The sequence below is a fragment of the Protopterus annectens genome, chromosome 4.part0, assembly GCF_019279795.1.
Source record: "Protopterus annectens isolate FY-2018-M chromosome 4.part0, PAN1.0, whole genome shotgun sequence".
Taxonomy (NCBI): domain Eukaryota; kingdom Metazoa; phylum Chordata; order Ceratodontiformes; family Protopteridae; genus Protopterus; species Protopterus annectens.
The window spans coordinates 1611763951-1611908129 of record NC_056733.1 but is presented as its reverse complement, the minus strand read 5'-3'; positions in this window follow the sequence as shown (position 1 = coordinate 1611908129).

Sequence of the window (144179 nt, the reverse complement as noted above, 5' to 3'; positions counted from 1 at the left end):
TATAACGTCATGAATTCACCGTGTTGTGTATACTATATAAGTAATTATGAGCATGCCAGGTATCTTAACAAAATTATTATGTGTTCAAGACATTCCACCTCAAGGTGAGTCTTGGCATCCATCTCGAGAACACATAAGAGATGGTTAGGATTAGTGACCTGATCATAATTCTTTGTAGTTCATGGAGCTTTATCTGTTCCATGTAGTACTAGTTATGCAAAAGAAAAGAAAATCACTGAGTGTTTTGCTGGCTTTCAAAGCCATGAAGCACTTAGCGAGTGTTGTTAGAAAGGTAGTGTAGCACAGTCTCTTTATGTTTAAACTCACCTTCCATACCTGTCAGCTGTCCAGAGTTTCAGAGAATGCCCAGACGTTTGCCTCATATGTTTGGTCTGTTCCTCATAAAGTCCATGTTTTTTGGGTAAATTATTGAGAACAGAATTCATGCAATAAAGACAATCAAATAAGTTTCAGACTTTGTATCCTTCAGAAAATACAAGCAGACACACATCCTGTTATTCCAGTAGTTTTCTAAGTTTATAACAGGAAATCAGGGACACATCATCATAACAGACAGCAGGCAGAAACATATCTTTTCTTCTGTTACTGTAATTTGCTAGTCAGTACTGGTAGATTTCACTGCTATAACATTTGTTAAGCTTAGGTCTTGTGCCATTCTGGAGCTTAACTTATTTGTCTTTTTCCAAATATCGGAGAGTAATCACTGCTCTCTGTACACTGCATTTTATTTACACCATGGTAAGCTCACATACAAAACAAACATCTATAGAATATGGTTTATGCAGAGTGTTAAGTGCACACACACATACCTCTGCAGAACATGTATCAATTTACAGTGTATTTATATGGTCGCACTGTAATTTTAGTACACAGACACAAATGAAGCATATGTGTATTTTATCCAAACAGTTAACATTTACCCATGACTTGTAATCAAGAGATTGTTAATAACAGAGTGTGGAAATAATTATATCTGTTTGATTTGACTGTCCCAGATTCTGAGAAAATTTTAACCATTTGTAGTTGTGTTTTCAATTTACCATATGATAAACTATGCAGTTTTAAGTCATCCACAAAAAGGAAAGAGAAATCTTTAAACAATTCTGGTTTCTGGGAACCAAATTGTAATCATAGCCCAATCTGTTAAGTAAACAGCGTAATGGACTAAGGGCAAGACAAAACAGCAGCAGTGACAAAGAATATCCCCTTTGAATCTCTTATTCCTGGAATAATAATTTGCCCTTTATCGTGGCTCAACTGCAAAGTGGCTTACCACTGTTTCATGGCCACTGCAATGTCATTTATTGATACAGGTTGTATCTTATACATCTGTAAGCATTTCTTTATCCATGAATGTGAGATGATGACAAATGCTTTTTCATAGTCTCCATTTATAAGCTCTCTACTATGGCTTTTTTTTTAATAACAAATAATAATTTGTTCCATATGACTTTTTTATTGTCTTTTTGTTCTATTGCCATAATTGATTTTTTTCTAAATGACTATAAACTCTGCATCAATTCCAGTATATAATATGTATATTGTCACAAGGTGTGTTGTCTATAGTTCTTAAGATGGCTTGCAAATTCACTCTTAAGGAGGAATGTCATTTTTGATGTTATTAACCAGCTTGGTGTTTGCTCGGGATACTCATATAAGTAATTCTTGATCAAGGTTAAATCTATGTGTAAAAATGTTAATATCTTTAACTAGAAATTAGGTACTGCATCTGGGCCTGTAGCTTTCCTGTTAGGAGCTGTTCTTAATTTTGTCTCAATTTCTCTGGCTGTTACTTCAGCCCATTTCATATCCCAAGCATTAGAGCTCCTTACTGTTTATTTAATTCTTATATTCATTCAGCATCTTTGTTATGTTCTACACAGTCTTCATAAATATGTCAACAAAATGTGCCTAGTTCTTCTTTTTTGATGATTTATTCCTTCTGCTTTGTTTCCCAGTTCTTTAGTAAACCTTTTTGGGTTATCAATGAATTGCTTATTTTGTACTTTTTCTTTATATTTATCTACATGCCTTTTAAGTTTTTCTGCTTGTGCTATTTTTTGTTTATTATTGGAAACAGTATATCATGAATCCTGGACTGATTTGATACTGTGTCTTGCTTTTACCACATCTAGTTAGATAAATGGCAGACAGACTGGTGTCCGCATTGCGAACTAGGCTACTGGAAATAAAATGACAGTCCTACAAATATATGTAACACTATTTTGTTAAGCTTATTGTTTGGTAACAATTTAAGGCCCCTTTGTTATTAAGATTCCAAAGACATCTATGAACCAAATCTATAAAGTCCTTTTTGTTGAGGCATCGTGGAAGATAAAACAAAAACAGGACACTGTTTCAAGAATGCATAAGGAAACATTGGTTTGTTATAATGCTCTTGGGTCAGTCCGATAGACTCCATAAATTTTCTACTTAATGTCAAAGTCCCTCACAGAATATTAAACAGATGGCTAGCAGGTTTGCTTAATGTTCTACTTTTTATTTTTGTGGGGGTTTATTCATATATTTTTGTTGGATAGTTCAGGTTTGTTTCACTGCATAGCAGTACTAAACTACGAAGGCCATTTTATACGTGTGCTGTAGCCACCTTCAGTGTTGTTTGTTTATATCTAACAAATTAAAATGTAGGATATGACAGATTTTACTTCTTGGAAGGAGTGCAATGCACTTCAGTGTGAGGCAAAACCTATCAACAACATAATCTAAAGCATAAGTTTAACAACAAACCTCCCATGTTATTACACGAGTCGGGAAACTTAAATAAAAGCGGTAAGTTATTAAAGCTGCAAACCTGAAGGTCTCCTAAAACTATATAGTATTGGTCAGAAAACCATTACATTGGCAGAAGTTATGTCATTTTGGAGATGCAGTCCTGGATTTGGACAATTTAAGAAGGTTTCTGTATTATAGCTCTAATTACTATGTTTGTGGAGTGTGCATGTTCTCATGTCTATGTGTTTGTCATCTGGCTATTCAGTTTCTTCCCACCTCCCTGAAGCATACAGGTTGAACTTTTTACTCTAAACTCTCTTTATATGTGTTATGTACTTGTGTGTGTGTGTGTGTGTGTGTGTGTGTGTGTGTGTGTGTGTGTGTGTGTGTGTGTGATAGAGAGAGAGAGAGAGAGAGAGAGAGAGAGATAATTAAATACTGCAGGTGCGTGTATTTACAATTGCTTGCCCTTATGGCCAGCAAACACAAGTAATCCTGGTTAGTAAAAGTCAAGAAAGTAAAAAGACACAAGGTAAGCAGAAAACAACAAACTCCACCACCACAGCTGGAATGTACAAACTTTTAATATAAATGACCATCACACCAATGAAAGGTTACCAGATTTGTAGTTGAAAGATTTGTGATTTGTTCTGTTTTTTTGATTGGTTCGTTCATATTTTAAGTATTGAAGCACTTTCATTGATATTATGTTCTGAAGAATAGGGCTATCAGCCATGAAAGTGCTTATCAGCCATGAAAGTGCATACCTTCTTTTATTGGCTTTTTTCATTTATATTAAAAGTTTGTAAGTTCCACCTGTGGTGGTCGAGTTTCTTGGTTGTGAAGTGTCTGTAATGATCTAGTTCACTTAATGAATTAACATATTGATTAGCAGGTAAATAAATAAATAAACAAATAAACAAATATTAACACCTGAATCCTGGAGGCTATGTAAAGTGAAAGCCTATTAAGCAGGTAAAGCAGTTCTGAGAGGTTCATAGGTTTGATTGTCAAGCTCATGACCACTAGTTTTTAAAAAATCTGACTATTGTGACCCCATGTCAGCATTTTCTACTTACCATACACATCAAAATAACTTCTAAAGAAAGGTAATGGCAGACTTCTGATTATAAGGGGGGAGGTTATTCCATAATCTTGAAGAATTTTTACATAATGAATCTGTGATCTTATTTTATATTATTGATATTTATTTTTAACATTAAGTTCCCTGATCTGCTGTTAGCTCCTCAAACAGTGCATTCCATTGCAAGACTTTCAGATATAGAAATAGTTCAGGTTTCACTTTGTAGTCCATCCTGATTTCAATGAATATTACCATATTAACTTGATTTAATTGTTATCTTTGTAACTGAAATATTAACAGGTATGGCATTTTTATAAAGCATTTATATATATATAGTTGGTACACATAGACAGCCTAAGAATGCATAACTTTCTTTGGACTGTACTGGACATGACATTAATTTATTTATTAATTTAACATTTGTTTACCAGGAAAGTCCATCTGGGAAGGAACTCATTTTCAGTGGAGGCCCGGGGAGAAATGTTCTAGATGCATGCCTTTGGAATGTGGGAGGAAACAGGAGCACCCGGAGGAAACCCACGTAAACATAGGGAGGACATGCAGACTCTGCACAGAAGGCATCCCAGCCAAGAATCAAACCGGAGAACCTCTTGCTGTGAGGCGACAATACTAACTGCTGCACCACTGTATCACCCATTGAATTGTATCTATCTGTACTTATTCCAGTGTTTATTCCCACAGTTTGATAAATGTCAGTCTGTATACAACTGTGTTGATACCTTGATGCTGTATTTCTTTATTGGTCCATGCCTTGACCACTGGGTTAACAGTGTTTAAATAAAATAAATAAATAACCTTTAAGCATTACAATATAATGACAATCTGTGAGGCCTTTCAGAATAGTTCCAAGTTTTCCAGCACAACAGTTTCTCTAGAAAGGGATCCTTGAACCTTTGCCATTTGCTGTAGTTAGTGCTTGCATATTTAGAAAATGCAGCATTATATTCATTGATGAGTTGGGTCAGTGAGAAATGAAGTGTACGGAGCTCTTCAGAGTAACTAGACATACTGTTTAGAATTCGGTGAGCTACAGAATAAACTTTATTGACTTTGTGTTGTACACGCACTGGTTATGGTTTAAATTGTTGTCTACTTTTGTTCTTATATGTTAATGATTTTTTTTATGTTTTGACTTTTACATTTGTGATGATAAAACATATCATTTTTGCTAAATCTTATGATAATGCATTTAACAACATTAAAGGTGAGGTAATTACTGCTAAACCAGGAGTATATTTTGGTAAGACAACCTTGGAGAAATTCAGTCAGCAAAGATATGAATACGGAGGTTTAGCCAAGAGAAAAATAGTCTTTAGCTGCATAGCTTACACGATAAAGGAAATTTATGATAGCTACAGACTAAGAGGAAAGGAAATAGGTGGGTGTGGAACCATAAAATGATTACATATAGCATGACTGCATGAAAAATAAGCCACCATTAAATCAAATGGAACCTGTTAAATTTTTCAGCATCTCAATGGCCAGTCCAGTGACTACCCAAATAGTTATTCATTATAAACACTTACAATTGTGATCTGTAAACATTATGAAATGCATACAAACAAGAAAGAATCAAAGGCTGTGTATGCTACTAGAATCCAGGCCCCTTAAAATGCAATTGTAATCATGCTTCCAGTGCTATCACTGAAGCAAATCATTATAAGTATCCTGAGTTATGCCTGTGAAAATCTAAAGTGTGCAATAATGCGGCAACCTCAAGGAAGTGGTTGGTAGCATAACTGGAATAATATTTTGAAGGTCCTCTGATCAACCCCACTGAAATATATGATTCTTCCTCAGCTGTGTATTTATTTATTTATTGTCTTTTGTTTGCCATCATAATGCATGCTCACTAGACATCTATGTATGTATAATGATTAGTTAGCTGTGGAGTCACTGAGATATTCACTGAAAAAACTAATATGCCAAAAGATAGTGCAGATTTCCAGTAGCTCCACCAGCACAGCTGGTAGCATCAGCAGCACAAAGTAAAGGGCTCCCTTTTGGGAGTGCAACCCAACTTGTCCTGCTACATGAAGTACAAAAGGAAGGAGACAATGTTCTCAAATGTGGTAATAAGTTTATCCTCAAGCATGCTATACTTCCAGAATATGTGATTCAGACATATTTCCAGAATCTGCAATTACAAGTGACGGCTAGAAGAGTGGCCCAGGCTGTCTACTATTATGATAACGTCACTCAGAATAGGAACTATTGACATAGCTGCTTTACAATCTAGAGACAGATTTTTAATTTTATTGCTTGAACCTAGGAACTCAGAATGTAAATGACTACTGATAGGAAATGTTACTGGCACCATGCATGTAGAATGATGACACTACAATTGATTTTGGCAATTTATTAATAAAGTTTAATGCAATAAAGACAAGGCATCTTAAGAGTGATGGAATTCCAGCTGGATTATTTAAAATCCCACAAAATGATACTTTTACAGTGTTGCTTGTAATTTGTCAGCAAATTTGGAAAAATCAGCAGTGGCTCCAGTTCCAAAAAGAGCAATGCTAAATAATGCTCAAATTGTTAAATAACTGCACTTGTTTCATATGCTAACAGGTAATGCTTAAGATCCTGCAAGATGGACTCCAGCAATATTTAAACCGGGAGATGTCAAATGTATAAATTGATTTTAGATGATCAGAGGCACCAAAGATCAAATTGCCAACATCTGTTAGAAAACAGAGAAAGCAATAAAGTTCTGGTAAATTATTTATATCTGCTTTAGTGACTACTCTAAATATTTTATGACTGTGTAGAACATAAACTGTGACGAGCTGGGATATCAGATTACTTTATTTGCCTCCTAAAGAATCTGTAAACTGACTGGATAAGAAGGGCAACAAGACTGTAAATTATCCTACTTGCTTAATTCATAAGCTGAGTATAGCAAGTGAAATGCCGAAACTGAAGAACCAGATGCTGTAATCAAAACTGTTAGCAGAAGTAATAACAACTTCAGATATGTAAATGATACCACTGATGACTGAAAGGAATTAAGAGCTGAAGAGACTGTTGGCAAAAGTGAAAGTAAAAGGTACAAAAGCTAGCTTGCTGCTCAACAATAGAAAAACAAATGATATCATCTTTTTTTATCAGTTCCATGCATATAAATGTAGAAGATATGGCAGCAGTGACAGATTTATTTTTTCTGGATTCAAAGAGAGATGCACATTACGAGTGCAGCCATTTAATTCAAATACAGTTCTGGGAAGGAGAGCTATATCAAATTTTGATATGACTTTAAACAACAAAGACACATTGTTAATAAAGGTTGCTGTGGTCAAATCAGTGATGGCATATGGTTTTCTAGACATTAATTAAGTCTGTGCACTGGAAAATCAATGCTTTTTTAATGTAATGTTGGACAAAACTTTGAAGAATTTTATGGACTGCAAAAAGATAAAAAGTCAACACTTAAGGAGATAAACTCAGACTTTTCAGATGAAGATACTGCAAAACTAAAACTCAGACACTTTAGCTATAAAATGTGAAGAAGAGACTCTGAGAGATGAGATTGATGCCAGTAAAGATAGAAGTCAATAGAAGACGGCAGAAGCAGAGAATTAGATACGCAGCATTCTTGAAGTAATGACCATACATTTGTAAGAACAAAATAAGGGAATTGTTGACAGGCTTTGTATGTTAAAGCCCTTAAGATCACAAATCATCAGACTTGACTAAATCATTAAACAACAAGCCCCACTCCAAATCCCATGTAAGTTCATAGGTTTATAGGTAAGTACTAGGCTAGCTGCCCTTGAGGGCCATTTTAAGCCTAGTCAGTTTTCTTTTTGTGCTTAAATTAACCTATCCCATTTGATTAGAAATTGGTCTTACCCATCCCATGGTTGATAATTATGTTTTACCCCTAAAGAATAATTGGGATCATACCATAGATAATTTGAGGAGATCCATGGATAGGATAAATCATCTAGCTGTCTCAATCTATTAGTAGTACAAGGGGCAGTTCTGAGGCACATTTTCTGTTTCCCTTCCATAGATCCAAGTTACACTTGAATATGGACAGGGATGAACTTTGTTTTATGTGGATGGGGAGTTTGCCCCAGAACAACATTATCTACCGTTATTTATAAGATATAACTGCACATTCAAACAATTCTGTTAATGTCGCAAAAGAGGTCTAGATCCCTAGACTGAATATTTCTGATGCCATTTGACTTGCTGATGTGCAGTAATTCCATCAGTACTGGGTTGGAGGATGCCTTGCATGCCAGACACAGGTCACCTGTTAGCAGTCTGTAGGTTACTGAGTATAGAGACAGGGTTTTGAGTCAGACCATGTAGGGCATGTTGTTTAGGCCTTGTATCCTTTTAGTACAGTATCTCTGTGAGCATTCCAGTTATTGCATCTGTCTGGACAGACACATGCCAAAGGGGGCATTATATTCAGTGACTGGCCTATTGAGGGCTGAGTAAAGGGGACAATGACATCCCTAGATCTAGACACAATCCCTTTGTTTATAAGCTGTGCAATATAGAAGGACTTTTTTACAACAATGGACACATGTTGGTCAAAAGTTGGGTCACTGTCCACATAAGTTCCCAAATCCTGAACAACTGGATCAATTCTTAGGGGCATATATTCAGTGTGGTAGTTCCCTGGGATAGGTGGCTTCCCAAAGAATACAATAATGCATGTTTTGGTATTTAGTTTCAGTCAATGATTTTGGCAGTAGTTATTTATTTGGTACAAATGTTTCTGCAGGATGGGTAAGTCATTTGTGGATTCAGTGACTGCTTCTAACTTGCAGTCATCTCAGAGCTGAATCCAGCACTAGACCACCAAGGCACTTGCATAGGACCTGCTGGCTGATGGGGGGCTGGCTGCCATAACACTTAATTTTAATTAATTAAGCAAGTAAAATAATTATTGCATTTCTTGTTTAATGACACACTCATATCTATGATCTTTGAATTCTCAAATGCACATTAGTTTTTTTGCTGCCATGAACAGTTGGAACTTTGCTATTATCCTTTGCTGAACTCCTTCCAAGTGATGAAGTGTGTTTGTGTGCTGCCTAAGTTTAGGGATGACAAGTTAGATAATTAGCTTACTCAAGCTCAAACCATGTTCCTTGGCTATAGGAGACAAGATCCTTAATCCTCTACACCAAATACTTGACTGCATGGTCATCAGAGTTGATTGAAATGTTCTGAAACTGTCTTTTATTGGTTCATACAATTTGTTTCATGGCTTAAAGTGAAAAAATCTTCAACACTACAGTGGTAGTTACATTTTCAATGAATGAAAGTTTCATTGTATTATCCTGTCCTCTGATACTCAATCCTTTTGAAAGTACAAAGTTCTGGGAATTCATACTGGAACCTTGTGAACATGCGTGAAAAAGTATTAACCACTGCCATCCTTCTGGTAGTTAGATAAAACAAGAGTTTTTCTTTACTGCTTCTGTGGATGGTGTCATGACTACTTTATTGAATTTCTGATACTTAGAATACTGCTCTTCTAGGTAAAAAAGCAGTGTCACTGAAGATCTTCATTCATTGTATGGCAGTTGCACAGATACATAAATGATTTGCTTTTAAGGATAAAATGTGGGATCTTTTCAATGCCTAGTGTAATGACTGACCTCTAAACTGTGTGGGCAGCAAACAATAGCTGTGAAACTCGGGGGCCAAAGATAGTCTTACAGTCACTTCAGTTCAAACTTGTCCCTTCCGCCCATCACCTTTTACCACACATAAAAAAATGCCTGCAACCATCCCCGTACTGTTCATTATGAGGGAACAGGTCCTTACTACACTTGCTAAAGCCAAAAACACAGCCTCCATGGATCCCAACAACATTTCAGGATGCTTCTTAAATATCTTAAAACAGGATCTATCAGGACATCTAGAAACCCTCTTTAACCACAGCCTCTAGATGGGCTTTGTCCAAGAGGAATGGAGGACTGCAACAGTCATCCTTCTACATAATGAGGCCCATCAACTTCTCCAGGGAACTACAGACTTATAAGCTTAACCAGTCTTCAACTTTGTCAAAGGGAGGTCTTGCCCACTCAATCTGGTGGACTTCTTCTAGAAAGTCACCAGGGCCATGGATGAGGGTAAAATAGTATGTACCACTTATCTATACCTGGTGAAAGCTTCCGACACAATCCCCACTAGGGGATTATAAATAAATGTGCTGCATTAAGCATAAACCTCTACATTGTTAGGTAGATGGCAAAGTGGCTCACTGAGAGGAAACTGTTGTTCAAATAGGTAAATCCACTTCCAATGAGAAACCTGTTACTAGTGGTGTCCCACAGGGCTCAGTTTTGGGACCCCTCCTGTTTGGTAAATACTTCTCCAAAGTGAAGTCCAATGTTGGGGGTCTCTGGCTCACCAAGTTCACCGATGACTGTAAGTTGGGAGCAATCATCAAATCCCCAGACAATGTTGACATCTTACAAACAGGCCATAAAATGACAAACAAATGCTGCCAAAACCATGGTCTGAGACTAAATGCTAAAAAATGCATAATCATATCCTTCAGTAAATCAGATATCAGATATAATATTGATAGCACGCTCCAAAACGTAGACTTAGGAACACAGACAAATAGTAACCCATACTTTGTCCACCAGGTAGCTACATTATTGAGGAAATCATTCTGTGTGGCTCAACTTATAAGTAAAGACAAGGTCAAAGGATGTCATAGTGCTATTATAACAGAACAAAAAGAGAGCCAGCACTTTGGGAGCGTGAAGTTTTAGTGAGAAAACCAGACCGGTCTCAGCTTATTGCTTTCATCAGTGGTACATAAAATAAAGCAGTGTGAAGACTGCAATATATACTCAGTATCATTAAAGACAAATTACATCATTTCCTGTCTAATAAGTATTAAGTCTGATACTAAATGATAAAAATAAAATGTAATGGAAAATACAAATAATAATTTCAATTCTTTTTGCTTTCTTTTTTATAACAAACAAAAAAGATTGATAAATTCATAAATAGTATCAAGACCCATGAAGAGAAAGGAAATCTAAACCAAACCCTGCAGTTTGTCATTTAATCCCGGTGGGAATAAACCTCCTAATTTAACAATCCATTTCCTTTCCTTCATGTTTAATATACCATGCCACCCTGTTTTGAAAGATCTGTTGCCCAATATTTTGTCTATGACTGAAAAGGTGAATTTGTCAGTGTGATGAACCAGTGAATGTCTATATAGAGCATTGGTCGCCCTTGCATTCCTAATGTCTCCTAAATGTTCTGACATTCGACATCTGAATTGTCTAGAAGTTTGCCCCACATAAAAGGCTTGACAAGTGCAGGTGGCCAAATATATAATCCAGTCTGTTCTGCAATTGGCGTAAAAATTCATGTCATACATCTGCCCAGTGTTTTTGCTAGTGAAAGATTTGGTTTTGAAAACGTATTTGCAGAAGGTGCAGTGTCCACAAGGATAAGAACAAACCAGTCTCTCATCTGTTAATGTAGTTTGATGGTGAATGATATCCTGATGCATGATTTTCTTATAATGGGAGAAATGAGACCCTAAGGTTTTACCCTGCCTGAAGGAATATGAGCATTTGTCCCCCAAAAGGTCACCCAATTGTTCATTAGCCTTCAAAATATTCCAATGTTTATCAATAACATCAGTAAGAAAGGCTGTATTTCTGCCAAATGTAATGACCATTCTCAAGGTGTCCTTATTATCCCTCCTGGTAGTATGTTTGTATTGTAATAGAGTACCCCTGGATTGATTATTTGCCCTTTGCATGGCCAAGTTCACATTCTGTGTGCCATATCTCCTAGCTAGAAATCTGTTGGCTAACTCCTGATGGGATTGCATCAAATCCTGCTGTGAAGAACAGATTCTCATTAAACGCAAAAACTGAGATTTAGGAATATTATTAATGGTGTGTTTGAGATGGAGACTGGAGGCATGTAACAGGCTGTTGTATTGTGGATATTTTCGATAAACAGTAGTGCATAAGGTATTGTCTGATTGACGCTGTAAATTGGCATCCAAAAAATGATTCTCATTTTTGTGGAAACTCACTGTAAACTCAGCCCCCCATTTGTGTTCATTGATGTACTACCAGGAGGGATAATAAGGACACCTTGAGAATGGTCACTACATTTGGCAGAAATACAGCCTTTCTTACTGATGCTATTGATAAACATTGGAATATTTTGAAGGCTAATGAACAATTGGGTGACCTTTTGGGGGACAAATGCTCATATTCCTTCAGGCGGGGTAAAACCTTAGGGTCTAATTTCTCTCATTATAAGAAAATCATGCATCAGGATATCATTTACCATCAAACTACATTAACAGAGGAGAGACTGATTAGTTCTTATCCTTGTGCACACTGCAAAAACACTGGGCAAATGTATGACATGAATTTTTACGCCAATTGCGGAACGGACTGGATAATATATTTGGCCACCTGCACTTGTCAAGCCTTTCATGTTGGGCAAACTTCTAGACAATTCAGATGTCAAATGTCAGAACATTTAGGAGACATTAGGAATGCACGGGTGACCAAAGCTCTATATAGACATTCACTGGTTCATCACACTGCCAAATTCACCTTTTCAGTCATAGACAAAATATCGGGCAACAGATCTTTCAAAACAGGGTGGCATGGTATATTAAACATGAAGGAAAGGAAATTAATTTTTAAATTAGGGTGTTTATTCCCATGGGGATTAAATGACAATCTGTAGGGTTTGGTTTAGATTTCCTTTCTCTTCATGGGTCTTGATACTATTTATGAATTTATCAATCTTTTTTGTTTGTTATAAAAAAGAAAGCAAAAATAATTGAAATTATTGTTATTTGTATTTTCCATTACATTTTATTTTTATCATTTAGTATCAGACTTAATACTTATTAGACAGGAAATTATGTCATCTGCGTTTAATGATACTGAGTATATATATTGCAGTCTTCACACTGTTTTATTTTATGTACCACTGATGAAAGCAATAAGCTGAAACCGGTCTGGTTTTCTCAATAAAACTTCACGCTCCCAAGGTGCTGTCTCTCTTTTTGTTCTGTTATAATTTGCTTGGCCTGTGTACCTACCGTACTTGCTAGCCTGCCTCCTTGTGACATAGTGCTATTATACTCAGCCCTCATCAGGCCCATAACTGAGCACATTGCTCCCTTCTGCATGTACCTAACCATGCACTTACATCACTTGGGGGGTCCCCAGTGGTTTCTCACTGAAAAAAATGCAATGCATAAGACACGTCTTCTGTGGACCCTAACATTTTACTACATCTCATGTTATTTATTGAGAGATGATTTATGCCTGACCTAGAGGGCATTCTATTATCCAGCCCCGATAAAAATGTTACATATTCATAAGAAAAATTATAGAAGGATTACACATTCCATGGACCTGAAACTTATTTGTGACTCTAACAGAACTTGTTGGAGAGACAGATTCCTATCCCAAAGACTATATCAACTGTAGAATAAACTTCCCATCTTCGTAAAACAAAGCCCATTCCTCACTCTCTTCAAAAAGAATTTGGATAAATGGATGTAGAACTGTAAATTTACTCCCAGGGTACTGCCTATGTCTCTTATGGTCAGAGGCAGTCTGTAAAATGAGTCAGGGCTCCAACACCAAAACATCCACTACCCGGATACTACCCCATCCTATATCTGGGGAATTAAGATATAATATTGCCATATCCTATGTATTATTGGCTAGGCTTATAAAGGCTCTTGTGCCAATAGCCTAGTAATCACCTATGAACCATGTCATGCTATGACATGCACCAACACTGCTTACATATAACTGCAAATGTAAGAGACACTCTAAGAAAAAGGTTACAGACTTTGATTAGTGGCAAGGATAACCCACTCACTTATGCAGTAAGAGGTTCTTGATGTATTTCATGGTATATTTGTGATTATGCTTATACATTCCTTCTGTATTACTTTAAGGTTTTGTTTTATTTCATAGCTTATTATATCCAATAAAGTGCTAACTCAGAAGATGATTTTTTTCAGTCTATCCTAATTTAGCCCACAATGCACTTAGTATTTTTGAAATCTGATGTGGTCTTTTCTTACATATTTTCAAATGCTTTGGCGCTGCATTTATTTACAGTGGCAGTATTAATAATCACTGGCTTCTTAGGGTGTCTGGGAAACAGGACCAATGTTCTTTTTCACATATTCACTTTGATTTGTGTTAGGTGCAAGCAGTTAAAACACACTTCATGGCATACTTTAACCTTTTTTGTAGGCAAAGTAAAATTAAAGGTATTAAAGGTTTTTGCCAGGCCTTCCATCAGGACTTTCCACTGCCTTCACCTTACATGATATTTTGCTAAATTGTAGAACTGCTTGTCATTTCCATGGCTGCCCTGCTAAGCTATCACTGAGTGACACTTCACAATTCATAGACCTGGTCCAATAAGCTTTAGTCGACCATTTAGGATCCAGTTTGAACTAGGAGTCTACATCTGACAAGTCCATCTATCTTTGCTTAAGAGTTGTATCTGATTGCTAAGGTGTTACATGGAAACAATCGTCTTGGATGAAGTAAAGGGGTATAGGGATGGCGCGGTCTTTTAAGAAGGAAATGAGTAAAAGGGTAAGTGCAGTCTCACAAGTATCGCCGTAGGGCAGTTATTTGTACAGTGTACTTAAGTAAGTTAACAACTAATCTTAAAATAATGCCATACATGTCATGTGATTAACTGTATTTTTTTACTATAGTTGAGGCAACAGTTACGTATCTCACTCATTGTCAAGAGATATAAATGTTGTATCTAAATAGAGGAGAGCCAGTAGTAGCTTCCATTCTAGACAATATACTATACACTACAGAAGGATAATAAGGTCTAAGTAAGATGACCTCAGTGTATCTCCACAATATGTGAAATTAGAGAGTCCAGTGGTTCATAGTGTAATCCAAGAGATTTACAGAGTAAGGACTAGGGAGTAGTTTTCCTACCAGGACAGAGCATATGTACACTTCTACCTAGAGCACTATACAAAGGTATGCAGAACATAACTTATAAAAGACATCAATAGCCTGCAGAGATCGTGGATGAAACCAACTGGAAAAACTTTAGGTTCAGTTAAACTTATAAGAGGCTGCGTAAGACAGGTTCCTTTTCAACAAAATTCAAAAGAAATAAGGGTAACATGATGCAGAATTACACGTCTGGAGAACATACAAAGTACATGTAATACATAAAAACTGAAGTGCTAGTTGTCATTGCACTTCTGAATTACATTTAAAATGAATCTAATTTACTCAGGGAATTCTAAAGGTATAAATGACATCTTTGGGAAGACAGGGGTCTGGCCAATGCTCTGTTGGCAAACAGGCCACTTATAAAGCTCCCTGAGTAGGGTGCTTACACTTCAAGGCCCAACATGCCTTTGGTAGTATTGCCTTGTGAAGGTTAAACTGAAACTGAGAGACATTAATGCAAGGCAGTGATTGCTGTCATGTAAATAGAAGCCATATGGAAATAGGCTATTAATATTCATGAACCCTTAGTAAGCTACTCTGCTTTATAGTTAGAATGCAATTCAAAACATGCTGTTTAAAATTATTTCTAAGCCAACTGAGAGATGCTACAGTACAGTGAAAACATATTTATATTTACCTCCCTACACAGAAATCTTTGTAGCTTGTGTTCCATGTGAGTATGAAATCTTGTTATATGTCATCATTTTATCTGCCTTCTGTAAAGTCCATCTACCTACTTAACTGAATAAACTACTGGAAACTTCAGCAAGGTGTCTTTATTCCTTCCACAGGGAGGGTATCAGGGAGTCTCCTAGATCTGCTAGCTAAAGTGACGTTATCTGGATGTATCCTTTATGCTCTGTTCCTTCTATAAAGGCTGGTACAGCATATTAAAGTGTTCGATCCGAAGCTTCTACCACTGCTTTTGCTTTCATCTTTCTTTTTCCCTCAGAATTCCTCAGAATTAAAGGAAAATTAAACAAGAAACATTACAGACAAAAGTATTGTTCTGCCTAAGGTCTACTAATCCAGCAAGATAATATAAATCAGCCGGCTGCAAAATCTAAAATGAAATGCCGAGTGCTGTGTGAAAACTGAGAGCAGAATTTATGAGATAATGGCTAAATAACAAATTAGCAGCAGTCTTAAAACAATATCTGAAATTATACAATTTTGTATTCTGAGCAGCTCTCCCACTAACAGGGCAAGTGACTTCCATAATGTCACACATACACACACAGGATGTGGCTGGATTGAAAACCTTCATATAACTTTGGCATTCCTGGGTTTCATTACTACACTGAATTTTAAGTCCTCACAGCAAATATTTATTCTAAGAAAAAAATTGTCACCAGTTCAACAGATGCCTGTATTTTCTCAGATTCTTTTTTTCATTATTAAAACTGAAAACCATTATGTTCTGTATTGTAGCTGAGACACTCCCACAGAAATATCTCTTGTGTGGAAACTTCTTTCCGAGAATGTTTGGGATTGTCTGTGAGCTTATCCACTGCTGGAGAGATAACCACAGGAATGAGCATGTGCTCTTCACCTGCCATTTATGATGTACGCTAGGAACCACAGGAATGGGGGTTGAACTCACCAACTGTTAGGTAGCAGCAAATCCTGGTCAGAGTTCATATGCTTTGCATTTTTGACATAAGTATTTCATATCCGAACACCAATACCAAATTTATGTAGCTGCAATTTGTGGTGTAGAGAAAAATTCCTTCCCACATAAGGTTTAAAAACATCACTTATGAATTTGCACAATATTCTTTTCATAGCCCGTATTACTTCAGTTAGTCTCCAGTGAAGACCAAGAGTGGTCTGGTCAGAGTGCCTTTGTTGAAGGCTGGGCATCGGGCTGGCACCTCGGCACCGTAAAAATCTAATGCCAATCATTAGCGGACCGGAGTTCCACTGTGGCGACCCCTAACCGGTAAAAGCCGAAAGAAGTAGAAGAAGCATTTATTCTTTTCATCAGATTATCAGTTTGTTTCCCACAGCAACTGTATATTCATATTACAAAGTCCATTTAAAATGATAGAAATATGTCAGTTAATTTCATTACACATTACTGATAATATATTGACTAATGTCACTGTTTTTGTTTATTTATTTATTTGTTTGCTTGTTTGCTGAAAAACAATCGCATTAACAAATCCAGAATTTGAACTTTGGGTTACCTTAAAACCAGAATGTGACATTTTGGAACATATCACTTTCTTAATATTACTTATATTTTTTATTTTGTTAACTGATTGCATTACTGCTACTTTTCTTTAGTATTTTGTGTTTGAGATCGACTTGTATTCTGTATTTCGGATCTACTTGTATTCTATTAATTTATAAGAAATACTATATGAATTATAGTGAAATCACTAGAGTAAGTGCAAATTAGACTTTAAGAGTGGCAGCCATAGTCCCAAGATTTGCATTTTCATAGCAGTTATTAGCAAAGTATGCTACTATGCCTATATGCAAACACACTAATTAAGGTTATTCCCACTAACTACATGAATGCAAAAGCTTTTGATAAAAAAACTCCCACTTTCATGAAATGCATAAAGTTGGTAAAGTTTGTGAATTACTAAGTGAGAATATAAACGCTTGTTTAATTTTAGAAGTATTCCAGTATTATGGATGAACATCACTATGTTTAAGACAGGAGATGAACTATTTATATTAACGTAAAAAAAACATAAAGGGGTTTCATATGCTTTCTGTAACAGTATCCTTATGTGGGTACCGACTGTTTCTTTAAAAACTAAGAAAGACTGCAAAAGGGGAGACATATCAAAGAGGAACACATAGAATAAACGGGTCTATATTATATCATCAAACGCTTAAAAAAGCGAACGCTGATTGATCGACCTAATTTAAGCAAAAGCTTACAATCTCGAACTGTCAGATCAGCGATTTTTTTTCCAGGGAAAAAAATCGCTGATCCAAAACACATACACACAACACAAGCACACCAAACAAACAGAAATCCACACACATACACCTAAAATCTGATACCTAACCCTACACTAAACTATGCACACACCACTAACTACCCACTTACCTTAACCCAAACCCTAACCCTAAGGTCCGTCACTATCGCACACTCACCTCATTCGCTCCCTAACCCTAACTCACTTAAATCCATCCTAACCCTCATGTCCACTCAATCGCACACACACCTAACCCGAGCCCTAACCCTAACTCACCTAAATTACCCTAACACTCACATCCACACAATCGCACACTTACCTGAATCCGACCGGTAACTTTCCACCATAACACTGAAAATACCAAAGCAACAGAAACGGACAACTGAATTCTTTCCCTAGGAAAAAATTTGAGTTTCTGCTGCTTCGATATTTTGCAGTTTCGCGAAAATAAGTTAGATCAATCAGCGTTCGCTTTTTTAAGCATTCGAGGATATAATATAGACCCAGAATAAACATATTGAGATGGTTGTGCTGGAGGATGTCAGAAAGGAGGGCTACTATATTTCTGGTGGGGAATAGTCTCCTCTATTTGTCAAATACTTTTTTATGTAAGAGGGTAGTTTGGCTAGGAAGTAGGTTAGGGGGTGAAGGAGAGAGGATTAGGGAAGGATGGAGTCCATCACAAGAGCACACCTGGTCCACAGTACCTCAAATGTTTCCACTTCTGATGGGGTTGTAGTGGTGGATTTCAGTGTTGAGGGAGTGCAGTTCTCTGCTTGTGCAGTGGTCAGCGCTGACTGGGCAGTGTGTCTTGTACCCACTGAAAAGCATCCTGAAAGATGTCTTTTTACCACCTGTGCAACCACATCTTCAACCAAGTCTTGAAGCTCATGATCTGCATGGCTTGCCAGGCTGCACCATTCTAGGGTGCTTACTGGACCAGTTCCACTGCTCTAACCCTGTGAAGAGGTCTCTGAATAGGCAGAAGGTGAATATTCCCTGACCTGGAAGGAATGTGGTTGGGCTTCCTCTATGAATTCTGAGTCTGTGGAAGAATGAACATGGGAGAGAAAGGAAAAACAGAAAAAAGTAATGCATAATTAAAATAAGAAAGAGAAAGAGAGAAAGGGAGGGTGGAGAGACAAATAAAGAATGGAGACAATAAATGGACTCATTGTAATACATCAGTACAATCTTTATTAATTGTAATTTCTCAGTTGTATCAAATGTTCATTCAGACAAAATATTCTGGGCATAGGTACTGGAAACCTGAGAACAATCAATATAACAATATTGTGATGATTTTTACATTTGCACTCTACTGATAATAAGTAGATATGCTGTTATAACAACAGTCCCTGCTAATCACATATACTAACTCCAAGACTGCACAACAGTGGAGAAAAGGCAAATTTCCATTTCAACATTTTGAACTATCAATTTTAAGACACAAACCTGTGTGTGTGTGTGTGTGTATGTGTGTTTGTGTGTGTGTGTGTGTGTGTGTGTGTGTGTGTGTGTGTGTGTGTGTGTGTGTGTGTGTGTGTGTGTGTGTGTGTATATATAGTGTCAAAAATCCAACAAACAGCACATAAAACACGGCCAGGGCCAGCTGGTAATTTCAACGTATTTTCAGCGTTTGAGTCAAACAACAAACAGAACAGCAGATGAAACACAACCTTATGTTTTCAACATAAGTATTAAATGCTCAAAAGGCAACACATGGAACACAGCCTAATAGCGTCTCAGCTTTTCAATTGCAAAACACCACCAAATAGCTCGCAATCCTCCAAAACATGCTCCAAGACAAACTGTTTAAAATAGACCACGCATTTATTCAGGATACAAAAAATAAAAACTAGTAAAACTAGTAAAATGTCTACGGATAAGCGCTTTCGGGTCACTTCAACAACCCTTCTTCAGATCCATATGACTTGTACTACATCCTTTTGTTTTTAAAACGCTTTCCACCAATGAAGCGTTGCATTAAGCAGACACACCCATCCTAGAACGGGTGTGTCACAAGTGTCTCCTCAGTCGCCGTCTTTTCAAGGTGGGTTTCATAGGGAAGGCTGTATTGAGCCCTGGTTTCTGATGTGCTCGCAATTTCCCAATCCAGAACATCTCTTCTTGCTCAAGTTTGTTATTGACATCTCCTCCCCTTTTTGAAGCATACACCATTCTCAAAACTCTGAACATGAAACCATGCCCTTCATTGTCTCTAATATGCTTTGCTAGAGGTTTCTTATAATCCTTAAGCCTTATGTCACTAATATGTTTGGACAGCCTCTCCTTCATCTGTCTTACTGTTTTTCCGACATAAAAATTTTCACATGATGTACATGTGGCGAGATACACAATGTTCTTCGTTGTACAGTCAGCATAAAAATTACTGACATATTTCCTCTTAGTAACTGGATGCTCATAACAATTGTCTGTACATATAAATCTACACATAGTGCATCTTCTACATGGAAAGGTTCCTCTCCTTTTTGAGGTGATATGCGGTATGAAACTGTTGTCTTTGCATAGTATTTTCTTCAAATGTTTTGCATTTCTAAAGCAAAATTTAGGTTCTTCTCCCTCTATTCCTTTACATTCCTCATTGGACATTAATATCTTCCAATTCTTCCTTATAATGTCACAGACCCCTTCTGTATATGTTGTATGAGTGAGAACCATTTTCAATTCTCTCTGACACTTTCTACCTCGATCAACACTCTCTTGCTCCCCTCTTAAATATGGTCTGCCTTTCTCATCTCTTTCCATATTTATTTGCTGTCTCATTCTGAGCACTTCTTCTTCTCTATAACCTCTTGCCTTAAGATGTTCAGACATGTCATTCATTGCCAACCCAAGGGTTGTATCATTTGAATGTATTCTTGACGTTCTTAAAAATTGTCCTCTCATGATATTTTTATAGGTGTACCTCGGGTGCATACTGTTCCTTGGTAGAATATTGTTCTTCCAACAATCCTTTCTGAAGAGACTAGTCTCTATATTTCTTTCCTCATTTTGTACGATCCGTACATCCAGAAAATCCATCTGTGTGTCACTGTAGGTCATGGTAAATTTTAGGAAATTTGTGCTATTTTCCAAGTATGTATGGAAATTGTTAAGTTCCACAACATCACCTTCCCACATAATATATATATGGTCCACAAACCTTTGGTATACCTTTAAACAATTCCTCCAGGGGTTGTCCTGATACACCACTTTATCTTCCCAATGCGCCAATTCTATATTCGCATAGCTATTGGCGCATGGCGTACCCATGGCTACACCACATAGCCTTACATAAAACTTTCCATCAAACATGAAGTCATTATTGTTCAATATTATTTCCATCAAGTTGCATAGAACTGCAACTTGCCTTTCCTCATATGTGCCTTCATTCAGCAGGAAGCTTCTTAGTGCTGCTACACCATATCTATTTGGAATACTGGTGAACAAATTCTTAACGTCCATGCTAATCATTAGATATTCCTTCCTATCTCTTTTCATGCTGATGTACTCGCTCAGCTTCCCAAGAAATGTCTTGGTGTCCTTTAGGACCATTGGTGCCTTCTCCAAGACCTTTTTAATATAATATTTTTTAATTATACCAAAGGTATATTCTTTGGAAAACTGCATCGGTGCAATTTCACTGTGCAAGCCATATAAGAACAATGATTTTCAACTACACATTTCAGATATTATCATCCTTCCAAGTGCTGTTTCTGCTCCCAGTGGGAGGTTGGTATAATGGTTAAGGTGTTTACCTTATAAACACAAGGGGCAGGGTTTGATAGTCACATGTGGTAACTGATTTGGCTTAACATGGCTCATAAAAGGCAGTTAGCCTAGTACTAATCTATGACTCCTTTAAGAATCCAAAATGTTAGCAGCTTACCAATATCACCTAATATTTTGAGTACACGTGTTCATATAGGATGGTATGCACTTGTCAAGATCAGGGAAGAGAATTTTTGCAGCAGGTATTTTGCAATATGACAGATGTTATTATTGATGTTAAAATGTATGTAAGGAAAGTGCAGTTACATTTAGAATTTGGTAGTATCAGTGACGTGATGGTAATGGCAATACAGATTCATTCCGACTACCTAGTACTTTTACACCAATATTACTTCCTTTATTAGATACTTTCTCTAGGCTAGTAGAAAATGATGTTCATGAATATTTCAACAATGGCAACAGGTGTAGGAGAAGACAAGTTAAACATAATTTATCATTTTTACAAAGGAAAGCATTACAGGATTTGTGCCAAGATAGAACGATCACAGTTAGACCTGCTGACAAAGGAGGCCCGATTGTGTTAATGGATCGAAGTAGCTACCTTGACAATATGAAGTTAATGTTAGAGGAAGGCAACTTCTACATTAAGATCAATATGCAAGAAGTGACCAATAAAGTATTCAGAGTCTATGATATGTTAGATGATCTGGTCAAAAGTCGTATTATTAACTTAGATTTGTTTAAATACCTTAGGATTAATGATCCTTGTCTACCAATAATTCAAGGTTTACCTAAGATTCATAAATCAGCTACCAATCCACCCCTGCGGCCTATAGTGTCAGGTCAAGGTTGGCTTACAGAACCCTTTTCAATTTATATAGAGTACTATTTACGACCTATTGTCGATGCCAATAATGTGGTTCTTAAGGACAGTAAGCAGTTTTTACTAGATTTATATAGTTATACTAAAACTTTACGTGATAATGAATTTTATTTTATGGTAAGCTTGGATGTGGTTAGTCTCTTTACCGTTATTCCAAATGATTTAGGGGTAACTATGGTACAGCGCTATTTGAATAGGAAATCACTTCTGGGTGAAGAAATGGTTGACCTGTTGGCACTATTTTTGGAAACAGTTCTGTATAACAATGTATTTATTTTTAATGAGGATGTCTTCCTACAGGTTGATGGCGTAGCTATGGGCACTCCTTGTGCCAATAGCTACGCCAATATAGTGATGTCTGATTGGGAAGAAGAATTACTCTTTCCACTAGCCACTTTTCAACAACATGTAGGTTTCTATAGGCGTTTCGTGGATGACCTCTTCTTGATTTGGAGAGGTGATGAAAGTAGTCTATTAGACTTTGTGGCAAATATGAATAATTTGACTGAGTTTCTGAAGTTCACATTAAATTACTCAATTTCCAACATATCATTTCTTGATGTAAATATTATAAGACTTGAGAGTGGTCTACTAAATACCTCTGTCCATAGGAAAGCATGTTTTAGGAATAGTCTTCTTCATAGACATAGTATGCACCCTAGTTTTGTTTTCAACAATGTTATTAAGGGACAATTGATGAGAGCTTCCAGGTTGAATCCTTTGTATGAAGGCTATGAATGTGAGGTACTAGAATTAAGAAAAAGATTTAAGGAAAGATGTTATAGGGAGATAGAAGTAGATAGAGCTATTTCTATAGTAAATGATTTAAGGACTTCAAGAGCCTGTCCCTATTTTTCTGAGAATGGGGAAATTGTATCTACTATACCCCCTAGAGAAGTAGGTGGACTGAAAGTACCATTATACTTCACAAATGACACAGATGATATCAGGAGCATTGCTATGAAGCACTGGGACATCCTATCGCTAAATTATGATATAAGTAATGTGGTGGGACGTCAACCCAAGTTCTTATATAAGAATAAGCTGAATCTAAAACGGAAGTTGTGTCATTATTCAGGTGGTGTAGATACTATGTATTTTACTCCAATATATAATACTGTTCCCTGTAATTCATGTAGACAATGTCAGTTTATAGATACTGACAATGTGTTTCAACATCCTATTACAGGTTATAATTATCATTTTAAAACTCAAACTAATTGTCGCAGTGAAAATGTAGTTTACCTTGCTAGATGTGTGGAATGCACTTCATTTTATATAGGGAAAACTAATCGTCAGTTACGTGAATGCATCAGGGAGCATGTTTACCATATTAGGATGGGTTCTGAAAACAATGCTTTAGCAAAACATTGCAAGCAATATGGTCCATTGCATAGTTTTAAATTCTTTGTCATGCAAAGCATAATACCCAGTGGTAGAGGGGGTAATTTAATCAACTATACAGAGGAATGTGAGGCACGTTGGATTATCCGCTGTAGAGTGGATAAACCACCAGGAATTAATGATAAAGTATGCCTACATCCCTTTTTACGTAAAAGAAGACTTTTTAAACCAAAGCATAATACTTTGGGTTAGTTTCTTTTAATTATATAATGATTTAATTTTAGATATTTACCATTGTGTATATGTTTGTTATATGTTATTTATGAATAAGTGCTCTTTATGTATGTAAAAACTTTTTATATATGTACATATACATTGTTTGAATATACATTTCGCTTTAAATTCTCAATTGAGATTAATGACATCATGTACTTAATTGATTTATTGGTTTCACCATCTGCTTTATAAAGACAGGAAGTTCATGTTGTTTTATACTGTGAAGAAGCCTTAGGGTGAAAGCGCTTACTACTGTTTGTTCGAATAAAAGGTGTTGTTTCTACGAACGGAAGTCTTTGAATTCGTTTTGACTTTTGGAATTGTCGTACCATTTTCATTCTGGTGGACTGCCTGTTGCTCCTGTATATGCTCTGGATTTTGCGTTATTTATATATTTGTTTTATTACTACAGGAGCAATTTTCCTGTTGTGGTTCTTGCTGGTTTTTATTTTGCAATATTTGACAAATACAAGGCAGTATTGTTGCAAGGTCAAAAATTTAACAGCTCACAGATAGCAACACTTAATGCATCTCTGATGATTGTTAATGTTAGGAGAATTAATAATAAAGTTCTTTTATTGGGAACTTTGATACATTTCCACAAGACTGATATTGTTATTGTTTGTGAAAAATGGTTAAAGAACCATGGCTGGAAACCAGTTCTGTCAGGCCATAAATGTTTTTACTGTAACAGACATTCTAACAAAAAATCAGGTGGAGGTGTTATGAAAGGGATTAAAAATAGGTATGAGACTTGTGATTATTGCATGTTCAATGATTACACTAATACTATAGATTGTTTAACTGTGACAATAAAGACAACCCTGGAATATATAACAATTGTTGGAGTGTATAGACCACAAAGTCAATTGCTGATGACCTAGAAGAATTCATTCATTTCTTGCATGAGACACAGTGCGGAAGAATAATAGTGTCCGGGGACTTAAATTTACCAGAAACAACCTGGAATAATATTGATTCAACAGCATTAGTAAGGAAATTATTCACAAGGTATGTTCAGGAACAACAATTGCTTCAGATTGTAAAAAAAAAACTACCAGGGAATGGAACATACTAGACATTTGTGTGTTCCTAAAGAAATTACTGTTACTTCAAGTCAACTTGTGCAACCATTGATGTTCAGTGATCATGAGATTATAACAGTTAACTTATTGCTAGATAAATCTGCCAAAGTGAAATCTAAACCAATGCACAGAAGATTATTATCAGATTATATGGAAGCAAAACAGTCATTATGTAAAACTAATTGGAATGATGCATTCACTGGAAAAACTGCAGGAATGTGGAAAGTTTTAAAAGAGAAATTGTTTGAATGTTAAAAAAATCAAAACATTTTTAAAATTAAGATCTGGACACATAATGTCAGGAGGATATATTTCCATAAGAACAAGATACTTGATTAAGGTGAGAAACAAAAATATAAGAAATGGAAAAGTGGTTGAAGTACAACTTTGAAAACTGAAATAAACAAGCATAATATAAGACAAGATCAAGACATATTTGAAGAAAGTTTGTTTAAAGTTATTGAGCATAATAGGAAATCATTTTATAGACACAAGATATTGAAGGAGTAAAGATGTACAAATTGATAAACTGTGTGTAAACTCTAAAATCTATTCTCAGACACAACAGTTTATAGAGATATTTATAAAATCGTATGCAAAACAGTTTGGCTCCATAAAGGGGTAATACGTTGTCCTAGCGACATCCAAGTAACCTCAGATACTGAAATCAAATAGATTATATTTAAAAAGAACTATGCAAGCTGGATCCAAGCAAAGCAGAGGGTGCAGATGGAATTAGTAATTATGTATGTATTTATTTATTTATTTATTTATTTCCTTTCTTTTGTTAACTGGGATAGCCTGGCTGGGTGTTAGCCCATTTTCAGCAGAGCCCCAGGGGAAAAACCCAGAAACAGAGAACCAAAAACAATTCAAAAAGTTAGCACAATGTATACACCTAAGGTAAATTAAATTTTAGAGTGAAAAAATGCACAATATACATAATAATAAAAAGTATGAGTACACTAGCAAAAATATTAATCAAGTAAGTCAAAGAGTAAGAGAGAAAACAGACAGTAAGAAAAGAAGGCAAAGTTGACAAAATTAGAAGCATTACAGATGAAACAGTTACAAAAAGAAATATGTAAGCAGCAGTTAAGTATAGAGCATAGAGGAGTGGGGAGGAGTCAGTGAAGAAGGAAAGCAAGGAGAGAAAGAGAAATAAAAAGAAAGAGAGAAAAAAGTGGAGGAGAAAAGTGTAATAGGAGAGCAGGCCGGGGAAGTTTGAGGAACTATAAGGTAAAACATTAGGAGAGAATAAATGGGTTATTAGAGATAGAAAGGGAAAAAGAAGATAAGTAAAAGAGGATGTTAGATATAATAAAAGTAAAAGTAAGAGTAAAGCATGAGAGAAGACATTAGCCAGGGGAAGAACATGAATAGAGCCAATTGAATAGAGGTAGTCTTTTGGGAGCATTTTGAATTGAGGTAAGTTGGAACTGGATATAATGATCTGACACATAGTATTCTGTATTTAGGAGATATAGCTAGAGTATAGAAAGTCACCAGTTTTATTGTTGGACTTGGAGACTTGTAGCAAAAATTTGTTGGAAGATCGGAGAGGACAATTGTTAATGTAGGGGTGAAGCAACTCCTCAAGAATGGAGACATGCACTTATTAAACCTGTCTTTAAAGGAAAGGAGAGTAGGACAAACCCACAGTCATACAGACCCTAAGGTCTACTTTCATGTTGTGGAAAAATAACGGAGAAGGTAATATTGGATAATTTATTGTCAGAATTGGAAAGGCTGGGTCTTAAAACCATATGCCAGCATGCATATTTTGAAAATAGATGTATTACCACCACCTATAGCATGATGCTCTATTTCAATATAATAACAGCTATGATTGAATAATTGTACTGTGATGTAATTTATATATATTTAACTTCAGCATTTGATAGGGTCATACACAAAACACTAATCAATACATTAGTACTACTAGGTATTGATGTAATTTGATAAGGACAGATGCATGTCTTTCAAATAAGACATGGCAAGTATCATACAGCAATTGGACATGTGAAATTTTTGGTTACAGTCAGGGTGTCCTATAGGGCTCTGTTCTAGGCCCAGACTTGTTTAGATTGTATCTTTTAGATCTATCATTTTCATCTCAGGTGTTCTACAGTCTGTATGCAGATGACTTGAAATGTTGTAAACTGTTTACATGTGTTACAGATAGGGCATGTCTGCAAATGAATTTGACTAACTTGACCATTTGGACACAAGAGAATAATATGCTGATAAATATATCAAAACCTAAACATATGCAATTTGAGAGACATAAACTAAAAGGTTAATAAACTGAAAGGTGAATACAGCACACATTGATTGAAACTGTAGATTCATTTAAGGACCTGTGTATATGAGTAGATCCAGCTTTAAGTTTTTCTAATTATGTAAACCAATTGTTTAATGATAGTTATAGAACTACAGGTTGTATAAAAATGTATAAAGTCTAGGAAATCAGAAATGATGAAGTCAATGTTTGTAGTTACATTAGACCCAAGGTGTAGTATGGAATAATAATACAGAAACTCTATAAGAAAGCAGCCATGAGTAACCTGGAAAGAGTACAGAGGAAATATACCAAGGACATCCATGGATGTGAACATTTAAGTTACTATGAAAGACTAAAATATCTGAATGTGTGCATTCTCTCATATAGATATTTAAGAGGAGACCTTATTCAGATATATAGGGCATTTAGAGACAACTACCTCTGAGAATGTTTGGGATTATCAAAAAGTTTTTTTTATTTAGTTTATATATACAATGTTCTTTCTAATGTAATTGTTTTTTTGCTATTCTGTAATATTTGTACTTAATGTAACCTAAAACCATGAATGTAATCTTTGCTTGTATTTGGAGCTTTTCTCCCCAGGACTCCATTGAAAACAGGTTCTTTTTTTGGCCCAATGGACTATCCTGGTAAAACAACTACAAATAAATAAATAAAATAAATAAATAAGTAGTAGAGAATCAACAGCTAACCCGTGTAGAAAATTCTGTGTGAATGAGATGTGTACTAATTGGTTCTCTGAGAGAGCAGCTGATGCATGGAACAGACTACCACATTACATTAAAACACACACTAGTTTAGATATTTTTAAGAACAGCCTGGACACTTATTACGGGAACAACTGTTCTGGTATATTGGCAGGCTAGAAGGACATTAATACCCATGCCTGGACTATATGTATGTATTTATGTATGTATGTAACAGCCTTACAGTTCCTCCAGAAATCTTCTTCTCACCAAAACTGAGACTGATTATTAGCCATCATTTCTATTGGAGTTGATACTGTGGTGGTGGTGCTGCGGTAGCGTTGTCACCTCACAGTAAGACGTTGTCCTGTTCGATTCTCAGCTAGAGCATCTTCTGTGTGGAGACATGCGTGAATGGGCGTACCTTCGTTGAAGGTTGTGCATCAGGGGCGGCAACTCGGCACATAAAAATCTACTGCCAATCATTAGCGGACCGGAGTTCCGCTGTGGCGACCCCTAACCGGGAAAAGCCAAAAGACACAAACAATTTCTATTGGACTTGATGCTGGGCACTTACTCCTGACTCCACTTTTCTCGAATAGCTTTGCACTTCCAACAAAGAACCTATGAGAGATACTGTAGCAACCTAAACAAATACTGTCACCTCTCATGGAAGGTATTCCTCAAAAAAAAGTATGTCCAAGTATCATGAAAAAAAGAGAAGATTGCTGCCAAAATGGAAACCTACTGTTTGTCAGTCTCCAGTTAAGTGATGCTCAGAATGGTGCAGATGAAAGTATGTCAGGTTACATTCATTAATGCCTTAAGCGTGCCATCGCTGGCCTGGTTACAAATTGACTGCAGTGATAAAGTCAGAGAAAAGGGAAGGGAAAATGTGAGTTGTATGTTAATTTCTCCATTTTCTCTAAATTTGGACAACTATATATATATATATATATATATATATATATATATACACACATACAGATATAGCTATATTAATAGATTGAGATATAAACACAAAACAAAAAATAAACTTGTAACCAAAAACAAAAACAAAGATAGGCATCAAGCTGTAGAATTTCAGCCAGTTTATTGTTAGCGCTTTCGTTCTGGAAATATATGAACTTCTTCAGACAAAGAAACCCCAAGAGTCCTCAGTTAAAATAAAACTGTCAATTAAGATGAGATAATTAATTATAAAACCATTTAACATAACATGAGAAATTTAAAGAGCCAGTGTTATACAAGGTAAACTGTATATGTAAATAAATATAAATGCTTTTTCTTTAAAAAATCAGCAACAATTTTAAAATCACAGCACATCAGTCTTATTACTTAATTTTCTTGTGTATATAAATTAATCTAAATACTGATAAATGCTAGATAACAACTTGAACAACTCAAACAAATGGAAATATAAAATTCGTGTAAATGTATAAAGATAGATATGTATAAATAAATATTTATAAATTCATTCAAATATTAGAAAAGTTGTTATAAAACTGAATTTCACCTTTGTCGGGCTTTTAATTTCAAGATACATTTTATCGAGCAGTATTCATTAAGCCCTGGTGGAACATGTGCATATGTTTTAATTTGCTAAACAAGCTCCTGTTCTTCAAGTTTTAATTCCCAGGGCCCACCTCTAATGTTCCTAACTATTTGTTCTAATATTGTAAACTGGAATTTATGTATGGGGTATTCTAGAATGTGTCTAGCCAAAGCATTTGTGGTATTACCCCTACTAATTTGGTATTGGTGTTCATAAATTCTCTGCTTAAACATTCTTTCAGTTTTACCAATGTAGTAGCTTTGGCAACATTGGCATAAAGCAGCATATACTACTCCTGCTGTTTCACAGTTACAGTTTCCATTGATGGTATAGATTTTGTTACGTATGCGAACTTTATTAGTTACCATAATGTGCTGGCATCCCCTGGTTGTTGGGGCATTTTTGATTGTTCCTTTCCAAGAAATCTTTAAAATGTAGGCCTCTTCTATAGGTAATATGTGGTCTATCTCCCAATTTCATATTAATAGCACTGTCCTCTGATATTATAGCCCAATTTTTAATTATAATATTCTGAATGACATGTGCATCAATAGAGAAAGTAGTAAGGAAAGCTTATTCTGCCATCATAATTCCTAATACTATTCTCCCTATACTCATCAGGGGGAGTATCACTTATTGTTTCTCCATAACCTCTGCATAGAATAGGTTTAAAATGGCCAGTAGTCCTATTAGTAGCCACTTCATCAAACAATTGTTGAAAAAGCTGTTCTGGGTAGCCCCTTTCATGAAACATGACTTTCAATGTGTTACATTCAAACAGAAAGTCAGTCTCTGATGAGACCATTCTGGCTGCCCTAACCAGTTGGCCCTTAATAACTGCCCTTTTCTGGTGGAATGGGTGGCTACTACTAGAATGTAGAAAAGTGTTTGAGTAAGTAGGTTTCCTGAAAATACTAGCCTTAAATCTATTATTGGGTCTACCTTTAGACAGTGACACATCCAGAAAATTAATGGAGTCTGTGTTAAACTCAAAAGTGAAATCTAGGAAGTCTTTGAATTTGGAGATTTCATTAATAAAAGTTGTTACTAAATCTAGACTTCCTTTCCACATAAAAAGCATGTTATCCTGATATCTAGTGTACCATTTTACATTTTCCTTGAAAATGGAGTTCTGAAATAGGAAATGTCTTTCCCAAAATGCCATGACTGAATTTGCAAAACTGCCTTCGCATGGGGAGCCCATGGCTATGCCAGTTTTTTGGAAAAAAATATTCTTTCTCAAAAAGCATAAAGTTATTATTCAAGACTAGATCTAACAAGGATGCAATTACATTTATCTCTTGCTGGTCCATCCCATTCAAAAATAGAAATTCACTAACCCACTCAATGCCAACCTCTTGAGGTATGACGGTATACAGATCCTTTGTCTACCATCAAAAAATTACACTCTCCGTCAAATTCAAGAGAATTAATACTCTCTAAAAAAATCCACAAATCCTTACAAATTTGGGGTTCGCTGCAAATAAATGGCTTAAGTTTACTGTCCACATATTTGGCACATGCATCTCCTGCCTTCCACAGTTGACCTAAAGGCTGGATTCATTATACTTTTGTGGATTTTGGGAGATCCAAATAACACTGGTGTTACTGGTGCTGGCATGTATAGGTAATTATATGTGTCTATATCAATACTGTTTTCCAAAAACAGGTCATTTAAACTTTCTCTGATTCTTCTGTGTGCACTATTCACTTTGTTTAAACTAACTTTAGAATAACATTCAGTAGATAAAACATTTGACATTTAGTTAATATAGTCCACTTCATCCATGAACACAAGGCCGCCACCTTTATCTGGCTTCAGTACTCTAACATGGCAAATTTTTAGCAAGTTAAATAGTTCAAATTCATCAACTGTCATATTTTTAACTTGTCTCTGTTGATTTTTTATCAGTAAAGACCTTATGTCCATCTCACAAATACATTCGAATATAGCAAGAGACTCATTAATAGGAGGGCTGAAAACACTGGATATACGCAAATCAGTGTGTATAGCAGACCGATTCCAAACAAAACTGCTAAATTCATTTTATGCATGTATAACTTTGTCAGTGATAATTCTTGCTATATCAGCTCTCTTATCTGGTGTGAATGTTAATCCTTTAGCCAGTAGCTCTACTATTTCACTGCTGATGTACATAGAGGAGAAATTATACACTTTAAAGTCCCCAGATAAGTTAATAATAATGTCTGGTACCTTGTTTATCTCCTCTTGCGATTTTGCTTCTTCTGTTGGTATCCCCCATTCCTCCCTTGTTGTTGTGAATTCTTTTGTTTGCTTCTGAGCACCTGAAAATCCTGGCTAGTAGAAGAACCATTATTCTGGCATTCATTTAAGTATTGTCCATTGACTCTTTGCCGATTTTCTCTAACCCGTTCGCTGCACCTTGGTAAAGGCATCTGTAACATGCCATCATCATTATTCTGGTCAGGTGAGCTTAGTTGGGGGCGTTGCAAAGTATTTGAAGCCTCTCCTTCACTACTGTTGTCAAGGTAACTAGAATGTGTTGAATTCAATGGGACTGGATAGGCATTCCCATTTGAATATGCAGTTACATCTCTTTTAATTTTTTTCATTTTAACTTCAGCCGCTCTGTTTATTGTGTGATATATGCTTGTAAAAATGTGAGCATAGTCACACCTGTATCGCTGGAAATTAGTATCTGATATTATTTGATACTCCAAAATCTCTAAATCACTTCGCAGAGTGTCAGTTTGTGAAATATATTGTGTGATGAGCATTTCTAAAAAATTGAAGCCTTGCTTATCAAATAAGCCAAGCAACTCCAGATGGAAGGGTGATTTATTAATGAGACCAACTGGATAGCACCATTGGCGAAGTCCCTTAGGTACAATTTTCTTAGCTATACACTCCTGGAAGTATCCAAATTGAATAAACACAAAACAAAAAATAAACTTGTAACCAAAAACAAAAACAAAGATAGGCAGGAAGCTGTAGAATTCCAACCAGTTTATTATTAGCACTTTCGTTCAGGAAATACATGAACTTCTTCAGACAAAGAAACCCCAAGAGTCCTCAGATAAAATAAAACTGTCAATTAAGATGAGATAATTAATTATAAAACCAATTAACATAACTTGAGACATTTAAAGAGCCACTGTGTTATACAAGGTAAAATGTATTTGTAAATAAATATAAATGCTTTTTTTAAACATCAGCAACAATTTTAAAATCACAACACATCATTCCTATTACTTAATTTTCTTGTGCATATAAATTAATCTAAATACTGTTAAATCTTGATAACAACTTGAACTCAAACAAATGGAAATGTAAAATTCATATAAATGTATAAAGATAGATATGTATAAATAAATATTTATAAATTCATTCAAGTATTAGAAAAGTTGTTATACAACCTAATTTCATCTTTGTAGGGCTTTTAATTTCAAAATACATTTTATTGAGCAGTATTCATTAAACCCTGGTGGAACATGTGCATATGTTTTAATTTGCCAAACAAGTTCCTGTTCTTCGAGTTTTAATTCCCAGGGCCCACCCCTAATGTTCCTACTTATTGTAATATTGTAAACTGGAATTTATGTGTGGGGTATTCCAGAATGTGTCTAGCCAAAGTATCTGTGGTATTACCCCTACTAATTTGGTATTGGTGTTCATAAATTCTCTGCTTAAACATTCTTTCAGTTTTACCAGTGTAGTAGCATTGGCAACATTGGCATAAAGCAGCATATACTACTCCTGCTGTTTATATTTATTTACATATACATTTTACCTTGTATAACACTGGCTCTTTAAATTTCTCAAGTTATGTTAATTGGTTTTATAATTAATTATCTCATCTTAATTGACAGTTTTATTTTAACTGAGGAATCTTGGTATTTCTTTGTCTGAAGAAATTCATGTATTTCCTGAACGAAAGCACTAACAATAAAATGGTTGGAATTCTACAGCTTGCTGCCTATCTTTGTAATAGATTGAGATATGTGTGTATGTGTATAAAATGGGAATGTTAGGCTTGTCCCTAAAATACAGAATGTGGGGGGGTCTTCCGTCTGCTGAAAAAAAATGTTTTGGTGCATTTTACAAACTTGGGAACATTGATGTTTTGAGCTTGCAACCTCATAAAGTTTTAGACCTTTTAGTGTTGCTTATCAGTTAAGTCACACATAATTATTCAAAGCAAATCCCCGTAAAGTACTCAAAATAATGGCAGATCTACAGATATAGGGGGAGAATATGCTGAAACTGATTCTTGATGGACTGGCATGTTTATACTGGAGGTACTTGAGTGGACTGGAAGAGTCCAATGCCATGATGCCTTGCATATGGGAAGAAAATATAAGTGGCAAGCCAGATGCATGTGATTGGATTCCCAAGCTGTGAGTGCAGCAGTCTTCAATCATGGGTGCACAAAAGAATTCAACTGCCCAGGGAAGGTTTACTGCTCCCCATAGTGGTTTAGATCACATGTTCCCCAACTATGGGAAGGGTTAGGGACATACTAATAACGCTATCATTGCTAGGAGGTCAACAAGTACAAAGCACCCGCATGACTACCTGGGTGAAGGCCCCTCTGGATTACTATAGCCCACATTTTGGGAATGCCCAGTATGGGGGAATAAATGAGCTCTAGTATCCCAAGGGATAGGCTTGATGCGTGATATAAATTTCTCACTGGCACCACAGCATCCTTCCAGTGGAGAAATGTAAATTTCTTGCCCTCAAAACTAAGAAAGGAAAAAGTATAAGAAGAAAAAAATAATCACTAAGCAGTAGGTAGTTAATACAGCAAATCAAACCTTCTGTGATCTATATGTGTATATCTGTATCCATACGATGAGGTTTACCAAGCCATCTCATACTGTGCCTATGAGCGGAGGTAGTGATAATCACAGAATAAAAGATTTCCTTATGACCAACCAGTAGGTGACAATGATCAATACGTCTTGCTACCAATAACAATTCTAATCCCTGACTAGTCTTGGTACTACGTAGCTGGTGATACAAAGCAAGAATAAATCACATGAGGTTTTACTGAGCCTGCCTTACTAGAATAACAGCCATTTGTGATAGTAAAGCTCTTAACCTGAGTTTGTTTGCTTTGACAATGCATTGATATTAAGAGACTGGCCTCAGTTATTGCCTGGTCCAAATCACAAAACAGTGTGATACAAAATTAAAAAAGTCAAAAGTAAACACGAATAAAAACATATAAACAAAGTGAATACAATTACATACAAAGAATGCAACAATAATAGATGAGTACTTCAGAAAACAAAGAAAGAATGCAATGTTTATTCTGGCAGCTTCCATTGCAGCATGGCCCTGCAAAAGGGTGAAAATTTAATGAAGTTGAAAGAGCTTCCCACTGAGTTTTTCTGTGCAGTTAATACAATGACACTGGGTTCTTTCTAAAGGAAATGTCTGATTTTGCAACAGGGATCATTGTAGCAAGTTATATTTCTGGGGAAGGGTGGAAGTGATTCTTGTAGCTTGGTTCCATAGATTGAAAGTTATGGTTGCTGCAGGGTAGAGTTGTTAACTGACATTGCAAGTGTGAGGTCATCTTTAGAATGGATCAAATATTGCAACCTATCACAATTAAGGAAAGCTTACATGTAATCCTTTAAATTGTAGAAATTTAAATTTGAAGGAATTCAGTAACAGGACTTCATGCTGTTAAAATGGAAGTCGTCTGGCTATAGCTGAGACTATACAATGATGCACTCTTTGGGAGAATGCTAGACAAATAAACCTGCACATTCTAATGGAGGCTGACTGGAGAAATGAGAGGTTCATGTTTCATGTTTAATGCAGTAGTCACTAGTGATACGCTGTGCCCTTTTGGAGATAGGAAATGCAAGATCCTCCAGATCCAGAAGAGTATCATCTCAGTTTTGGTTTTGGTTTGTTCAATTTGATGTTTAAAGGTTAGTGGTTGATCATGTCAAATTCCCACTACTTGAAGACTGGAGCAGTTTGCAGGTCTGACTATGAGATGTGCTTGTTTAGGGGCTCATTTTTGCTTTCTTATTCAGTTCAAAATCTCATGGCATTTGTCTTCCTGAAATTATCAAGACATCAGTTGTGGAGATGATATGAGTGCTATTGTTTTCCAGCATTTTGGTGGCTAAAAAGGGACAATTTCAGCAAACTAAAATTCCAGGTTAACCTTGGTGGAGACAGGTCATTTCCTCTACATGGGAACCATGCAATTCAGTAATACAAGCGAGACTCTTTAAGGTTAATTTGCTACTCCAGGCTCCATAGCAAATGTCAGTTTATTATTGATATTCTTTGCCAACTTAATGCAAAAATTAGACTAGTAAAACAGTAGCACACGTCTCATAAAGCGATCAGTAAAACAATTCAGACTAGCTTATTCTAAAGTAAAACAGCCCATTACTTGTGTTTCACCTCAGTTTAAATTGTTTAGAATGTTCTAGCTAAATCATTATGTCAGATGAACAAATAGCTACAGTTCGTCAAAGACATAAGAACCGGAAAACAGACTTTATTGTTTATTTAACATTTGCTTACTGGGAAAGTCCAACTTGGAACAAAGCCAATTTTCAGTGGAGGCCCAGGGGTAATGCTCCAGACACATATTTTTGTAACATGGGAGGAAACCAGTGTACCCGGAGGAAATATACATGAATGCAGGGAGGACATGTAGATTCCGCACAGAAGGCAACCCAGCCGAGAATTGAACTAGAGGACCTTTTGCTTGTGAGAAGACAATATTAACCAGTGCAAAAGTGCACTGTCCATAATTAAATTTGTTTAAGCTGTAAAGATTCTCCACATACTTTATATAAAATGCTAAGAGACATAACTTACTGTTAGAGTGTCCATCATCATCGCTGGTGAGGCAAAAATTACATGGGTAGCAAATAAACCATCTGGCAACTATTTAAGGCATCCCTTAGGAAAACCTATTTGGTTGATTCATAAATGACATGCCAAAGCCTCACGGATCGTGACCATATAGACAATAAAAGGGAAAAACACTAATGCATTGGCTGCCCTGATTTGTGTTGATTATATTTTGTAGTCCTTAAAAAGTGTGCCATTTTAATGTAGGCTCATTCACGCTGAATCATTATATCAGTGCTAACACTTCCCCATGATGCTTTGCACTTCTGTTTTTAGCGTAGAGGATTAAGGTTATGTGCTGTTAATAACCTTTAACCTGTAGCTCACTGGGTTTGATTCCCACAGCTTCCATTTGCCTATTGTGTGACTGTGAGGAAACAAGATGGTGCCCCTGTCTTTCCCCTGTGGGTTTACTCAGTTAATGCATAAAATAATATATATGTGCAGCTATGTTATTCTACTTGGTTTAGCTGTAGGGCCAAAACTCAGCATGATACCCCTTGCCCCATGGCATGCACTTGGAGGTGCCTTTGATGTTCTTATTTAAACAAGAGCTCAGTTATTGGCATCTCCTTTAGTGTTAGCAGCCTAATCACAAGTGGGAGCATAGCAGAATTAAAAAAAAAAATGTGTGATAAAAAATGTCATTACATCTGTGCATACATAAGGCGCATTTCATGGAACTTGTAAAATATAACTTCTTGTATGGTTAGCAGTTATAATTTAGTATCATTATACTCTTGGCGTTTACCCAAACAGCATCTGAAGAATACTGCAGACATTATCAATTTGCATTTTAAAACTCATTCATCTTTTACCTTCCAGAAGTGATCCACATGACCTTGTAATAAATGGTCTTGTTCCATCTTGGCTTAATTGAAATTATAGTGTTATTTACTTTTTCTTCTGAAACAAAGTTTTCTTGTTGATCCAACTGCATAAATTTCTTGTTAATTAGAGTACTTGTTGGACATTTCTAGTGAGTTTATGTAATTTTATGATTGTAAATTGCAGCATTCATGTAATCTGGCATTTTAAACGGCAAATATTAATCCTTCTTTTTAAGCCTCATTGTTTTCTGTTAGCTGCTACAGCACACATTTAAGCACTATAATATGCTTTCCATCAAAAATGCTTGCACTCTGGAATCATAAATCAACATAATTTTTCTAAAAACTACATTTGACTCACAGCCATGAGCTTAAACATGAAGTCCCCATACAGTTGACCTAGTAATTAAACTGGTTCTGTGATATTCAACAAATGACCAGAACTAACTGGCACTTACTACAAACTGAAACATGACCAAGTAGAATATGTATTATTATATTCTTTATATTCTACGAAATATGAGCAAACTATGTAAATTAATTCTTAGATTTCATCAAATACAGAGTTTCTAAAATACAATTGCCACTATATTCATAAATATTACTGTAATATGTTGTTTATTTATTTTGCAATAATAATTAAAATATATTTAAGCTGTATGCTGATCATGTAACCTTCTTTATCTTCATGATTCAGGTGATTCAGGTTTATATTGCATTGATTAACTTGGGTTTGAAGAAAAATTTATACTCTGGTTGTTATACATTATTTGCCATGCATTATTCTGTAAAACATTTTGTTTTCTACGTGACTATGAGAGAAAGTACAGCATATATCAACCCATAAAGCATCTTTACTGCAGTGTCCTTTTAGAGCTATACCATTTAATGTGTACACTCCATTTTGGAATTAATTTCCATTAAAGGTATGTGTGTTAACCTGCATTTTTTTACTATCCTTGTAATGTAATGTAATTATAGTCACTGAGGCCTACTGGCAATGGTGTGAAACATTCTTCCTCGACACTAGTGACCAGGGTTTAGCAATGAGATATGTGTAATACAGGATAAACTGACAAATAAGCATTTTTTATTCTCTGCAAGGGAGATGCTATGTAGAATAAATGCTTTACTCTCCCTGGAGACAGTACCTCTTGACTATATCTCATTATGAAGATACTTTACATTTTGAGTCTTAAAAAGCCTATGTTCTGTGGTGTTCCACACTGTAAGGTCTGTTAAGCATTCATTGTTAAGAATGTTTTAACAAATATCTATGTACAAGGCCCAACTTTCCAAGAGCTAATGTTTTAACAAATATCCATAGTAAATAATATATAATCATACTAATTCATTACATCACTTTTCATAATGGGTTCATAGATAAACACTAGGCATTCTGTCTGCAGACTATTACATGCCTAGAAAATAATCAGATAGTAACCAAAGGTGAGAATTAAACCTTGTACCTTATGCATATTATGCCAAGCCCTTTCCCCAAATAGCAATAACACCTATTTATTAACCAGGTAGGTCCTCAGTGCCTTTTCAGGAGTAACCCAGGAGTAATGTCTGGTTAAGTGACTTACTCAAGGTCACACAACAGACAAAATTAGACCTGAGGAAATCAAATCATGTACCACAGAAATTGCAACTCACAGCCTTAACCCCTCTGTACCAACTGCAAGTTGAAATTAGTCAAAACAGTTTATAACCATACTAAAAACTTTCTATTTGAAGTTGCTAGTGTTCCACATTTTATTCATTTGTTCCTCATTGTGAGAGGTAGTGTTCTACATTTTGGAAGAGAAGGTTAAGAACCGTACTGGATGTGATGCCCCTGCCCTGGCCCAGCAATCAAGGACCCTCAATCCTCACCACTAGCACCAGTGAGGGGCATCTCATATAGGAGGAAAGGATAACAAATGCACACAGTAAAGTGTAATTTCCCCTTAAGAGCACACAGAGATCACAGTCAGTCTGGGGCTGGTCACTCCCTTGCTCTCCATGTCCCCAATAAGACTCCCCATTGGCACAGCTATAGGGTCCAGATCTCAGCCTAGTGGGCAAGCTAAAACCTCCAGCACCCTCTCTATCCAACCAGTGCTTTGTGCCCCTGCCCAAGTAGCTGACGCACACACAAACACACACACTTTGAGAAGAGTTTATATAACCACACAGACCCTCCTGGTGAAGGCTGGCACAGGTTGTCCAGCTGTGCCCCCTTTTCCCAGATTATAGGGTAGCACCAGCTGCCACCATCCACTAATATTTATCAGTTACTCAAAGGCTCTTAAAACGGTGTCCAAGTATTACTGTGGAATATTATTATCCAGTTGGTAGTATAGCCCAGGGCTAAAGCTATTGGAGTGGCTTTGTACAATTTTACCAAAGGCATGCAAGTACTCTAAAGAGCTTAAATTATCTCTACAAAAATAGCCACAGTTGAAAGGGTTTAAAAATATTTAATAACAAATAACTAAATAATAAATAACAAACACAAGATAATACTTTTTACTACACAGTGCTAGTCAAGAATTCAGAGATCACAGAAAAATACTTAAAATAATTCAGTAGTATAGTTCTGACATCACAAAAAAACACTTAGTCTAATCTTTCTAGTTTCTAGCTATTTCTAAGAGAAAACACAAGTCTAAGATAAACTTACATATAGAGCAAGGCAGTGCTGATGAGTTGGATGGTCAAGACAAAAATGCTTAATGCTCTCTGATTCTCTCTGTTTTTAAAATCACATTCCTGGTTCACATTACATCATTCTTTACACTTCCCTGGGTTCCCAAGCTAACAGAAACTACATTTACATTCTTTACCTCTGGGCCGAAACCAGAGCAATAAAGGAAATTTATGCATGCAAATTTTGGCCATTGACTCTGGCCTTAAAACAATAGGCAGGATTCCTCACTCTAGAATTACTGGCTCCGAGTTTTAACATCAAAGGGTCATAACATGATTTACTTGGTCAGTAGAGTGCACTGTTACATTTTTTCAGTTCCACATGTAACACTATTTTTACCATTTAAGACACAAGCCTGTGGTTTACATTAATATTTACAGATCACAGAATTATCTCCAAAATTCTATCTGGCTAGGCTGGCAGCCTTCACCTATCTTCACCCAATCTTCACAATGGACATGGTTATTGTGAAGACAAAAGCCTGATAACTCTTATGGAGTGTGGGAAGCAGCACATAGCCTGTGAAATTTTATAGCAGAATATTGTGCAAAAAATTGATGTCATTAATGCACTGTATTTACTGGGGCAAGATGCTTATTGGAAGAAAAAGGCAGTGCAGCTAAATACAATATGGGGTTTTAAATCACCAGTAACAAGTACAAGCTGGTGTAGAATAGATCATAGTCTGGCTGAAACCTGAAAAAGGAAGGGTTAGACAGAATATTATTAGAGGAGACCATTCATGAAGGAGACGTGTTATGCTCCTAAACAAGTAACATTACCATGGTCAGTGTAGTTGAACAATTTATTTGGATTCTACTACTTTGATTATTCTACCAGCTGCATTCTCAGAATGCTCTCAGTATTTGACCCCAGACTCTTTACATGGAGTCTACCATGATCCATACAGATTAGGTTCTTTTGGTTAAGATGATGTGTGGAAAATTACTTGCTGTCAGTGTTAAAAACACATGCCATGCACTAGACGCATAAGGAAGAATATGTCACATGCTTAATCTAAGGTAATTGAAGCTCTTCTCTTAGTACTTGTCAGAAAATTTTACACTCATCCACAGATAATTTCATTTCCTACTTTTACTCTAATCTATACAGAATATTAACTCAGGTGGTGACTCCCTGGTTATCAAATGCATCATTCATGGCATTAAGTCATTTATTGTGTAAACATTTTGGATTCCTTAAGTGCAATTCACAGTTTACGGAAGGAATACTATGTCCTGCCTGCATACTAATTCAGCAAATAACAAGTTAATCTAAAACCAACATTCACCATACACACTAACACTTCCTTTAAATCACCCCCCACATCCCCACCTAAACCTAATTTATCCTCTATATCCATAGCTAGCAAATTACACTTAGGACCTGTCTCCACATCAGTGATAAAAACAATTTCAGCTTAAACTCAAACCTTGCTCCACTGCAGCTGAATACCTAAAGATGGCTGCCAATGCCATACCCAGTCTCTGTCCTTAACAACATATCAATATTTGAATTCTATGTACCGTCACTATGAAAAAAAATCCTATATTATCCCTCTTCACAAAGGTGGCATCTTAGCTGAAGTCCCTAACTTTGAATTAGTTTGTTCAAAGGGTTCCATAGTAAACTACTATAGCATAGATTTCAACTCCACACAGCTGAAAGGGCATTTGAGGAGATGTTTAATAGCAGGGTTAAATGAATCTTGCAGAAGCACTGAGAGATACAAATGAAAGATGCAGAAGATGAGCCAGTCCTATACAAGTGATATAGAAAAAGTAACATTAGAGTAACAATACAAATGGACAGTGAAAGAAGCAGAAGATGACCAATCCTACACAAGTGATATAAATAAAGTAACTTTAGGGTACCGATTACCAAACTGCATATAAGGCCTGAAGAAACTTTGTTTTCACTTAACATATGAATTTCTGCTCAGCAGTCTACTGACATCTTTTTAAAAACATATAGCAAAATATAGCCACTTAATATCCAAAATAAAATTTATTTATGACATAGTCAGCATCTACTGGTTATAAGTACTTTTGTGCAAGGAGCAGTTCTTCATTTTTTTTTGTTTATATTTATTTTGTGAGTTTCAGCTGAGTTTGTATTTATTTTGTCAACGTTTACATATATATATATATATATATATATATATATATATATATATATATTTGAGATTATAAAGTCGATGTTTGAAAATAGCGAAAGTGCATAATCGTGAATTCGAATATCTCGAGTTCGCAGTTATGGCTTTACGCGACGTAATGTCCGGGATTGTATGTGGATGGTGTGTGGTGCCATGTGTGGATTTAGGTGTTATGTCAGGTAAGTGAGTGTTTTTTAAGGGTTTTGGGTGGGAGTTTGAGTGTATGTGAGGGTGCTGATATGTGTGATGTGTGTGTGAAGGACTGTAGAGTGTGTGTATGTGTGTGTGTTTGCTTTTGTTTACTGTTTGAGCAATCTCGGAGCTAGTGTGTGTACATATATATATATATATATATATATATATAAGTAGGGGTGTGTGGGGGGTGCAGGGGGGCTTGCCCCCCCTGCTTATTTGTGTTGTAAGTTTGTGGATGTGTGTTGTGTGTGTGAAGGACTGTAGAGTGTGTGTATGTGTGTGTGTTTGCTTTTGTTTACTGTTTGAGCAATCTCGGAGCTAGTGTGTGTACATATATATATATATATATATATATATATATATATAAGTAGGGGTGTGTGGGGGGTGCAGGGGGGCTTCCCTCCCTGCTTATTTGTTTTGTAGGTTTGTGGATGTGTGTTGTTTATGTTGTGATGTGGGTGCTGTGGTATATGTGTGGTCTGGTGTGTGCTGTGTTTTAGGTGTCTTGAATTTTGCGGTTTTGGGCTTCGCGGTTTTGGTGTTTCGGTGTTGTGTGGATTCGATTTCATGGTCTTGAAAAACTGAAATGTAAGATTTCAGTATTTCGAGATTATGAAGTGAATCCATATATGGATATATTTTATACCTAGTAGCAGATATTTCTTTCAAAAATAAAGCATTCCTGTTGGCAATGACGTGATCTTAAGAATTAAAATGAAATCCTGCATGCTTAAAGGCTGACAGCACTTTCTGAAAGGGAAGTTGCAAAAGTGAGCAGCAAATTGTAGAAATTAGATAAAGTGAACCCTGTTTGTCTTGGCATCTATGTGCAACCAGGATTAAGTTAAATTTGTCTGTTTTTACTTTGATCAGTACTTCTTGAATTAAAAAATGGTAAAATCACATAAAGTAGATTTTGTGTCCACAAAAAGGGAAACAAGTTATTTATACTCCAGGTTTCTGTACTGTGCTACAGGAAACAAAATCTACAAGCCTGAACATTCCTTCCATGGCAAGTAGGTAATTTTATGAGTATCCAGTTGAGCTATTATCTTTATAAATTTGTTTGTTCTGTCCATTTGCTGTTTATATTAAAAATATGTTTCTGCTTACAGAACCCACAAGAGACTTTTTTACTTTCTTGTGTGTGTTGAATACACTGCTTGCAGACTCATTTTGTGAAAGTTGGCCCCTCCTGAAATATTCACTTCCTCCTTGCACAAGGACTAAGCATGTATTCTCTCCAATGTCACTGTAGTGTTATTAGTACTCAAGTACCCCTGAATTTAATGTTCATTACTATGCCTTTAAAGCAAAGAATTGTTAGAGGACATTTAACCACATGGCAAATAGTCAGGAGCACACATATACTGCAATCCCTAATGATCAAATCATTAAAAAAAACACACACGCGCACACACACACACACACACACACACACACACACACACACAGAAAACCATTCATTGAGTGGCAATACATGTTACCCAAAAGCCTGAAAACAAAAAAAGAACCACATCCAAGAAAAGGAAATCATATTATAACATACCAGCTCTTTGCTATTTCCATGCTTGCACAATCTAAAATTTGCAAGGCAAATGATAAATTAAAACTGCTCAGTGTTTGGAACTTCTGAACACTGGTTGCACTAGAAAAGAGGATCATACGATGTATTGAGCTCAGTCATTTGTTTCTCACTGATATGGTCTGTGACCAGGTGCTCAGTGCCTACCAAAAGTACTGTTGTCACGTCATTGAGGTTGGTGTACAGAAGCTGACTTTTTGTTGACAAGTATTTGTTCACGTCTGATACTGTAACAAAATAACAACACAAATTGTCCCAGCCCCCTTTAATAATGCACATGAACACCAAAAGGCATTTCCAACCTTTATTAAAGTCAAACAGAAACGGATATCTTTATTCAAAGAACTGTAACAAAATAGCTGTAACATGACATTCTTCTTAGGATCCATCAGGGCAGCGTAGCCACTCACCCTGTCTGAATAATCAGCGTCCATACTCCACTCGCTTATTCTTTTAAGCAGCATCCTGCAGCTCACTTGATCCCAAAACTCAATAACATCAACACCATCACCAAGAGGGGGAACAGAAAGGACAATCCTGTCCCTCTTCTTTGCCAACCAGCCTGACCCAAGGCTATTTCCCCTCTTCTACCCAAGAACTTTCACCATAAATAATCTCAAATGTACATTCAATAAATCTAAACCAATATCACTCAAATACACCCCATCAGATCTAAACCAAACAAGATCACTGTCATCAAAATCCCTATGGTCTGTCAAATACATGCCCAAAGCTCCCAACTGCAATGCCAACCTATGATTAACAAACCTCCAGGTCCGTTCCAAAGCCTGAAAACTAGCAGTATTCCTCCAACTCACATGTGGCGTTATCCCAGACCATACTATACACATATCTGTACACCATGCTTGCAACATATACAAATCCTCCTTTATCTCATCTACCAACTGTTTCTTAGGAATTATTCCCAAGTTGTTCCCACCCAAGTGTATCACCAATATTCAAGGAAAACCTAACTGTAACTTTAACACTTCAACTTCATGCATAAGTTGATTCCACCTAAGACCTCTAATCCCTTGCCAACTAACTCACCCTAATCAAGACAATCCCAAAATTTTCCATCCATTCTAACTGCTGCCCTTTTCTCCATTCAAAGTATATAGGAATGGCCCAAGACGACAATCTGATTTCCTGAAAGACAAAAAAAATAATGCAATTGAATCCAGTATCTAATATAAGATAAAATGGCATTAGAAGACCACTGCCCCACTCTTCTAATAACCTTAATGGATCTGCCTTCCCTTGCCAAATCTGATGCCCTACCAAGACAAAAAGAATGAGATGCAAACCTTTCACCTGGAAAACACAAAGAATGAAATGCCTTCCTTATTACCTGCTTAAACCGACTACTCATTACCATCCTTCCATCTCTCAAATGAAAAAACAAATCACGTGGACCACCCCCCACCTGAGTCTGCATTAATGCTGCAGCCCAACCTACCAGACAAAGCCCAGCATTCCTATCTTTTCTCAGGACTATCGATGCACCTTTCTCCAACTAATCTGCATTAGACCTCTGTAAATCAATGTGAACCACCCCTGAATATATCATTACATACCTCCAAGACAAAGACCCCAACATTTCTGACACTGAAAATGCACCAAAATACATCCACACACTCAAAGTAACCCATATAACATAATCAACTGATTCCCTCTCCACTAATGCCAAATCCATCCCTAACACTTTCAAAATCTGCCTCATCATTTGCCAACGCATATCTCTGTTCACCCCAGCCACTCTTCCCCATCCTCTCAAATCCACCTTAACCATTTGCACTGCCTTACCTTGCCCCCAAGTTTGAGCCAAGAAGCGAAGCAACAACTCTTCCGACCAAGCCCCCCTCTTCCTTAGGTAACAGCAAAATAAATTTATAAAAATCATAAAGTGCACTACCATATGCCTTCCTGGTGGACACCGCCCATGATTGCTGCACCAGCCTCCTGGTTACATCATGCCAAGATGCCACACCTCATCTGGCAAATCCACTGGCACCTCCTCCACCCACGGAGCCAACTGCTGAAATCTGGAAAACTGGAATGGAGACAAACTGTCACCAATCGCATTGCTCACCCCAGCCACATGCACCCCTGTGAATGAAAAATTAATTATCAAACTCTGCAAGACTAACTTACATAAAACTAACAGCAATTCAGCTCTAGCAGTCTTCATCTGCAAATCCCGCACAACTGCAATGTTATCTGAATGGAAAATTACCCTCTTTCCCCTCACTCTCTCCTTCCGGACTACTGATGCTACCCAAACTGGCATTAACTCTAAAAATGCAACATCCCTTTACCACTCTTCCTTCCAATCCAATGGACATTGAGACGCAAACCATTCCACTCCAAAAAATGTCCCCATGCCAATACCTCCCACTGCATCTGTGAAGAACTACAGTTCCTATCGACCAACACAATCTGCCTACCAAAAATAAACCCCATTAAACTGCTCCAAAAAGGTTAACAAAAGAGCCAAATCAGCCAGTACCAACTTGTTAATCCTAACCCAATGGTGTTTGTTCTTCCCTCCTTTCAATAAAAAGACCACTGACCTGCAAAAGGTATGCCCTGGATGAACTACCCGACATGTGAAATTCAGAATCCGTAATAGTTCCATAACTATCCAAATCCATACCTTATCCTTACACACTACTGCCCCAATCTTCTCCTTCAGTCTGTCTATCTTACCCATAGGCAAGCAAAATAACTCACATCCTGCATCCACTAATAAACTCAAATAATCCAACACTTCAGCTGGGACTTCCATCTTATGCTGGACCAGTGAAACCCCCAACTCATCACACATCCCCACAAATTCTTGCAGGCCTTCGTAGTCTCCCTCAAATCCCTCCCTCATTAGTAAAAAGTAATCTAAATAATGTACAGCCCTCTGCGTACCCACCACTCCTGCCACACCCAATGAAGAACTGTACTGAATTTTTCAAAAGGAGCACAGGCTGTGGAGCACCCCACTGGCATAACCATATCAAAATAAAATGTGTTCTCCACTACCATACCTAGTAATGGCAATTCCTCCTCTCTTACTGGCAACAGGCGAAACGCAAAATCAGTATCCACCTTCACTAACCATGAATCCTTAAATCCCCAGATAACTGCCACAGCATCATCCAAAGATACATAGCTGACCTTAAGATCCTCAACTGAAATGAAATCATTAACAAAGCTCCCTTCCAGGTACAATAAATGGTGAATCAACCTAAATTCTCCAACCACTTTCTTCAGACCCAAATCCAATGGAGAAACTTTAAAATTCTCAAAGGGAGGGCTATCAAAGGGCCACAACAACCAACCCACCTGTTGCTCTTTCTCCACCAAACTCAGCAGAATATCCTCCTTAGCCCATACAGATCAAAAATTCCTACAAACTACCATCACCTGCCATTCTTGATTTAATAGAAAACCCCCGAGAAACACTTTCAACTATTTCTTCTTTAAGAAAAGAATCAGGAAATCGCTGGAGCATACCCTGCAATAGCTCCACCTTAATGGGTGAATGTGATGCCAGACCTCCCTCTAGCCCCCCCCGTAAAGGACACCCCACCCCATAACCCTCAAAAATTGCCTCTACCTCTAATGTTCTGAAAAGTCTCCCTCTGTTGAAAATCAGCTCAAAGTCATCAAATTAACCTCCTGCCACCCACAATGTTCTATTGGATGATTCCTCCCACACTTTGAACAATCATGCAAAAACTTACACCCTACCCATGAACAACTTCCTGCATTAAAAGCCCAAGAGACTCTTCCACCTTCTCCCCATACCTTTCCCCCTTTAGCACTACCCCCATAACTATCCATCACAGCAACCAGACATATATCTGGATGTTGAACCTCCTAGCGGAGAGAGTGATCCACTGCTTTCCGCTTCCAAAGCCTATGAACATACCATAACCAGGCATTCCCGGGCCTCAAAAGCTGAGCCTCCCGGGTCATAGGAAAGCAACCCAAAAGAGGCAATGTGAAAGATGTATCCTTCTGCAACAAAACTGCCATATAATAAATGACATCTACTACCCAATTATTCCATTTCCTAGGGCACAGTCTACTTACCCCCATCCTTCCTAATGCCACTAAGGCAGCCAATAGATCTTTGCTGTTTGCCGACTCAGATTGCACCAGTTGCTGTACCCCTTCTGCATCTATTAATTCAAAAACATCAACATAGTCCCCTTCCAAATCTTCTCTTTAACTGAAGATGAAATATGTGGAATCAGAAAACCACCCCAGTTCCTTGCCCCAACATCTGCGTAGCTAACCAGTTGCCTGGATATATGCCAAAATCAGAACCTACTTCTGACAATGACCCCAAACTGCCAACTGACCCTGTTGTCATCGCTAATTGCTTCTCCCCACTTGTCTCCATACACTCTGCACACCCCCCACAGTCATCCCTGAGTCACCCAACTGTGACAAAGGTCATTCCCCAATGTCTCACCATCAACCACCACACACTCCAAACCTGCCCTACCTAACTGAACACCCAGTGTAAGATCATTACCTGATGCTCCAGCCAGAATCACTCCAGCCACTGACAAATCAACTGCAACCACCTCTCCTGATAGCCATTGTCTCTTCCTGCAAGTGACCGACCTGGTCCTCACCGCCAAACATTGTCTCTTTTGGCTGGATACCCTGCGTGGTCCACTATCCCGGAGTCAGCATTGGGCAGCTCCTGGAACAACTCTTCAGCCTGCGCCACAGTGGCCTCCCACTGTCACCACAGACTCTGCATGCTCGCCATCTGCAACAAAAGAACAGATCCATTAATACAGTAATTAAATAAGTAACAAATATTTCTAGTGAGAGTGCAAGGGAGGAAGACAGAAAGATCCAAGCACAGGGCAGCATTTAAACTTTACTATTAAACTATAAAACTTGCCCCCCCCCCATAATGACAGACAATGTGATTATTATAATCCTTTTACTAGGAAAGACAAAAAAAAAAGACTGCCTCAAATCTTGATCCGGCCTTCACTACATTTATATTTAACTGGCAAGCATTGAAAGCTGATGTCACTAAATAATGTCAGGCATTTGATTTGCCAACTTAATCTCCTGCAGTAAATGCATAAAATGTTATATCCTTTAATGAAGAATACTTAAAATCCATTTTTTTCCTCTGGTATTTTGGACCATTACAAGTTGAGATGAGCTGCCATCCTCCATGAGATAATAATTCTGCAGCCCATCTTGATCCTGGAACTGCAAAGACCTATCCACATGTCCCCCCCACCCAAACACACACACACACACACACACACACACACACACACACACACCTCAAACATGAGAGCATGGCAGCACTCTAAGCTAAACTTATATTCTCCCAACCAACGTCCTGTCACCAACCCCAAATAGAAGTGTGACAGATTAACCCTGCAATATGCTACTGCTACCTAAACAACTGCTAGCTACCCACAAATTACCTTGCAAACATCCTGCTCTACACCCCCTTCTCAACTAATGGCTGACTACTCTACCGTGCATGCGTGGACTGCCAACACTGGAAACAGGCACTCGAAGTCCATGAAAAGACCCGAACCACCATCTTCCTGACTTTCTCAGCAAGAAACCTGACATGTTCGCTCACACATCACCCCAGTTGCCACCAGAACCCTGCTGCCACCAATGAGAAATGACTGCACAAAAAAAAAAAAAAAAATGAAACAAGCTCTGTCAGGTAAAATCATAAACAATGGCACTACAGGACAAACTGTGACTACCCAGTGTAGCCGTGTTCTGACTAGTCCACATCAGTACCACGTGGGAAACATGCAAGGTAAAGGGGTCCTCACAAAGTCAAAAAGCTGCCAACCGGCTCAACAGCCCCCACACCGAAACAAAGGTGACAACCCCACCAATGACCATCCACACCAAATCCATCAACAACTTTAAGAATGCACAGCTCCATTTAGCAGTCAAACTCACCAGCCAGTATCATATAAAATATTTTACATGTACTCCTCTCAGCAAACCAGCAACTGCCCTGCACCAAATGACATGAAAACACCCCACCAATAACTATCTACTGCAGAGACCAGCAACCTGCAAGCTGGGCACCATCTCCAATTGAGCACAACTAACTCTAATGAAGGGGTCGACGAAAGCATAACCCACCACTCCTCACAGAATCTGTTATCAAACTATTAACAGATGGTAAATAGTTATGACTAGTCCCACTCCATCTCTACCTATTATTTAGTGAAGACCATGTAGTCTACCACTACATTCTAGTTACAACAACAACATTAATGCACTTTCTACCTACAACAACATAAAAAAAAACCTTACCATCCTCCTTACATATCAAATACTATCCAAGGCCTACCTGTCCACAGAATTACCTACAGGTTATCCTGGACATAAGCTAGTAATGCAAACTCATGCCAAAATGTGACACTACTTCCCCCACCACAATAATATAAAAACCTAAGCCCAACCCTAAATCTACCTCACTTCCTCTAAGCCATACACTAATTAACCCATCACCACCCAAAGCCTAACTAACCTATCTCTTATCACTATACTTAACTCTTCTCTCCTTCTATACTCCCCCTCAACCCCATTTCACTTACCTAACCCTCGTCAAGATGGACCTGGACAAATTAGTTTGTCCCAAATCTCATTTTGTACTGTTGAAATATGCATTCTTTTTTAGTGCACACAAATGCAACCTACTTCTCTGTAAGTGCTTTATTTCTGTAGTTGCCTTGATATTTTATGTAACAAGATTGTAGCTGAAAACAGGGCTCTAAACGCAGTTTACACACCTTAAAGTAAAGAAATAAAATAAATAACTAAGCATTCCAAGTACAACAAGGATCTGTATGCTTTCTAGTATTATATCCATACATAGCATGACAATCTAAAGTTAAGTTAGTTGGTAGCTAATTTAGCAGGCTCTTTGGTGATCTGCAGTCTAATCCCAGTTGCAGAGGTCTGTAAGATTACTGAAGCCTTCTCCTAGTAGACGCTCTGAGTAACATGTATAGCAGTTCAGCAGAACAGAGTCACACTGTATGGTGGTCCATAATTAAGGTGACAAAGTTTCCACCAAAAAAACAACCTGAACACTGAACAATCAGGGAGTTGTTGTCCCCCCCCCCCCACACACACACACACAGTCCATACTTCTCAGCTGTACAGATTTTAGCCGAAGGTCCAGATTTTTGCTTCATATTTATGGTCCATTCCTCATAAAATTTGTGGTTCCTGACAAATCACTTAGGATTGAAATCCCTAAATAATGACATATTTGATTTTCAGACTTCGTATCTTCAGAAAATGCATCCTAATACAAATCCCGTTATTCTACCAACTTTATAAGTTTATAAGAACAATATTTAAAATATGCCCTTATTTGTGGCCCTTTCCCTCCAAAATATTTTAGGCTTTGCTCAGATTTCTTGTGCTAAGATGTTGAGAAGTATTCCCTCCACACAGACACACACACACACACACACACACACACACACACACACACACACACACACACACACACTGCCCAATGAGAGACAGAATCAATGCCCCTCTGCTCTTTGACTCACCAGAAACAGAATTCTGAGTCATAATCAGGCCTTATTTGTCATATGCACTAAGCCAGGCTATAGACACTCTTTTTTTCAAAACATGCATCACTGTAAACCCATGAGAAAGAACAGCATTCGGTGTTTTGTGATGCAAACATTTTGCTGATGCTTATGAGTGTTATGTATCACTGATACCTTTGCTTTCATCAATTATTCTTTTTCTATCCATCCTCAGCTCTCATGTGCTCAAGTCACCTATACGTCAATAATGTTTAAATGACAGTTTGGTTTTCTTCCCTGTTATATTTGTCTCTCTATTGCTTTATCTCCCATCTGTATTCAACTATAAACATCACTCGCTGCAGGGGCAGTTGCTGCTTAGATATGATTGCATATGGCACCTTCAGAAGAAATTCTATAGCATTATTATTCATAAATTATGCCTGGGACAATATAATGCATCGCACACAATAGAAGAAAAGAGAAAACCTGGTGAAGTTCAGGTAAAAGTCCCACTGTAAAAGATACAGAAATGAAAAGCACTAAAACTAAATAGTGCAGACAGGATATAATTTGTTAAGAGCTTTTGTTCTTTAATAAAATCAAGAACTTCATCAGAATAATAAACATTAAATAGCCAGTCTATTAAATATCATTTAACAAAGTCAGCTGACTCTTCTTCATAATGATCATTATTTTTATTTAAAGTAAAATACATAGAGATAAAAATATTTCTAACCAAAATCCAAAAATAAATATTAATGTGAATAATAAATGTTTTTTTTTTTGAAAAACTAATAATAACAAATGTGCAATCCACAATATCCTTGATTTTAATATGATGTTTATACTTTAATTAGGTCCAGAAATTGTATCAGCCAATAAAGATAGTTGCCATTTTACTTCTTTTACTTCTAGCTTGTTGTTGAACTCACCTAATAATACATCATCATCTTTTAAGTTGTTTTAAAACAAAAAAAAGTAAAACTTTCTAAAGTCTTTACAAACTAAGTGAATGTTTTACCAGACATTTTTGATATCCTTATTCTTTATTCCTAACCAGTGTTCATACATCCTCTGCAAGAGCTTTATAGTAGTTTTCCATACATAGAAACTTTTGTAGGTATCACAGGATACTAAGTAAACTCTCCCACTTATATTAAAAGTGTATCTATCCTTGCTAAAAAATTCTATAGTAATAGGTTTGATTTGTACACTAAATCTACATAACTTGCATTCATAACATAGGCAAATATCTGTCAATTTGGTGGTGTTCCTTGGTATTTTGCTTCTATCCCTTTGTAGAAGATCTTTGGTTCTGTGTGCCTGTTTGTAAAGAAATTTCAGATAGTTTCCTATAGCAGAAACTAAATCTTGATTTCCTGTTATTATTTTCCATTTGTCAGCAGTAACTTCTTTAATGTTGTTCATGTCTGTCACACTGCCAGCCCAGCTATTGGGAATTTTGTAAATAATTCTATGTCATTTGTAAATATTTATATGATTTATACAGAAGTATGTGTAAAGTACTGAGCTAAAATGTAACCACAGAATGCCCTATTGGAATAGAACAGGAATGTGCCTGCACTATTGTGACTGTTTAGATGTATATGTTTAATGGAATCTGGAACACAAGAGGTTAACTTAAAAAAATTATGAGAAAATAGTTGAAAATAAACTGTTCATAAAAGTTAGTTTCAATGCAGCAAGAGACAGAATGTCTAGAACTAAGGTGCCTTCTGCATTGTTTTGTAAGTGTTTTATTGTTTTATGTCTCCTAGCAGTTGCAAACATCTGAAGGCTATGTATTTTCACAGAGAGATGCTACATTCTGTTAGTTTCTGACAAAGTGGGGGGGGGTTAGCTTGGAAACTAAAAGTCAGGTGACAAAAAGTGATGTCATCCAAGCTAACCTAGCAGTAATATTTGATATTAATTTAAGAACTCTATGAGAGTGCATTTTGTATCTGTCTTTTGACCTAACAAGAACATCTACTCATCACCACATCTGCACTTGCCTTGCTGCAAGTAAGTTTTTAGGGCATAATAATTGTTTTAGATTTAGATAGGAATATAGTAGTATATCACTTAGATGTTTCATTTATTTATTTGAGACTGTTCTGCAATGTTGTCTTAAATATTTCCTGTGATTTTGAACTCTGATGTAACTGATTACTTACTGAGTATTGTCCTGATCCTTTATTATTTAATATTAAATATGTTTAAACCTTTCAATAGTGGCTGGTCTGTTAGAGATATCTAAGCTCTTAGAGTGTGTGAATATCTATATGATGACACTGTACAGGCCACTCCTAAATACCCTTGCTCTTGGTCAGACTACCATTTGGATTAATAGTAACATTACACAGTAAGATTGGACACCCTTGGTTAAGGGCCTTAAAGTAGCTGATAAAAGTTGGCTGGTGGCAGTTGGAACTACCTTATAGTCTGGGCAGAAGGGGGCATAGCTAATAAACCTATGCCAGCCTTCCCCAGATGTGTGTGTATGTATTTGTATATAAATCAAATCTCACAGAGTGTATGTGTCAGCTACTTGGACAGGGACACAGCACTGGTGGGACAGAGAGGGTACTGGAGAACTTAGTTTGGCCACTCAGCTGATATCTCAACTCTATAGCTATGCTAGTGGGGAGTCTTATTGGTGATCTGGAGAAAGAGGGAGAAACCAACCCCAGACTGACTGTGATCTCTATGTGCTCTTAAGGGAAATTGCACTTTACTGTGTGTGTACTTGTCATCCTCCCAGTGTGTACATTCCCCTCTGTTGCCAGTAATGAAGATTGAGGCTCCTTGATTACTGGGCCAGTGCTGGGGTGTCACAATATCCCTGTTAAATGGAATAAGAAATAATCTAATAATAGAAATTACCTCTTTCTTTTTAAATTTTGGTTTAAAGACACTAACTAAAATTGGCTGAAAAACAGAATTTCTCTTATTCCTGATTTCATTTTGAATGTATTTACTTTTTTCAACAGAATAACCTCTGTTGAAAACCAATATTTTCAATATATAACCTGCTACATCGGGGCTCAAATAAAGAACTCAGTCATACCTCTCAACCTGGAAGCATCTAAAATCTGGACAAAGGCCTATGAAAAGTAGGTACAACTGGCCAAAAATCAGGACAATGATTAACATAAAATTTGCATACATAATAATGTAACCCCATCCACTTCAAAAGAATTGTGGGATACCAACATGAAACTTGAAGTCATGAAATAATAATAAATAATTACAGACATTTGAATTTCTGACTTCATATCCCTCAGAAAATACATAATGCAAAACCTGTTATTCTTGCAACTATCTTAGTTTACAGGAGCACTATTTAAAATCTGTCCCTATTTTTAGGCCTTTGTCCCACCATTATTTTTTGACTTTGTCCACATTTCTTGCTCCGAGAGATTGAGAGGATTGGCTATAAACTTAACTACATCTATCATATTTTCCCCTTTACATCTAAAATCTTTAAATTGTTTTGTCATCTCTTAAAAGTGAGGTCTGAACTGAAAATGCAGCATTCAGGAAGTAAAATGAGACCACAGATGTTTACAAACTGTAAGCATATTGTGAGAGTTAAATCCAAGTACCCTACTTGAGTCTTACAAAAATCCAATCACTCCCCCATCAAACAGCTGAGAGTCACTCCCGACTGAGTCACTCACAAGGAAATGCAAGAAGAGAATCACAGCAATATAACAGTCTACCGCCAGATGTTAGGTCTGTCAGAAATCTTGTACTTCACATGGAGATAAGAACAAAAATGTATTTGCAGTCCCCAGTGTTATTGCTTTGCAGTTCCCAGTGTTATGCCCACATTTAAATTGTCAGTAACCAGCAAGCTTTAAAAATAGCTTTATTTCCTTTCATATTACTTCTATTAAATCATATCAATGTGTACTGATAAGCCACCAAATCCAATTAGTTTATTTACATCCTGAAGGTGGAGAGAAGGCAGGCAGCCCTAATATGTGGATTTGCCACTAATGCAAGTTTCTTATGCACTCAATTGATTAAAAAAAAGTACGCTGATGCTGAGAGATATATACTGTTAGCTTTGCTAGTAAGTACAGCTTACATGTTTCGTTGTGATATGTTTTGGTAAGAAAGGCTTAGAAACAGCAACATACATATAGTTATGTTAAGTTGTCATATGCAGACAGCGAGCAGACACAGACGTTAAAAGCATCACCTTAAAAAAGACCTAGCACTACAGTTTCCTCAACCACGCAGAAATTTCTCTATTTAAGAAAATAAATAAATAAATAAATAAAATGCCCAGGACTACTACTTTGTGTTGCCAATGCCATTCTTTCATTTATAACCTTCAGGTACACATTCCAAATGCTTTTACCTCATTTGCACCCACACACAGCACAGTATACCCCACCCTTACCTGCGACACCAGTGGGATGAGGATCTTCTGTTCTGTTTCCCGGAATGAGTTTTTATCTCCAGCCTTGCTGAGTAGTCTAGGCTGGAACACAGCACCCCCATTATTACTACTGCCTGAAGGAGAGGAAGCCATTCCTGCTGGATTTCTCTGAAGTCACTTTTTCTTGCACTTCACCAGTGACTTGAGATACGGTCAGTGCATGCTCCACCCAGAAGAATGAGAAAGGGAAAGTCACCTGACAACAGCAAGTCACAGACATAAATATACCCTGAGTGTTTCTCCTCTGTGAGGAATAAAATTGTAAGAATGTACTGCAGTCTGCAGGCTGTAGTGCCGGACTTCCCCGTGCAACTTGTTTCTAAAAGTAGTGTTTAACGCAGACTCGCAAAGCCATGAAAGGGTTATAGTAGAGAGGTGCAGCACTGCCTGAGAAAAACTGGAGTGGAGTTACCTACTGACTGATTCACAGCAGAAGAAGCAAGCAAATTGGGTATTAGTACGCTGCTGTGACTGATCCATGGACAACAGTAGCCATATACTACGCAACGTCACCCATGGTTTGAAACTCTCACCCAACCCAGTTTCTGAGTCTGACAGGCAGGCACTGCCTCATGATCTGATGACATTGAGGGATACATGATCTGTGATGATGTCAGCCATCAAGTTCAAATGTGTAAAAAAAAATAAATCAGGAAATGAAGGGGCCACTAAGAGTCGGCACCTCATTATTTTGCCCTTAAAACTGGTAAAAACCAAGGAATTCCATACAGTTGAGAGGTATGAACCCAACCCATTCATCAAAAATGTTATCAACACTTACCAAGCAACTCAGTCTAACAAATTGCCCTCTAATTTCATTGTATTTCTTAAAATAAGGTTGTTAACATGTGTTGTGTAAGCAGATATTAACAACGGTTTTCTTCCTATAGATATTACTATGAAATTTCTGCTCAGTAATATTTATAGAAATGTTCACATCTAAAAAGTATACCGTTTTACTGAGCTCAGTCATTGCTAAAGAAAGCTGGTATTCTAATTAACCTCCTGTGAAAAAGTCTTAAAGTTATCACATGTATCATTTTAAATCATAAATGAATCATCAATCTACCTTTTATATAAGGAGACAACCTTTTATCTAAAAATTGTTCTTTCCACCAGCTTAACACCAAATTTGGAAATATGGCTACCATCCTGGCACTGATCACTATACTTGTTATTTGTTGGAAAATATGTTCATCAAATACAAAAAAAGTTGTTACAAGTGACCAAATCTAATAATAAGCACTGCAAAAGATAACAGCATTGAAAATGTTTAGCTACCTCAACTGGCAGCCCTATAGTCATCATATACATACAGCCTTATCAATGGCCAAATGAAGGACAGAACCAGACTACACAATTCCAAATCTTGGGGCAAGGTCCCTTAAAGGAAACATGTTCTGCAGTAAAAGTAGAATTTAACACAGTAGTCTGTGAACATTCTGTATTCTGTGAAATCACTAAGGACCAATTAAAATGTTAGTTCTTTAATACCACTCTCCAAATAAAAAGAAACGGTGCATGGAACATGCTTCTAAAGGGAATAATGACGTTCTCTCCACAAAATGTTGTCCGACGATGTGTTTATAATAAGAAACATCATCTTTTATATAATGTTTGTACTTTTGATTTGAATTTGTTAATTTACTTTGAATTTGATCGTTTTAATTTTAAGTTGTTTGCTATTTTATTTCTGCATCTGACCTCTCATGTCTTGCTGTTTTATCTTTAAGTAAGATGCCAAGGATCCAGGAATCTCAGTACTTTTAGTAAACACATACACATCATTATCTTTACACCATTCACTTGTGTTTTTATTTTTCAGGATTGCTTGGTACAGTCTACTTAACAGCGTTTTATTAAAGCAATGAGAATGGTAAAGATACAACGATTTTCTCATTGTAGTGCTAGGGTATTCTTTCTGTACTGAAGTGGTCAGCTTGACATATGTTTCTAAATCATCCAATAGTCAGTGTGAGCACATTAATGCATGATGCGTTTCTAACTGGTGACTGTGGACAGCATAATATGGAATAGCACAAAAATCTAGAATTATATAAATAGCACTATTTTATAAAGTTTCGGAAAATACTACTATAGAGATTGTAGTGCATACTGCAATAAACAAGAATAGCTAACTCGCCTTAACTAGTGCGTGTGTGTGTGTGTGTGTGTGTGTGTGTGTGTGTGTGTGTGTGTGTGTGTGTGTATCTGTGTACCACAAGAAAAGTACAGTCGCCGCAGTTATGTCTTTCAGTTAGCTGCTTATAGATTTAACAAAATAAGATGAAGAAAATACAGATTGCATGTTAAGTACATTTTTGACATCAAAGAATGTGTTGTGAAATTATGTTAGGGATAGTACGTTGCTTCATCACCATGTTTCCTTAGACTATTTCAGTAACATACATGAGGTGTGTGATGTGTTTTCTATTGTCCTGTATGCTCACATTTCTCCAGTACTTATTTATGACACATTTTTAATAACAAAGTTTCATTTAGGCAGTGTACAGCAATCACATTACATAAAGCTGTTAAATTAATGTTTCAGGGGAATACCAGAAATCATTCCCTTACGAGTTACAAAACCATTCTGAAATACTAAAGTCGAAAGCTATAGATGAAGAGTATTATTAGATTATGTTTTTATTGTAGGCATTGCTGCTTATGTGATCTGCTTTTTATAATATTATTATACTATTGTAGAATTATTAGAGCAACTTCATTTCATACCATAGCTAAACAGACACACACACACACACACACACACACACACACACACACACACACACACACACACACACACACACACATGTATACATGATTTTTATTTTCACTCTCAGTTTGGGAGATACAAACAAATACATGAATGTATGGTACAGAAAAGTTAATTAAAACATGAGTGCATTACACAAACAAAGGAAAAGAGTATAAGAGAGTGTACATCAATGGCATGACAGTCTCATACACAGAATAAAACTATGCATATGTATATATGTACTGTAAGAAAGTACAGACCACTGTAAGAAAGAAGACTTTTTAGTAGGAGGTTTATACAAATAATGAGTATTGTAATTATGAAGTCATGTTTTCTGTGAGAAGACCGGTGTACTTGGTCTGTTTGACAAGGTGTTTTACATGCATCACCTATTGTCAGTATCTGTTTAGCTCTGATGAGATATTTTAATTAAAATAAAACATTTAAGAGACCAAAGTTTACATCTGTACAAATATGTGTTACATAAGCTAAGAAGCTGGCAGCAATGTCAGTCCAAGAATTTTGCCATAGGACATATTGAGTTAATGTGTAACCTTGAGAGATGAGAAGGTAAAGATAAATAGGGACCCTTATAGCCACTCGAGCCCTAGCTGCTCAAAATCCAGGAACTCTTAGCCATGGGCTCAAGTGGCTGTTTCTCCATCCGCCCACCTGGTCAAGCAGCTGCTCATGCCTGAACATGAGTTCAGGGTCACAGCTGTCACAGTAGTTGGACCATATTAAAGCCTAATCTTGGAACTGGTAAGTGGGGAAGGGAAATGGGGAGAGAGGCTTTAGGTTTAAGGAGGGGAAAGGGAGTTTAGGTTTAGGGAGTGATCAAGAGCTGGCTCATAGTTATGGCTAGGGAGTAAAAGGGAGTTGGTTCAGAGTTAGGATTAAGGAGTGATCTGGCTTGGTTCACAATGAGGACTAGAGATCAATTGGAGTTGGCCCAAAATTAGGGTTAGGGAGCTATGAGGAGTTATTTCAGCGCTAGGGTCTGGATTCTGGGAGAGATAGATAGCTTAGTGGTACTGCACAGGAACAGGGGTATTGGGAGTTTAGGGTAATCGTCAATATGCTCAAGTGGCAGCAGAGAAGTATGTCGCAAACTAATGGTATGCAAGCACTTGCAGTTGACCTGATAGATATCTGATAATACTTTACAGAGAGGTAAAAAAAAATCACCATTTTACAAAAAAAAAAAATTGTGACAGAAGTGCGTGGGATTGTCAGAGAAAGTAATTTAAAGGTAATGTGAGGAAGAATTGTTTTCACTGTGTAGATGACAGATACAATAAATGTCCTACTGGAGGAGATAGTGTTGGACAAAAATGATCTTACTACAAATGAGGAACTTCTACAGCCCAGTTAAAGTAAGTAACATGTTTATGAAAGTGAAGTGAATTTACAAGCACAAATAGTCAAAACGGATTTGTCATAGATCCTTATAAGCTAGCAGTGTCTAAATATGCACAGCATGCCATAAGCAGTTGTTTAAAGTATACTGTGAAATTGGGGAGAAAAAAAAGCAGAACCACTATGATGTATTGGAATGCAGACAGAAAGAGAGAGAGAGAGAGACGAAAAATTCAGTGAGTACAAGATGACTATCTATAATTTTGCAAAGGTGTTCTGCCTAAGGGTTAAAGGAAACACCTGTAGAACGATCATTTTTACAAGACAGGCTTTTGCAGGCCTATGTTTTAAAGTGATTTGTGATGTGTTTGAAAAGAAGATATATTACAAAATATATTTTAGACACTTAAAATGACTATATTTAAACTCCTAATGCTCTAAATTGCAATTCACCTCAGTCATATGCGCTTTCATCTTCCCAAAAGTAGAATCGACTCAATCAGTACAGTATCTTATGTAATCTGTTTTTGTATAGTTATTTTTGACTGTATTTTTTTGATTTTGGTTGGCAGAGCCACCGTCACTCAGAAAAGGTCAGTTTTATCTGTCACCACTAGTTGCACCACAAACCATTTAGTAACTGCAGAATGGTTTATAGTATCATTTAATGTCATGCAGTCAGTTCCCTAACAGAGATGAATAGATAGGTTTCTCATTTGAGTTGTGATAATGTCTTCTTGCATGGCTTCCCCTAGTTGGAGGTGCATGCACATCTGTTCATACCCTTTCTATATCGCTTTTTTTCATATCTTCTGACTTACAACTTAAGCAAATGCTTAGGGTAAAAAAAAAATTAAAAAGGAAACTACCAAGACCATACTGCAGTGAAACTAGATTTCAGTAACACAAGTAGGTTTTTTTGACCTCTGGAATCTTGTTGTTTTGGACAAAGGTAAGTTGTTTCATCTTTGTGGCCCAAGTGTTTTCTGTTGTAATATCAGTGATTATGTTCAGGACTGTACATATAGCACAAACTACAGCAAAAATCCCACCTTCTTTATCTTAGGAAACTACAAATATATGCTTAAGGTCACTAATGCAATTGCACTTAAAATATCTTGTGAAATTCCTTCCCCACTGGCAGTGCTTATCTCTGCCCTTGCCTCAGCATTTTTCCATTTCATGCCAATTACAGATGGATTTTTTTCTTCTTTCTATAGCTTAAGTAGATAAATTATATGTAAAAATTTGATTCTGCAGGCTTTATTCCAGTTTAGTACCTTATTATACATAGGAATGGACTGCAATTGATTTGCTCAAATGTACAAGATGACTGCCTCTCCAAGTGCTGTTTTTTCACACACATTCTTACAGTACAGTATCGCAGAAGCTGTCTGCTCATCTACACTAACTACATACTGCATATTTTGACTGCAGATACACATAGCATTTCTGTGATGCCGCGGCGCTACGGCGGTAGCGTTGTTACCTCACAGCAAGAGGTTCTCCCATTCGATTCTCGGCTGGGCTTGGGAGTGCCTTCTGTGTGGAGTCTGCATGTCCTCCCCATGGTTGGGTAGCATTTGAAAGACATGTGTGCATAAATGGGTGTGCCTTCGTTAAAGGTTGGGTGTCGGGCTGGCACCTCAGCGTTTCGTAAAATTCTACTGCCAATCATTAGCGGACCGGAGTTCTGCTGTGGCAACCCCTTACCAGGAAAAGCTGAAAGACAAACAACAACATACACATAGCATTTCTGACATTAGAAAATGCTATAATGTTTCACCTGACAATGTAGTCTTTGAATATGCCCATAGTAAACAAGCATCTTTTCCCAATATGTTTGGTTGCCTTAAGTATGTTTGCAAATTGACAACCAGTAACAGTAGCTTGTATACCTTATCTTTGTATACATGCTTAACCAGATCTGTCACAGTTGCCTTAGCTTATGCACAGAATAACACAACAGTCTCCATGCGGCTTGGAATGTAAAAATGACATTATAAATCTAGACTTGGTTATTATATTTAATTCTATACCAAAACATGCTGTACCATTGTTTTGCCATTTATCCATAATTTCTCTGACCAAACTTCTTTTGACAGAAGCCACAGCTTTGCTACCATTCAGTCTGTCATTATGCTAATTTCTGACAATATTAGCTTGGTGTTTTGTGTGCAAAGTATTTGGAGACTACACTTCCATTGTACTCACACACACTGCTGGTTTTGATTGCACATCTACTGTAAGTCCACAACATCAGTATTTTATTATTGATCATTTTTATATTTTAAACACACTGTAGCTGTTGCCTTATCACACATTAACTCAGCATCTCTTACCAGCCTTTCCCTTTGGCAATCATCTCTAATCCCAGTAACTGTTCTACTTATTAAGTAGTCCCCCAGTCTCTCAGTTCACTGTCTAGTGCTCTATGTTTTAATTAGTGGACCCCTTCATTTCTTGTGAAAAATGTAAGTGTCATTAAAGATAAAGTTTCTTCAACTCACGGTAAAGTTATAATTTACTTTTCAAAACTGAAAGTTTGTCTTTATCACCTTCTTTAAAGGAAAAGCAATAATGGAGAACACTGGGCCGAGTTTGTGTTCTAGCATAGATCTCGGAATGTTATGGCAGTTGCGTAGTATTCTGACTTTTTTTGAAGATAGGGATAGCTGCATAAAGTCTCTTATAGTTTCTTTTTTATTCTACCTTTTTTCTGAAATCTAGTTAAAGGTAAATAATATATAGAAATATGCATGCTCATTTATAGTTTGATCAATGCACCCCTTGTAAATCTTTAAGTCCAGAATTGTTTGGGTAAATTAGTTCAGTAGTCTATGGCCACAATGACAGACCAACAAAAGAATAACTCTCAACTTTGTTCAAGAAACATTGGAAAGCTAAAAAACAATGAGTGGAAAAGGGCCCAAATCAAGTACACTGTTTTAATTAAACTTTACTCACAAGAGGGTGGCCTAATGGTTAAGGTGTTTGCCTTACAAACACAAGGTGTAGGGTTTGAGTCTCACAAGGGATAATTGGCTAGGCTTAAAATGGCCTGCAAGGGCAGTTCGCTTAGTACTAATCTATGAACCCAAGTCACATAGAATAGTTAACAGAACAAAAGTGCATTAACTCAAATTTTCCCAAACAATAAAATGTATGACACACTTCATGTCAATCATTATTGGTGAGTTGTCAGAGAAAAAATAATATTTTATGAAAGGTTGTAAAGATGTAATGAGGCAAATCAGAAACATCTTAGAGGTAACACCAAATTGACATGTCTGGGTGTCATAGTTCTCAAGTTCTTAATTCAGAATCAGACACATAACCGGAAATAATCAGGGAACTTTGTAAATTATTTAATACAATTAACTTGAGAAGCTGACATAGAAAGAGAAGAATATGAATTATCATGCATTTTCAGGAGTAAAAGAAGTCAGTAGCTTACATTATTGTTATCATTTATTAAGCTTTATCCACCTCCTTTTCTTCTTCTTAAATCTCCCATTTTAGGATGGATTATAAGGTATAGAATAAAACTGAGACAAAATCAAAGATAGATGAGAGGTGTTTTGGTGATAATGGGAAACTTTAACTTACTTTTATCAGTTTTTTACAGTACGGCAGTTTGAGGTGATAATGCAGAACTTGGACCTTTTGTATTATGATCAAGTGTTCTCCATTATCGCCAAAGGAAATTCTTTACCTATGACATGAAGACACATTTACTGGAGCTCTTCCAGTATGTCCCCAGGTGCACTTCCTGTCATATGCATTTCAGAACATCAGAGTCAAGACTTCTAGTTTCCTTGTAGGTTTTCCTGCTGCTTCTAAGTTTTTAGCAGTTGCAGTGTTATCATTTTAAGGCAATATTTGAAGAAACTCATAAGAAATTACTGTGGTGGTCCAGATGAGTAAAAGCTGAGTGATTTTTATATAAATGTGAGAAACAAGAATAAACCATGAGGCTAAACAAATTATTTTATACTTTGTTTCAATTCAAATTTGGAAAACATGTCTTAATAACAAATTTGTTTTCAATACTGACACATTTGACCTACCAGCAGACAAAGATACAGAACACCATTATTAAAATGTTACAGACAGTAAGTATAACTGTTACAAACACAACAGAAGCAGATAAAACATTTTCTCCCGACACCATGTCAATAAGCATTGGAAGGAGATAGTTAAGACTTCAGGATGACACACAGAGGCAATGACCACAAAATCTTGCACACATAGATACTTCTGCCATGACAGACAAAAACCTTTGCACGGACAGACAAAGGCCCAGCCCAGTCACATGACTCACACCTCAGACCACTTGTACCACTATATAGCAACAAGATGATTTGGTTGAGTTGGTTGAGCTATGCTGAGTTATGAACTAAAGTAAAGCAGTTTTTGGTAGACATCATGATGGATGTGCCTTGTTTGGGAGGGAAAGGGGTAGGTTTCAACAGTGTCACCAACAAATGAGGTCTGGATTTCTTTGCTTTCTGGCTTATCTTCACAGACAGGATTGCATGCCTCTTTATTTAGGCAGCTCATGATAGGATGTGTTCTATACCACCTGTTTCTGCATAAGGTAGAATGTGTAGTTTATTGTCCTTTAATTAGACTGATAGAAATTTCATTAGGATTCTCCACAGTTCCTGTTATACCTTGTAGAATTTATTTAGCATTTTCCCACTGTATATAATCTGACTAAGCAGTTTTATGATACCACAAACCAAGGCTTATTTCTTACTGATAATTCATAATATTTAAATAACTTCTTTAACTATTATGTTATTACAACTTGGATTTGATAACTTCCTAAACTATGATTAGTAAATTCCTCTTTATTAAGAACAGTCCGTAATAGAATCTGTTCTACATCCCATGTTGCTACACAAGGCTTTGGTGGATTTTATTAAGCTCCTGAGTTGTTTGCTTATTTCATTAACAATTTGGTAGTACATGTTTAAATCCATAGTTTAAGTACAAAGAGTGGCTCTTTATTTTAGTACTGGTTCTATTTAATGTGAAGAAGTTCAGTGCATTGCATACTTCTCAAATATCCCTGATTTTGGTGGATTTTATTAAACTCATGAGTTCTTTCCTTTTTATTTCAATGACAGTGTGATAGTTGTTTAAGTGCATACACTGGGAGTTTATTTTAATACTGATTCTATTTATGTGAAGGAGTTCTGCGAGTTGTATACCTTTAAAATGTTTCTTATTTTTAGGGATGTCCCTAGTTTTTGGCTCAAGATTTTTCTAGGTCTCTTCTAATCCCTCCTAAAACTGTTGATTTTTGGGAGAAAAGATGGTGGATTGCGCTCACTAAATAACAGCAATAGTTAAAGTTATAGACTTCTTTTACTTCAGAAAATGCATTTTAATTTATATTCTCTTAGTCTGATAACTTCTCAAGTTAATAGTACTAATATTTTAAAAAGTGTTCCTCATTGTTCCTAATTATTTCTGGATTTGTGTAAGAGATGTGAAAGCTATTTGGATCATTCATAGCAAAGAAAGCTACACAGAGATCACAACTCAGGAGTCTGTATGAGACTTGAGTAGACAGGGCTTTTAGTCTATCAGAATGGCTACGGTTACTGAAAACCGAGATCCATTTTGGTGAGGAAATATTAAGGCTTCTCATGTGCTTTGTAAGGTACTTGCTAAAGATGGCATTATATTAAATGAAGGCGCTAATGAGGTGAGGAATAAAGAGGGTCTATAACTTATTTGGACCTTGAGGAGATACCATAAAGGATAACTTGTGCTGTGTATAAGGACTTTTTGATGACCAAAGAGATATGCTGGTCAGACAAGAGCCTGCTATCAAGAAGGCTACGCAGAGATCACAACTCAGGGGTCTGTACGAAACTGAGTAGACAGACAGAGCCTTTAGTGTATCAGAATAGCTATAGTTACTTTAACCTGAGACATTTTTGACGAGGAAACATTGAGGTCTCCCAAGTTGCTTTAAGTGCTTAGTAAGGTACATGCTTAAGTCATGCATTGTATAAGAATTTTCTGATGAACAAAGAGGCATGTTGGTCAAAAAAGAGTCTATTATCAACACAGATACTGAAGCCCTTGATGACTGTTATACATGATAAGCAGTAGCGATACGGGATTTACTAAAGAAAACCATGTTGTATTTCTTGGCATTAGAGTAAGCCCACTCCAAGCATTTGTCTTGTGTAGCTTTGCTGAAGAATTTACATACAGACTTGGACTTGGTAATGCAACCAGTTTGCAATAACCATAAACTCGGTTAGCCATAGTCTGCTGATATCAGCTTTCAAGCCAGACGTATATACACTAAAGAGGAGAAGGCCAAGGATATAACCCTTGGGACCACAATGTTGATACTTTTTGAAACTTGTCTGTCTAAAGCAAACACTCCAGCCTAAATAAAAAGAGTTCTGTCAGACAGACAGCTACCTAAACAGTGAGCTATTTATTAGTTAATGTTGAATTGGGAGAGTTTGTCAGTAATCTGAGCATAAAATATAGTGCTGATGTTTTTGGCAAAGCCTAAGTAGGCAAAGTGGACAGTATGCCCTTACCATGGCTTCAGTAACCTTTTCAAAGAACTTAAACCAGACTGAAAATTGAGATAATTGTATATGAGCATTAATATGAACAACTGAATTGAAACCAGAGAAAATTGTTCTTTTTCAGGAACTCAATCAAGATGCAACCAACTTGAATGCATTGTTATCATGTTTAAAGATCAGAGAAAATTCGAGCCTGCTATCCAAATGAGATTTAGCTGTGCAGTACCACTATTATTTAAATAATAGTGATTTCTTATTTCAGATTTTTAAATTATGATATTATTTTTGTGATGTTGTGTAAACAAAGATCTTTCAGCACCAGAAAGTGTAAAAGTCTTAGAAGTTTGTTATTTATGAGAATGTTAGAATTATCAATAAGAAGGGTCTATATTACAAAGTTGAAGCTTAATAACTTCAAACAAGGAATGTTCGAACCATCCTGTTTGAAGTTAAAAAAAACTTTGACTATGAATAAAAAACAAAAAAAAGAAAGGAAAACAAAATAAACTGTTGTAAGCATCACCCCCCACGTGGGGGGCTGCACCCTCCACACCCCCCCGCTACATAAATATACCAACTCTGAGATTGCACCACATTGAACAAAATGGAAACCTCCACTTACAGAGAGTTCTGTTGAAATGCTCGAACGTCTGGAAATTCAAACTTATGGTCTTGACCATATGAGGTTCAAACTTGCAAAATTCGACTATCTGATAGGAACCCCAATAAGAAGTTGTAACAGTAGGAATTTATTGAACAAATCTAGTTTCTTTCAAACTCAAAGGATTATAAAACCACAGGAATCACAAAGCAAGCAAGTCTTGAGGCCATATGTGATTTGACAATGTCCACCCTTATGAAGTATTTCCCATTTTAGAAGGGCAAAGTCAGTCAAGTCAGGATTAAATTTGCATATAGCAATTCAGTGGTCAAGGCTGATCTTGAAGGATACAAAAGTATCACTGTGTTTTACATGTAAGGGCAACTTGTTCCGGAGATGGGGTAAATGTTGGGTAATATACTTGTCCCTTCAGTGTGCTTTGTTAATGTTTTGGAAGAGATTTAAATCCTTAGTTTGAGTAATGGTAGAGGTGCTTCTCTTTTGGATGTGCAAGAGATCAAAAGGGGCTGGGTTATTAATTGTGCACAATGCTAGAAATAGATCTCCACATAGGAGTCTATTTGAGACTGAGTATAAGGATACAGCTTCAACCCTGTTTTGGTAGCTCAGCTGTGTGATGTATCTAGAAAGGTCCATGTCGAAAGGGACTCTATGCTTTATAATCAGTCTGAGGAGTGCTGAGTACAAAAGGATAATAACTTCATTTGGCCTGGATGAGATGTCTTTAGATATCAGATGAACTACACAGAAGGTTTTCCAGACTATTAGTGCTACTTAGTGGTTAAAGGAGTTGGGGGGGGGCTGTATATAAAGGTTCCCTAAATTCTGTGGCAGTTTGGAGTGGGGTACATACTACACTGCAAGTTGTGGGTGGGTGGGGATTTTTTACCAGATGTGACAATACTGCACTTTTTACATTTCATTTTAGTCCCTTTGCTGTATGCCATTGGTTTGTAAGGTTTACTTCTTGCTGTAGTGCTTCCATGTCAAAGAGTTATGAGACAATATCAACCAGCTTATATTTATTGGCAAATTTAGTTAGTTAAAGATCTGGGTTTGCAGTTTGGAGGTCAATGAAGCAAATACCAAAAATGAGATGTTCCAGCACTGAGCCCTGAGGAGCACCGCCAGTTACCATCTTACCTTCTGAGGTGACACCTGCTAGCCTGTTTATGTCTGTTCTATCCTTCAGCCAGTTGATAACTATCTTACCACATAAGGGTCTACACTCAGGTCTTTTACCTTATTAACAGTACCAAAATGGGGATAGTGTTAAATGTTTTTGTTAGATCCATATGTGCTGTGTTGACTCCGTGGTCACAAGTTGCTGCCTCCATGACCTTTTCAAGGTAGTTTACTAGCTTGAATTGACATGCCCTATACTTGACAAAAACGGTTGTTGAGGGTGTAGAATTTGAGGTGTTTGGCATTGTAGTTTAAGAAGTCAGAAATATTGTGTTCCGTGGCTTTGTAGATTATGTAAGTAAAGTTAATGAACCTATGATAGAGTCCTCCATGTAGGGGACATCAAAGTAGCTATATTCCACTTTTTAGGGACACACTTTGTGGCTAAGTTTACATTAAGCAAGTTCACAATGAGTTCTTTGAGGACATGTTTGATGCTATTAGTTAGTTATCTGGTTGTATTGTCTGGGCAATTGGAAATGGTATTTTTAGTATTTGAGAGTGTAGTCAGGACATGTAGGGCAGGAAGGTGAGGGACTTAAGATTTGTGGAATATTATTGACAGATTCTGCACTAAATTTATCTGCCAGTGTATTAGCTATATCTTTAAGGTGATAGTGTGTGATGCCATTCTCACCATAAGAACAGCGTAAGTGATGCCATTTCTGGATTGGGTCAAAGTATTGCTTAGTGTTATTTCTTAATTTCCTAATGTAATTAAAGAAGATTGAAATTTATCATTGGCTTCAGATGCTAGTTTCAGTTCATGTTTTGGTTTGCTTTTCCTGTTGGTAGTTTTTAGCTCTTTGCATCTCTTTTGAATAGTCTTTTTGTGGAGAGATTTGGAATTTTTATAGAACTTAAGATCTTTTTATTTTGTTTTGTTAGAAAACTTTTTTATACTGCTGGACCACCTAGGTGGTTTATTTTTGAATTTCCCATTATATTTATTTCTGTTTTGACTTTTGACTTTTACACTTTTTTAGGTAGGACTTTATCATAAAAAGCAGATTTTCTATATTGTAGGTACCAGAAGGAATATTTGGATGGAGATAAAAGGAGCTTAAAGGGGAAGAAGAGCACAGCATGTACAATATAAGGAGACAATTTAATAGTTTTGAGAAATATTCATACAGGTCAGACAATACTGATGCCAAACCACAATATGGGTACTGATGTTATTAGAAGAGTATTGATTCATTTCTGAAGTATAGCATTATATTGTGACTTGTTCTGGAGAGCCTTTATCTGATGATCAAGCCATGTTGATGAATGTTGTGGAACAGTGATATTGATCAATAAACACAGCAGCATGTTCAAAAGGGTCTATATTATAACATCAAAGTTTTAAAGCTTCGAATGTTATATCGACCCCTATTCAGCGAACACTTGAAATAGCCAAGCTACAGAACACTGAATATTTTCCTAGGGAAAGTAGTCAGTGAGCCGTTTCTGCGGCTTTGCTATTTTCTCGACTGTGATGCAAAGGTGATGGACTGGGTTAAGGTAAGTGTGCAAATGGACTAAGGTAAGGTGAGTGTGTGATAGTTAGGGACCTTAGGGATAGGGAGCGGGTAAGGTGAGTGTGCGATAGTTATGGACCTTAGAGTTAGGGAGCAGGTAAGGTGAGTGTGCAATATTTAGGGACCTTAGGATTAGGGAGCGGGTAAGGTGAGTGTGTGTTAAGGACCTTAGGGTTAGGGAGCAGGTAAGGTGAGTGTGCATTAGTTAGGGACCTTAGGGTTAGGGAGCGGGTAAGTTGAGTGTGCGCTAGTTAGGGACCTTAGGGTTAGGGTTGGGTTAAGGTATGTGGATAGCTAGTAGTGTATGTACGGTTTAGTGTAGGGTTCTGTGAAGTGTATATGTGTGGATTATGTATTTTGGTGTGCTTGTTCTGTATATGTGTATTCTCAAAAAAGCAAATTTTTTCCCTTGGAAAAAATTCACTGTTCTCAGCGTTCAAGTATATCACATTTCGAGATTCCAAGGTCAAGCTTATGGTGTTCGACATTTTGGAATTTCGATAATGTGATATAGACCTGTTCAAAAAAGGAGGAAAAGAATTGTTTAACATGTCACATAATACAATCTATAATTCTATTTGTTATTATTTAGAGATAAAAGAAGTAGATACAGTTTTGTATATAGATTCTGATTATAATATTAAACTAAAAGTGTTAATGTAAAACAAACAGTTATGGCACAGAATATGCTAACATGGTTGAGGATAATATATAAATGAAACTGTGTTGTAACAAGTGGCATTCATGGTAGACAGAATTTAATAATATCTTAAAATACATATATATTGAAAAGCTAGAAAAAAAACTAAAAAATGAAACACACAAGAGAGGATAGTAAGCATTTAAACAAGACTTTTCAAGAAAAATAGGATAAATGACAGGAAAGTACACAAATAAGGGTTTACTTTATTTACATGAAAGCTAAAAACAGTGAATGCATATGCATCGAACCATATGCATCAAAAGTGTGAACCATCAAAAACTGTAAACGGAAATATCCGTAAGTTGAGATTTCCATTTACTTCAATGTAGTGCAATTTTGGAGTTGGTATATTTAAGTAGCGGGGGGTGCAGGGGGTGCATCCCACCTGCCTACAACTGCTAAATGTCATATTTGTTGTGTAGTTCCGTTTTTATTGTGTTTCAATGGTTTCTTGGTCAATGCATATGGTTCGATGCATAAACATTCGCTGTTTTAAGCTTTTGTGTAAAGTAGACCGCACAAATAAAGGTGTAGGATTAGTTCTTTTTATAATAAATAAGGTCTACTCACTGGAATATTAATGAGAAAAATGGATATGACCAGAATCACAATGGAATAAACCAAGAAAAGCACAAGGCACTGCTCCGGTACAATAAAGGCTGTCTTTAAATGCTCCTGGACTTAGACAGTCCAAAAAATCGAAGTCCCAGGGTAGTCTGCAAAATTTATTTAATAAAGAAGTATGCCACAAATGGCTATAAAACCAAAAAAATAAATATAATACATAACAATTGTTCACTGATTTAGCGCTTTCATCTCCAGTTGGAGACTTCTTCAGAATCAATTTCCCATCACAAAAGTCAGAATTTATACAAGTTCCAAAACAGTGTTATTGGCTGGCAATAAATTACTTAATTAATGCTTTTAATTTAAAGGTCAAGTATGTGAAACGCAGAAAAACAATACAAAACATAAGGTTGAAACACAGAAGTTTGAATCAAGTTGTTCACATTGTTTGTGATAACTTTTTCTTAGCTGTCTTCTTGCTAATGGACTATGCTTAATCAATCCAATAATATTACAAAATTCCATACATATTAATTAATTCAGATATATAATGTTAAATAAATATTTAAAACTATAAATAACTTGTATATATATTAATTGAAAACTCCACAATATAATAATAGTATAAAAATAGTATAAAAATAGTATAAAAATAATACTAATGGAAGGAAATATATTTGGTTAAATATGTACCACATCAAAAAATAATAGATATGTTAATATAAAAAAATATAAAAAATATATATTGATATAAAAAATCCTTTACATACACTGATAGAAAGGGTAATAATACTCATATATTGTCAAATTGTTTTGTATTATGAACAGTATTATACCCATGCCTCTTTGGGTCAGCTGCAAGGAGTTTTAATGTGGGAGTAATGGAGATATGGTAATTGAGACCCTTACCACAATATGCATCTAGTCTCAGCTGCCAAATCATCTCTCGGAATTCCAATTGTGTTTCCCAATCACCACCCCTTTCTGGGTGGTGGACTTCTTCCAATACCCAAAATTTGTAATTTGCCTCCTTACATGTCAAAGCATGTCTATAAAGGGCATTGTTTTCATTATGCTTGTTTATATCTCTAATGTGTTCATAAATTTTGGTCCTTAGGTGACGTTCCGTTTTTCCTATATAGTAGCTCCAACAAGTTCTACAGAAAGCCAAATAAACTACCCCTTTTGAGTAGCAGCTGTTATACCTATTTGCCCTTAAAGTCATTCCTAAACTGGGAATTCTAATTTCCTTACATCCAGCAATATAGCTGCATTGTGCACATCTCCCACATCTAAAGGTCCCTCCTGCTTTGGTATTTTTCTTCTCAATAATATTCTTAATATTTTTACTCCTCCTAAAACTGTATTTTATAGTATTTTGAAATATGTTAGTTTTTGTTGGCGTGTTTTTAAACATTTCCCACATTTCGTTTATACATTGTTTCAACCATCCTATTCCTTTATAATAAGTTAGGGTTAGGTATGGTATTGTGTCTAAACAATTTATTTCCTGCCGATTAAAAGTACTATTCTTTCCATCCAAATTAGGATTCACTGTAAAAATACCATCATTAGTTAATAGGGGAACATATTTATTACCTCTTCCTAGCTGGACATATTCCTTTATGGATTTTGTTAATTCAGATGGATACCCCCTTTCCAAAAACATTTTTTCAACATTATTAATTTCATTTAAAAATTTGTTTGTGTCCGAGATCATTCTAGCCATTCTGATCATTTGTCCTTTTATTATGTTCTTTTTAAGTTGATAAGGATGATCACTTTCAAAATGTAAATAGGAATTAGAATAATGTTCCTTTCTATAAATATTAGACTTATAACATTTATTTTCATAGTCTTTATTCAATTTTACATCCAGAAAGTATATTGAATCTTCACCTGTTTGGTATGTAAATTGTAGAAAGGTAGTACTGTGATTAATATAATGTACAAACTTGTCAATACTGCCGTAGGGACCATTCCATAAAACAAAAATGTCATCCAAAAAATGAAAATATTTAATAATATATTGGCTATACTCCGAGTTAAACACATATTGACGCTCCCAACAAAGCATAATTATATTTGCATATATTGGGGCACATGCCAATCCCATTGCAACACCTTCTTTTTGGTGATAATATTCTCCTTGAAAATATATGTAATTATACTTTAGGACTAATTCCATATTTTCTAAAACTAGCCTATATTCATCTACTGTTAAAAAATCCATCTCTGTTAACATTCTTTCAAACCATATCAGCCCCTCTGTCTGGGGTATTACTGAAAATAAGTCCCTTACATCAATTGTGATAAATGTACTTCCATCTATATATGGACTCTTCCCAATTTTATTCAAAAAGTCCCATGAGTCAATCAAAATATGTGTGTGGTTGTTATAAAATTCCTTTAACTTAACATCCACATAAATTGCTAAAGGTTGTGTTTTAGATCCTTGTTAGGAAACTATAGGCCTCATGGGTGGATCATATAGGGACTTGTGTGTTTTCGGTATACCGAAAATAACAGGTATAACTGGTTTAGGTATTTTTAGATAATTATATAATTCTATGTCAATCAGTCCTTGTAATAAATTATCTTCCAATATTAAATCTATCTTCTTATATGAAATGTTTATCTCATTCCTGGAAACACGTTTATACTGATTCTCCTTGTTCAAGATATCCATCATTTTCTTAGTATACTCCCATCTGTCCATAATTACAACCCCTCCTCCCTTGTCGGGTTTCATTACTCTAATTCTTTCATTGCCACTTAATTTGTTTAGCAATTTCATTTCAGCTTTTGTCAAATTATTGTCAAGCACATTTTCCTTCTTATAATCTTTCTGAATTCTATTAACCACACATTTTTCAAAATTCATAATTTCATAATGGAGTGGGGGGTTGTATATACTTGATCTTTTCAAGGTATTTTCTTTTTCTTGTACATCTCTATCCTTATAAATATGTTTAAAATTGAGTTTATGAGTAAAAGTTTTTATATCTAATAAAATATTCTCAATCCTAGGCTTGTGTATAGGTACAAATGTAAAACCTTTTATAAATAAATTAAAATGATCCTCATTAATTACAATGTCTGTATAGTTAAAAATATTAAAATTTTTCAAAGTGTTAATAATATCATTAAAATCATGTTCTTCAACAACTTGTGTTTCAGTTTTCTCTGTATTCAAAAATACAATATCTGTGTCCCTTATCTGTACATTCTCCCCACGTATTTGGTGTTCCTGTTCTCCGTAACTTGTGCATAGGAGGGCTGTTGGGCCCGATTCCGTAATCTCTCGGACCTCCTTGGTTCCTCCATTTCTAAAGGGATAGCATCTCCCATATTTCTATCTCTGTGATTTCCTTCATAATGTAGTTCAGTGTTGTTTAAATTATATTCATTTACATTTAGGTCCTGTCTATCAAATCTTCCTATGTCATTATTTTGGTGTTTGTTTCCTCTATTGTTACCACCATAGTATTCCTCACTATATTTCCTTCCTCTTTGGTAAGTTTTTTAGTTTCAGTGTAATAAGCAAGGCCTTTCTCATAATCATACAAATCTCTTTCCAATTTCTTTAATTTTCTATTCATATTATTATTAATGGTGTAATCAATATCATGTAACACTCTATAATACATATTTTTGTATTCATCTACAGAAAACAAGACATCCTTACTAATCTCATTGAACAGTTTGTCTATCCCTTTTTTAATACTTTCCATAATCTTAAAATTACGTTTTACCATCACTTTAATTATTGCCAGCCCACAGTCATTCAATATATCACACACAGCTTTAAAAAACACTGTATCATCAGAACTATTGTTCGGAAATTTGTTCAACCTCAGTCCCTTAGGTACAATCTTATCTTTTAAACATTTTTTGAAATACCAATTCTCGACAACCAAGTTTTTGTATTTCAATAACAAATTTTTAAATGTCTTACATTTATCTTTATATGTCAGGCTACCCGTTTGTCCGTTCTTCTTTTTTTTGGCGTAGGGATTAAGCGACTGATTTAGCCACTTGTGAAAGTCCATATCTTGATAAATATCTGGTGTATTGTGTCCTTTGTTACCCCTTCGGGTGTTTAGTAGTCCAAAGCCATCATTAGGTCTCGTTTGAAAGTTATCCTCCACTATCTCACCACCAAGCTTTTCGTTTCTGGCGTCTGACGTCATCCGAACCGCTCCCGCCTCTCTAGGACTACTCTGCGCACACGGAATTTCATTACCAGTTCCTGGAGGTGAGTTCTCAGTTTGAGAGTGGGTTTGGATAACCTTAATCAGTTCGTTGAGCAGGGAACTATTATCCATAGGAAAAGACTCCTCGTAACCGAACCAGTGACCAAAAAACTGCGACTAATAACCAGAACCACAATGGAATAAACCAAGAAAGGCACTGCTCTACAATAAAGGCTGTCTTTAAATGCTCCTGGACTTGGACAGTCCAAAAAATCAAAGTCCCAGGGTAGTCTGCAAAATTTGTTAAATGGATATGAGGCAATTAGAGGACTCTAATACTTAAAGAATTCAAACTTTGTAAACTGTATCCATGCTGGTATACAAATTTAAGTGGTGACCATGGAGATGGAAACTGAAGTATAACAGTTGTGATACCATCAAAGGTATTAATGGAAACACCATTTTTCACATTTTTCTCTAGTTCTTCTATTTGTTGCCTATCTGCTAAGAAGTGGTGTGGCCAGAGGAGAACTCAGTTTCCAAATGAGACCTCACCCATAAATACATTGGTAGCAGTAGTTTCAGCTTCAAACCAACAAAATAATTTCTCAGTCACTCTCACTGTCTTTTTCCCTCTCTCTCTCTCTCTATCACTCTCAGACACACAAGGTGTGGTAGTTATGCTATCACATGTAATGTCAGCAGATGTAGTAATTTTGTCTGTGTACAGAAATAAATCTATAAAATTCTCTTCCTCCTATATATTTACATACATGTATGTAAATGTGTGTGTGTGTGTGTGTGTGTGTGTGTGTGTGTATTGTTAATGCTGTCCATTGTGAAAGTAGTACAAAAATGTTCTACACCACTCTTCACCATTAAAATGTAGCTGATTTATTATACATTTGTTAACCGTGAAAGTCTGACTTGGAACAAAGCCAATTTTCAGCAATGGCCCAGGGAGAAACTCTTCAGACACATGTCTTTGTAACATGGGAGGAAACTAGAGCACTCAGAGGAAACTCACACAAACACAGGGAGGACATGCAGACTCCACACAGAAGGCACTACAAGAATCAAACCAGAGAACCTCTTGCTGTGAGGTGACAATGCCACCACTGTACCACTGCACTGTCCAGTGCCTAAATTGGATTATTACTAGCTTCCTTATCTCAATAATTATGGTACTGGTGGAGAAGGTGCTAGCACCACTATTTACAAAATTTAAAATCAGCCACCTAACAAGGGAAGGGACATTATTATGCTTCAAATGTGTCAAACATTCAATACCTTCCAGTAAACGAGTACTGATAGAGAGTTTTACACTGTTGTCACTTGTGAAATAAAAATAAGATTAATGGGAACAGAACATATTAAACTATAACGAGTTATTATTTTTGAGTTTTTTTAGTATTTTAAACTTAAAACTAGTAAACAGCAGGGTATAATGGGCAGTTCATGCTGTGCTCCAGGTTGGCAGAATGGTAACATATTTGATTTGGCTAATGCAGAAATGTTGATAATACAAGCTAGGAAATATTGCTTATTCTTCTTTAAAAGATGCAATTTAATTATTCTGTTCTTCCAAAAGCTCAGCAGAAACCACCTTTGATTAATATTATGATATATATATATATATATATATATATATATATATATATATATATATATATATAAATAATAACTTGCAGTGCAATAACCCCAAACAATATGCACTAAAATCTTTGCTTTCCAGCCTGGAAAATGAATGCCTATTAAAGAAAAACAGTACCTAAACACAACATTCAGTTCTGAATTGCACCATGGTTAGGATGTTTGCAAGAAAAAGGCTTTTTAACCTGCAACTTATTTTAACTGAAGGAAAAAAGCATAAATAGCTCAATTTATTGTAATGTATGAAAAAAACATTTTACTCCACATGAACATCAGTGAGAGGTATACACCACCTTACTTGCATAGTAAAGAACTGGCAAGTCAAAGCTTTTTTTCTTCAGTCTTCAAATAAACTACACACACACCACAGATACTATATTTCCTCCTTAGACATTTCTACAAACACATTTTATTATCTTTGTATACTCATCACACCTTTGTAGTAAAACACAAAACTAGGCAATGGGCTGGTCATCACATGACTTCAGAGCTTGCTGAACAGTCACCAATGAAATTTTCAAAGGAGGTAGCGCAGTGACTACAAAATATGGAAGAGAGTGTGGGGTTGCTAAATGAACTCCTTGGATGCTGTACAAACCCTTGAAACCTGGTATTTTAAACTTAAACTGTGCAAGATGGTGAATTATATATACCATCCCAATACTTTCAATATACTATCTTTAATCTGTTGAAACACCCAGGAAAGCAAATACCCTTTTCAGTCTGTACATTTGAATACGAATTTCAAAGTAATGGTTTTCAAATGCAAGCACAACTTCCAAATTAAAGTGTGTGTGTGTGTGTGTGTGTGTGCACATGTATGTAGTCACCATTGTCCTCACAGAGGATGATCTGTAGCCCCTCCCCCAAATCAGAAAAGCCAACAATTGCTGCTCTGCTCTCACCAGCCCATGTCAGCTCCTCCAGTGTCTGGACTGCTAGTCAGACTCAAGTTTGAAAGTACAGAAGTCTGAGCTTTATCCCCTTTTGACAACAGAATTAGTTTTTAACTGAACCCAGTTGGACACACCTGGTAAACAAAAGCAAAATAAAATAGCATATCCATCAGGTTTCCTCTACCCTTGGTTTCTGGTAAACAAAATGTGCTTTAGATAAGGTAGGAGCTTCTCAGACTTGCAGACCATCTGGAATTTATTTTTTCAGCATTGATGGATTTCTTCTTTTCTCCTGATTTAGAGCAAATGTATTAAATACCATGATGGTTTCTTCCCCTGTGACATGACAGAACATAGCCCAGTGGATTTTGTTTGGTCTATTATTACAGTCATGGGCAGTGAGCCACAGGTCAAAGGTTTTGATCTAAGACTTACAGTTTTTTTTTTTTTTTACCAGTTGTACTACAGCCTAAATCATGTTGAAAGTTATCTCTTCACCCTAATGAGTCAAAAGTCAAAGATAAACTTCCCAAAATTGATGTTTGAGTTATATGCATGTAACTCAAGACAACTATGGATTTTCTTTGCTTTAAGAACAATGAGCTAGATGTTAGGTTGATAAAATTTTGATGTCAGATTTTGAAAAAAAAAAGTGGAAAAAATGAAACATACATTGAAAAATAATAATTACAGTAGTCTGAACAGTAAAAACAAAGGACATCTTTGCAGCAGGTGCAAGAACAGTTAGAGAAAATAAATTATGCAGCGTGTGTCTTGAGAAGTGAAAAGTAAGTAAATGATTAATTATGCCATCTCAGGTTATATTCTAACTCCATATTCAGTCTTCCAGACTAAAGTTCTGATATCCATCAACTAGATGTTGGTGGATAGAGTACCAGAATAGGTGTGACACATCAACAAGTCAAATGGCATCAGGAGTACTGGGTCCAGGGATCTACATTTCCTCTGCAACATCAACAGAACTGTTTGGAGGGACAGGTATATCTCACAGAGACTACAGCTGCACTGAAATAGACTCCTTATCCATGACAAACAATTCTTATCAATGACTATATTCAAGTATAGTTGGATCTATGGATTTAAAGGAGAAGCACTAGATAGATTTTAATGTTTTATTAGTTGATATGTCTCTATCTAGTGCTTCTCCTTTAAATCAGTGGCTATTTAGCTAATTGTTTATTGGGAACTGACACTGATCGGCTGTTGCTGTTTTTAAAAATCCCTGTGGAGTTTATTGAGTTGTCTGATGAAGTAGCTTTGGCTACGAAAGCGCTCACCGTTTTTGTACTGTGGATTAAACTTTGGAGCTTTATTTGATACTATCTGCTGTGGTCCGGTGTTTCCTATATTTTTATGCAAATAGTTGTTTGGGAACCCAGTCTGCTCATACCACTTTGTACTTTTTATTTGTCACATACTCATGTACATGACTTCTTAAATGTATTCTAGAGGGCAGCAAGCAAAAACAAAAAAGCAAGGGAATATAGTATAATAACGAATTGAAAGAAAGATTCAAATGCAGCTGCTTCTGGCATAAGATACATGGAAGTTATGTGGTCCGCCTCCAATTTTATGTCTTAAACAAGTAATTTCTCAAAGGCAAAATGATCTAATTTCTATTTCTACTCAGGAAATAGGCCAACTTTTAGAAAATGTTTTCTGATTCAGGCTTGTTATACCTTTATATATATTTCCTTTAGATATTCTTAACACCCTCCAGATGTTTGAAGAAAGAGTTCTTTCTATATAGAATGTATGTTAGTAAGCAAGACCACACAAGGAACCAGAAACTGAATTCCCATATGTTCCTTCTGCACATTTTTGGAACAGGAGACAGATATATATTCAATGCACCTTAATCTATTTTGGTAAATCAGTATAATGATGGTCTTATATCTGGCAAATAAAACATTTCATGTATCTTAATTCTATATCAATACCAAAGGTCTGTACAAGAGCAATAGCAATTAGGAAACATACTGTAAAAAAACTGCTAGTGAAACAAAAATCCAGTAAACGGCTTGCTTAATCAACAAAATTAATACATAAGTGCTTATTCAAAAAGGAAAAATAATTAATCTAAGCACTTAAGGGTGGCTTATTTTTCTTTGAAATGATATGTCAGGAATAATTATACCCAAACCTGCACCTGAGTATTTCCAGATGTGCTTTGGACAGGATGAAATCAGAAGATTAACTATGAAATGTTGTGCAACATTTCAAAAGCTACAATTTTTTGAGTAAAGTAAAAGCATAAATAATATGCGCAGACATATTTTGATGCGAAAATACATTATTTAGTGCATAAAACCTTGCGGATATTAGCTGGGCCTTAAATGTTTGCATAATAAATGCAGCACTTGCAGTAAAGTAGCAAATAAACCCTTCTCAAGGAGCTGTACTGGAGTATTTCAAAACAATACTGTTTCCTTGAGTCACTGGGGATGAGGATGTCTTTCATGGTTTAGATACTAAGGCCACTACATGAAGGAGCTAGAAAAGTGGTACTAATCAATTTAACCTGCAACAAATGGCAGAATGAAAAGACATTTGAGATGAAATTAGAAGACAGGGTGGTGATATGGTTCTTTAGGCTGTACAAGAATTTATTTCAACAGGAAAATGAGACATGGAAAGAAGTGAAGCAGAGGAGGAATGAACAGAGCCAATAAATAATTTTCATATGAATAATGACAGTGGATGCATAAGCTAGTGAAGTCATTACAGGATGGAAAATGAATAGCAATCTAATATTTCCTGCATTGCTTTTCACTTTTATATATTTCGGTACCAGCTTCAAGGCACTCCACTTAACTAGCCATCAGTCTTCATTGTCACACTGTTGCCTGTTTCTATAGGGAAGTTTGCTTATATTTTTCATTTTTTCATATCACAAGCCCCCACCTCCCACCCTCGAATTACCTTTGTTTGTGACCTTGGCAAAATATGTATTCTGTCCTTATTTACCCCCTGCTATATAGTTACAATGACATACAAGGAAGTCCACAGCAGTCTGTGGTGATATAGGGTCTACTTCACATTAACGAAAACCCACTTACCCAAATCTGAAATTGCCGAGATGACAATTGCTGAAACCAGATTTTAATGAACAACCAGACTGCAGAAACTGTATCCAGAGTAAGTATCCGGTCACTCAAAATTAAAAAAAAAAACACACCACACTATCGCCAACCCACCCCGGTGGGGGGCTACACCGTCTAAACCCCCCAACTAAATATACCAACTCCAAGATCGCACTGCAGTTGTGAAAAGGGCAAAGTTCCTCACATTGGTCAACTGGATACTTACCCTGGGTAAAGTTTTGGCAATCCAGTCGTTCATTAAAGTTCAGTTTAGAAAATGTCATCTCGGTGATTTCAGATTCAGATAAGTGGGGTTTCTTTAATGTGAAGTAGACCTGGTGATATGATGGTCATTTGAACTCCTTAAGATGAAACCTGATCCTGATTCCTCCCTATGCTTCATCTCTCTCAGTCAGACTACTACCCACTTTACAACCTTACAGACTGCTTCCATATTGGTCAGACTTCTGTATAAGTCTCATGAGTGGGGTTAAGCAAAATATCATACTGAATTTCTGGCATATCAATCCTTTTCCCTCATCAACAGATCAGAAGGTCCACTCTTGCTCTGCCTGATTGCTGTCATTCAACTAATGTTAACAGTGGGTCCTACACAGATACAGAATTCATGGTATTCACCATTATTCCACTTCAGTAGTCCATCTTACTGGTCATCACTTTCTGGTCCCATCTGTGCTTATGAAATGGGACTATGCCTGCTCTCTTTGCATTCTGTACTGGACACATTCCAGGGTTCCACATGGAATGGAGCTAACACTAGTAGAAGTATTCTTGCAATCCTATCCAGACCTGCTAGTTTCACTGTTTCCAGTTTTTATTATTTTTTAGGTTCATAAATTAGTACTAGGCTAACTGCCCTTGCCAGCCATTTTAAGCCTAGCCAATTATCCCTTGTGAGACTCAAACCCTGCACCTTGTGTTTGTAAGGGAAACACCTTAACCATTAGGCCACCCTCCCAACCAATAAACAGCCTTGCAGGTCTTGAACCCAGGACCCTATACACTATAGTCACAATAGATAACCACCAAGCCATTGCAGCAGTCTCTGCAAGTCTTCTTTAGCCCTCCTTCCTCTGAAAAAAAATGGCATCCATCTCCTTCTACTTGAAGCATCTGACACTTATCAATTTACCTCTCCTTTGTTGTTATCTGTCAGTACTGTGTAAAAATATAGAATTACCATGTCTGATCCTTGATACCCACCACATGCTGTTATCGCAGTTTTTTTTAGATTTAAATCGATTTAAATGTTCTCCAGGTTTCTGATTTGTTTATATATTTTGCCTGTTCAACCTTTGTCTGCACTGTTTTTATTTTTGATTTTGGGCTATTTTGACTGCCCTTCTCTTTCTAACCCAACAAACTTTCTTGTCTTGCTTTTCATATAATTATTTACTATTCAATGAATTCCTATTTCTTTATTTAAAACTCCCCATTTCCCCAATGAGGACCAAAACTTCATGTGTCTTGCTTTTGATGTGATTTGGTCTCTTAATATTTAAGAAAGCCTAGGCATCGCAAAAAATTTTTTACACTCATATGCCGGTTTTACTTTCCAGTGGAACAAATTCAAGCATTTGGATCTCACATCATCTGATTACCATTTCAGAATGCATATATTAGATTAACTTGCACACTCTTATGACTGCTGAAACAGACATTGCTTGCATTACTTGACACACTGAATAGACATTATATGTTTTAATTTTTCTCCAAAATCATACGTGTCGCAGAATCCCCATTTCAGTAAAACCCAGCATTTTCTAAGCTTCACCCCTCATCAAATCATACATAAAATGCTCAGAATACCGTATACATTGGCTGCAATGTGTATTATAGATATTTCATGGGAATCATGAGGATTGAAACTGCAAACCCTGGCTGCACCAAAATCATGCTTTTGGTAGCTACATTACTTTCAGTTGTGGTAAGTGCTACAGACCATAGGTTCACAGGATGAAACAAATTGCCTAGCAGCAGTCTATTTCAGTAAATATAAAAGTTTAAAATAGATGATAGAGTAACCACTACATGTTGGCAGTACCAATACTTGTTTTCAACAGATGCACAAAAGGAAAAAATCCACTGATTATAGTTTATGACTTGGCTCTGACTGATACATAAATCTTTGTGACATTAAACAAAAAAGTAAAGTAGACCCTGTTCTGGATAATGAAACAAGAGATGCAGTCTGTGCTTTTATAAGAACACTGTGGAATATTTTGAATAAACAGTTGCCTATTACCAGGAGATCTATTTGTCATGACATTAAGCTGGCAGCTGTAAGATTATGTCACCTCATAAGACCATTAAAAAATATGATGTATTGATAACATCATATATGAGATTACATCACAGTTATCCACAACCACAGAAATTTTTTTTATGCTATTTCATATGATAAATGTCATTTCTGTCATTATGAGTCTTAACGTTATATTATGGTATTGTCATACAATAATGCTCTCTTACTCTGAGTATAAAGGACTGGAGATTAAATCAAAGTCATAGAATTCGGGCCACCCTTTAGACTGCTCTCTGTATTTCGGCCAGTGAAATAGTAAAGGCTTTATTATGTGTTTCCATCCATCTGTAATGCAGGAATGCTGCCATTTTATGGTACAATAAAAGAACACATATATAATGATTTTATCAGCTCACTGACATGCTTTAAATTTAATTCTGCCCAGAATAAAACCTTTGTGGAAAACATCTGTCAGTGTGTCCAATGAATGGCATGTTCAAAATAATATTCTAATATATGTGCTATGTTGAGACTGCCACTATGATTTAACATTTACTTTACATCTTAAAATAGTTAGTTCTATCATAAATACCAACAACCTACAATCAATGAAATGCGGAACATCTGATATTTATTCATGGAAAAATATACTGCTTTAAAGAACTGACTGAAAACATTTTCCAATATTAAATGTTCCCTTACACAGCAGCTCAGAGGAACAAGACATGCACAAATATATTTGTTCAGCAAATAAGGAAAAATAAGGCAGAGCCACATCAGCTATGAACATACATTTAAAAGGATGGATGACAACTAAACAGGCATGAGGACCTGAAAAAAATTGTCATACAGTTATGTTTTTGTTCAAAACACTGAAAAGTGCCAGTTATAAACTTATATTAACAAGAGTAAATTGGCTGTCACACGCCGGGCATTTTTTAATATATGTCCAAATTTCTAAAGATATTTGATGAATTTAAGAAGAAATATTGCCCCATTTCAGGAGAACAAAATTAATTTTACTCCGGATCTAAACAGTCACAACTACCGCAGTAATTAGATATTCAGAAGAAAGTCTCTGTTGTTAGTTTTGATTGACAACACTAAAACTTGCTGCATTTATACATTAGCATTTACAAAATAACTAATATATAGGTTGATCTCTTCTTTGCCACTACCTATTATACCACCGACCTGCAGAGTGAGGTAACAATAAGGGCAGGGTTCTTGTTGTTGTTTCCATAATAAGTTCTTTGCTTTTCATGAGGCAAAAGCATTAGCCCTGTACCTATACCAGGCAAACACACTTTCACACCTAAGAGACATTTAGAGCATCCAATCTACCTACTGCATATTTTTGGAATATGTGAGAAAACTGGAGAAAAACAATATGAACACAGGTAAGACATATAGACTCCGCACAGAAGGCAAACCTGCTGAAAATCAAAACCGGAGAACCTCTTAATGAGAGGCAATAATTCAATGTGATGCATCACTGTGTCAACCAAAAGTTCAGTTCTACTATGAAACACAGACTTCTTGAAAGTTGACGTTCCAGAAGGAAAAAAAAAATGATCAAAATTCAAATAGGTACAAAACACATGTTTTGCCCCCAGAACATATATAAACCAGTTCCACAGCTGCGCCAACTTGAAGAATGGAGAAATCTCCCAAACAATTGAATTACTGCCAGAGAACACTTAGAAACCACACAGGCAATGATTTCCTATGGAAACAGTATTTGGCATTATGCCATTCATCTTTCTTTTTTGCGTGTGTTACTTACGCTCAAGCAATTTCACCTCCAGCATGCATAGGGAGCCTATATTTGCTGAAGAAAAGGAGCAAAAATCTTGCAAACTATGGTGAAAGTGTTTTAATACTTTTTTTTCAGTACATGTGCAAACTTTTATTTTAGGATACAAACACTGCATTTTCCTTGGCTCTGAATAATGATACAACTAAAAAAAATATTGAAAGTTGCCAATTGCACATTTTTTTCAATGGGGAGGGGAGTTAGTTCCAAAACTTCAGCAGACTATTTTAATGAAGTTACCTGCTGAACAGATGTAAAATAAAGTACCAACTATGGATCTGGACAGGGTATTAGAAGACAAGGGTGAAAATAATTTTTAATATACAACAACATTTTCCCATGGATATGAAAGAAAATAAATTATACAAATTAATGTGCTCTAGACATACTGAAAGCAGTAAGTCTGATGAAAATGTTAAAAGCTTTTTATGGTACAATTATCTGTCAACCAAATTGAACATACTGTTCAAAATGTTTTCAATATTTTGTTCAACTTTTCAGTTAAGCATAAGATATATTTTTGCTGGGGAACACTACAGGTGCTCGAGATTCAAGTGCTCAGAAACCACTTTCTCCTTGGCTGAGACTTGAATGCCTTGTAGCCCACTTGGTGCTGCTCATGCTCAAACCTGAATACGAGGCTTAATGTGCAGGAAGTGAGTTTTAAAGTTAGGGAGAAGGAAGGGAGTTTTAGTGCTAAGGAACAGGAAGGGAGTTTTAGGTTTAGGGAGCACAAAGGGAGATATTGGGTTAGGGAGAAATTTGGGAATATAGCTTTAAGGAGGGAGTTGAGTTTTAGGTTTAGGAAGTGATCAGGGACTTTAAAGTTGGAAAGGAGGAGTGGAGATCTAGGGTAAGTGAGCAAGGACTTGGGTTTGGAACTGGATAACAGATTTAGGGTCAGAGTTTAGGTCCTGGCAAGGTTATATATCTTTATAGGGTTGAGTGTTGTGAGGGCTACATAGAAGTGGGAGATCTGGCTAGTTGGAGAATGGAATGAGCACTTTCTTTTTCAAGCAAGTGGCAGCAAGCAGGTGTGCAGCTTGCGACGAGCACATAGGCACTTAAAATGAAAACGGACATTGAGGGCATATACATGAATTATCTAGATAAGGTAGATGAATTTTCTGTTACTGTAAAAAAATATAAACACCTTCATTAAATCATTGCATCTTAAATTGCAACACAGGTTCACATGCATTAATAGAAACTAAACCATAATTTATATTAGTTTCATTGTAGAGTATACAAGTTTTCTTTTTAAAAAAATTAGATAAATTATTCAATATCTGCTTTCCTTAAACCTTAGTCATCTTACTGAGTGTTATTCTGCATACTTTGTTCCCAAAAATGTTTATTTCTATGAAATGTTCTCCTTCCCCTTTCTAAAAACCCCACTTCCAGTTGTTTTATCTTGTACAATAGTCATTACAGTTAGTACAGCTGTTAATGTAAAAATTATTCTGGTATTTGTTTTTCCTGTTTCTCTAATATACAAAGACATAGGGTGGTATTCATAGTCCTGAGTTTCACACTTGTGTAGTGGTTAACCGTGAAGAGTGCTGCTACATTTATATGCAAATGCACTAAGAGCAGGTTAAGCATGCTAAGTAAATGCAAAACCATTTGAAGAATCATGCCCATTTGCAAAAATCATGTAAAGTCACTGAATTTAAATCTTAAGTATGTGTGAAATATTACATGAAAGTCTTAGTCTTATTTTTTCATAAGTACTCAGATATTGAGTATGAACGAGGCTATGCTGAAGCACGCTTGAAAGAGTTAAGATAAGTGGTGAAAAGCACAACTTTTATTATTAATATTTAAAAAAAAACATAAAGGGGTTTAAAATGTTTTATATACGGATATCTTTATGTGGGCGCCCTGTTATTTGCTTTAAAGAATGCAAAGAAGGAGATAGGAAAGGCTGAAAAAGGGAAGACATAACATCATGGGAAACTCAGAAGGAAAGCATTGTCAGTTGTCCTACAAGAGGTGGGAGAGGAGGGTTACTATGTTCTTGGTTGGGGACTGACCTCCTATATTTTCAAATTTTTATATAAGATGGTAGTTTTGGTGGGACGATAGCAAGATGTTGTATGAGAGAGGATAAGGGAAGGAGGGGGTGATGAGGATTTCAGCCTACAAAGAACCACCTTCTACAGGGCTTTAAATGTTTCCACTGCCCGATGTTGTTGCAGTTGAAGACCTCGATACTGAGGGAACAGAGGCCTGTGGTGGCACAGTGATCAGTACCAGTTGTGGCAGGGAGTCCTCATCCTGCTGAAGAGAATTCTGGACTGTCTGAAGATGTCTCTGCACTGCCTGCTCCACCACATACTCAATCATGTCCCAAAGCCTACAGGACTGGTGCTACTGCTCTGACTCTGTAAGGATGTCCCTATATAGACAGAGGATGAACATTCCCTGATCTGGGAGGCACATGGCTGGGCTGCTCTTAAGGATTGTGGACCTGTAGAAAGATAAACAAAAGTAAGACAGAAAGAAAATAAGGACAAATGAATGTATAATCAAAATTAGAAAAAGAGGAAAAAAATGGATGAGAGACAAAGAAGAAATTCACACAATAAATTCACACATAGGTTCATAGGTGATTACTAGGTTAATTGCAAAAGAGCCTTTACAAGCCTACCCAATAATACCTGGGATATGACAATGTGTCTTTCGGCTTTTCCCGGTTAGGGGTCACCACAGCGGAACTCCGGTCCACTAATGATTGGTCGTACTGGGTTACCAGCCCTGATGCACAGCCTTCAACGAAGGCATGCCCCATTCACGTATGCCTCCACACAGAAGATGCTTTAGCTGAGAATTGAATGGGACAACATCTTGCTATATATCTTAATTCCCCAGATATGGGATGGGGGTAGTATCAGGGTAGTGAGTCTTTTGATGTTAGAGCCCTGAGTCATTTTACAGACTGTCCCTAAGGAATATGGGCAGTACCCTGGAGTGAATTTATGGTTCCCCATCCATTTATACAAATTATTTTTGAAGAGAGTGAGGGTCACACTTTGTTTTATGAAGATGAGAAGTTTATTGCTCAAATGAGGTAGCCTTTGGAATATGAATCTGTCTCTCCAGCCAGTTCTGTTAGAGTCACATATACAGTTCGGGTCCATGGAATGCATTACCCTTGTATAATTTTCTTTTTTTTGCAAATATATAACTTTTTCATTAGGGCTGGATCAAAGAATGCCTTATAGGTCAAGCATAAGTCCCCTCTCAATAAACAATATGAGATGGAGTAAATGGATAGGGCTTTTAGTAGGTCTGCATAAGACATGTGTCTTACACTTTGTATTTTTTTAGTGAGAAATCACTCCAGTTGGTGTAAATGCCTGATTAGTTACATGCAGAAGGGAGCATTGTACACAATTATGGGCCTGATGATGGCTGAGTACAGTGGCACCATGACTTCCTTTGATCTTGATGCCAGGCCTTTACTTATAAGTTGAGCCACATAGAAGGATTTCCTCACCACTGCAGCTACCTGGTGGCTAAAGTTTAGGTTACTATCTATCTGAGTTCTTAGGTCCCTCACCACTTGGTCTGCTTTTAAGGGTGTGCTATCAATATTATAATTTGCAGGGATATCTGATTTACCGATGGGTATGGTTATGCATTTTTTAGCATTTAGTCTCATTTGTCATTTTAGGCCTGTTTGTTGGATATCAACATTATTTCAGGATTCAATGATTGCTCCCAACTTACAGTCGTCAGTGAAATTGGTGAGCCACAGGCCCCCATCACTGGCTTTCATTTCAGAAAAGTATATATCAAACAGCAGCAGTCCCAAGACTTATCCTTGTGGGACACCACTAGTAACAGGTTTCTTATCAGAAGTGAATTCATTTATCCAGACAACATGTGTCCTGTCAGTGAGCCAGTTGGCTATCCATCTGATGATGTAGAGGTTTATGTTTAATTCAGTACATTTATTTATGATCCCCAAGTGGGGGATTGTGTTGAAAGCTTTGGCCAGGTCTAGATAAGCAGTGTGTACCATTTTACCCTCATACATGGCCCTGGTGACTTTCTCGAAGAAGTCTACCAGATTGAGCAGGCAAGCCCTCCCTTTGACAAAGCCAAATTGGGCCTTGTCCAGTTTTTGTAGAGTTCCTATTTCATTATTGATTAGGTCCATAATAATTCTCTTCATTGGCTTACAGATAAGACTGGTCAAGCATATGAGTCTATAATTCCCTGGATCAGTTGATGGTCCCCCTTGTGCAGAGGAATGACTGTTGCAGTCCTCCATTCCTCTGGGACAAAGCCCATTCAGAGGCTATGGTTAAAGAGAGTTTCTAGTGGCCCTGCCATATTCTGTTTTAAGTTATTGAAGAAGCATCCTGGAATGTTGTCTCAACCCACGGAGCTGTGTTTTTGGCTTTAGTGAGAGCAGTAAGGACCTGTTCCCTCATAATGACTGGCAGTGGGATGGTTGCGGCTATTTCTTTAGGTGTAGTAGGAGGTGATGGGGGGTTTGAACTGAGCTTGTCAGTCAGCAGGTCTGCTATAGTTTCAGACTGGGCATAAGTGTTGCCATTCATCATTAACTCGGCACATTGCTGACAATTTCCCCTGAGGCTGCAATTATAATCAAAAAACCTTATGCATATCTTTCACCTGGGAGACAATCTTTGCTTCATAGTTTGCTTTGGTAGATTTGACCATCTCTCTAATTTATTTTTTTAGACTGGCAAGTGTCTTTTTGCACTGATTTGTCTATTTCTTCCCGGCTTTTGAGATGATTTTTTTTTCCTTCTGTTGAATTGCCTATTTATGCTAGGTATCCACCAGGGTGGATTATTTTTGCCAGTAATCATAGGTTTGACTTGGGCAGGTATTGCCTCCTTTATGCAGCTATGGATGTGGTTGTACTGTGCTTTTGGGTACAGCTCAGAGTAGGCCTCAGTGTCATCTGGGTTTGGAGGGGCTTGGAAGTTTAATAAGCTGTCATTTAGTTTGAGGTACTTGGCCTTAGCAAAGTTCTAAACAAGTTTGGAGTTTGATGGGGTTCAAAGTTAGTTTTAATACTAAAGGTGATCATTTTGTCGTCAGATTTTATTAGGGAGGAGTTAATGCATCCCCCGTCTTTATGAGTACTACAGCTAAGATATTTGTACCTCTAGTTGGGGAGATAAATAGTTGCTCCAGGATATTTCGATTGATGAAGTCCAAAAACCTCTGAACATGTGAATTTTGGGTTGAAAAAGTCTCCCAGTTTATGGAGGGGTAGTTGAAGTCACCCTTCAGTATGGTGTTAGGCTGAATGTTAAGAGATTCCAGAAGGTTTAGGTAGGAGGTGTGGTTTTCCCAACTCATATTAGGGGATCTGTAGCTAGCAATGATGTAATAGAGGGTTGCACCTATGGTTAGTTGGGCATGGAATAGCTCAAGTGAGTCATGTTGTATGACCTATGAACCAGTCTAGCAGTGTACTTGTCCTTTATGAACACTGAGACATCTCATCCCTTTGTTTTATGCTGGGCTGCGTGGGATAGAAATGTATGAAAGGCATTATAGCCTTTGATAGCCAAGGTGTTTTCTAGGGTTCTGAACCAGGTTTCTGTTACTGCACATATGTCTGCATTCTCCAGGGTGAGGAGAACTTCCACAGAGTGCTGTTTTTTATTTAAACTCCTATTGTTGAGCAGCATCTTTAGATAGTCATGAGTGATTTTTGTTTTGTTGGAGGGTTTAACAACTTAGCACAGCCTAAAAAAGGCACTAGGGGAGAGATAAAGTTTTTGCAAGTATCCAAAAGTAAGGTGGTGACAGGTGCAAACCACCTCTGGCAAAGCATCATGGTTTGTTAGTTATGTCTCACCACACTAACAGATATTGGATCCTCTTGTTGTGACACCACAAACTAAGCCAAATGTGGAAGTCAATCATTTTTTACTGGTACTGTGTTATCATTATAGGTGAAGGTAGGATGCTGCTCAAGGCTAGATTCTTACCCACCTGGGACATATATTCAAAGAGCTTCATCATGTCTCTTTTCATATAGTGAACTGAGGTGCATCTTGGGTCATTTACATCCACAAGGACTATGACTGAATTTTACTGGTACTTGTGGTTTAAAGACCTAAGTACATGTGTGATCTGGTGGATCCTAGCTCCAGACAGAGTGATCACTGTGATCTTCTCCTTGTTTAGCCTGGTAAGGGGGACATCTGTATGTCTTACAATGGAATCCCCAATAAGTAAAATGTCTGGCTGTGTGGTATGTTGCCTTATGGGCTTGGAAGCGGGGCTACTATGATTTTCAGTGTTATGTGTTTTGTGAGGTGTTGTCTTTTTTGAGTGTGCACAGGGCCACTGAGAGATGCTTTTTAAGAGGTCTTTGAGATTTGACTAGATTACAAGTGAGTACCTCTGCATGTGTGGATCTATATGTTTGTTCCTTACAGTTGATAGTGGATGTTTTGGATGTAACATTAACGACTGGTTTGACTTTTTCATGTGTGTATGTGAGAGCTTTGTCTCCGATGACATTGTGTATCTACATCTCTCATGTACTGTGTTTGTCTGTTCTAACATTAAATGCCTGTCAGTGAACATGAAGCAGTTACTACACTGCCTCAGGATGCCTATATCCACCAGGCCAGAAACTGAGATAACAGGGGAGTGCCTATCCATTATACCATAGCCTTAGCAGATGGGACGGAGTCAAAAGAGGTCAAAGTGAGAGTGTTTAATGGTATACAATTAGATGACCTGTAGTGGTAAGACCCTCCGCACAAACAGGCAGCTTTTTGAGCAGCTGTGAACAGTGGGAGACTATGGAGAGTATTTCCTATAGAGGATTTTAGACTGGACAGGTTTGCTTATATTTAAGCCACAGGGAACTGCATGTGTGCAATGCTTTTATACCGGCAGGATGAAATACTTTTACACAGTTAAGCCCTCAGGCCAATCAGATAAACACACAATAAGCCTTCAATTAGTTCCAAACTTGGATGGCTTAAATTCATCCCTCTGCTCTCACCAGAGGGCAAAAGAACCTTCTAAATGTAAAACAAACTGGTGTTAAGTTCAAGTGCAGTAACAAATGTTTAACAACAAAAGTCAGAATTCCTGCAGAATCAGGAAATAAGTTAACTAACCCTGAGAAATGTTCACAAAATACAGAAAAAAAACTGTAGAAATGTAAGGGTACTTACCACAGAAAAACTTTGCAAAACTTAGAAATAGTGTGGCGAGCTCAGGACATCTTTGGACAACTCAGAACAGCTTTTGCAGTATCAGAGGAGGTTAGGAACTATCAAAATTCTGTTAAAACAACCTAAGAGCAGTACATTAACAAATAGATGGCATTTCTTTAACACGTGCATACTGAAAAATTGTGATAAATTCAACCAAATCAATAAATGCAGCACAGAAGTGTTAAATAGTACTGAGACAGAACAAGTGCAAAAAATACTTCTATCAGCTTTGTAGGTCCAGATGGTTTTAGAAGCAATCCAAGTCTTGTAGTCACAGGTGTCTAAGCCAGGCACAGGGAAGCTCTGAATAAATGAGCACGACCTCACAAAAATATGTGCTTTTATACCAGCAGGATGAAAAACATTTACACAGTTAAACCCTCAGGCCAATTAGATAATACACAATAAGCCATCATTAAAATCTTTATTAGCACTAAATGTTTACTAAATGTTTATTCAAGTAAAACAATTTTTTGAGGAAATGTTTATGGATATTTGGGAGCAATCAGTATATTCCTATCAAGTGGGGTAATTTTTACATTTGCAGTCTACTGATACTAATACGATATGCTGATTTAACATATCAAATGGTGATGCATTTGAAATTTCTGCCTGATATGGATTTTGCCATGATAGTGTACCAAAAACACTTTACTCTATCTATTGTCATTGTGTATAAATTGCTCTTGCAGTTATAGTAACAAAATGAGTTAAAGACAGAAAACATAATTTATTACCTAACCTTTTTAAAATGGAAATAAGTTTTTTGTTCACACTTATGAGTACCCTCAGTAAACCTTGTCAAGCTCCTGTTTTGTTGGGCTGCATTTTATTATATTTCCTCATCAGCTGCATAGAGAACTCATAACAGCATGGTTGTTTACGTGTCTCAGACTTTTGTTCCTTAATATTTCTGGCATGATTACTATACTATTCAGCAATGCATTGAAATTATTTTTGTACTCCCATGGTATATGTGTTTATTTCTTTAAACATTTATTTCTGTTTTTGAAATATACTTTCATTTATTAAGCATGAAAGAAATAAAGCACAGACTGTTATACAGATATTATGCCTAATTCATCTGTGCTAATATTTCCATTAATATAACTGAAATAATAGGACTGCATCTTCCTTCAGATTCTTACACTTTTATCTGTGTGCACGTTTTGTCTGTTTGAGGAGGGGTGTCTTCTAGAATCATATGCACTTTCAGTGCAGGTTCTTCTTTTCAGGTTTTTCATTCTTAAATTGCAGTTTTAAGTAATATCCTGTGATTTTTTTTTAAGAAATACCTTACCCTCTAAGGCAGAAGCTGTACACCCATAAAAATCTAACAACTGAAAGGAAGTTTTAAAATCCTTTCAGCTCAACTTTCATTAAACAAAACATATTTACTTTTTGTTACAGATGGACACAGTGCATATAGTTTGTGGCAATGAGTGCTTTAATAATTTACTGAAGTGTAGGCATATATGGAGATTTTGTAGAAATGTATACAGAAGTAATACAACTCATCACCTGCCATGTGCTGGTCACTCACTTGATACTTTAACCACCACCGCACTTCCCTAACCTCCACTATGGCTATATGATGGCTGCTTGAGTTCAGCCATGTACATGCAGTTAATAATGTGAAAGAAATGACTGTCTCATACAATTATTATACTAATATTATTATTATACTAATAGCTAAGCTAATACCTACTGTACGTGAAATTATGTTGCAATGCAAATATGTTTATTTATAAATATGTATATATATATATATATATATATATATATATATATATATGTGTGTGTGTGTGTGTGTGTGTGTGTGTGTGCATACTTCATAACATCAAAATTTCATAACGTTGACTTTCATAACATTGAGACCAAAACATCAAAATCACAAAACATTGAAAACCCAAAACACTGAAAATTCAGAACATTGAAAGTGTGCTTCATAACATTGAAAACTACAATGCATATGTAAATAACATCCTCTCCACCTATAACAACACCTAACTAACAAACACACTTTCTACTACATTTCTGCAGGGGAGCAAGCCCCCCTGCACCCCCACACACATGCCGTAAATTAAATATACAAACTCCAAGATTACACTACAGTGGAAAAAAAGTTAATTTCCTAACCTCACTGTATCACAATCACTAAACACGGATGTTAGGAAATTAACTTTTTTCCACTGTAATGCGATCTTGGAGTGGGTATATTTAATTTATGGGGGGATGTGGGCAGAAAATGTAGAAAGCATCTGTTAGTTAGGTGTTGTAGGTGGAGGTGATATTATTTACTTGTACAATGTAGTTTTCAGTGTTATGAAGTACCTTTTCAGTGTTCTGAGTTTTCAATGTTTTGGGTTTTCAGTGTTTTGAATTTTCAATTTTATGGTCTCTCACACACACACACACACACACACACACACACACACACACACACACACACACACACACACACACACACACACATACACACACATAAAACTATATAAAAACATTTAAGTATAGTCATGCAGATGTACATCTGTATTTTACAAACACACACATGCACACACACACACACACACACACACACATATATATATATATATATATATATATATATATATATATATATATATATATATATGCATACTTACATATATTTCTTTACTCATACATATACATTTGTATTTATACAAAATACGCCATCACATAAGCATTCCATATTTGTATATAGATGCATTAATGTATACATATGTATTTATGCTTTTTCATGCATTACAATAATATATAGGTAAATATTTACACTACGGTGGTGGTGCTGCAGTAGCATTATCGCCTCACAGGAAGACGTTGTCCTGTTCGATTCTCAGCTAGAGCGTCTTCTGTGTGGAGACATGTGTGAATGGGCATACCTTTGTTGAAGGTTGTGCATCAGGGCCGGCAACTCAGCACGTAAAAATCTACTGCCCATCATTAGCGGACCGGAGTTCTGCTGTGGCAACCCCTAACCAGGAAAAAGCCGAAAGACACAACAACATAGATACATATTTACAGTTATATTTCTTCTAGTATATACCTTTGGTTATGCAACATATTAAAACTATGTCTAATATGATTTAAAAAAATAATAAAAATACTTACTGTAGAACTCTGGCCTTCTTACTGTCATCTGATCTACCCAATCAGCCAAATGGTCATGCCTATGCTTTTGTAGGTCATAGTACCTGTGCTGACACTGATGATAGAGTGAATGATCTCTGTCTAGGTTGACGGATGTTCACTCACCTTCTGCCAGATGTCAATTTTCTTCCAGTCTGATTCGCAGACACAGTACTCAGTCTTATCCAGGACCATATCCCTAAGAAGTTAGAGCATCATCTCTGTCTCCTTATCAGACCAGCTCAGAGCTCAGCCTTCGTATGTGCTGCCATCATTTGAAGTGACAGTACCAGAATGAGGAATGCAAGTTCAGGGCTGTGTTCCACAGTATGGAACCAAACCTTCTGGGGTGTGACATCACCATAAAAATTACCTTGTAGGGACATTAGTATTGGAACTGATATTTCTAGCAAGATTGGTTTGACCAAATTGCTTTGTCACATACTCTTTTGGAGGAATTCTTTCACATTTCCTTTTCATGTTGTGTAAAATTCTATCATGAAATCATTATTCTTTAAGCTGCTTGCATCTATTTCTGCTTATGTGATCAACTTTTCCTATAGTTATATGAATAGTGATGTATGAATCCTTAGTTTAAGCATGCCCTTTTCAGTATTGCATCAGTATAAAACATTTCTGTAGATCAGTGTGTGTGTTGTAACTTTAAGAAGCATTTCAAAGTGAGGGCATGTGCATATAAATAAAGAGCAATGTGCAGGCAACAGTGCCATTTTGAGTGAACAGTCAGAGTGTTAACATGCATGAGTGCAGTAGTCAGTCTGTTTATAAGTTTATTTAAGTTTAATTTATTAAGCCTCAATCCTGATGTGTTTGTATGTAATAAAGCTGTTTGAACTGAACCTACAACCGTTCATCTGTTTTATCCTGACCGGATCAGTGACATGGTATCAGAAGTGGCATGTCTGAATGACATGGTGTCGGTACCAGGATGTCTGAGCAACAAGACGCCAGAAGTTGAGCCATGAGGTGCATAGTTAGAAATGGAGGTATATAAAGGAATGATTCATCAGAACCTTCTTAAACGATTGAAAAAAGGTCAGAAATGAATTTCAGGTAATTAAAACTCACATAAATGATTTATTTCATAAAGAAAATGATGCAAAGTATTCGCAAAGTACAAAACGGATTATTAATCAAACACAAAGCACAAAACATATTATTGATTAAACTAAATGTTTGAAACCATAATATTTGATAAAATTATTCAAAATACTTATGAGAGTGCTCAGAATTACTTCTGATTTGCATAATGAGCATGTTAAAAGTAAAACGAGCAAAAGAAAAGTATAACAAGTATGATAGAAGTCAAATGAGTATAACAAGTACACTAAAAGGGCAAAATGAGCATGTAAAAGCAAAGCGACTGCATTTTTTTAGTAAACGACCATGTTTTTCAATATGAGCTACTATTTCACACTGACTAAAGTTACTCGAAGTATAACTAGAGTTGTTCAAAGTATCTTAGTGTGTGCAAAGTGTTTGCAGTATGTGTTTATTACAGCACAATTACTTCGAAGAGTTTACTGTGTGCAAAGTGGAGTTATTTCGTAAAGTGCGGTCAGAATACAGTCATTTCAAGAAGTTTCTTGTGCTGTGTACAGTTCTTTCGTAAAGTGCAGTCATTTGAAAGTGTTTTTTACACTGTACTGAGTTATTTCACACAAAATAGAGTCATTTTGAGAAGTTTAGTGTGCTGTGTACAGCTCATTTGGAAAATGTAGTCCTTTTGAAGTGTTTCTTGCACTGATAAGAGTGGTTTCACAAAGTACAGTGATTTCAAAGGGTTTCTTGTGCTACAGAGACTTATTTCACAAAGTGCAGTTATTTTGAAGAGTCTGTTGTGCTTTTCAGCATAATTATAACTTTCTGGCATAAATTTCTGATTTATATGATTGTATGTTCATACATAATTCCAAGGGTCTTTATTACCGTGTGTTGGCATGGAAGAGGCATTTCACAGACCCAGTCCACTTGTGTTTGATCATAATATTGCAGAGAACTGGAGAGTATTTGAGAAGGAATATATTTTCATACAAGCAGCCTTTTCTGATAAAGATGCACATATGAGGACATTTATTCTGCTTAATCTAGTGGGGTCAGAAGCCACTGAAAGAGATCATTCATTTGTGTATGCACCAGCAGTATATGCAGGAAAAGGGGAAAACCATCATATCGTTGTATAAGCTGAATCAAGAGAGGACCCTGGGGGCTTGAAACATAAATTTAGAGAAATGTGTAACTCCCAGACAAATGCCACATTGGAGAGGCACTTATTTTAAACAAGAGACGGAAGCCAGGAGAATCTTTTCCCGCTTACATTACTGACTTGAGAAACAAAGCTAAAATGTGCACATTTGGTAATTTGAAAGATAGTTGATAAAGGACAAGCTTATGTCTGGTGTTAATAATGATTAAATGAGAAAGAGTCTGCTTCAAGACAATGATTAACATTGAGCAAAGCCATAGAAATGTGTCAAATACACAAGCTTACAGAAAGGCACACAAACATCCATGCAAGTGATAAGAGCATGGTTTCAGCCTCCTATAGAGCAAATGTAGACAGAATGCAGCACATCACTAACAGAAACTAAGTACATGACAGCTGTAGTCCCTGCAGGACTCCCAGGGAGAGCCCATACCTTTCCAGCAAGTTCTAAGAATAGTTCAGTAAAATGGACATGCTCAGTGCAGCACAAGAGTGAGTCAGCAAAACCCAAGTCAAGTCTCATTGTTAACTGTTGTAATTGTGGTGCCAGTCATGAGTCCAAAAGAGAAAAGTGCTTAGCATTTAGTGTGCAATGCCACAAGTGTAAAAAATTGAAACACTTTCAAAAGCTTTGTAAATCAAGCAAGCCTCATTCACTTATTAAGAAAGGTTACTCAAAAAAGCAAGCTGATATTATAGTAAACTGCAGCTCTACTTTCTATGTAGATGGTGTATCAGTGGTTGGTGAAAAGGTTAATGCAGTAGATTTGTTGAAAAAGAATGAAGTGTTTTGTACTGCCCTGATTAATGGTAAACCCAGAGAGCTCAAAGTAGACACTGGTTCAAAGTGCAATGTTATGTCAGCAGAAACATTTGCTAGAGTAAGATCTGGTGAACAACTTAATTTAGGCAATTGTGTGAAGCTTGCTGCTTATGGAGGTGAAGAGATTCAAACCGAAGACTCAGTAGTGCTTTCATGCTATTCAGCTGGGAACAGTTACAGCTTGCAACTTTATGTGGTGAAAAGACCTCTACAGTCATTATTAGGTCTCAGAGACAGTTTAAAAATGAAACTGCTTTCTTTTACCAAAGAAGTTCTTGCAAGCACATGTCCCAGTTCCAGTTTCACCAATGCTATTTTCTCAGAGTATGCTGATATTTTTGAAGACAAGCTAGGCAAACGTCCAGCTGTGTACTCCATGAAATTAGACCCAGAGGTCAGTCCAGTGGTCAGACCAATGAGAAGAGTTTCAATAGCTATGCAGGACAGAGTCAAAGTCCAGTTAGATCAAATGGTACAGCAAAGTGTGATTTGTCCAGTTACAGAACCAACTGAATGGGTATCTTCCATGGTAGTTGCTCATAAGAAAAGTTCAGATGAAATCAGAATATGTATTGATCCAAAATACTTAAAGTATTAAATAGACCCCACCATCCTATGTATACAGTCGAGGAAGTTGCTACTCTTATGATAAATGCCACTGTTTTTTCTGTCTTAGATGCAAAGAGTTCATTTTGGCAAGTAATGCTTGATCACAAATCTTCACTACTGACTACATTCATTATGCCATTTGGTAGATACAGATTTCTCAGAATGCTTTTTGGAATAAATTCTGCCAGTCAAGTCTTTCAGCGTGCAATGGAGCAAATTTTTTTCAGGCTATCCATGTACTATAATAGTAGATGATTTACTAGTTGGAGACAGTGGTAAAGCAAAGCATGACAGAAACCTCAGGAAAGTTCTGGAAAGAGCACGTGAAGTGAATCTAAAGCTCAATCATCTGAAATGTAAATTCAGGCTACCAGAAGTTACTTATATTGGTCATTTATTTACCTGTTCGGGCTTACAACCAGATCCTTCAAAAACAAACAGTCATTCTTGAGATGCCAGCTCCAGACAATGTCCAAGCCTTACAGGGTTTTCTTGGTGTGGTTAACTATTTGAACAAGTTTATACCAGATTTTAGCAAATTATCAGTGCCCTTAAGAGAGGTGACACACAAAAATGTCACCTGGACATGGTTGGAACAACACCAGAGAGCATTTGATGACCTGAAACAGAAAATTGCCAGTCCACCAACATTAAGATACTATGATGTCCAAAACCAGTCATTCATTCCTATGGTGCCACAAAGTCCAATCTTAGTGCAGTTATTCTTCAAGAGAATAGACCAGTAGCCTATGCATCTAGAACTCTTACCTAAATGGAGATGCAGTATGCTCAAATTGAGAAGGAACGTTTGGCAATTGTGTTCGCATGTTTGAAGTTCCATGATTATATTTATGGCCGAGCTATCCAGACTGAGACTGATCATCAATGTCTAGTCACTATTTTGAAGAAACCTATGCATACAGCTTCAACAAGACTACAAAGAATGATCCTCAGATTACAAAAGTACAACTTCAAAATGGTCTATACGAAAGGCAAGTGTCTTTATTTGGCTGATACCTTATCCAGATCATTCAGAAATACCACAGAAAAGCTTGATGCAGAGAATTTTGACTTCAATGTCATGGAAGTGCATCATTTTTCTACCACAAGACTTGATGAGCTAAGAGATCATATGAATACTGATCTAATTTTGCAAAAGCTCAACTACCTCATCAATGTTGGATGGCTGTCAAAGCAATCTTGTGTACCAACAGAAGTGTAACCTTATTTTCCTTACAGAAATGAGATGTTGATGGAAGATGGTATCATTATCAAAGGTCCTAAAGTTGTCATTCCTACTTCCTTACAACATGAGTACATCCAGACTTTACATTGTGGTTACCAAGGTTTGGAAGCTACCAAAAGAAGGGCGAGATGACTAGTATTTTGGTCTTCTCTGTAATTCAAAAATATTGATAAAGTACTTTCATCCTGTTGAATATGCAATAGTACTAAACCACATTTGCAAAAAGAGCCACTTCAGCTAAACCAGATTCCTGAACTACTTGGTCGACAGTAGCCACTGACATATTCAAGTGGAATAGTCAACATTACTTAGTGTTGGTAGACTCTTATTTGAATTGTTTTCAGATTGATCTGCTGCCTAACCTAATGTCCACTACTGTCAGTACTAAGTTGAAACATCATTTCTCAGTCCATGGTAGTCCACACAAAGTTATTTCATACAATGAGGCCCAGTTTACCAGCCAGCTATTTCAGAAATTTGCAAAAGAGTGGGATTTTATCTGTTACCAGTAGTCCTGAGTACCCACAGCCAAACGGCCTAGCTAGTACAAAGTGCGAAGCAATTACTAGAGAGGTCAAAGTGTGACAATACCAATGTTCTCTTGAATTTGTTTAATCGCAGAAATGTACCCCATGACAATTTACTTGGCTCTCCTGCTTAGAGACTTCTATCTAGGCAAACCAGAATAACCAGAGCAATCAAAGCCCAACTATTCAAAAAGCATTCATTCCAGACGTCCAACTATGACAAAATGAGCAGATTTCTTCATCCATTAAAAGGAGAGATAGTGAGGATGCAAATGGCGAAAGGTTTTGATCGAATTGGTCAAGTTAACAGAGCATGTTCTGAACCGAGATCTTACTTAATAGACTCTGAGAACATAGAATACAGAAAAAAAATCGCAGGCATCTTCTTCCAGTGTCTGAATTGATATTGCACATTGTACATGTGATACAGACTCTAGATCTCAAAGCAATCCAGATGATGTTCCTTTTGAAGGACATGTCTCAGTACCTGTACCCATTACTGATGATGTCCCAGATGTTTCTGAAGTTGAACATTCATTAAAGACAGTCTCTGTTGCTAAACCCAGTCCTAATTTTTATGTCACACAATCAGTTTGTATTTCCAGACCTAGTGTAAAATACACAGCAACCTGGACATGATTGTTTCATTTGTAATTAGTTCTGTATTATTGCATGTCAAAGGAAGGATTATTGCTATATAATTGCATGTCAATGATTGTTGTCATTATTATTGTGCATGGTTTATTTCTCAAAAAGGAAGGATGTAAATCAGAGTATGTGTTGTGACTTCAAGAAGTATTTCAAAGTGAGGGCATGTGTGTATAAATAGAGAGCATGTGCAGGCAGCAGTGCCATTTTGAGAGAACAGCCAGAGTGTTAACATGTATGAGTGCAGTAGTCAGTCTGTTTATAAGTTTATTTAAGTTTAAGTTACTGAGTCTCAATCCTGATGTGTTTGTATGTAACAAAGCTGCTTGAACCGAACCCACAACCGTTCATCTGTTTTATCCTGACCAGACAAGCGAAAATTTCCATTTACATGATTTTTTTTACTACATAACGATATGTGACTGTGTACATAATTATGATTTTTTAGTTAGTATTGAGTGATTTGAGGTGATAAGGTACATCAGGATCCAGGATAGCCATTGACTGCACTTCATGAGCATGCAGACTAGATGACATGTGACTCCATTTTCATTTTTCTAATAATGATAATTTTTGAGATTTATTATGGTTATCATGCATTCCCAAGGACAGATATGGTGTGCTGTAGACTGCTGCTGACTCCTGCTACAGCAAGCACATTCACAAGTACGTACATGAGCTGACTGGATTGGTAACTTACACTCTCATGTACTACTGTGATTCATAGAGATCAGCATAAGTAAGCATCATTTGCATAAAACAGCAGTAAATGACCCTGAGCTTACTTGAATAAGTATAATATCATCATATTAACTTGTGATTATTTAAGATAGATAGGAAATGCTTTAGGAAATCAGAAACTTATTCAAGTAAGCAAACAATAATAAAAACAATATAAATTACTTGAAAACAGTTGATATTGATTTTACATAGGTGTTTACTAGGATTAATGAGTATTTTATAGCTCTCTCAGTGAGATGCAATTGATTCACTTATTTATTCAGGACATGACTGACATTTATAAAATGGAAATTCATGACAACTGCATGGAAAATTGTGAAGAATAATTGCAATGGGAAAAGTATTTTGGAAATTATTTTTGGAGGCATTTACTGATTATGACACACAGGATATAACTACATACTTTGCAGTGACTGAACTCTGATGTACTGCATTATCTCCAATGTACCTTTTGTGTCACAATAAATGCTGCTTTATTGGGGAATTTATGTCAGTCATAAATGAAAATTGGCAGCATACATAGAGAATGTGGTATGGAAAGGATAACAGTCTGTTAGCAATGGCATAAACATACCTTTCAACTGTCCTTGATTTTGACTCAAATTTTAGCTATGTCCCTCTTAATCCCTCCTAAAACTGGTTACTTTTGGACAAAAGGTGGTGAATTGTACTTAATAAATAATGACAATAATTCTAATTATAGACTTCTGTTACTTCAGATAATGTATATTAATTCACAGTCTCTTATTCTGTCAGTGTCTCATGTTAATAGTACTTATATTTTAAAAGTGTCCCAGACTGTCCCTGATTATTTGCGGATTCGTCCATGATTGATTGAGAGCTATGGCATAACATGGCAGTGTAATGTTACATGCTTGCAACATTACTATGAATTTATTGATGACGCTGTACAGGCCACTACTAACAGGCTGAATCTGCACTTGCAGTATGGGTATATGAATATGGATGTGGTGTCACCATACATATTTCTGGACTCATATCTTTGATTTATTTGTGATGAAGGCAGGCATGTTTTCATTGCTCTGTTTTTTAGCTGATGAGTGGATCAAACATTTCAGTGCATTATTTTGGCATGTTTCAGTTTAATGAATAATGTAGCAGCAGGGACCAAGACAGAGGAAGTGCAGCTTTAGTCATGGGAAGAATGGCAACCTCATGGCAGCCCTTAGGATACATGGCAAATGCCTTTTTGGAAAATGGTCACCCAAACAAGCTGGGAGGGCCAAGGCATGGAACGAGGTAATTATGGATTTATATGTTGTTAATGGAAGGAACTGCACATTAGCACTTTGCAAGAAGAGGGCCAGTGATATTTTAGGACATGCAAGATCCAAGGCATTGCACATTGCTCTACAGAGGGGAGGGGGCTCCAACAATCATTCCTTTATGCGTGACAACTCTTCTCCATTAATGGAGATGACTAGGAGACAGATGACAATTACAGGGGACTAATTAGAGGTGGTATGGACACTTACTCTTATCCGCATGTGCAATAGCAACAGGCACATGCTCAGGAAAGTTGGTTTTACAACAGTACTATATACATATATACACAATAGGAGCATGAAATGTAGTGATTAACTTTAGCACATGACAATTACTATTAAGAGGTGAATCATCCACTTCAGCACATAATGGTATTAATGAACGCAGTGTGCATTGTAAGTGCACTCCACAATACATTACACAGCATACAGTAGTGTGCCATACAATCTGAGCAGTAATGTATTCAATTAATTCTTTACAGGGTCAGCAGCAGAAACAAGCAGTTCCACTATAGCAATAAATTCAGAGGATATCAGCAGGAGAATGCCTGATGGCGATGGTGATGAGGATGATGATGATGATGGTGATGATCACGTAGTTATATTTATGGGACAGCCTGAGGAAAGTGGCTTGCAGTTGCTAAATTTAATGGTAGGATTTCACACCCCATGATATGTTATTAATTCTGCAGAAAGTGACATTGGATCACAAAATGAAGTACCTGGTGACATTATTTTACAGGATGTACAGGGTGAAAACCCATGCACCTTTACACCAGCATATCCAAACCCCACAGTAATACCTTATGAATGATGGAAGAAATTCAGATGTAGCAGTGTGCACAGGGGCACCATTACAAATGGATGACAGTTGTAGGCAATTATTATAGCTACTCCAGGAAATACACAAAGCATTGATTGCTCAGCAACAAAATGTGCCTTACCATTGTTAAGGCTCACTGCACTGCTACATAGAGTCAGCTACAAATGGTTAGAGTCCTGCAGGGTTTATGTAAGTATTTTCAGCAGTTCATGGAAATGGCAGAGAGTAGGGATAATGCTATGATCACATTTAGCTATAGTAGGGTTGCACACCAAATATCCATGGCTGCCTCTATCTGTACACTAGTGAGGACTTACCAGACTCAAATAAGAGTCAGTGTTGGAAGGGGAAGAGGACAGGGTACTCTTCAGATACATGGAGTCATATCACTTCATACTACAAGTGCTTTGTAAGAAGGTTGTGCTACTAATTTGGGGGAACCAACATGATAGAACTCATCAACATGTAGCACAACCTATGATTTGGGGACCCAGTCCCACAGCATTTTAAGATCACTGTCTGTAGGCTCACCTGCACCAAGCACTTCACAATATCACAGCAAGTCACCATCTACTTCACATGACAGCCCCTCCTCAAGATCTGATGCAGCCTCACCTACCCTATCTTTAGAAGATGTCATATATGACACATTTGACCTTGATCTGCTGTGATTAAAGCTACATCATTCATTCATTTACAATTACACTTCTACACTGAGCTGTCAATGCTTAACTGTAAAAGTAATGAGATATTATTAAAAAAAATTAAAAATGTGTTTATTTATTTATTTATTTTATTTATTAACATTTGTTAACCGGGTAGTGTCCGACTGGGCCAAAAACACGTTTTCAGTGGAGACCCAGGGAGAAAAGCTCCACAAACTAAAGATAATATGAATAATAAAAATCTCCAGTAAGTATTCATAATACTACAGTACAATCAGTAAGATCAAACATTTGTAACAACTGTGGTATGAAGTCAACAACGGTAAGCTGAGAAATGTAGCATCTATAATGTAGTGATGTGCAGGTAACAGAGAAAAGTTGAAAGGTTAGGACACCAAATCAAAATTCAAGAGACATTCACATTGCTAATTACAGAGATCATTGATCATTGCAGTACTTTAAAAAGTCTACCAGTGCTTGTGCCAAAAATGTTAAAAAAACTCATTAAGGAGTGCAAGGAAAAAGAGCTGGGTTGTGGGATGAGGAGGTGGGGAGGTAGTAGGAGGGAGGGAGGAAGATTAACCAGGAGCAGTACAGGGGTGAGTGCAGACTGTAACACATTACCAAGGCAAGCATATGAATGTGTTTGAGTTCTATAATAATGCTGCTTAAAAGTAAAGTAAACATTTGGAAAGAATGCTTCTTATCATAACATTCAGGTTACACTGATTTATACCAGTAAGCACCTACCATTATCACAACTTTCAGTTCAGCAGTGTTACAGCTAACAAATAACCATAACATACAACTTACAAAAATAAAAAAGGTGCATGATTATCCTACCATGTTAACTAGTACAGTTGCAACTTCACCCTCAGCACTGCAGAAATACTGAATCTCTGAGGACTCAACTTCTTCTGTATTAGAAAATGAAATAATTTGATGTGCAATAACTTAAGAAAGAACAAATAAGTCATTTCAAATATATAATAATAAAACTGAGGAAACATTGCATAATATTTGAAAAGCCTGTGAAACAATTTTCATCGAAGTGCAAAGTAAAAACTCAAGTTAAATAATGAAATAGCACTTTCTTATTCAATTTACAACCTCATTAAAATCAGCGCATGCATAGTGAAGTACACCACCTAAGCAGAAAGTCTTGTGAAAATCAGTTAAAATGTATAATTATTCATTGCATCATACCTTATGACACTACTGAATAGGTGTCAGTGAGTACTCAGGCATGACTTTTACCAACAATAATTTGAATACATGTTCTGAAATAAAAAAAAAATATATATATATATATATATATATATATATATATATATATATACACATATATATATATATATATATATATATATATATACATATATATAGATATATATATATATATATATATATATATATATATATATATATATATATATATATATATATAGGTTCATAGGTGTGTACTAGGCTAATGGCCCTAGAGTCTTTATAAACATAGCCCATAGAAGTGTCCTGGCATCATGCTGCCCGATGTTAGTTCCCAGTGCCTCTGTCAAGTAGACCCACTGCAGTGATCCCCGGGGTGAACTTTCTATTTCCCATCCACTCATCAAGATTTCTCTTGAAAAGGCCCAGTGAGGTGCTCTGTTGACATGGTTCTGTTGGGTATTGTCTATTCTGGAGCATGGGTAGTCTCTGGGTTATGAACCTGTCCCTCCAGCATGTTCTGTTGATTGTGGTAGTGAGGTTGAGGTCTCTGGCATGTGTGGTGCAGAGGATTGGGATTTCTTTAGATGTAGCATTTCTAACAGAGCTGGGTCAGACATGGCTTAGTAAGTCAAGCAGAGATTGCCACTTAGTAGATGATATGAGACAGAGAATAGCTGGAGTTTTTTGAGTCTGTCCATCTAGGACATGTTTAAGGCCTAGGATCCTCTTCGTGAGGTACTTTTGTGGCCTTTCCAGCTGTTGCATGTGTCTAGTGAAGTACATGCCAAATGGGACATTATACTTGATGATTGGCCTAATGAGGGGAGAGTACAGAGAGACAATGACCTCTTTCTTCCTGAATGCAAAACTCATCCACAGCTCTGGTGACTAACAGGGCTGTATTGAAACTGCCTTCTGCAGCCTCATTTGGATTTCTCACATGTGTCATGAGCCATGGCTCCAGTGAATATCCAGCTTCACCTGAAAAAAGAAAAAAAAAAGAGAAAAGGGGGGAGCAAAACAAAGTGGTCTAGTATTAAGCATTACATTTTATAATGAATAAATACTTAAAAGTTAATATTATTTTCAACTTACCAATAAGATGAGCAAGATGACCCCTAGGCATCCTGCCATGCATGCAGCAGAGTGAACTTGCGTGAAAGACATGGGAATCATGTGCACTGGCAGGATGCTAGGCAGACACATTGGTAATGCTCTCCCATGCATTGCAAACTACCTGATAACTGGTAGAATGGTAGCCCTTCCTATTATAGGATTGGTCCCCCTGTGGACAAGAGGGGGCCCTAATTGTACTACCCTATAAAAGGCACACATAGTCTAAAAAAAAGAAGAAAACAGCTTCACAGTTGTAAAACGTTATACAAATTGTAATAACATGTACCAAGACAAAGCTTTTGGACAAAGTCCTTCATCAGTGTTAAAATATTATTTCCAGATGCATACAATTTATATCATCCAAGAGCTATCACATGACACAACCAACCAATCAAAAAATAATTAAACAATAATCATTAGAATTTAAAATCACATACACATAAATTAATCCTCATGTAAAAAACAAGAGATATAAAACATATATATATATATATATATATATATATATATATGTGGTTTCACTTTAAATGATTGAATGTTCAGAACATCGACATTCTGATCATCGAGACCAGAACATCGATGTTCAGAACATCGAAGGCTTAAGTGGAAGTGCCAGGTAAGTGAAAATGTAGAATTGTGGGTGTGTATGCAGGGCAGCAAGGTGCCCTGCATGCTGTGTGTGTGTGTGTGTGTGTGTGTGTGTGTGTGTGTGTGTGTGTGTGTGTGTGTGTGTGTGTGTGTGTGTGTGTGCCATCTGAGTGTTGGCATTGCAGGTAGGGTATGGGAAATCTCCGGTTTAGCTCTACCGGATATAGTGGTAAATGGGAGATTTCCCTTACCCCACTGTAGTGCGATCTCGGAGTTGGAATATTAAAATGGGGGGGGGTGCAGGGGGGCCGAAGCCCCCCTGCATAACATAGTTTTGTAATTTATTTGGTGTTTGTGTGGTTCATTTTGAAACTTCAATGTTCTGAACATTGATGTTCTGGTCTCGATGATCAGAATGTCGATGTTCTGAACATTCAATGTTTCAAAGTGAATATATATGTATATATATATATATATATATATATATATATATATATATATATATATATATATATATATATATTTTTTTTTTTTTACAAGATTTAATACATTGCTGCCTATGCTTCAGAACTGGTTTAAGGGAAACTTGTTTATTAATTCCTGGTAATGAATCTGCATGAAGGCGAATAATCTAGTCATATTCCTTTGTTTCCAACTTAGTATTAATGTCACCCCTACTCAGACTGGGTTCCATAACATCTATAACCCTAAATAAAAAGCTATGTGTAGATCCATTGTCATTTATATGTTTAGCCAATGTCTTTGTCAATATACCTCTCCTAATATCCGATTTATGTTCAATAATTCTATTCTTACATTTTCAAGTAGATTTACCTACATAGAAGGATGTACATAATTTACATGTGGCTAAATAAACCACTAATGCTGTATTGCATGTTGCCAAACATTTAAAATAATACTTTCTCGTTGTTACTGGATGGATACAGATGTTGGAAGCACATATGTCAGAGCAGCAGGAACAATTAAAACATGAAAATGTTCCTTTCCTATTAGAGATAGAGGATGCTTTCTTATTTAACAAAAAATCCTTGTAGCATAAACGCTGTTTAAGATTGCTACAATTCTTATATGTGAAAAGGGGTCTCTCTGGTACAATTTGGTTCAAACCAGGTAAAGCTCTTAATACACTCCAATTCCTTCTTATAATATCCTCAGTTGGCTTACTGCTTCTGCTATATGTCATAGTATATCTCAGATGCCAAAGGGCATCACTTCTTTGTACTATGCAGCTAGGGACACAATGCACATATCTGTATAACCTAACTTTATGTCACCTACCACTCTGTTATTGGCACTGCGGCAAAACAGATGTAGCTTAATCACATGCCTCATTTGGACTGTAAAGGGTACCCTTACCCTGGGTCAACTGTAATGACAGGGTTGAAACAGCTGCCACAGTTACATGTACAGCTTGTTGTCCTCCAAAGTGTTCACACCCACCCCCCATGTGTTCTAGGCTGCAGCAGAAGCTGCAGCCTGTACCTTGCACACAACAGTCTGTAAATGTAGCTGCTATAGACCTACCATACCTCCCAACCCCCTAGAACAAGGAATATGGATACAGCCATATGTAATGGGGGGAAAAGGCCCAGAGCTACAGACATTTGTAACAGTTTGCTCCTACAAAGATAGTAAATTGGTATCATAACAGCTAATGCATTACCAGGCATATTCTGAGTGGTATGAAGTCTGACACACAAATGTCTGTCTTTCATTGCTGACCTCAACCCACAATATGTGCCAGTGAACTTCCAAATGACTACAATGTCATGGGACACTGGACCACACATATGAGGTGAAACTGTGGACATACTGCATAAATCTCTACAGCTAACAATTATGGTACCTATCCTCTGTGATGCTGTAGTCTCCACACCTCAGTAATGTCCATCTTCACAACTAAGAAAGGGGCCCAGGTCTACATGAAGGCCTTATATATTACACTGCAGTGGCATGTCGTTGGCTAATGATAGTGCAATTCAGCTGTTTTGGCTGCAATTAACAAATCTGATCCACAGATTGGTGCAGAGGCAATTACCTGCTAATGAGAAGTACCTTCAAAAGGCAGCCAGTTGGTTATGAGGAACGGGTCTGTATACGTTTTCACTCACACAGAGAGTGTATTTTCAAAAGATTACCAGTAGCAAGGTTCAACAAAGGAGTACTGCACTCCACCAGGTATGCAATAGATTTCTCCATATAACAGGATGCAGATGGGAGGATGGAGGCATGGGGAATATGGATTACAGCAGTAAGCCTGTCTTACACCTATGATACTGACATGGCATTGATACTCTGCTGCCCTACACCTACACGCATGCCTTTCATCTGTCCCTGATTTTCATTCACATCTTAACTCTGTCCTGGTTAATCCCTCCTACAATGGTTGGCTATCATAGGAAAGCTAGTCGGATTACACATTATTATAAGTGATAATACACAAGGGTGTACACTCCTGTAATGTCAAATGATGTATTGTAAGACACCTCCTCTCATTCTGCCAATGTCTCACATAAATCCACACTTTTGTGTGAAAATGACCAAAACTATGAAGCAAACATCTTGACATGCTGCAAACATCTGTATAGTTGTGAGGTATGATGCCTACAGGGAACTTATACTACAGCAGGTTTGCACTGCTTTCTATCATTGTGGCATACTGGTGTTGCTGGACTCTCCCCATATAGTGGCCGTAATAACACAGTGCTATTTTTCTGGTACTGGCTGTATGACATATTAGTGGGAGTTTGCCTGTAGGGGACACACCACAATAGACTACAGTGCTGGGTGTAGGAAGATACAGCAGAATAGTCAATGCACACAGCAACATACCCCAGTGTTACTACTATCTTGGTGATATCCACACACATAATGTGTTGCCATACTGTGGGATATGATGTGTGAGGGAGCACTGGATAGTACAAGCCATTATGGGGGTGCTGGATCTGTACATAGTGGCTGTCTACATATCTGCTCCTGTAACGTGTTCCTCCTTTGTAGTTTTTCAGGAACCATGTACCGTAGAAGACATGCCCCCTTCTCAGATGCGAAGAATGACATATTATACAATGGAAAGTCTGCAAAGCTAAGAAACTTGCATGTTGATTCACCAATCCAACCAGCATGCACATTGTAAATTGAAGATAACCAAAGTAAGAGGTCCAGCTGCTAACGGATTATGCAGAGGTGACTTCAAATGAAGAAAACTGAACAAAAAGCACCTTACCAGCAAACACAATACAAATTCAAACTCCTGTCCTACTGCAAATTGTATTTTACAATTAAAAAATAAAAAACGAACATCATAAATGAAAAAAAAGGTTTAAAAAACACCTCACACACACAAGAAACACACAGTAACTGCTCTGCTCAGCACAGCAACCACAATACACATTCAGATTCCTATCATACTGCAAAGACTCTTTTACAAACACACAGTAACTGCTCGGCTTCATAACTTACATTACTATGCAAAAGTAAAGTAAACCCATTACAGGAAAACATATCGCCATGGACTGTGAACTTCTATATGTCCTTAACTCTGGCTTCACATAAAAAGTAACAGTTTGAAAGATATAGTTTTTATACTCACTGTAGCTTCATACACAGTCAGTAAGTAAAAGAACGCCAACAACTATACAAAATCCAAAAAGCAATTACAGTACGTTCTCCCTGTCAGTTCTACTTCCCAGCATTTAACAGGTACAAAAACTGCTTTCCTGCACTTACAAAACATCAAAGAACACTATGGACACCACATTAATAATCACGACCTTCTGTGTTTTATTACATCCCTTTACAAGTGTGCACGAGCCTTCTTATACATAAACACTTTAAAGGGAGAAAGAAAAACCACAAAAACAAGATACCACAGGAAAAAGCTGATAGCAAAATAGAAGAAATATTTGACATACCCAGAAGCCATGACAAAATAGTCAACAAGCAAGGAAGTTCTGAAACTGCAAGAACAGGAAGTACTGCAGCATAACAAGTCCCAGAGAAAAGACTTTGACAACTCATTCACTTCAGAAAGGTAAAAAACATTTCAAACCAATACCACACAGAAACCTAACAAAAGACATGCAGAAAAAACACATGAAGAAATAGAAATACTAGAACTGGAAAAAGAAGAAGCAAGTACAAGAAAACAAACACAGTGGGCTATAAGTATATTTCAAAAATGGCAAAAACAAAAAAAAAAACTATAGTACAGACTTGCACATTATTACACCAAAAAACTTAAACACGAACCAAGAAAAAATTGAAACTCCACAATACAGAACCTACATATCTTGAAAATGAATCAGAAAAAACACAAGACAAGCAACAAATAACAAACTTTGGAACAATAAACATCTACAACATACACACCCAACAAAATAAGTAAGTAAGTAAGTTTATGTTTATATATTACTAAAACCATATACCAGTACTGCACTAACAAGAACTCAAGCCAACATCTGAACACAGGCAACCACCAAGTCATAAGCAATATAAAAATATAAAAGAAACCACTACAGTAAGACTTACCAAAAGCTTTAAAAACTATATTTACTTCTATAATTATTTCCTAAGATATCTTTAAAAATTAATAATAACTTGTATTTAAATTAAAAGACAAATAAAATAAACAATAAACATGAAGTAAAAGTGTGGACTATTATCTCACAAAAAGTGGAAGAATACAAACTAAAGCAAACAAAAACCTAAATAACAACAACACAAACATAACACAACACAAAACTAACCCTATTGTATAATAGCAATAACCCATGGCTGGGTGTGGGTAATGCTGGATTTACCCCTGGTTGGCTTTGTTTAGTCATTTGAGCATTGCCCTTGTAGGTCAGCAGCACCATCTGCTGAGTGCCCACGTGGCCATGCACAGTCATGGTCCTGAAGTAGCAGTACCTCCAGCGCTACAGAAGGAAGTATGCTGTCAACACTGTGATATGGCAGGCCATGAGCACTTGGTCCTGGGCAGTCCCATGGGGAAAAAAGCACCAGCAGACAGCAGTCATCATCAGGTACTAGCACCTCATCTGACCTTGGGCATGGTGGTGCCAATGCTACTCCTGGCAGAGCCAGTTCCTGTGTTTGTGGCCAGAGATGGTAAACTCTCCACTCTACCATGTACAGTCCACAGCTGTCCAACATACACATGTGTAGGGCTAGCACTGAGCTTGACTTTGTACATGTACACATTCAAACACCACTGTCACATGCAGGTCACCAACAGAGACACACGGCACATCTCCATGACCCATCTAACCCGCACCACTTCCTAACTCACATAAACATGCTGTCAACTGTTTGGCACAGCCTAGTCCTCTGGAACCTCCATTCCACACCCTGTGCATGTGATGATACCTGTGCTACATCCCTGCCATCCATGCCATTGATGCAGGGAAATAATTTATGTGTCTGATGCATAGGGTGTATACATTACTTCATAGGTACTTTTGCAGTGCAGTATTGTTTTGCTATGCCACTTGTTGTGGGTCACAACAGGTACTGTATGCTGGCATATGTCATAACTACACATCATACTTTGTGTATCTTTGTTGCATGGGTTTTCTGAACTTACAAATCCTGAAGGTGTGGTGATGGAATTGACACATCTGCAGATATCCTGTGTCTGGGTCAGACAGTTGGTGACATCAGTTATGATTATGTAGAGGATGGCAATTAAATGACAGCAGCTAGTCATAGGGCCATAAGATGCATAACCATCGCACAGAAATAGACTATGTGGGTATGCTCCTAGTGCTGCAAGGGGATATATTTATATATGCACACACACACACACACACACACACACACACACACACACACACACACACACACACACACACAGTTGGCTGATGTGAGAGCAGAACCACTACCTATCTACTATTATATACTGTAGCTCATACTTCTTATCACATGCACCACTGAGTTTACCTGATATTCGACTGTCTCCCAGCACTCGTAAAGTGGATGACATCAGCAGGACTAGCAGAGAAGGGCAATGTAGAGGCCAGCAGCTAGTCACAGGGTCATAAAATGCATAACCATTGCATGGAGATAGCCCACATTGACAGGTCTGCAGTGCTGCAAGGGGATATATTTACTCACACAAAGTTGGCTGATGTGAGATTAGAACCCCTACCTATCTACTATTACGCACTATAGCTCACAGTACTTATCGCATAACCCTCAGGTTACATCTGTTGTATATTTGATTGTAGGCACAGTACTTGTGGAGTACACAGAGTAGCCTTGTGTTGGACAGCATTTGTGGCCTGGAAAGTGATATTGCTTGGTACTGTTATTGTATCTAGTGTCCTAGGAGTGGGATATCTGTTAAAATCCCTGCTATGTGTATACAGTTATCAGTATGGCCATATGAGGCTGGTTGCAATTAGATAGGCAGACATGTAGCTAGGGACAATATGGCCTGTCCAAGGCATGCATTGAAACTATTCGACATTACAACATCTGCTCACCTGTGTCTATCTATGAGGTGACATTCCACAGGCACAGGGGTCTGTGGGTGAATGGAATATGTACTTTTGTGGCCTTGGTCTGGTTCCTTCAGACAAGTTTTGTGATGTGTATGTGCAGATAACCTCAGCATTCCAAGGATATGTGGGGGCATTCTTACCCTCCCCCCCACACACACATACACACACACACACACACACACCCACACATACACACACACACACACACACACACACACATATATATATATATATATATATATATATATTTAAAGAATAAATGTGTATAACAGGGATATCTCTTTAAATGTTGCTGTGTGTGTACGTTATGTAAATCTGTTAGGTAGATATATGTGGAGAGTCAATGTATCATTGTAATTTATATAGCAAAATATATATCAGTATCATATGTATTTGTGATACATACTGATTGATATACTAATCATGCGTGAGGGGGATAGGGACAGACAGATATGTGTACATAGCTGTCTATATGTACAGATGTATTTCCACAAGGTAGGTCTTTGTGAGGAAGAGGCAACAGACTTGCGCTCAAGTTAGCTAAGTGTAGTAGCATGCTCAGTGGAACTATTAGTACTTACACGGTACCTCTGGGCCAGAGCTACATGTACTCTCGTCTGGGATTTTGTGTGCTGCAGACATTGGCTGCTGCACCTGTTTCCACAGTACAGCACTTCCCTGAAATTTTTCAAGATATTCCCCGGCTGTGTGCTGTATTTAATATGTGACTGGGGAACATAATGTAACACCGCACACAGGGTGAGAGTCTGCATACCTCTCACTGTACATGTTTTTGCAGAATATCCAGCATTTCGACCCATATGTCTGGTCTGTTCCTCATACATTTGTAGTGTTCTGGTATAATATTGTATAATGCAGTCACTGAATTGTACTAACTACTGACACATTTAAGTAATGGCTTTTACATCCTGCAGCTATTCTGTTCTGTTGCTACCTCATGTTATACTAGTCACCTTCTAGGTTCATTAGAGCATGTGTAATGTCTGTCTGTAGTTTTGGCCCTTTGTCCCACCATTCTTTCTGACTTTGTCCAGTTTCTTACAGTAACAGACTGAGGGGTATGACAGTCTGTGGGAATACCTGCATACAAGTACTTCACATGCAAAAGATGTGGCTGCTGCAAAATTCAAACCATCAACATCATCACTCATGCTAACGTCCCAAGCCCAGTGAGCCACACCAACCACCAGACACAGAGGTGTCATTCCTCACATAATCAACAGCATGCAGACATACATAGTGACCCATGCATTACGTGAGACATACAACGTGTGGACAGGTTCCATGTCACAGCCCTGGAATTGGCTAGTCTGCTGATATAGCATTGCAGAATTACTGTTACAGCAGTTGTATGGGAACATTGATGTGTTGGGGGTGGAGGAAGAACAGCACATGATCTGCTGGTCTAGACAGTAGTGCAAATATATGACCCCACTGTTTAACATCTCCCTTCACTGCTGTAGTGAATATTCCAACCATATGGTCTAGTGAATATCAGGGAAGACATACTATTGGACTGGGTGTTTGTAGTCCCATGTGGATGTTACTCCAAATAGCTCACTATATTCCCTTGCATGCCATGCATGCAGCAGGTCCATACATATGATAGCATATTATAGCACTCCTTACAAGTAGTGTGCAGGTGACTGACTTACCTTGTGAATGCAGTAGTTGACAGAACTGTAGTTTAGGGCTAACTCTGTCTGATGCATGCAGTACACAGTCAATTCATGGTAAGGTACAGGTTGTGTTTGTTGCCTGACATTTTTACTATATGTATGCAAGTTGGAGTAAGATGTCAGTCCCGAAGGCCCTAGGTTGTCAGAGCATGTGCTATGTGTTGTCTCTTGGCCAAGGCCAGGGCATACTGAGCACACCTATGTCTGCCTACAAGGACATCCTCAGGGGTTTCCTCTTCTGAGTCCCCCTGTGGGTGTGGTTGTGGGGACCTAAGCACTGATGGGTGGCTGTGTATCCCTTCCCTTTCCTGATCCTGCTGCAGCTGTTTCCACAGGATCATAATGTGTATCATGGCACATACTGTGAACATCTGTGCACATGTGGCTGGAGAGTACTGCAGGACTCCACCAGATAGATCAAGGCACCAGAACCATGACTTCAGCAGCCCAAACATACATTCTATGATATTCCCAGTTTGTGTGTGTGTGCCTCATTATGGCATTCTTCCATGGGTGTGTGTGTATTTCTGATAGGTGTCATCATTCACGGTTCCAGTGCATAGTCAGCATCCCCCAGTAAATGGCCGTGCGGGATGTCCCACTAGTAAACAGCTGGTACAGCTGTGATGCATGCCAGATATAAGAGTCGTAATAACTGCCAGGTTTGCCAGCATACACATTCATGATAATGACCTGGCAGTTGATGGAATGATACCTCTTGTTGTTGATGTAGATTCTGCCCTCCCCACCGGGTGATGCCTTGATGTGTACATGAGTGCAATCTATGGCACCCAGTACCTCAGGGGTATTGTGCTACATGGTAGAAGTGTTGCATACTGCCGGTCCTCTTCTCAGGGGTGTGTGGAAAATAAATGTGCTCACTGGTATGTGGTAGCATTTCATCCAGGAACTGGTGGAGTGCCCTGGATGCTTATTCCTGCGAGACCCTTATCATGTCCCCAGTTGGTCTTTGGAATGTATCTGTAGCTATTACCCTAACAGCTACACATACTTTTGTTTCCACTGGGCTGAGTTCCCCACTGTTGGTCCTGGGTCTGAGTTGAGGGTGGCAGAGCTCAGTGTGTGTTCTTGTAGTATATCCCTGTCCACCCTGTAGCTCTCTACAATCCCCAGCTCATGTAGCTCCTGGAAGGTTACCCTAGGCTTGAACACTCTTCTTCTTCTCATTCTAGGCCAATCATCAGCAGCAGCATTGATGTCAGCATCTAGCATATACATGTGCAGCAGACCTGCAGCAGCCCCTAGCATTCTTTCAGTTAAAAATCCCAAGTCTGCACTCCACTGGTGCAGAGTATGGGGGTGAAATCAGATTGTAGGATGTATGCAACCTTTATAGTGCTCTGCTGTAGGTGCAGTCTGTGTGATTAGCTACTTATGATGCATTCCACCTGCCAAGTACATCATTACGGACTGTTAATGGCTGTAGTTTAAGTGAAACAGGGATCATCAGTAATTAATATACCATTGGCTTTCTCAGACAATTTTGTTTTTTTTTTTTTTGGACAGCCTTCTTCACCCAGCACTGTGTCAGGCCATGGAAACACGCACGGAAAAGGTAAACAATGCTCAGCAGTCACTGCACACACCCCCATGAAAGGTCATGCTCAGCACAGTGATGTGCCATGCAAACACATGCAAACACGTGGAAACATGAGGAAACACGTGCCCCAAAGGTAAACAAAGCTTAGCAGAAACTGTACACACCCCCTGCTCAGCAGAGTGCCACACCAAGCAAACAGGCACCACTGAGCTCCAGTGAGCTTACTAATCCTCCCTTGATGTCAGCTACCTCTTCTCTGGGCACCAACATGGTTCTATGCCTACACAGATGGGATCTGCAGACACGGATACCCATTTGTGCTATTCAGTAACTCTACCTCATTTGCATAGGGATCTGTATACACAACCTGGAAATTGCATGGTTCCAGGCCCTGCCACATTAGCAACAGCACCATTTCACCATTGTAGTCACTCCGTGCAGGGTCCTATAATACATTACTGTCACATACTAATAAATTTGTTTTTTACACTTTTTTATTTTTTATTTTTTCATAAAAGCATGTTTGCGCACTGTGGCACACCACACAAACATACCCACATCATTAAAAAAATTTATTTTAAATTATTTTCCATATGATTTTAGACATGCAGTGGATAATTTTGCACATTTCTGTGTCTGCTACGCTATTTCTGTCCATTGAACTACACTTTTGCAGCCGCTGTTGTCTGTTTAAAATCCTGTACCGGAAATTTTTTCATGTACACTATGGACACCAACACAGGGTCTGCAGGACTGTCTAGCTGCTTACTGGGTCACTCTACTTCCCTCATTTGCATGCAATCCACCTGCTTATGAGGTGATTTGCATGCCATGGATACTTCTGCATTTTTCACGTGTGTGCATGCCTCCCAGCTCTGTTTACTGACTCGCAAACCTGCTTAACTTCATGTAAGCAGTGTGCCACAATGCCTACATGGAAAAAAGTCTGTGTATGCTTTATTAAATTCCCCCATTGTGTAACTACATATCTCATATAATGTGTCAGTTTCCATTAGAATTAGGCAGATGTCAGTACACATGATTGGCTCATGATGCCCAAGTCCACCAAGTTGGCTGTAGGGATAGAAGGATAGTGCATATCCATAGTTACAAATCCTATTAACATGTTTTCTAAGGGGATGGTATAAGAGGGGTTTATAGCTGGCTAGCAAGGATGTTGTATGAGTATAGACCACAAAAGAATATCTCAGACTAAACTCATAGGGTGGTGTTCCTCAACACGTAAACTATTTGCTGTATGCAAACCTGGTAGGGTTACAGAGGAAGTTTTTATAGCAGACATTTCAATTTCAAGTGCCTACATTTATACAGGGCACTATCAAATCCCACTGCATGATCGGCAGGGTTGAGCAAAAGTGAAGAATTTATGCAGACCTAGAAACTAACCAAACAATCAAAATGACCCTCTAGCCAATCACTAAATTACACTTAAAGCTGACTAGAGTTATTCCCAAGCTCAGAATGAGATCAGGGTACTCTCTACTGCTACAAGATTACACACCTAATCCTTCTTAATGCAAAATCAACTCAGTTGTTGCAAAAAGTCCAGGAATACAGTAACCAACAAGTGAATCCAATGAATCACTGGCCAAGGAATGCTCAAAAAGTGCAGAAATCAGTAACAAATGACAGTTAATTCCAGGAGCACTTTAAGATGATTTAAAGTGCAGAGGCAAAGCAAATAATAAAAATATAATAGCAGCTCTCTTAAACTGTAAATATAAGTACAATTTAGCAAACTATTATACTTATCTGCCAAGAATGACACAGGATTGAAGAAGAACACTATCAAATGTATGGGGGACACCAAGCAGTTTGAAGGTCTCTGGAAATGGGTTTTCAGTTTCCTGTAAGTTCATGTCAAAGTTTTTATTTATCTGATTTTGCCTGGTGTGATTTTTTTGCTGCAACCATACTTTCCATGCTTTGCCTGTTTTCCCGTTATTTCTTTGGTATTTGTAGATAGTGAACAGGCAGAGTTAATTTTAACCCCTTTTCTTCAAAGAAGTGTTTGTTCATCATGTATACTAAGAAACATACTATTAAATACTTGGGTTACTTATCTAGTGGTAGAGTTTTCTTATGTTCAGGTCACATTGTTTTAGACTGAAGGTGTGAACATCTTCGTTGAATTTGGACATGTTATGTGCAGTATTGAAATAATGTTTTTGTGAGCAAAACATGGAATATCTATTGGCAAAAGTGGAGAGATAACCACTTAGGCTATCAAGGAGGGCACCAAAAGCTGAAACGTTGCTGGTTTAGCAAAGAGTATCCAGCCTAGTATGGATGCCTTACTATTGGGTTTACTTTAGATAGATAGATAGATAGATAGATAGATAGATAGATAGATAGATAGATAGATAGATAGATAGATAGACAGACAGACAGACAGATAGATAGATAGATAGATAGATAGATAGATAGATAGATAGATTTATATATAGTCAAGCTTTATTGCACAAAACACATTTCCACATCACCTCTGTAGTGCAATCCTCTTGCATACTGCTCTTTATAACCACCAATGGCAGGCCCATTTTCAATTATATCTTTAACAACAGTCCATTTTTTTATTTTCCATCAGAAACAGCCCATACCTGGTGCTTACACTTGACAAGTTAAGTTACCTCAATACTGTGTATGACATCCACATGCAGTCCTCATGCATGGTGCACCATGTCTCATCAGCAGTTGGCTGCTTCATTTCCTATCATATCCCCCCTCCCAGGTTTCACTTTGAGTTCGTCCTGTCCTTCTTCCTGGTATGATGCTCACTCTTGTAGTATTCTGTTTCCTCTTTCCATTGCTTTTTCTTTTTCTGCCCCTTCTTTCCTCATTCTAGTCAGTTTCTGTCATTGTCTTCCCTTGTCCAAGAATTTCTTGCTCCTGTTGTATTCTTGTTCCCTTTCAGTTTTGAGGGATGGCGACTTTAACCTCAGTACTCAGCTGTCTGATAATGTACATTGCTCCTTCATTTCAGATGCTGTCCTCTTTCTTTTTGCATTTGTTGTAATTTTTTATCCCTGGGGTCTATTAGTATGCTGTAAAGGAAGTGGAGGATTATCGGTAGTATCATCATCCTTGCTGCATTAATTGTATCAAGCAATGTATAAGTTTTTTCCTCCCCTCCTCTGGGGAGTATCCCTTATCTTTTTCCAACTTCCTAGATGTTTCCAGTTGTCTCTATCATTTGTTCCGAAGATAGAGCTGTAGGTACTGTACATGGAGAACTCCATCTCTTCTATCTCACCCATCCCCATTTTCCCTGTCCCTTTTCCTAATCTTACTACCACTGTCTTTCATTGTTGCACTCAAGTTCTGCCACTCCTTAAATTTCTCTAATGTATTAATTATAGTTCTCATCACTGCAAATACATCCTCTGACATCAACATGCAGGCATCTGCACGTAATACCAACTGAGATTTTATCCTCTCCTTCTCTTCAAGCATTGTCTAACCATGTCTAACTTTAAACTCCAGCTCCTCAATCACAACTGTGAACAGGTTTGGAGATTGTGGGCACCCCCTGTCTGGTTCCCCTCCCTATCCTTCTCTCCTTGGATACAAGCATTTAAATTTCTGAGTCTTGGTATAAGGCCTGTATCCAATGTATGTAATTTAACCTACCTGTCTTTGCTGCAGTGTCTTCCATACTGGGTCCCCACCTTACCATATCAAAGGCTTTTGCAGCTGAAATAGACCACAACCCCACCATTCCTTTCCTGCTTTATTCCCCTCTCTGTGTATAAATTCCAGCAGGTACCACCATGTTGTTCTGCCTTCCCTCCTTTCATGAAGCCATTTTACCCTGCTTGTATTATTTTGGCACTCTCTGACAGAAATAATTTCTCTTTTTTATTTTTGGTGTAAATGTTGCAGTGCTGATGTTAATTATTGCATACGTTAACACTTAATTTTAATTGTTATACTGATTTTAAAACTGTCAACTTGTCCAAGATGCATGTATGTGTTATTATATTTGCTACTTTTTGTACATACTTTTTGCAATAAAAATCTTGATAGCTACATTAATCAAAGAGATAGACCTATAATTTCTAATTTCCCCTTTTCCCCTTCCCCTTTGGGTATAATGGTTATTCAGGCTTTCCTGTTCTTTTACATATTTTCCTGACTTCTGTATTCTCTTGTATTCCTTATCTAGGACCTTCCACATTTCCTCTCCTCCCCATTTGTAAATCTCTAAGGGAAAACCATCTGGTTCTCTAGTTTTCCTCTCCTTAATTTTGGCTTACCTTATCTCATCGTTTGTCACCTCTGCATTCAGCTTGTCTCTTTGTTTGTGCTCCAACATATAATCCTCTACATTCTCTCCCCAGTTCCATTCTTAGACTTCTGTCCCTTCCTGTTGCTTGTAAATCTCCCTGTAGTATTTATTGCATCTTTTCTTGATTAGCTCATCCTCTTGTCAATATTCTCAATTTCCTCCCCTTATCCCTAGTACTTCTCTCTCTCTCTCTCTAGCTGCCTGTTTCTTTTTTTTTTTTTTCTTGGTTAGTTGTTTCCGTTGTGCCTTCCCCACTATCCACCATCAGTCCCTGAAGGACCAGTGTTGAATTTCATGCTCCATAATAATTTAATTTTTCAATTCCATCCTTATTGCTTTTTCTCTTATCTGTGGTGCTTCCCTTCTAAGTTTATTTTTTCCAGCTTCCTTCTATGCCACTATCTCTCTCTACAGCTCCTCAACTACCCTTCCTTTTTGCTTCTTTTCTTCAGCATTCATTAGCTTCTCCTAACAGTAACCATGATCCCATCCCACCAGCTTTCTTCTAGTTCATCCCTCTTTTTTCATACTGTCCTGTACTGATTCCATAATTAGACAGTGTTTCTTTGGTCTCTGTCTCCTTGCCTTTATAGCTAGTTCACCTCCACCCCTTTTCATTGTTTTCTGTTGCACACTAACCTTATGTCTCACTGCTGCATGATCTGATGTATTTCTTGTATTTGGATCTCTTCCATTATTTCTATTGGGTTTTCCTTCCATAGGAACCAGTCTAAACTCCTTGCTTATAGCAAAATGTTTCTTATGAGCTAGATAATAACAAATCTGTAATACAAACGTATACAAATTTGGACATCAGTACCTTTTTTGGATTTTAAAAGATTTAAAAGACTATTTTCTTATATAAGACAGTTTGATTCTTGGCTGGGGTGCCTTCTGTGCGGAGTCTGTATGTCCTCCCTGTGGTCATGTGTGCTTCCTCCTGGTGCTCTGGTTTCCTTCCACATTATAAAGACATGCATCTAAAGTGTTTCTCCCCAGGCCTCTGCTGAAAATTGGCTTTGTTCCAAGTCGTACTTTCCCAGTAAACAAATGTTAAATAATTAAATAAATGCATACATGTTAAATAAATAAATAAATAAATATATATATATATATATATATATATATATATATATATATAAAATGCAAAACATAAGTTTAATCTCTGCCCTTTCATAAATCAAGTTCTATTAATATTCAAGAAATTCATGAATTTGAATTATCTAATCAAAGATCTGATAATAATATTATTTCCTACAGTTTTCATAAATAGATGCTTAATATCTTTTCATACAAGGAAAATGTTTGACTTAAAGAATGGTAATTTAATTTATTGGCGTCAATTTCTGAATGGGTGTAAAATACACACAGCTGATTATCTGTTTGCTAGATACAGTCTGGAAAATAGTAGTTGGTTAGATATACAAACATGTAAGGAATATATTCAAGCAAAATTAAAATAGCACTAGTCATACAAAGTAAAACTATTCCAAAAATCCTAGACTTCTGTTCTAATATAAATAATAATCCATCTAAAGGTAAGTCATACTTGTAAATCATATATAAGATTATTAGAACTGAATTTGTTGCCCCTGGATTGTCATACTGGAATTACTCAACAAAAATAAATAAAGAAATTTTTTTTGAGAAAAGTAAGAAAATATCCTTAAAATCTGCAGGAAAATCAATGTCCTCTCTATACTAGAAGATTTATGCATGGAAATTTTTACACAGAGGTTTTTCTAATGCCCCATAAAATTGCTGTTATATATAAATCACAAAAAATAAAATGCTGGAGATGCAATGAAGCCCTTAATGCAGATTGGGTTCATATGATCATAGAATATAACATAGTATCATCTTTCCTGACTGATTTTAGAAGCTTTTGCCAACGACAGCCATGAGTAGAAGAGAAAAGAGACAAGATGGAGGAAAAGAAACAAACGGAAGAGATATATCAAAAGAAGAGAAGAATGAAAAAGCTCTCACAAGAGAGATGTGGGCTCATAGATAAAGAAGCAGAGAAAGACAAAAGGAGAGCTCTAAGATATGAGGATGTTGTGTTGAATGATCTGTGTGACACAAACATAAACTGCTGGATAAAAGATGAACTAAACAATCTGGATAGAAACATTTATGATGGATGGCACAGTCAAAGAGGTGAAAGGCATGGCTACAGAAGGACTGAAAGTGATAGAAATAAATAAGCAACAAATAAGTGAAAGAATAGACAATGAAAAGCAAGTATCTATGGGTAATGTAGGAAAGATGCATTAAATAAAACAGATCCTTATCTTGTGAAACACCCTCCTTCTTGTCTCTTTTCTCATCTCCTTGTGACTGTCTTTATCTTTTGTTTATTTCCTGCTCATGTGTTTGACTGGTGTGTGATCCCTCTGTACTTCCTGGTCTTGTCTTCTCCCCTGCATGGGTTATACCATCTGACATTGCACATCCTCCCAGTGTCTGTGTATCATCTCTCCTACACTTAAGGTTGTTCTCCCCATCCAGGTGATTCAGATTTTTACTACCCAGGTTATTTACCTGTCTGAGATACTACTGTTTAAGCTTTTGAATATTCTCTATATTGTGCAGCCTAAAATATTTCCCTTCCTGCTGTACCACCAAAATTGCAGGGTATCTCAACCATGCAGCTGTTCCATTCATTCTTAGTTCATTTAATACCACGAGCATAGCTTTCCTTATCGTATAGTATGTTTATGAGTAATCCTAAACCAGCTTTATGAATATTTCTGCAAATATGATAATTCTTTGTATTTTTGCTTGCCTTATTATTTCATTTTCACAGCAGAGGAACAGAAACATACCAAAACATGCCTCAGTCTGCTTTCTGCTGCTGCTTGCTGCCAACCCACTCTGTGTATCCTCTCTTTATTAATGCTTCTTGATTTCTCTGTATCACAGATCTCTCATGTAATAGCTGCATTACAAATTGCTCCAGTTCACGGTTGCTCATTCTCTCTTGTATTCCAGTTATCCTGATGTCATTTCTTCTTGAGCAATTTTCAAGATCACCTAGCTTTTCAACCTGTATTTTTATGTCTTTCAGTCCCTGTAGTCAGTGAATCTGCTACTGCAACTCAGTTTTAATTGCTGCTTTATCTTCATCTAGTTCTTGCAATTTGTCTTGTGGCCTTTTCATTTCTGTTTGTTGCTGTTCTATTGTTTGTTTCAAGGCACTCTCATGTCTGCCTGCTGTGAATACCTTTTCAAACAAAATGCACAGTTGCTCCACCTTATTTGCAATTTTAAAGGCAGCCATTTGTTCCTCCTTTTATTCCCGCACACTCATTTTTCTGTCTGTGTTGCCTCTTCTACCTGGAAACACTAATTTTAGCCATATTTCTGAAGGCCTTATCCAGAGCTTTGGGCTTAAGCAGGCATCTTAGCTAGGCTCTCTAGTGTCCTCTTGTGATTGGGTTTATTAATCCTAGTCGATATTTTCATGAGCTATTGGCAACCATAAAGATTCATGGTAGATGAAGGGCAGTTGAAGGCAAATGCACATAAATTAATATTTAAGTTGCCTGAAATAATGGTTTCATGGGGTTGCAGATGCCTAGGATGGGATTTCTTCACTTATGGGGGTGTTATTCCCCAGGAGAATGTATAGTGCAATAAGGCAGCGATTTTATGTATATTTAATTTGGGAAAGGAAATAAGATGTTCTCCTTTGTTGAATGGAGGCATAATGGGAGGGTATAGAGGAAATTCCAGTGTGCTAGGATTATTGTACTAACATCTCTAGCCATTTTAGTTGTAAAATCTGCTCTATGGATGTTATAACCTGATGGAATTTCTTTCTCATCTTTGATATAAGGTTTTAGTTAAGTTTCGGGGATAACCAGGATGTTTGGTGAGTGGTGGGCTGTCCATGCATCACAGGCCTGGAAGATTGTTCCACATACTTCTGAGACTGTTATTAATTTCAGAATCTGAATGCAGAATCCTAACTTTGTCATTGTTTAACATTTTCTGTAAAATGTTAAGTATGGCTATTTTAGAGTACTGTGTGATATAGTATATAATATATTTCATTTTGCTGTGAATATTCTGTGTTAATGTCAATGAATTAAATCATGCCTGATGCTGAAACTGTGCAATGGATTTATATGTTTTCATAAGCTGAATCCTGTAGATGCTATGTTGTAAATCTATAGAATAAATCTAGCAAAATGTCAGTTTTATAATGAAAAGTAAGCTCAACTAATAATAAGTTATAACAACTCTTAACTGTGATATAACTTGAATATTTATGGTAGTTATCTGTCACATCATAAGAATTTTTGTTTGTTTGTTTCATAATTCTGTCTGGGTAGGTGATTTCACAATCAGTCAGCAAAACAACATTTTGAGAAAGAACCGCATCATAGTTCATGAACTTGTTTCACAGAAAATCTAGTGAATATTTTGAGGTAAAAATATTAAAACTTGTGATGTTGTCATGCAGGAAAACATTTAATTAATGTCTGTTCAGCAAAGTATATCTTTAAAAAACTATTCTATACCCAGTTTAGGTTAATATATAACATATACCTTGCAACTTCAAAAAGCTACATATTTCACAATCTGTCTGTAGTAGTTGACAGGCCAGTGCACTAGGTACAGTACATATATTCCAGGAGTGTCCAAACTAGAAGAAGTTTGGAACACATTGGAAAAAACTGAAAAGGTTGTATACAACAGTAAAATTTGACAAGACAAGATGCAGTGATGTAAACAATAATCTTTAAATTGGTCAAATATTATTATAACAAACTACCTACATTTTAATAATATATCACAAGATACTTTCATAGGTGTTCCTTTTTAAGAACATTCAACTCTGTAAACTGGTCTGTAAATTTAGAAACAACATGAAAGTTTATATATAATGCTGGAAAACAACTTCAAATGTCATTTTATAACATCAAACTCCTATTCTTACTCAGATTATAACCATTCAGATTTCATATACTTTTGAATAGGCTCACTCTGTCTCAGTTACTGGCAAAAGTCCATACAATAATAGTATTATATCTATAACTGGAAAGCATTGATCTCGGCAGAAGTTTGCTTGCTATCCTGTACATTACCATAATGTGTTGCTTTCATTTTTTTTCATTTAGTAATTTATAGTAATTAACATATTCTTACTGAATATATAGCTTCTCAAAGCATGGTTCTGCTATTCAAAATAATTCAGAATATTGCATATAATGGGGCGTGGCCAAGGATGAACACAGGATAGCAGCAGATTTCTTCAGCTCCACCAATTTCATTACACTGACAGGAATTAATTACTTAAAAAATTAATTTTTGAAGTAATTTTCTTTCTAAATACGTTTGTTTTATATAGTTCTTGAACTATATCTAAAAAAGAAAGGAAATCTTAACAATATTCCTGTCAGAAATCACTGTGGAAATTTTCCTGTCAGTTTATCAGTCTGAAATGAGTTTCAGTAAGACAAATTCTCAAGACTCCAGCATCAAGAAAGAACTTCAGTCTCTGATAATTATAATCCAGCAACTTACTGATAAAATGGATAAAATGGATACTAAAATAGACACCTTCATAGAAAAACTACAAAACAAATAGACCTGTTACATACAGACCTGCAACAACAGAAGATCCAGATGACAGGCATAGAAGAAGCTGTGAATGACATGGAAAATAGAATCCAAGAAGAGGAAATCAACATTGAGTTTCTGCTGAAACAAAATACACATTTACAAACAAAGCTGGATGACCTGGAAAATAGATCTAGGCAATAACATTAGGATTTTTGGACTGCCAGAAAATATTGAAGGTAACAATATTACTTCTTTTTTAACAACTTGGCTCCCTAAAACTTTAGACTTAACAGAAGCATTCTCTTTTGGTATCGAAGAGCACATAGATCTATAGCTAATACTAACTCTAACAAAAATATCCTAGATCAGTTATAGTTAGATTTCTATCATCTTTGATAAAGAGATGGTTCTTAAATCTGCTTGGGCTAAAGCTCCGGTTAAGATTAATGAGACAACTGTGCGTTTTGACAATGACTATTCTTCCATGGTAATAGCTAAAAGAAAAGTTTTTCTTCCACTAATAAGGGAGCTTAAAAAAGCACAGTTTAAAACATACCTTCTGTTTCCTGCCAAGCTTAAAATCTTCCTTCCTGATGGTCCTAAGGTTTTCGATGATTTAGACTCTGCTTTACTGTTTGTCAAAGAAAAAAGGATTTTGGATAAAATAGAAGAAATGGAATGGGCTAGTTCTTCATTAAAGAGATTGGCAACTGAAGCTTCGTGGAAGACTTCAGAGAAGAAGAAGAGACTAAAAACAAATGATTTGTTATATGTTTTTTCTCTCTCATCATTTTAGTTCATTATTAATCTTTTTGAATATAGTTCCTGCATTTCCAGAAAGCCACAAATATTTTGGAAAAGATTTAATCAAAGTTATTCTCTATGTGCAAAGAAATGTTTTGTTTCATAACCAGTCAAAATACCTGAAGATTTAATGGCAAGCTGTGATTCAATTTGTTTCTCTTTCTGAAAAGAAGTAAGGTTAGTAATTTGATACATTTTTTTATCTTTACCTTTTTTTTCCTTCTCCTTTTATTATTTTCTTTGTTTAAACAATGACATTCTATTTAGATTATGTAGTGGGTAAAGGGTGGGGGAGGGCAGGGAATAAACAGTAATGAAAATATCATTAATAGAATAATAACATATTTATTCCTTGTAAAAGTTTTTATAAGTTCTTCAAATGCTATTTCTAATTATACTTTCTTGATTATACTGCTTATGCTTGTTTGTAAATAATCTGTTATGCTTTAACTAATAATAATCAGAACTAAATAAGAGTAAATAATATGTTTTATTTTTAACTCTATTAATATAAACAGTAAGTAACATTCCATTGTATATACTTCTTACAGCTTTCTCTTACATTTTTTATTTCTGCCTCACTCCCTTTTATTTACTACTCTTTTCTTTTCTTTATTAATATATAGAAATGCTTTTGATTGTGTGGGCACAGTGAATAATAGGATTTGTATGAAAATTGAGTTGGGAGAAGAATGTTGAGTTTTATTGCTTGTTGGTAATTTTGGGCTTAATTTCACTTACATAGAGGCTGTAATGATCTGTGGAATACATTGTGAAGGTTTTGTCATGTTTAGATGCATTTACACTGCTAAATGAATATTTGTCACTAGTTTTTAATAAGTTTCCCACCAAAATGTTAAGAGAGACAATCTGAGATGTGGGCTGTCTCATGCACAGTGTTCATGAATTACTTCAGAAGCTTCAGCTCACAGAATTCTCACAGAGAAACTGAAAGCAGCTAGTATAACCTTTGACATAGTTATCACACTGACACACCACAGATTCAGGAAAATACTCTATTCATAAAATATGTCAGTTATAATGTTTTGTTTCATAACCAGTCAAAATATCTGAAGATTTAATGGCAAGCTGTGATTAAATTTGTTTCTCTTTCTGAAAAGAAGTAAGAGGCTGTAATGGTCTGTGGAATACATTGTGAAGGTTTTGTCATGTTTACATACATTTACACTACTAAATGAATGTTTGTCACTAGTTTTAATAAGTTTCCGCCAAAATGTTAAGAGAGACAATCTGAGATGTGGGCTGTCTCATGCACAGTGTCCATGAACTACTTCAAAAACTTCAACTCACAGAATTCTCACAGAGAAACTGAAAGCAGTTAGTATAACCTTTGACATAGTTATCACACTGACACACCACAGATTCAGGAAAAATACTCTATTCATAAAATATGCCAGTTATAATGAGTCTAAATGATGTAGTTTCTTGTAGTAAGTAAATGTCTTATTTTAGAAGGCATAGAAAATGAAACATTTATTTAAATGTTTTTGAAAATTTACTTAACAGCAGCATAATAATCTGTGTTAAAAATTTGTGTTCCAAACATATACTTTACTATAACTCATTTAATTCATCTGATTGACAAGCATAAATAATCTTATAACTCTATTCTGGAAGAAATGTCATGTGATATATTTTAAAGCAGTAGGTTAGCATGATTGTAAAATCTGGTTACTAAAATGTGTTTGCTGTGCATTATTTTGTATAAAGCAGACAGATTTATTCTAGGGACAGCAAGTAGGATAGTGCTCAACAAAGACACAACTCAGTGAGATCATATATATATATATATATATGTGTGTGTGTGTGTGTGTGTGTGTGTGTGTGTGTGTGTGTGTGTGTGTGAGTGTGATGGCTTTTTTTTTTATATAATAATGCAAGTGTTTCTGAGAATCTGCATAACTATCCAATATGATTTATAATAATTTCTATGAATACAATATTTTACTCTATTGACAAAATGAATGTTTGTCACAAGTTTTAATAAGTTTCCCACCAAAATGTTAAGGGAGACAATCTGGGATGTGGGCTGTCTCATGCACAGTGTCCATGAACTACTTCAAAAGCTTCAACACACAGAATTCTCACAGAGAAACTGAAAGCAGTTAGTATAACCTCTGACCTAGTTATCATACTGACACACCACAGATTCAGGAAAAATACTCTATTCATAAAATATGTCAGTTATAATGAGTTTAAATGATGTAGTTTCTTGTAGTAAGTAAATGTCTTATTTTAGAAGGCATAGAAAATGAAACATTTATTTAAATGTTTTTGAAAATCTACTTAACAGCAGAATAATAATCTGTGTTAAAAACGTCTGTTCCAAACATATACTTTATTATAATTCATTTAATTAATCTGATTGACAAGCATAAACAATTTTATAATTCTATTCTGGAAGAAATGTCATGTGATATATTTTAAAGCAGTAGGTTAGCATGATTGTAAAATCTGGTTACTAAAATGTGTTTGCTGTGCATTATTTTCTATAAAGCAGACAGATTTATTCTAGGGACAGCAAGTAGGATAGTGCTCAACAAAGACACAACTCAGTGAGATCAGATATATATATATATATATGTGTGTGTGTGTGTGTGTGTGTGTGTGTGTGTGTGTGTGTGTGTGTATGTGTATGTGTGTGTGTATGTATGTGTGTGTGTGTCTGTGTGTATGTATGTGATGGCTTTTTTTTTTAATAATGCAAGTGTTTCTGAGAATTTGCATAACTATGCAATATGATTTATAATAATTTTTATGAATACAGTATTTTACTTTATTGACAATAATGAGTTTAAGTAAATGCTCATATACAAATAATTCAAGATTTTTTTTTTTGGAAGCTGTTAATAGTATTCACATGACAGAAAATAGATGCATCTTAATATATGTAATGTCTGAATCATATTAGCCAAAGTTTTTGATTTAAATGAATGTTAGAACCTAATTTTCTCTCCTCTTGATTTCTAACATCAAGATTATTTGAATGCTATTTGAATACAAGTGTTATATATTACATAGATCTATATAGTAGTATGAACAGTTTTTAAAAAAAAAAAAGTTTATTTTAGTTTATATGATGCTGTTTTACCAAATGTGTAGTTTTGTCTTGATAGATAATTGAATTGAAAACTGTTAACCTCAGTTAAATATAACTAGTATTAAATTGATAAGGTGGAGCTGAGGTACTGCTGCTTAGGGTAGGGGGTTAACTTGAGTAGTAAATACTACTCTAAGTTGGAGTTTTCAACTCCAGGCTGGATGCAAGGTTTAATCCTTACATTATTTTCACTTGTTCTTTGTTATATGTATATAGTTTTGACATCCACAATATATTTTGTACACTCATTGTCACTACAAACAAAATTGAATCCTATACAAAATCCCATAAGAGATTTAATAAATACAGCTATATTTAAAGGTACACCTAAAAGAGGAGATGGAACATTATTTATCTTGTTATTTGTTATTTCGATCATAAGATTCTTGAGTTTTAAAAATGCCAAATGACATCTTTAAAAGGAATTTCTTTAAACATTAATGGATTGAATAATCCGTGTAAAAGGGCAAGCCTAATAAGATACATTAATTTACACAAGGCCAATCTAGTCTTCCTACAAGAAACCCATATCTTGAAAAAAGATATTGATAAACTAGCCACTAATAAGTATACAGTATTGGTTAGTTCAGAGCACACTCAGAAAAAAAGAGGAGTGGCTATTTTATGGAATAAAAGTATGCCCATTCCTAAAACCATTAAGTCTTATCAGGATGATAAAGGAATGTTTTGTATGGTTACAATACAAATTAATGGGAAGACTTACACTTTAATTAATGTATATTGGATACCTGGAATTGGTATTAATACAGTGAAACATCATATTGATAAGATCATATCATTCTCTATAGGGATATTATTTTAGCTGGTGATTTTAATTGTATACTACATGAAAGTGATACTACCACTATAAGGAAAAGAAGAATTACATCTAATGCAAAACATTTAAATTATTTTGCTAATTCTTATCATTTGAATGATATTAATAATCAGATAGATTCAAAATCATTACCATACACCTTTTTTTTCTAACAGATACAAAACTTATTCAAAAATAGATAGGGTCTTTATTTCTAACCAGATGGTAACAGATTTAATTAATTCCAAAATCATTTCATGTCCTATATCTGATCATAACTCAATTGTTTTTGAATTCATGATAAAAATACTCATAATGTTCAGATCAAAAGGATACCAGCATACTTAACTCAGCTAAAAGACTATAAAGAATATATACTTTCAGAAGTACAACATTTTCTAGACATAAATAATACTCCTGAAGTCTCCATTGTCTATGTTTGGGATGCCTTAAAATCATATCTATATGGACAAAGTATCAGATGGTATAATAATAAAAGGAAATCTTGGGATAAGGAATTGTTAGATATTCAAAGTAAATTAGACTCTTATAAACATAATAATAAAGAAAATATTATGGACAAGAAAGTTATTGAAGAAATAAACAAACTAAATGAAAAATACAAAGAAATTTTAACTCATAAAGTTAAAATAACTTTAGAGAAATATAAGTTTTTGTCTTATTCAATAAGCCCCAAATACTTACATAGACTTAAAAATAAAACAAAAGATTGAATAAACAAAACCATATCAAAGAAATCTTTTCTCTAAGGAAAAGAAGAATGTTTCTAGTATACCAGAAATACTGGATGAATTTAGAAATCACTTTCACAAGATTAACCATAACAACATTAACATGGAACCTAAAGATAAAATAAAGGAGTTTATAACCACAAACATGAATAAAAAGCTTAATAAACAACAGATTAAACTATTGGACAAGAGTATTTCATATACAGAAGTTATTACACAAATAAATAAGCTTAAATCAAACAAAGCACCAGGTAATGATGGTATTATACCAGAGATATATAAAATCCTTTCTAAAACTACATATTCATTAATACATAAGGTTTTTATTTTGGCCCAAACTGAGTTAATAACCCCCCCATCTTGGCAATATACATTTATTTCACCAATTTTAAAACCTAATAAAGATCCAACTAGATGTTCTTCATATCGACCCATCTCATTACTTAATGTTGATTATAAAATGTTTATGAGTATTTTTGCTGATAGATTGAAGACAATCATCCCCGGCATTATAGATATAGATCAGACGGGCTTCATTGTAAATAGAAATACTTTTGATAATATAAGAAGAACTTTAACATTAATTGATTTTGCAAATAGGAAAAAGAAAGATTTAACACTTATTAGTCTTGATATAGGTTCAGCATTTGATTCAGTAAGTTGGGACTATCTGTTTACCTTACTGAAATGCACAAACTTCTCTGATGCATTTGTAAATTTAATTGAGCATTTATACAAAGGAACGCTGGCTTATATTAAGGTAGGAACATATGTTTCACAAAAATACCCATTCTTAAAGGTACAAAGCAAGGATGTCCACTTTCTCCACTATTATTCACTTTAGTAATGGAGCCTTGGGCTAATTTGATTAGAAAAAGTACTGACATAGAGGGTTTTGAAATAGACGAAAATACAACATCAAAAATTCAACTTTTGCAGATGATGTTCTAATTACATCAGCAGGATCTAATTCTTCTATGCAGTCTTTATTTGATAAAATGATGAATTTTAAAAGTATTTCTGGTTTAATATTCAATGAAGAAGAAACTAAAATACTACCTATATATACACGAAAAAATATTCTCATTAGTGATTTTACTAAATATGTACCCAATTCAGGTCAGATAACTTATTTAGGTATAATACTATCTAAAGATATTAAATCTATTATATATAATAACTATAATACCTGTTTTCTTAATATACAAAATCTTTTTAATACCTGGAATAATATGTTTTTTACTATGGAGGAGAGACTTACAATTATTAGAATGATAATATTCCCCAAGATTTTATACTTAATACAATCAATAATACTTTTACCTACAAAAATAATTATCAAGAAACTGAATACACTAATGTTAAATTTCTTATGGGCACCTAATAGACCTAGGATTGCATTAAAGAAACATACTAATAGCTGGTCTCAAGGGGGTATTTCTTTTCCAGACTTTAATTTATATATTATCTCTTCTATTATAAAAGTTATTACTTTATTAATAGATCAGTCATATATTGCAAAATGGAAAGATTACTGGGAGCTAATTAGTATGCACTTCATGAAAATCTCCTTAACACATAAAAATATGATTGTAAATAACTCCATGTTGTGGTTGCTAAAGGAATTTTGTACTTCACCTATTACACCTAAACATATGGTTTGTTACCCATTAAATATTATTATTAGTTATCGTAACTTTATATTCATGCACCCTAAGTATAGGGAATGGAATTTTATTGTATTCCCTATAATGTATACTCAGGGTATGCTTATGTCATCTACTTCTGAAGGAGCTCATTTAGCTATAGATAATGATCTAAAGTACTGGTATCAGCTGATATCTGATAATAAAGTTAAAAATCTAGATTTCTTAAAACAAGAATTTGATCTAAGAGAAACTTGCTGGTTAGAGGTTCAGATCTTTAGACAACATCTCATTGATAGAATAGATCTAATGTCTATAACAGTTAAAGAATCTATTCCAAAACTGATTGATTACTTGATATTAAATTTACAGCATAAAGTTTCTGATAAAGGTAAACTTTCATATATACATAAAATTATCAGACAAGAAACTTTTTACAGTGTAGATTCATACTGGAATTATTTCACCTCTATTAATGGGGACCCACCAACTCAACAAGATAAACAATATATATTGGAATCTGCTTATAGAACTACATCTTCCATTGTCTGGAGACTTTATACATGGAAATTTTACATAGATCTTTTATACACCTTTGATGATGAATAAAATAAATAATAAAGATAATCTATGCAAGAGATGTAATGTAGAAATTAATGCTGACTGGGCTCATATGTTTTATGACTGTATGAAGTTGAAAGAATACTGGAAGTCAATTAATGAATTTTTGCAGGCTCTTTTACAGATAATTTCATTATTTCTAAGTCTCTTATATTATTCAACACACCTGTACCTCAATGTGTTAAAAGATTAAGCTTCCCTTGTTATGGTCTATCCTAGCAGTGGCCAGGAAAATAATAACTAGAAATTGGATTTCAGATACACCTCCTTCGCTCAATGAATTTAAAAATGTTATGAATATAATGTGCCATATGGAAATAAGCACAATTAGAATGAGAACAACTAGAAAAACATCATATTATATTGTATGGGATAATTTACAAAATTTGTTAAAAAAATTCTAATTTCAATAGCACGGTATTTTAGTTTAATTAATTGATCTGATTGTAGTGGATGTCTTTGTAAATACTTTAGTTGTTTTGTTGAATATTATAATAATACCTATTTTTAATTACTTGTATAAAATTGTTATGATATTTCTCTTATATGTTAAAACAATAAACCTGTTTTGAAAAAAAAAAAAGAATATTGCATATAATGCATGCAGCTTTTATACATTGTTGTTCTTTATTAATATGTTTTAAAAAATTTTATTTTATTTATTTATTTTATTTTATATTTGTCGACCGGGCTAGTCCAACTGGATATATGTCCATTTACACTAGAGGCCCGGGAAGAAAAGCTCCAAAGACAAATACAAGTGTTAAACAATGAGACAAGGTTACTAAAGAGACCATAAAGATGAACATATCAGATATTTCAGCACATAAGCAGTCCTTAACAAAAAATAACACTTACAACTTTATACACAATATAGGACAAGTTCTTGACAAGAGGAATTCATAAATGTTTTCCTGGTTTACCTTTCTTACAAGGTAAGCAATTAGAAACATAAAAGTTAGTAGAGAATTAGAAGCAAAAAATATTTTGCTTTACACACTACTATTCTTGCAGTGCAGCTCAGATGTATATGCAGTAAACACCAGATGTCTACTTGGTGCAAAGTAACATACCATGTTTGTGGTTTTGTTACAACAGTGCCTTTAAAGTAGGTGTTGGTTTACTCCCTACATTTCCATAAACATTTTCTGCAGGATTCTGATTCTGTTAGAGTTTCTTTAAGAATGCCTCAAAGCCCTATCCTTGTACTCAGTCACTTGCAGACTGCAGAGAAGCCATCTCCACCTGGCTTGCAAAGCATCCTCTGATCTCACTCTGATGGATGTGTTGCACATCCACAAAACAAATAACATCAGAATTATTTGATCTAGGGACTTAAACTCATCTGAAACATAAATACAATATGTTGGCGGGGTATGTATTTGTCTCGGAGACTATCCCTTCTCTGGAACTGACTTCCCATCTATGTGAAAGAGAGTTCTTCCCTAACCTAAGTCAAGGGTAACTTGGATGGGGAACTGAAAATTTACCTCCAAACCACATCAAGGAACAGGAACACAAAACGGAACACCACTGATAGGACATAAACTACTTTTAATTATTATGCGTTCTGGTACCTCGGCTTCTCGCCTTCTGTTGGAACAATTTAACACTCCGAGTATGTCCCTATATATATATATATATATATATATATATATATATATATATATATACAATTCATTCCTCTAATTATTGAATTAATTTCAAACAATGAAATAATTAAATAATTGAATAATTATCTTACTACCAAACCAGCTTTTAAAGTGTACTTCAACATCATTCAAACAAACTAATAGAATATTCATTAAATCAATGTTGCACTGACTTTTTTTATTCAATGACAAATGTGCATACATACATAACAATAGTTTTTTAAAAAAACATTTAAATGCATCTGTTTTTAAGTGCATTTATAATATGAAAATAATTAATTATATTTTACATACTATTAATACATATTTCATCTATCAACATTATATGTGTTATTTCTCATGCAGCAAAATTGAAGATGAAAATATACTTTCATAAACATCAAACATTCAGTGGGGTTTTACCACTTATGAAAACACCTTGTAAAGATAAGTTCCACTATCTATCATTTCTTCACTCATCACCAACTATACATATATACTGATGAACACGTTTGCATTTTGAGTTTTCTATATATTTTCATTTCTTCATATTTTTCAATAACCATATAAGGAATATAAATACAAAATAAATATTTCTAACATGTTTCTCATAATGTTACTTTTCTTTCCCCATTGTACTAAAAATTCTTATAATACAGTGCTTCCAAATTTCCCTCAATTTAAATTAATAATCATGACAATAATATACCCATGTATACATTTTTAGTATAACCTGATCTTGCACTTTTACTGAATTATTCTAAATGTTCAAATTATTTTCCAAATTCATTCCCTGAGGATATAAAGTATAAAAATTAATAATCATTCGATTATCTAGTCTGTTTAACAGTTTTTTGAACTTCCCATCACTAAAATTAGGACGTGCTAAAATACTAAAAAATAAACTCTTGTCTAACCCTTGATATTTAGACAAGAAATGCATGGCAACGTGACTCTTAGGTTTTTGTCTTCTCACATCCCCCAAGTGTTCCATAATTCATACTTTGGCCTTTCTGGTGGTTTGACCAGTATATCAGGAGATTGGATCACAGTCACAACCTATTATGTAAATAACTCCACAGCTGTCACAATTATAGTATTCAGTGGCCCTATATCATTTACCATTGATCTTTTTACCATCGAAATTTTTAACTCAATTACATACTAAGTATTTTCCACAACAATAGGTTCCAACAGTTTTGCCTGTTCTGTCTGAATATTTTAATTTTAAACCCTTTCTATTTAACAGTTCTTTTAAATTATTATACCTGCTGTAGGAAAACACTATATGTTTAAGAAATAAAGAGTCAATGGAATTGTCCTCACTGACAATTTCCCATGCCTGCCTGACTATTTTCTCCAAAATGGGAGAAAAATCAGAGTATCTTGTACAGTCATCATATCCTCAGCTTTTTAATCTGACATATACCTCATCCAAGTTAATTTCTTTTAAATCAACTTTAGAGGAATTCATGAAAATTATTTTAAATTCACCATATGTTAGTGAATCAATCATATGGGGGGGTGCATACTGGTGGCATGCAAAAAATTGTTGACTGCTGTGGGTTTCCTATATGGTTTGTGCTGTACCCTTTTGTCAGTGTTTATATAAAACATGACATCCAAAAATGGAATGCTCTCCCTACCAATATCCCAAGTAAACCTCAATCCATGTGGGTTCTTGTTTAAAGTTTCCATGAATTCCACAAATTCAACCTGGTCACATTTACAAATAAATAGTAAATCATCTATGTATCTCTTATAGTATATTACATTTCTCACATAGTAATCTTGTAATACCATAAACTGATTTTCAAAATCACTCATATATATGATAGCATATGATGGGGCAAATGCTGCCCCCATCACCGCTCCTCTTATTAAAATCACTCATATATATGATAGCAAATGATGGGGCAAATGCTGCCCCATCGCCGTTCCTCTTGTTAAAATCGCTCATATATATGATAGCAAATGATGGGGCAAATGCTGCCCCCATCGCCATTCCTCTTGTTTGCACAAAAAATTATTTCTTTCATGTGAAATAGTTATGAGTCAGGCAAAATTCAAGTAAGGTCAACAAAAATGTAGAATGTGTTCCTTCCCCCACTTTTTTGGCCATAGCCTCCATACCCCATACAATACACCTAGACAACCGTTTATGCACGCTATCCCTAAAATTCATAAGAGCATGATCAAACCCCGGAGAGACTGATTATTTCAGGAATAGGGTCCTTTATTGAAAATGTTAATTTTTTTGGATTTTCATTTCAAGAAATATTTGACAACCATACCCTCTCATATTAAGAATACTCAGCAGATTTGTCAAAAACTGTTCAATTTGGAATGGAAAGAAAATTATTTTTGGGCAACAGTGGATGTAACTGCTTTATATTCTAACATTAATAGGAGATGGGGTATGGATATGACTTTGATTAACTCTATTAATAGTTTCAATTTCATACCATAACAGCTCACACCTGTTAACTTTCTCTTGCCTTCCATAAGTGATGGTGACGACAGTTGCTAAATAATTTCCTCAAACTTGCTTGATACCATTCTGACCTCCCAGTCATGGTTTCACTATAAAGATTAATTTTATTGAAATAAACTGTTCATAATAAATGATACCGCTCATTTTCCAAATAGCTGGATTTGTATAGACAGGTGACTAGATTTTCTCTCATTCCTTTTTAAAGGACCACTATAACTAGAAAATGAAAAAAATGTTTTTCTTGATGTCCCATGCTGTAGTAACATCCTCACAAAACCAAAAATAGTTACTTTGTGACTTTTATTTTATTCTACTTTAAAATGTCCTTATTAGAATGGAGAAAGTGATGTAAATTTGTCTTTCCTGGCCAAGTTTCTCCTTCCCAGAATGCACTGTGTCTTTAAAATATGAGATTATTGTGCCATACCCTCCTCTGCAAGATTTTGTTTTGCGTTTAATAAGAGTGTTAGTGCTCAAAATTATTGCTTCATGTTAAGGTTTCTGAACAGAATGAAATGTTCTTCCACTAATTATTTCCTGGTTTGTGCTCTCTCTGATGTTTTAAACATAGGGCCGGATTCAAGAAACTCCATGTAGGGTTCGTGTAGAGCCTACATGGAGTGCTTCCATGTACAGGAAGTTGTGTCTGTGGCAGTGCCATGCAATGCATATTAATGAAGTGCAGTCCACTTAAACAAGACTTGCAGAATGCAACAGTGTTAGTATGGCCACAAAACCTCCTTGGGAATGTGGATAGCATTTCCACGCAAGGTTGCTCTCTGCAGGACAGCAATCAGACCTCTCAACGTCTTACAGCAAGAAATCTCAACAAAGCTATAAATAATGGGATGACAAAAGGCTAGAAATCAGGGCAATGTTTAAATACTGCCCTTACAACCTTAAAACATTGATAGAATAACAGGTTTTGTAGTACCACAAATGTTCCGAAGGGTATGAAATCTGAATCTCTAATGTCTGTCATTATTTTCTAAATTCAATCCCCATTAATTTGCCAATGATTTGCCAAAAACACACACATTTTATGAGAAGCAGACCAAAAATATGAAGGACAAATCTAGACACTCTGCAAAAATCTGTACAGTTGAGATGTATGATGCCAATAGCTTTCCCTTATTCAAAATTTGGCAGGGTCCCAAACACATTTAAATAAGGAAAATTTGTACAAGGGACCCTGCCATAGATATGACATTCTGCATTTATTAATTTCATATAGTTTATTGTTTTTCATTTCTCTCTTTTTTTTCACATGCTTGCGCAATGCTTAGCTCATTTGTGAGATGGACCACCTATGTATCAGATATGACCCAGACAGCCAAATCCTGTGGCAATAGGTGGTAAGTCTAGGTCTGGAGTGCAAATGATTCTGAGTTTTATACAGGGTGAGCAAACATTTATTTTACTGTGTTGACATTGCAGATTATACAAATGAAGTGCAACATAGACAAGTGTTTTCTCAAACTTCTTATGGCAAAAGCTATAAGTTTAGGACTACTGTATGCCATACACTTTTAATGTTGTTCCATGTCATGTCATAGTTACTCTCACTCATAACACCTGACATAGTGTAACTGATATTAATATTTACATGTATATGGGCTGAAATACTAATATTGTGTCAGTTATTTTATCTAATCATTTATATGAGTATTGTGCATATATTATGAAAAGTATGACTGTGGGTATAATGTGTACTATGTTGATGCAAGTATATTTCTGCAATCCCATTTGACTAACAGAGCTACATAAGCAGCTGGACATCAAATATTCTTGTAATTGCATTTTTTCTTTATTGTCTTCTGTTGCTCACTACTTGTCCATCGTGCATCCTGGCTTACTGTGTTTGTGCAATGATAAGTGGCACACAGCATTTTCAAATATAGCAAACAGTGTGCACTCTCAGTAAGCACAACACATGCAATTAGTGGGAAAACATATATTTAAAGTGGTATTGGTGGAAAAAGCTCATTAGACATTGAGTTTGATCTTTAGGGGACATGGGTGGTGTTGGAGAGGGTGTGTACTTTTGCGCAGAGCTTTGGGGTGTTCAGCAGTCCAAAGTTTTTGTTGGGCTCCTAGTTAAGGAGCATGGCTCATGCCTATTGCAGCGGGATTACTCAGGATCTCAGTATAAGCCCGAGGCCTAAACTAGTTTGGCTAGGGCTTTGACCAGTGTGACAGGTATCCCACGCACTGGTGAGCAGTGTCATCATCATTATGATGACCCCTATAGGAGGAAGAGGGATACCCTTAATCAGTACATCAGGGAATGTACAGAAGGGAACACTCCATAGGTTTGTAAGTATTAAATGTGTTAACCAGTAGTAAAAGTTTTACCTGAATATAGTCAAGACTGGTATTCATAATGGCATTCTGTTTTATTTTTCTTTTCCACAGCTGCTGAAGAAAGTGCCTTGAATGTGAAGTCCCATGGAGTGTGCCTGGCAAGGATGAGGGAAGAATGTGGTAAGTATGCATATATAAAGTACTGTTATTGTAGCTTTAACTGTTAAAGATGGATTACTTGTTATATCACACAGTTGTACATAACTGAGCATGCACATCTCAACTGTGAAAGAACGTATGCATGACATACTCTGTAGCACAAAGCAACCATTTCACATTCTCAAATAACAGTGAGCAGGCATGTATACAGTGTAAAAGGACAGTATGCATGCAGTAGTCTGTAGTCCAAAACAAAAGTACAGTATTACAGTAGGCAGTGGTTGTGGGTTCAAAGATCACATTTCCAAAATATGCAATAGTGAGTAAAATAGTGTTATGTTTGCAGCATGATTGATTTATCATTTGTTAACTGAGAAACTCCAATTTGGAATGAGGCAATTTTCAGTGGAGGCCTGAGAAGAAATGCTCCAGATTTATGTCTTTGTAACATGGGAAGAAACCGGAAGACCCAGAGGAAACCCACATGGACAGAGGGAGAACATGCAGACTCCACACAGCAGGCACCCCAGCCAAGAATCAAACTGGAGAACGTCTTGCTGTGAGGTGACAATGCTACTGCTGCGCCATTGCACCATACACAGTACTGTTAGCTAATCATTGTTATAGCAAGTTACTTTCAGACTCCATACCTCTGGCATGACTGGCTGGCTGTCAAGTGTAAGCATGCATATGTGCACTATATGTACACATGAATGATTGCTGACTGCAATCTGATCAGTACAACAGTATCCATCTGTTAGTAATTGGGTAGTCTTCAAAGTAGTAAAGAACTTTCTTAGAAGCTGGTAGTGTTTTAACACATAGGATAGAGTGAAATAATTGCTGAAAGCTTTTGTATATATTTTGTATATTAACTATGAAGTTAGTAATGTTTTCCTTTATTTCTTTCACCCCCACCCATTTTCTTCTTCTTCTTTTATTGTTTAATTTGGTTTCATTTTGTTGTTATGTATAATTTTGTATTTCTTTGTTTTAATTTATTGTTTCTGATTTTGCTTGTATTTGTTATATAATTGATTTTGATCTTTTCTTATTAATATGTTTACCTTTGTTTTTCTTTGTTAACCTATTTATTTTTTTATGTGTCTAATTTTTTATTTTCATTTATCTGGTTTGTTTTTTATTTTATAATTATATGTTCATTTTTTTATTACTACAGCACAGCAGTGTAGGCAGGTCCCCCATGATCCTTTTTCTCTCACTCCACCAGTTACAGCACTGAGGGCCAGCACATCTGGGCTGCAGCCTGGCAGCACACCCCTCTGCTCCTCCTGCACTACCTGGGCCCTCAGGTATTTTTGTCCTGTAGTCTCCTCTGGGAGCAGTGGTAGAGGGGGTGCATTTATCACCCGGAATGAGTTGTCAGGTATGGTGCATAGTATTGTGCACTGCATGATGGACACACACCTATTTCAGATGGAGCACCTGCTCTCCATCCTGGTACAGAGTAGCCATCATAAATGCACACATCAGGCACTACAGTCACTGGTGCAGTGAGGAGACAGTAGTGACAGTCAACTGGCTGAGGACTTGACTCCCACTGTCACCCATCCTGACGTCCATGAGACCTCAGTTTCCCCACCCACACCCCATCCATGGTGTTCAGCCCCTCTTGTGTCCTTCACCATCCCTGTATCTTGTCTTGTATGTCAGAAATTGCTTCCTTACCTTGCCAACTTGCCTGCCCCACACATGCCTATGTCCCTTCTCCAACATTCCTCTCTCACCATAAAAAGGGCACCTGCCCCCCCAAAAAATTGTCCCATACATTGCTCTCTAATTCGCACATGTCTACTTCACACAATTCGGTCCAACTCGCTATGCAACATGATTATGATGTTGTCACCTCTGTCTCTGTGAGTGACAGTCCAAATTCAGCTAATATTGGATATATCTGATCAATTCCTACTGTTGAAGAAATGGATAGCTATGGTTCTTTCCTACACCCTTCTTGCATGTTCCTGCCCTCTTTTAATTTGTTTTCCCCCTGCTTGCTCCCC